This window comes from Rattus norvegicus, chromosome 1, assembly GCF_021556685.1.
Source record: "Rattus norvegicus strain SHRSP/BbbUtx chromosome 1, alternate assembly SHRSP_T2T, whole genome shotgun sequence".
Classification (NCBI taxonomy): Eukaryota; Metazoa; Chordata; class Mammalia; order Rodentia; family Muridae; genus Rattus; species Rattus norvegicus.
In genome coordinates this window covers 78,839,794-78,981,424 of record NC_141534.1, presented here as the reverse complement: position 1 = coordinate 78,981,424, position 141,631 = coordinate 78,839,794, and the positions used below count along the sequence as shown (strand labels likewise).

The 141,631-nt window shown below is 45.8% G+C and overlaps 6 protein-coding genes and 1 long non-coding RNA gene across 13 annotated transcripts in view; 5 read left to right on the top strand and 2 right to left on the bottom strand.

Moving 5' to 3' along the window:
• Positions 1-1,364: 1,364 nt before the first annotated feature.
• On the top strand, positions 1,365-22,316 carry Zfp444 (zinc finger protein 444). Of its 3 annotated transcripts, none has more exons than XM_087651919.1 (5): positions 1,365-1,499; positions 1,624-1,840; positions 12,288-12,627; positions 17,232-17,340; positions 18,454-22,316. In XM_087651919.1, exons 3-5 carry the CDS (start codon positions 12,316-12,318, stop codon positions 19,032-19,034), a joined length of 1,002 nt encoding a protein of 333 aa, XP_087508045.1. In that variant the 5' UTR covers positions 1,365-1,499; positions 1,624-1,840; positions 12,288-12,315; the 3' UTR covers positions 19,035-22,316. The 3 variants fall into 3 exon arrangements, with proteins under 3 accessions (XP_087508045.1, XP_087508056.1, NP_001162614.1); XM_087651930.1 differs by having other exon boundaries at positions 1,624-1,860; NM_001169143.1 differs by lacking the exons at positions 1,365-1,499; positions 1,624-1,840 and adding an exon at positions 2,263-2,291 and having other exon boundaries at positions 18,454-19,476.
• A 1,888-nt stretch (positions 22,317-24,204) lies between these two features.
• On the top strand, positions 24,205-46,614 carry Galp (galanin-like peptide). 2 transcript variants are annotated; one of them, XM_087587102.1, is made up of 7 exons: positions 24,205-26,134; positions 27,504-27,593; positions 28,361-28,482; positions 37,678-37,726; positions 42,133-42,213; positions 44,276-44,353; positions 46,351-46,574. In XM_087587102.1, exons 3-7 carry the CDS (start codon positions 28,375-28,377, stop codon positions 46,404-46,406), a joined length of 372 nt encoding a protein of 123 aa, XP_087443228.1. In that variant the 5' UTR covers positions 24,205-26,134; positions 27,504-27,593; positions 28,361-28,374; the 3' UTR covers positions 46,407-46,574. The 2 variants fall into 2 exon arrangements, with proteins under 2 accessions (XP_087443228.1, NP_072155.1); NM_022633.3 differs by lacking the exon at positions 24,205-26,134 and having other exon boundaries at positions 27,507-27,593; positions 46,351-46,614.
• A 7,249-nt stretch (positions 46,615-53,863) lies between these two features.
• Positions 53,864-64,009, top strand: Zscan5b (zinc finger and SCAN domain containing 5B). Its single transcript, NM_001447190.1, has 5 exons — positions 53,864-53,930; positions 56,294-56,761; positions 57,655-57,861; positions 60,048-60,201; positions 63,215-64,009. Exons 2-5 carry the CDS (start codon positions 56,399-56,401, stop codon positions 63,943-63,945), a joined length of 1,455 nt encoding a protein of 484 aa, NP_001434119.1. The 5' UTR covers positions 53,864-53,930; positions 56,294-56,398; the 3' UTR covers positions 63,946-64,009.
• Positions 64,010-74,295: 10,286 nt separating this feature from the next.
• Positions 74,296-104,286, top strand: Eddm13 (epididymal protein 13). Its single transcript, XM_087606542.1, has 13 exons — positions 74,296-74,467; positions 77,154-77,171; positions 79,184-79,189; positions 79,916-79,924; positions 81,902-81,910; positions 85,804-85,830; positions 88,476-88,532; positions 89,065-89,101; positions 94,542-94,573; positions 96,195-96,221; positions 99,215-99,336; positions 101,799-101,836; positions 103,991-104,286. Exons 1-13 carry the CDS (start codon positions 74,383-74,385, stop codon positions 104,016-104,018), a joined length of 495 nt encoding a protein of 164 aa, XP_087462668.1. The 5' UTR covers positions 74,296-74,382; the 3' UTR covers positions 104,019-104,286.
• On the bottom strand, positions 85,220-106,152 carry LOC134482883 (uncharacterized). 3 transcript variants are annotated; one of them, XR_015649700.1, is made up of 5 exons: positions 105,715-105,868; positions 103,519-103,792; positions 96,563-96,723; positions 94,542-94,846; positions 85,220-85,535 (listed from the first exon to the last, which is right to left on the bottom strand). It is a non-coding gene; the product is annotated as an uncharacterized LOC134482883 (long non-coding RNA). The 3 variants fall into 3 exon arrangements; XR_015649702.1 differs by lacking the exons at positions 85,220-85,535; positions 94,542-94,846; positions 96,563-96,723; positions 103,519-103,792 and adding exons at positions 105,115-105,360; positions 105,948-106,152 and having other exon boundaries at positions 105,715-105,810; XR_015649701.1 differs by lacking the exons at positions 85,220-85,535; positions 94,542-94,846; positions 96,563-96,723; positions 103,519-103,792 and adding an exon at positions 105,115-105,360 and having other exon boundaries at positions 105,715-105,840.
• A 2,427-nt stretch (positions 106,153-108,579) lies between these two features.
• Zfp667 (zinc finger protein 667) lies at positions 108,580-128,815 on the top strand. The gene is made up of 5 exons (NM_001008557.1): positions 108,580-108,649; positions 111,319-111,400; positions 112,705-112,831; positions 115,807-115,899; positions 125,804-128,815. The coding sequence occupies exons 2-5, from the start codon at positions 111,368-111,370 to the stop codon at positions 127,375-127,377; spliced, it is 1,827 nt and encodes a 608-aa protein (NP_001008557.1). The 5' UTR covers positions 108,580-108,649; positions 111,319-111,367; the 3' UTR covers positions 127,378-128,815.
• A 7,326-nt stretch (positions 128,816-136,141) lies between these two features.
• Zfp583 (zinc finger protein 583) overlaps positions 136,142-141,631 on the bottom strand; it is an 18,808-nt gene continuing 13,318 nt past the window's right edge. For both annotated transcript variants that reach the window (XM_087581269.1, NM_001134609.2), the window contains exon 5: positions 136,142-138,261. In XM_087581269.1, coding sequence (XP_087437395.1) covers positions 136,787-138,261 — 1,475 coding nt within the window. In that variant the 3' untranslated portion in view covers positions 136,142-136,786. The remainder of the gene's footprint in view (positions 138,262-141,631) is intronic.

Genomic DNA, 141,631 nt, shown 5'->3' with positions numbered 1-141,631 from the left:
TTGTTTTTTTAAGCTTGGTGATTGGAGATATGGTTCAGCAATTAAGAGTGCTTGCTTGCTGCTGTTATGGACAACCCCCCCCCCATACATGTAAATTAATTTTTAAACAAATGATTCATACACACACACACACACACACACACACACACACACACACACACACACGGCTGTAGGTCAAAGAACAACTTGTGTAAGTTAGTTCTTTTCTTCTACCCTCTGGTGCCAAGATCAAAGCTCGTCATACTTGGCGGCAAGCACTTTTACTAGCTGAGCCATCTCACTGTTTTTTGAGGAAGAGTCTCATGTAGCCCAAGCTGGCTTCAAACTCACTATATAGTCAAGGGGGAGATCTCAACTTCCTGATCTTCCTGCGTCCATTTCCCAAGGACTGAGATTACAATTTTCAGTTTTACAAAGGAAGGAAATTGGGTCATTGAGATGGCTCAGTGGGCAAAGGCACCTGCGGTCAAGCCTGATGTCCTGCTTCAACCCCCAGTCTCGGCTTGGTGGAAAGGGAACCAACTGAAAGCAGTCCTCTGTCCTCCACATACAAACTGTGGCACTCAAGACACCGCCTCCACACACTAAATCACAAGGAATAAATGTAGTAAAAAAAAAAAAACAAACCAATATGGATAAACATGAAAATAAAACTGGGCATGGTAGTTCACACTTCAAATTCTGGCATTCTGGAGGTGGAGGCAGAGGATCATCCTTAAGTACACGGTGAGTTTGAGGCTAACCTGGGCTACAAGAGACTCTGTCTCAAAAGAGCTTAAAAGCATATATGAAGCAAATCCAACTAGAATGTGAAAAGCACCACGTTGGAAAGGAATGTGGTATTACAGGCTCTAGAAAAGCAGCTTGTGTGCTTGGCACACTTACCAAGATGAGGCACAAAGGTGGCAGCGAGGTGGGACAGGGTTAAGTTTAACTGCTGTGGGGATAGAAGCTCAGTCTCTAAGTTGTAAAGTAGCTAGTAAATAGGAACTAGGGCAATGGTATTGTCCATCCATGAATTTGGTAAGGACAATAGCAACTTCTGCTTCACATGTTTTCCTCTGTCTGCCAATGTCATCTTTTCTCGAAGTCCAGTGAGGAGGGGAGAGTCTGTTTGGTCCACTAGGTTGTAAGAGCCACCTATCATGTGAACAGAAACTACATCTCATAACCTTCTTGGTGTGTGCAGGTATTGATTGGGGTGGGAGGTGGGGATAGGGCTGGAGAGATGGTAAAGAGGTTAATAACGAAGCTATTCTAGACGACCTGGATTCAACTTCTAACACCCACATGGTGGCTCACAACCTTCTGTAATACAGTTCTAAGGGAATCCCACGCCGTCTTCTGGCCACCGTGGATACTGCAAGCACGTGGTATAGCGATTCAGCAAAACAACCATACACTTTACAAAGAGCAAACCCAAAACCTTCTTGTCTTTTCTGAGGAAGGAAAACGGAGACTTTAGTGTCCGAAAGGGATAGACAAGCGCCGTTTGACAGGTAATATTTTCCTCCCTATTCACAAGAGGGGAAACTGAGGCTAGAGAGTGGGAGGTACGGGACGAGCAAACTAATACTCAGAGGTCTGTTTTCGCTGACCAGCCTTATCCTTCCTTTAACCTAGTACTGAAGAGGGAGGGCGAAACTGCAACTGTTGTCAAGGAGACGGATCTCCCACTGCTGATTTGAGGAGAACTCTGGCACAGCCTCTACGACCTCCTCTACTGGCACTTAAAGGTCCCGGAGACCGGTCTCCCAAGTGTGCTGCCTCCACCGGTTTCCAGGACAACGAAAGCAGCGATTCCTCCGGTCGGTCCCCGACACGTCTGCGTATTCCTGAGGTCTGCCTGAGGGACGTCTGGTGAGGGCCGGTAGAGGGAGGAAATACCATGTGAAATCTGGGAAATGTAGTCCAAAATCAGAAGCGCTCTGTTTGCGCCAGTATGAGCCAATAGGAAGCGGGTTTTCCTTCTTTACAATTTAAAAAACGTAGTTTTCGGGATGGCAGAGATGACTAGCTCGGGACGCACGAACGTTACGAGAGTCATCTTAGTAGGAATAATGGAAAGCCGCTTTGTCGCGATACCTCTTGGGAGATGTAGTTTCCAGCTGGGAGAGGGGGGAGGTGTGGGTAGAATTAGCGATTCGGAGTGTAGGGGATGAGGGGACGTGGGGGCGGGGAGGTACGGGTGAATTTGGCGCAAAGCCTGCTGGGGCATGGAGTCCTGATGAGCTTTGTGCGCATGTGCGGGAAGGTGAGGGTGTTTGGGGGGCCTCGCCCAGGAGAGTGAGGTGAGCTAGAGGGAAAAGGAGGGACTGGGGAGTCCGGTGTACGGGGAACGGGCGGGACACGGGAAGGGGTACCAGGTCTGAAGGAGGGAGAGGAAAGGAGGGATGGGCGGTTTGGGGGAGGGGGATGATAAGGAGGCTGGAGGGGGGGTTCTGGGGGCGGGCCGGGGAGCGGGCCGGGGAGCGGGAGGGACGCGAGCTGCAGACGCGGGAGAGTTGGAGGCCTGGAGAGGCTGGGCAGCGGGAGGGGGCTGGGATGTTCGAGGTGGAGCCCTGGGATGGTTGGAAACTGAGAGTGGAGTGGAAGTTGGACCTCACTGAGAAATCCTGGGTCGCCGGGACCTCTAACCTCTTCGAAAAGGATTGCGGGAAGGGGTCCATTCAGGGGCACCATGCCATAGCAGCGTAGACGGGTGCAGGTGGCTTGTGCTGTGTGCTGTTCGCAAGTTCACATGCACTTGTGTCGAGTTGAGATTCTGGAGGATACGTATTTCTTTATTAAAAGCATACCCGCCTCATTAGCTTGTCGCGAGAGGCGAAATTCGTTAATGTGCAGAAGGGGCTTGGAGACAGATTTTAACAGGATAAGAGGGACTTAATCTCTTGGTTCTGATCTTCCTGGCTCAGCCTCTCACGTGCTCAGATTACTAGCGTTGGCCTAGTTTTTTTGTTTTGTTCAGGTTTTTTTTTTTTTTCTTTTTTCTTTTTCTTTTTTTCTTTTTTTTCTTTTTTTCCCGGAGCTGGGGACTGAACCCAGGGCCTTGCGCTTGCTAGGCAAGCGCTCTACCACTGAGCTAAATCCCCAACCCCTGTTCAGGTTTTTTTTGTTGTTGATGTTTTAGATTGGGTCTCCTGTAGCCCAGGCTGGCCTTAATCACACTCGCAGAGAGCCATGCCAAGCCTTAAACCCGAGAAAGTAATTGAATTTTAAAATAAAAAACCACAATACCCATCTTCATTCCTTTTTACATGTTATTTTAACACCTGTTCCAATTTATAATTTAGTCTTGGGAGCTTGTTTCACAGTGGCTTTACGCAATGACTCACAAGGAGTTTGAGAGTAAACTTGTTAATAGTAAATGTAATAGGTGGAGTTTGTTTATTGCCTAGTGCTGTTCTGGGCACTTTTTTTTTAAAGGATTTATTTTTATTTTAACGTGCATCCGTATTTTGCCTGCATGTCTGTTGGTTGAATTCTCTGGTTCTGGAGTTTCAGTTGCAAGCTGCCATGTGGGTGCTGGGAATTGAACCCAGGTCCTCTGGAAAAGCATCCACCAGTGCTTTTAACTGCTGAGTCATCTCTCCAACTGTGTTCTGGGGTACTTTTGTGGTCTTTATTTTACTCGACTCTCCATCCTTTATGGTTGCACCCATTTTTCAGCCAAGGAAGTGGAGATTAGTGTTTGAAAGGAGCAGTTGTTCTTTGACCAAGGACACATTGCTGGTAGGCAGCCGGAATGTGTTCCGATTCCGAAGCCCTTGTCCTCTGAGTAAATATTTGGTGAGTTGTATAGCTGAGGGCACAGAGTGCCCAGTGCAGATTCCTGGCCTTTTGAAGGACCATTGGTGGAGTTAGAATGAACATGAGGGTAGAGTTGCAGTGGAGAGAGGTAGAAGGGGACACAGATGCTGGGGAGATGGCTCTGTGGGCTAAAGTAGAAGCTGAGGAAGATCAGTACTCAGGAAAAGGTTGAGCACAGGTGCACCTCAGTGTGCGTTCATTGGCTTCTCATCCCAGCTCAAACAGCAGGCTTCAGATTCAGTAAGAGACTTAAAAAAAGAACGTAAAGACACCCTAACCTCAGCATCCACAGGCAATAGGCCTGGAATGCGCTTGAGTACCCACTCCTCTCCAAAAATCAACAGCTTGGAGAAGTGAAAAGGCAGAGAAACGGTCAGAGATAATTGAAGTGGGACACAGAACTCTCCTCCACCTATGGTAGTTTGGACCCTTGGGCAAGAAATCAACTGCCCATCCATTGGGGCCCAATAAGGAGGAAATAGTTCATTTTTGTAGCATTTAATTTAACTGGTTTGCCAGCCAAGAGTTACTCTGCATGGCCTGGAACTCAGGGTGTATAGCATAGAAAGACTAGTGACTAACTAGTATCAGGAACTAGTTACTAAGTAATCGGTGTTAGCAACTAAGTCTTTAGCCAGTGCCCTAATTGACTTTGTAAGTTTTGCAGGCTCTGTGTGGGGAAGGAATAACTGTTTATCTCACCAGCGGCTGCTTTTCCGGCAGCTGCTTTCAGGCGGCGACCCCCACCCCCACCCCCAGCTACCACTTCAGCCTCAGCCCTGCAGTAAATTAGAAGCAGCTAATAGTCCCATCACCCATTTCCGGGCCAGTGCTGAGTTATTTTTGATCTGGCCCCTAAAGGCCACTGCCTGAGCATGAGGTTTGGGAGGTTTCCCATCTAAACCTTCAACAGCAGGCATCTTTCTGAATTCTCTACATCCCTCACTTAATCTGCAAGGTCCAGTGGGAAGGGTGAGGCTTCTGAGGGATATGAAATGCATATCTCACTGTTACTTCCATTTTCTTACCTTATCCACAGGTGTATCTTCTCTTTCCGTACGACTCTAGGCTGGCCACTTCAGGTCATAAAACTGAATTTTCTCTTTATTGCAGGAATTGGGTCTTGTCTCAAAGGAATGCCCCTTTCACTTGATCCAGACATGAGAGACATCTGCTGTGGACTTTGACAAGGGGTGGGGAGGAGTTACTGACTGCTCTGGCTATTTGTGATTAGAAACTAATGTATTGACAGGCTTGTGTCTCCCAGGGCTCCTGGGAGGAAAAGGGCTTTGGGGAGTCCCCCATTCCCATTCCTCCTGCCTAGCATCTGCCCCACAGTTGGGATCAACCAGGGTTAGTTATTTGCTGCCCCTTTCTATCATCTAAGAAAGGATTTTGTTTTGGGAAATTGATATGTAGTTCATGGCAAGTTTTACCGTCAGATAGTAAAGCCACAGAACACAGAATAGTCTAATTCACCTTAAAGACAATCATGCCAAGGAGCCGGCAACATGGCAGCTGTTAGGAGCACTTGTTGCCCTTGTAGATGACCAGAGTAGTACCTTTTCCTTTTCAAATATGTCATTTATTTTTTATTTCTCCTGCATTGGTGTTTTGCTGGAATGTGTATCTTCGTGAGGGTGTCAGAAACTCTGGAAATGGAGTTACACATAGGTGTGAGCCGCCATGTGGGTTCTGGGAATTGGATCAGGTTCTATGGCAGAACAACCAGTACTCTTAACAGCTGACCCATCTCTGCAGCCCTGATGACTACCGTTCTAATCCCACCACCATAAACCCATATAGTGGCAAAAAACAGTCTATAACTGCAGTTTTAAAACAAGATAAGCATGCTGAGAAAGGCTTGCTTTTCTTTTTTTAATTTTCATTGATTTTGTTGAGGAAGGTGAAGCGCGGCGGACACGAACATGCCATGGTTGTGTGTGTGTGTGTGTGTGTGTGTGTGTGTGTGTGTGTGTGTGTGAGATATACACATTAATATGGGACAGAGGACAGCTTAAAGGAGTCAGTTTTTTTGCTGTTACAGTAGGGATCTTGGGACTCGAACTCAGGTCCTTAGGCATGAGGTAAGACCGTTATCCACCGTGCCATCCTGCTGGCTTCTGGCATGTTGGTAGGAGTCCCTTCTTTACAGTGTCAGGTGTGTGGGCTCTCTGCCTTTTGGAGTGGTTTCAGCTCTGTACCATCAACAGTAATCTGCAGCAGTGGTTTGTTTCCTTTAATTACTACTTCACTGTGTCTCGTCCATGGATCCTCTCCAATTAACTTAGCTCTCAGCAACTTTATTAAGAATTAAAAGCCAGGTCCCCAGCTCCGAAAAAAAAAAAAGAACCAAAAGAATTAAAAGCCAGGCAGCGGTGGCTCGTGCCTTTAATCGCAGCACTGGGGACGTGGAGGCGGGAAGAGCTCTTTAAGTTCAATGCCATCTGGTCTACAGATCAATGGGCTACACAAACCCTGTCTCAACACCCCCCCCCCAATTAAAATATAATTTTAATTATAATATAAACATTTATTTATAATTATATAAAAGTATACTTTAATTTTAGGGAAAGATGGCTCAGTGGTTAAGAGCACTGACTGCTCTTCCACAGGTCCTGAGTTCAATTCCCAGCAACCACACGGTGGCTCACAACCATCATTAATGGGATCCGATGCCCTCTTTTACAGTGTCCTCACATAAAATAAGTAAGTTAAAAAAAATTTAATTTTAATATAAACATCCCCTCCTGCTACCCCAATCCCTTGTCTATTCATTTCTCCACACTGCCTCCCAAATTGGTGAGCTCTTTTTCTTTGGAAAAAAAGAAAGTATACATACATGTAATGCATAAGGACAATATGCTCAGTCCACATGCTTGGGCGTGTGTGAACTCAGGGCTGGCTATTTGGTATTGAAAAGCCAATGAGGGGACTCATCCCTGAGAGAGGCTAATATCCTCATTCTCCCCTGACCCCAGTCATTACCTGGCTGCATTTGTTTTGTCTAGGGCTGGGATTCCTTCTGAGTTAGATCTATTGATCATTGTTGCTCGGGCCTGTTTAGGCAACGGTATTGCCGCGGTATTGTGGGCATAGCTTCTAGGAGATGTAACCTCACACCAGACTTCCTGATTTTTCAGGCTCTTGCAGTGTTTCTGCTGCTTCTTCAATGTTCCCTGAACCTTGGGTGCAAGAGTTGTGTTACAGATGTCTTTGGGAGTTGAACTCCCCATAGCCCATTGGTCTCTTATTAAGATAGTTGTGTTTTTGTCATTGCTGCTCCAGCAAAGTGGAGGTGGTAAGTTTTCTGCTAAGATCCATGCCCTTGATAGCCCTGGGTAGTTCTGGTAGGTTTCTGGTACCAGAGGTAGGATGTAGCCTTTTAACAGACAGGGAGCCCATGTAGCTGCAACGTAAAGACTCCAGGAGAAATCGGAAGAGATAGAAGCTAAGCCAGAGCCATGCTGTAGAGAGTTCATGCACAACGTGGAGTAAACAAACCAGTAAACTAACTTTTAGCATCCCGATCCCAAGTAACGGTGAAGCTAAAGGCGACTGAGGCTGTGTGGGGTGGAGCATCTTTCTGTGCGTTAGCAAGCCCAGAGTACCACATCTGGAGGAGGTTCTTTAGTTTGACTTAACAAGAAACCAAGGGCTTCTAACCTTGGAGGTAGTGTTACCATGGAAACCGTACTCCTGTCTTAGTGTTCTTGACAGGACCTCGTGAGTCTTCAGGCTTTCTGAGGACTTGGTTCCAGGCCAGCATTTTTCATCCTTGGTGTAGCTGATGCACGATGCCTGGTGACTGGAGAATGTCCCAGAGTATTCAGTTGTGTCTCTTGCCTGTACCCTTCAGCCACAAGCAGCATTGTTCACTCTACCTCCTGTCTGACAATCAGAATGTCTCCAGGACTTTCCAGATATCCCCTGGGAGTCAAGCCACCTTCCAGGTTTAAAGCCATATTCTCATCCACCATCTGTCTTCAGGAGCTGGGAGAGGGAGAAGGGCAGCGGGCACACGCAGATAGGTACTGGAGCTCTTGGCAGTTGGCCACATTTGCCAGCTCTCAAACATAATTTGGTAGTCGCTACCACAGAGCTTGTATCCCCTCCCAACCCCAAGTCCACCTCTGTAACCCTAGCCCACAAAGCGTTGGCAGGAGGAAGTATAGGGTCGTGGAGTAGAACCTCACTCTTAGGGTTAGTTTACTCTTCAAACAGAGAAGAGCTGACATGGTGATACATAACTGTGATCTCAGCATTTGAGAGGTGGAAGCAGGCAGGTCAGAAGTTCAAGGTTAACCCAGGCCACTTAGTGAGTGAGAGGCCAGACTGGGCCATTTGAGACTCAAAAAGAAAAGAAAAGGTCAGATACTGAGCGGAATCCTGCAGTAGTAATTCAAGTGTTCTTGCTGGGATGGAAGGGCATCCTGGGACCCGGAAGCCTGGGGACCACATGGAGAGGAAGCCTCCTGGGCAGAGACATTGCAGCTCCCCGAGGAGGCATTCCCAGGTGAGCTGAGGGGCTCAGGAGCCTCAGTTTAGTGATCAGGTAGTGAGTGAGTAGTACGGGCAGATAGTACCACATCTGAGTTCTTACCACAGGCCAGGCTCCACTGAGAGTCCTTCCTGTGTTCCCTTTAAAACCTTTTAAGAGGTCTTTAAAATCTGTGTGTGTCTGTTTCTGAGCATGTGTTACACGTTTGAGTCCCCAAAGAGGCCAGAAGACAGTCAGATTCCCCTAAATTGGAGTTACAGCCAGTTGTAAGTACCAGCCTGGGTCCTGGAACAGGTCCTGTGGAAGAGCAGCAAGTGCTCTTAACATCTCTTAAGCATCTCTCAAGAGCCCCCCTCCCCCATTTAAAAGTATTTTTGTTAGCATACATTAACTGTGTTAATAATGGGGCCTGTGGCATCCTCTTGTCACTCTCCTGGTGCCCTTCCTCTTCTCAATTTGTCTCTCTTTAGTGTCTTCCTCCCCATCCCCCCAGCCCTCAGCCCTATGAGTTTAATTAGGTTCTTTACCTGAGTGTGGGTGAGGGGTTATTTACAGAAGCGTAGACTGAAGAAAGTGTCAGGACCTTGTGAGCCCCTCCCCTGTAGCACCTGTAACTGTTAAGCCTCCTCCTGGTGGCTCAGGGTGTCTTGCCCTTCTGCGCTCTGAGAGAGTGTTGATAGGCCCGGGTTTGAGGACACTGCTGAAAATTCAGGAGTGCAAGTGGCAGGTGTGCTACAGCACTCCTCTCTCTGTCTCTTACATTCTTTCTTCGTCTCCAATTCATTCTACTCTGAGCCTAGGAGGGAGTGATACAGATGCCCCACTTAGGGCTGGCCATTCAGACGTCACTTGTCCTTAGCACTTTATGACTCATTGCAAAAAGGAAGCTTCTCTGACCAACGCTGACAGCAGCGCCAAGCTGTGTGGGTATAGCATAAGTATTTAGAACGCAGTTTGACAGACACATCATGCCTGTACACAGCAGCAGTAGCTTCCTCACGGGGGTCTAAGACATCTCCAGCTTCTGATTAGGTTTATAGTAATGGGTAGGGATTCCCTCCTGAGAGGTGGTCCTCAAAGCCAATCAAAAACAGTGGGTTACCCCTGAAACTGTCATGCCACTATTGCACTAATTATCTTATGGCCAATTGATAATGTGGTACCTTCTTGTATTCTTTTAGTTTAATACCTACAGGCAAACTAGGAAGTAGGAGACTCCACCAGGCCAAGGTGGCACCAGGTAGAACAAGGCCAAGATTTAAGTCTGGCCTGCTATAAGAGAGGGAGGGTTTTTTTGTTGTTTTTTGTTTTGTTTTGTTTTGTTTTGTTTGGTTTTGTTTGGTTTTGTTTTGTTTTGCTTTTTCCCCTTATTTGAATTTTAATAAAATTTCTCTTTTTTTATTTCTCTTTTATTGAAATAGATTTTTTCCATGCACTATATTTTGATTATGGTTTCCCTCCTATAAATGTTGCAACTCAAGCTAAATATATCCTGGAAGTCAGGAGCCAAGGAATACCAGAATCAGACTGCATAGCAATCCCCACACAAGAGATTTATTGGGAGACACAGAAGATAGCTGAGGCTGCCTCTGCTCAGACAATCCAGAAACAGCAAAGAGCTAAATAGGAAGCAGACATTATAGCGGGTTTTTTTGGGGGGGGGTGCAGAGCTTTCTAGGGTGGGGATTGATGGGATTTCCAGTCCTGATGGGATTTCAGGGTGGGCTGAGGGGTTAGTGGGGTTTTAAAACCCTAAAGTGAGTTTGGACTTTTTTTTTTTTTTTTTTTTTTTTTTTTTTTGGTTCTTTTTTTTGGAGCTGGGGACCGAACCCAGGGCCTTGTGCTTCCTAGGTAAGCGCTCTACCACTGAGCTAAATCCCCAGCCCCGAGTTTGGACTTTTTACCCTACAACCTTCCCCAACTCCTCCCAGGTCCTCCCCAACTCCCCTCCCATCCAGCCCACACTCTGTCTCCTTAGAAAACAAACATGGGGGCTGGAGGGATGGCTCAGTGGTTAGAGCACTGACTGCTAGAGGTCCTGAGTTCAATTCCCAGCAACCATATGGTGACTCATAACTGTCTGTAATGAGATCCGGTGACCTCTTCCGGTGTGTCTGAAGATGGTGTGTCTGAAGACAGCATCAATGTACTCACATACATAAAATAAATAAATACATCTTGAAAAAGAAAAAAGAAAACAAACAGGCACCTCAAGAACAGTGAAAAGATAAAACAAAAATAAATCAGGGCAAATACAAGACAAAGAACCAAAGAGAAAACACAAGAAACAGACACACAGGAATCTCATAAAAACATATGCAAAGGACCTGGAGGTTAAAATAAAAACGAATAAAATAAGAATAGATTTTAAAGATGTCCTGATTAAACATTATGAGACAGCCTCCAAAATCCCAGTGAGTCTGTTTTCTGTTGCTGGACGTGTGGCCGGCCCTTAAGAGTGCCTTGTATACCCAGAGAGACTGTTGGAGAAAACTAATTTAATTTCCAAGTGGTTGTCATTTGGAGATAGCTTCCGGGTTAGAGATGGAGGCATGTGTCCACTCTCAGCTCTGGCACCCCATCTGGTGCAGACCCTTGCAGGCCCCATGCATACTGCCACAGTCCTGTTCATGTCCTGTTGTGTATGGGAGCCAGTTTCCTTGGTGGCTTCCATCCCCCTCGTCTCCTACAGTCTTTTTGCCACCTCTTCTGCAAAATTCCTTGAGCCCTGAGGGGAGGGATTTGATGGAGACTTTTCACCTTGCACATTGTCCGTTTGTGGGTCTCTGTTTTTATTCTTGTTTGCAGGAGGAAGCTTCTATGATGGCTGAGCAAAGTACCGATCTATAGGGGTGACAATGCCAGTAGTCATTTTATTGCTGAGTTTTTTTTTCCCCCCCAAGATTTTATATGAGTGCACTGTAGCTGTCTTCAGACACACCAGAGGAGGGCATCGGATCCCATTACAGATGGCTGTGAGCCACCATGTGGTTGCTGGGAATTGAACTCAGGACCTCTGGAAGAGCAGTTAGTGCTCTTAACAACTCAGCTATCTCTCCAGCACAGCTGAGTTCTTTTAGCAGAACAATGATATTTATTTGGTTTTCCCCTAGGTCTCTAGGATCTAGTCTCAGTTCTTGGTCACCTGAGCGCGTCAGGAATAGATTGCATCTCATGGAATAGACCTTAAATCTAGTCAGATTGTGGCAGGTTATTCCCACAACTTTTCGTGCCACTGTTGCAACCATGCATCTTGCAGCAAGTCACCAACGTAGATGGGTTTGTGGCTGGTGTTTACCTTTTCTCCTTTGGCACTGTGCAGATTATCTCCCAGTCCCATGAACACCAGTCCCAGGGGTGAAGGCTCTTGTTAGGCATCAGCTCAACTTTTCTGTCTTTGTTCAATGAATTGTGCAGGTGTGAATCTTAAGCAGTAGTGCTTAAGACTGTCAGTTTGTGGAGAGCAACCAAAAACCTTGGCAATAGCCTAGATTGTTTGGGGATTCCCATGGGGCCCCTTCGGCCAACAACTTGATTAGATGTAAGCCATTCCTGGGACTGGGAGCTTCATTTGGTGAGGAGAGATATCCAGTTGAGGCTCTGCTCCCGTTATTTGGTGATTTCATTTAGATCACACACATACATGTACATACATACATGCATAAAATATGTATATTAAAAAGCCTCTACTTTATTAGTTTTCCATGTAACCCCTAGGAGAGTTAATTTTTTTCTTAGGCACTGATCACAGGAACCTTTGCCAATGGCCTGTCTTCTCTCTTTGGTCAGAGGCAAGAAGGTGTGCTTTCATTTTGCAGAATAGGAAGTCAAAGCCCAAAAGCTTTGGCTGAGGCATAGGTGAGACAGTAATGGCTAATATCCATTTCGCTTCAGGCGAGTTCCCTCGCCCACATAGGAGGCCATTGTCTGGACTGCTGAGCTGGACTCTCCCATTGCTGACTGTTCCTCCCTACAGGTGCTGGTAACTCAACCTAGGTGGCCCCATGGAGGCCCCAGCGCCCCAGCCAGTGAAGCAGGAGAATCTGTCGGTTGAGGCCCTGACGCTCGACTCCCCGTGGCACCGCTTCCGCCACTTCCACCTGGGCGATGCAGCTGGGCCACGTGAGGCCCTGGGGCTGCTCCGGGCCCTGTGTCGGGACTGGCTCCAACCGGAAGTGCACACGAAGGAGCAGATGCTGGAGCTTCTGGTGCTGGAGCAGTTCCTGAGCGCCCTCCCTGCAGACACCCAGGCGTGGGTGTGCAGCCGCCGGCCCCAGAGTGGAGAGGAGGCTGTGGCGCTGCTAGAGGAGCTCTGGGTGAGCAGGAGGCCATGGTGGTTGTGGTGTGGGAGGGGCTTTGCCTGACTATGCTTCTCAGCTTGTGACTGCACATCACACATAGGCAAAAACACCCTGAAAATGAAGGTGTGTGGTCCATAGCTGGTACTGGGTTGACAGTTGCTCTTCCAAAGGTGCAAAGGTTCCTTTCCAGTGTCGTCTGTGCATCAGCAGTCTCCAGTTCCTCCCTCAAGTAATAAATAGTTGGCTGAAAGGTCTAGCTGAAGTCTGCTTTGCCTGGGGTTCTCATTAATGTAGAGAAAACCAGCTAAAGGAAGTCTCAGGAGATAGCACAAGTTGTCCTCTACTGATGATGGTGAGGACAGGACCAACTGGTCTTAGCTACAAAGTGGGGAGCAACAAGCAGGGAGCCCTCAGCCCAGTGTGGCAGTGTATACCTGTAAAAGAGGCTGAGGCAGAAGGGTCATGGAGAGATCAAGACCAGCCTGTAGCTAGGCAAGAACTTTCTCTTTAAAAAGAAACAAACCCTAAAATGGAACACAGAAGCAGGGACCTAAGGCCTTGCTATGCAGAGTTTTTACTAGGCCTCAAGCTTGGCAACATGGCGAATTACCATGTGCCTAGCTGGTGGTAATCGTGCATGGTTCGAACTCCCACCTCAGACCAGTTATATGCTTTTTTTTGTCTGAGGCCTCCTCTGTCTTTGGCAGAGGCCTCCTCTTCCCAGATGTCACATTTGAAGGCTCATATATGACTTCCCAGAAGCCAGGACAATTAATTTTTTTCTTATGATATTGTGTGGTGTTAGTGGGTGAGGGTCATGCATACACCACCTTGGAAGTTGAGAATCACTGCAGGAGTTGATTCTCTCCTTCCACCATGTGGGATTCAGGTCCTCAGGCTTGGCAACAAGCCTGTACCTGCTAAGCCATCTCCATGGCCCACCTCTGTTTCTCAAAGATGATAAAAGTAGTAGCTTTTAATGTATATATCTAGCAGATTTTTTTAAAGTCCCTTTGAAAATATATATGGTGATATAAACCTATAATCTCATTATTGGAAATTAAGTTAGGAGGACTTTGAACTTGAGGCCAGCCTCGTCTACAGTGTAAGCCATGTCTGAAAATAAGAAAAATCTATTTTAATGGCTAGGTGGTAGGGTCCTCATGATTCAGAGAATCTCCAGGTATGGAGGTCATTGAGCTCTCTGGGTCTAATGGCTGTTCATCTCCTTGGGCCTTTGGGGTTTGGAGGGTATAGGGAAATGCCTTCTAGAGATGGTCCTGATGCTTGTATTACCTGTCATTGCTATGCTAAAATACCCTGCTGAAAGCAACTTAAGGAAGAAAGTTTCTTTGGGCTTACAATTCCAGGGTACATTAGGAACTAGAGGCAGCTAAAGAACTCAGAGAACACTGCTCTCCAACTCCTCTCAGTTTTCAAGAAATGGTTTCTTTGTGTAACCCTGGATGTCCTGGAACTCACTCTGTAGACCAAGCTGGCCTCAAACTCAGAGATCTGCCTGCTTCTGCCTATCAAGTGCTGGGATTAAAGGTGTGCACTCCTACACCTGGTTCTCCGCTTGTAGGTAGATTCAGTCAGAAACTGCCATGGAATGTCCATAGTTAGGGTGAGTCTTCCCCCACAGAAGTACAGGGCTCTTTCCTAGGTGATGCTGGTCCCACTGAGGTGCCAGCATAAACTGTTCCAGTCTCTGGTGATGTGCGTGTTCCAAGCTGCATTGTAGACTCAGCCCTACTCAGGAGCCTTGTCCTGTTTATTTCATGTGTCCCTGGTTGGAATAGTCCCTGGCGTTAGTGAGGGCTACATAAACACTTGTTTTGGCAAATGACGAACACTGCCCTGCCTTGAAGTTTCACTCGAGAAGGCCAAGGTGCCTTTTGTTCCTCACTTCTCTTGAGACAGAATGTGACCTTCATAAGACAGATGACTTGCTGTGGTAATCCAGCCTCTGGTCTCAGGATACAAGTAGCCACGGGACTGTTTGAGACCCTGGAAGCAGGATGTCTGCCACCCTAAGAAACCTAAAGAAATGTTGGTGGCTGGACCAGGGAAGTGGGGAGAGTCAGCTCTGGCCTGTGCCTGTGGTTACTACCACAGGAAATGTCAAACCAGTCTGTCTCAAAATGAGGGAAGTCCTAGAGCTCCAGAGGCAGCTGAGAACATGGAAACTTAGCACAAAATACTGAGTATATATGATGTGTGATAAGAGGAAAAATTAGTAAAAGAGAAGTAATCCAAGGCATGCTCCTTAGAGCTCGCAGCCTTTGAAAGGCATCAGAGTAGTACCATGAGCCTTCTGTAGCAAGTTGCCTGGGAACAAAAGGAGAAACAGCAGATACAGGTATGAGAGGCAACAACTGAAGCAGTCTGGGTAGTGAGCAGACGATAGAGCTGCTGAAGCAGGAGCAGCTTTTTGGGAGGTGAAATTCAAATTGCCAATGTAGTCTCATAAAGATGCAGCAAATCTGGGCTGGAAAGATGGCTCAGTGGTTAAGAGCACTGACTGCTCTTCCAGAGGTCCCGAGTTCAATTCCCAGCAACCACATGGTGGCTCACAGCCATCTGTCAAAGGATCCGATGCCCTCTTCTGGTGAGTCTGAAGACAGCTACAGTGTAGTCACATACATTAAATCAATCAACCAAAAAAACAAAAATAAAAACAAATCTGAACCCTGAAAACCTAAGGGCAGAAGGATCAGAACAGTGACCGAAGACTTTACACAAAAAGGCACCCAGTCCTGGCATTTGAAGGGTTGAAGTGCTGCCAAATCTTTCAGGAATGGGTCATTCGTAAACATTTTACAGTGCTGAGGTTGTGAAGGAGGGCAGCTCCCAGCCCATCTTGCTCGGTTGCCAGCCCTCAGCCACCTGTACCCTACAGTCCAGCTAAGCCATTTCAAGGACAGCCTGAAAAGGCAAGCCAAGCCTGTCTCCAGGAAAGTAGACCCAAGAATCTCAAGTAGACTATCGTCTGCCCAAGTCCAGCCAAGGATTTATAAACTGATGTGGTATAGCCAGTGGGCATTACAAAGATGTGAAGAATGTTCTATCAGGAAGTTTACCAATGAAGTGCAACTCTGGACAGAACCTATCATTCAAGGCTGAGGCCAGCCAAGTGATGGTAAAGGTCAGCATCAGTACACAAGCAAGCAGGGTAGGGCTTGGTGGTACACGCATGGAATAGCAGCACTCGCCGGGGTTCAGAAGATGGCTCTCAGCTGCCTGAGTAATGAGCTGATCTAGTCCACCAACATCCAATGACCACTCCGGCTGTTCATCCTTCTCCCACAGCACAGCAGCGGCCTACGGAATCCAACAGCTGGGACTGCTTATGGGTTTTGATGAGCAGGTAGAATTCTATGCATGGCTAGTCACCCGTGCCTTTGCTGTGTGATGTAGGTCGCCCTCCCGCCATGTAAGACGAGGTGAGGAGAGGGGCTGTGTGTGGTTCTTGCATCTCTCATTTCCCAGCACCAGAGGAATTCCGAGCATCATTTCTTGGGAGTGTGAGCTTAGGAATCTACCATGTGGCCTGGTTCTTAACTTCATCATTTTCAGAGTTAAAGTTTGCTTAAAGTTTACATTTTACACAGACACTAGCAGATCAAGTAAGATTCAAAACAAATGAATGTGTTACCTGTTGCTTTATAACAAATGTCCCCAAAGCCATGAAGCTGTTGTGGTCCAGAGGGCGGGGGTGACTGGGAGAAGTGGATCTGTCTCGGGGCCTCTTAAGAGGCCACAGGGCTGTCACCACTTGAAGGCTGACCTGAGGCTGGAACCCCGTTTCCAAAGGACTTGCTTGTATTGGTTGACAGAAGACTGAGTTTGAGCAGCCTGCAGTATGGCAGCCAGCTTCCCTTGGGACATGCAGTAAGGCAGGTCAGTGAATAAAGGTTCTTGTCACCAGGCCTGATGAAGAACTTCATGTGGTGGAAGGAGAGAGCCAACTATCAAAAGTCATTCTCTCAACATTTGTATGTACAGCTTGACGGGCCCATCCCTGTCTCTCTCTCTCACACACACACACACACACACACACACACACACACTCTCTCTCACACACTCACACTCACACACACACTCACACACACTCTCTCACACTCACACACACTCTCACACACACACACACACACACACACACACACTAAGGGTGGGGAGAAGGCTCTTCAGTAAAAAGCTCTTGCTGTTCCTACAGAGGACTGGAGTTTGGTTTCCAATACCCATGTCAGGTGACTCATAACTTCCTGTAACTTCAGTTCCAGAGGATTGCATGCCCTGTTGTGGCCTCCACATAAATGTATGCCTAGGCACCAACCCCCAAAACCACAGAAATGAATCTTTTAAAAAAAACAAAACAGGCAGTAGTGTCATACCTTTAATCCCAACCCTTGGGAGGCAGAGGGTGGCTGATCCTCAAAGCCAACCAGGACCACAGAATTCCAAGACAACCAGGGCTACACAGGGAAATCACGCCTTGGAAAACAAAACAAACAAAAACAACAACAGGTAATAGGGTTTCAGGACTGTGTGGAGGGAGGGAGGGAGGCAAATGCAGGCTGCAATTTCTCAATTTGGCATATGCTGTCTCATTTCAGGGCCCAGCAACCTCCCCAGATCGGTCGACAGCAATGAGGCCACCTCGGGATATGACAGAAGGCCCGGGGGGCAGTGTTGGAAAGGAAGAAAGTGGGGTAATTCCCTTAGGTGAGCAGCCAGCCCCCTTCCCCACGTCATTCTTGATGAAGAAAGAAGTCCTTGTTTCCCAGCTAAGTCAGGGACTGACCTGGCAATCTTAACTCAGTGAGTGCTGTAGGGACAGCTCACACATGCCCTCACCCTTGGGGATCCAGCCCATGGAAGGTGGGCTCAGATCTCATGCTTACTGTCCGCCCGGTGCTGCTCCGCCAGCCTGTGGAAACTAGCATACCTAAAGCGATGTGATCTTTGGAGCTAAGGTCTCCTTGTGCAGCCCAGGCTGATACAGCCCCAGCCCCCTGAGTGCTGGGATTTGAGGCATGCAGGTATGCCCAGATCTGACTGTAGAGCATTCGGGCGCAGGGTTCTAGACGGACTCACCTGAGGGTGGATGCTGCTAAGTCAGGATTGGACCCAGGCAGCCTACCTGGGGCCTCTGCACCCAGCATGCTCTTCCTGTCTCAGGTGCCCAGCACAAAGCTGGTCATGGATTCTGTTCCATCACGTTAGGCGACTCCTTAAATCTCTAGACGGTGGGGAAGATGCCAGATATCTAGGAAGAAACCAAATAGCAGCTGAGAATAGGGCAGCAATGGGAGACAAGTGGGCATTTCAGACCGCAAAGGATGCCAAGTTCATGAAGTAGAACTACCAGAACCAAGGTTAGGGGCATTCCTAGGGCTCCACAGAGCAGATGGGAGACCTAGACAGAGGGGCCATATGGTTCATCTGTCTCCCAGTTTCCCTGCCTCCGTCTATTTGTTCTGTTCAGACACCCTCGGCGTCTTTTAGTGCAGTCAGCCCACCCATCACGTTCCCCTGTAATGTCCCTCTCTCCCCAACACCTAATTTCTCCATCACCTTTGTTCTTAGATCAGTATGTACCCTCACCCATGTGTCCATCGGTTCACTCCCCCAGTACTCCTACTGCCCTCCCACTTGGATTTTGTCTCATTACTCCCTACGCCCTGCCCTACACGTTGGTATTTATTAGGCTGTATGAAGCTCCTTGCTAGGAAGCACAGAGATGGGAAGCCTGCCCTCTAGGCCGTCCCCCTCCCCCAAATTGCGCTGCCCACCAACTCAGCCTCAGCCCTGACTACGGTGTACCTTTTCCCGCAGGAACCGGGGCCTCCTCCGAGACAGAGGTGCCCTCAACGGGGAACAGCGCGGCCATGCGTCCGTACAAGCAGGAGCCGGGCAGCCCCCCACCAGCCCCGTTGGCACCTGTCCTCCCAGCATTCCTGGCGGCCCCAGGCACTGTGTCGTGCCCGGAGTGTGGCAAGTCTCCCCTAAAGCCGGCGCATCTGCTGCGCCACCGGCAAAGCCACTCCGGCGAGAAGCCGCACGCGTGCCCTGAGTGCGGCAAGGCATTCCGGCGCAAGGAGCACCTGCGGCGCCACCGCGGCACGCACCCTGGCAGCCCGGGGCCTGCATTGCGCCCCCTGCCAGCGCGCGAGAAGCCGCATGCGTGCTGCGAGTGTGGCAAGACCTTCTACTGGCGTGAGCACCTGGTGCGCCACCGCAAAACACACTCTGGCGCGCGGCCCTTCGCCTGCTGGGAGTGTGGCAAGGGCTTCGGGAGACGTGAGCATGTGCTCCGTCACCAGCGCATCCATGGCCGGGCGGCCGCGGTAGCGCAAGGGACTTCAGCACCGGGTCCAGAGGGTGGCGGTGCCTTTCCACCTTGGGCTCTGGGGTAGCTGTGATTCCAAACACCTGCTACAGGGCCTCATCCCCTTAGGATCCTCCCAACCCCATTGCTTCTTCCCTTTCAGGTCTCACCCATATTCACTCCTTCCTCCCTTCTGGAATTCTCAGCTTTCACCCACCCCTGCGAAATACCCTCTGTCCCTCCCTCATTCCATCCCCTTTTCATGGAGGAAAGACTTGCCCCAGGACACCCTTCACGTGGGGAAGGGGGCTCAGGGAAGGAGCAGAGCCCCCGCTCCTCCCACCTCCCAAGGAAGGTGATTTTGAACCCTAGGACAGAGTCAGGGCCAATGGAGAGAGGAGACCCAGACCGGATCTGGTTCTTTCCACAGCCCAAAGGAATGAAGTGGGGAGAGGTGCCCGAGACAGCTTGTCACAGATGGCAGGTCACCAGCATCTGAGAGAGTAATAAAGGGACTGACTCAGTGTGTACAGGAGTGCGCGACTCTCCGGTGTTGTGGGAGCTGAGCATCTGAGGCACAGGGGACTTGGGGGCTCCACCTCATACATTGCAGGAAGAAAGACTAGACTTGGAAAGGCTGGCACCAGATACACTCCCATCCTGGTTGTCCTAGTTGTATAGCTTCAGGTAGATGGAACCCCTCCCCCTCTTTTTGGGGCAATAGTTCCTGTTTCATATGTTGTGGTGCTTGTAATGTTGCCTACCACCATTGCTGAGTTAATAAGTTAGTGATTTGAGGCCACTCCTAGATATCTAAGTGCCAGCCAGCAGGTCTGGAAAACATTTTACCGAGAAGACTCCATTCTGGACTTGAGAAGGCAAGGGTTGCCCCTTGACATGAGTTCTTCACAGTGACTTCTTCAGGAAGCATTTCTTTGGGTACGTAGTCTGCTCCAATCTGCTGTGGAGCAGGCTCTTTGGTTAGCACAGTCCTTGGACTGGCCCTGCTGGGGTCTCTGAGTACCTGCTCTGAGCCCCTGGGCTCTGCTTCCTCACCAGAACTCTATATTCTTGCCACACAAAGTGGAAGCGGGTAGAGGGACCCCAATGCTCTATTTTTTTGTTTTAAGATAGAAACTTGCTGAATCAATCCAAGCTGACCTTGCGCTCATTGTGTAATCAAAGGTGACCACAAGTTTCTGATTCTTTTGTCTCCATCTCTCCAATTTGAGGCTCATAAGTGTGCACTATGTCTGGGACCTTAAAAGGGATGTGCCACCATGCCCAAGTTTTATTCTGGTTGTGCTTTGTGGGGGTTTTATTTTCGAGACAGGGATGTTATGTAGCCCCAACTGTCTTGAAGCTTGCCATAGAACAGGCTGCCCACAAACTCAGAGAGATCTACCTACCTCTGCCTCCTGAGTGCTGGGATTAAAAGTGTGAGCCACCATACCCGGTCCTTATTCTTAATGTACACATGAGACCTTCCTAGAATACATACCCAAAGAAATGGTCAAGCTAGATACAACTATGCTTTTAGAAAAAGAATAGTAAATGTGTGAATACGTGCCAGAATGGGTTTTCCAGAATTTTACAGCTACTCTGTTTCAGAGACTCACAAAGGTGTAGACGCAGATACCACCAGCCACCTTTGACAAAGCTCCCAAGCCCCAATGTCCACCCTAACATGACTAATGAACCCTAGTTCTGAAAACCGCACTGAGACATGCATCCATGCAAAATGTACACGCGGCTTAGGGTCCACGTCCATGCATTGTCTTTCATGGCAGCAGTTGGTGTGGAGATGTCAGTCTTGCTGTGCAGTGGGACAGACTAGGGAAATCACATCAGCTGCAGGCTTTCAAGTAACTGGGAGGGGTTGGAACAGTGGGAAGGTGGGGGTGTCATGCAGACAGGAAGCCCAGTGAAAACGCTTTGCTTGGCTGAGACAAATCAGTGGGTAAGAGCACTTGTTCTGTAAACACAGGACCCGAAGTCAATTCATCAGCATCTATAACATTGCACTGGCAGAAAAGCAGAACCATTGCTAGTGAAATAGAGTGAAATACTCTCATACCCGCTGGATTTTGACACAGAGGGTAACAATACGCACTGGAGAAAAGACAGCATCTTAAACAGAGGGTGTTGGTCACACTGGATAGCTACATGTAGAATGAACATAGATCCATATCCATCACCCTGCATAAAATTCACCTCCAGGTGGGCCAAGGACATCAACCTAAGACCAGATAGATACCTTGAATCTGATAGAAGATAGGGAATAGGCTTGAACTCACTGCCCCAGGAAAAGACTTTCTGAACAGAGCACTGACAGCACAGGCGCTAAGACCAACAATTAATAATGGGACCTCCTGAAGCTGAAAAGTTCTGCACAGCAAAATGACAGAGCGAGAAAAGAAATCTTGACCAGCTAGCTACCTATCTAGCAGAGAGTCTGCACCCAGAATATATAAAGAACTAAAGAAACCAAGCATCATGAAAACAAGCCAATTTTAAAAGTGAGGCATGGCAACATACGGAGTTCTCCGAAGGTTAAGCACAAATGGCTTAGAGGCATTTTTAAAACGTTCAGCATCTTTACCCATCAGTAAAAATGCAAGTTAAAATAACTTTGAGATTCTTTTATCCTAGTCATAATGGCTATGATTTAAGGGAAGAGAGAGAGAGAGAGCGAGCGAGCTGGGCAGTGGTGATGGACACCTTTAACCCCAGTACTCAGGAGGCAGGGGCAGAAGGACCTCTGTGAGCTCAAGGCCTGCATGGACTACAGAGTGAGTTTCAGGACAGCCAGGGCTACACAGAGAAACCCTATCTGGAAAAAACCCAAATAAATAAGTAGATGACCAGTGCTGGCATTGGTGTTGAATAGTGAACATTTACTCATTACAGACTAGTGCAACCACTATGGAAGTCAGTGTGGAGGCTTCTGAAACCAACAGACCAAAAGCTGAAAACAGCTGCAACACTTGTGGGCACATATTTCAAAGACCACACTTATCTTACTAGAGAGACGCTTGCTTCACCCACATTCATCGCTGTTCTGTTTATAGCCAGAGGTGTAAACTGCCTAGATGTCTATGGTGGTCTGTATATGCTTGTAACACGGAGTGGCACTATTAGGAAGTGTGGCCTTGTTGGAGTAGGTGTGTCACTGAATTTGGGCTTTAGGACCCTCACGCTAGCTGCCTGGAAGTCAGTTTTCTCCTAGCATCCTTCAGATGCAGATGTGGAACTCTCAGCTCCTCCTGCACCATGCCCATCTGGACTCTGCCGTGTTCCCACCTTGATGATAATGGACTGAACCTCTGAACCTGTAAGCCAGCCCCAATTAAATGTTGTCCTTATAAGAGTTGCCTTGATTGTGGTGTCTGTTCACAGCAGTAAAACTCTAAGACAATGTCCATCAAACAATTAAAATAAATATTTGCGCAATGGGCTATACCGCTGTTAAGGACGCAAAACACAAAATCCTGAAAATCCCAGGTAAATGGATGGAGCTGGAAACAATCATCCCAAGTGAGGTAACCCGGACTCAGAAAGGCAAACATTGCACATTCTCTCTCATTCGTGAATGTTAGCTTTAGGTTTCCACACTTGTATGCCTCATTTGGAATAATACCCAGGAGCTCTGGAAAGTAGTAAGGGGTGGGCAGGGGTAGGGGCTTTCAAGGGAGGGGAGTAAGATAAACACTTCCTTTTAGAAGCAGAGGCCAAGCTCAAGTTGACTTTATCAGTAAATCATGGGAATGTGTAATTTGAAGAGCAGAGATAGAGGGACTGTGAGAAGAAACTCAGCTAGGCCGAATCATCCCAGCGACTTGCTCTCTGCACACAGCTCTGGTACAGCCATGGCTTGGTTCCCCCTCCTGGTGAGAAAAAGACACGGCAGCTCCCACGGCTAGGAAATTCTTTGAGAGAGAGATGAAGAGACAGGTGAAGGTGAGAGTGGGTGTGGAGAGTAGAGAACACTGGGAAGAAAAGTAGAAATGAGACAACTGGAGAACTGGCTCAAGGGTGCCTGCTGCTCTTGCAAAGGACCCAAGTTAGGTTCCCGATACCTATATCTGATGGCTCACCACTGCCTGGAGCTCTAGTTCCAGGGGACCTGGCACCCCTTTCTGGCTTCTGCAGGCACCTGACACATACACCTACAGACACATAAATATATAAACAAAATGAAAATAAAATATTTGGGCAAGAGAGAATGACTAATGGGGATCTCTTTGGGCTTCCCTTCTCTTGACTGTCCCCCTCCCTCTCTCCTCCCCTCCCTCCCTCTGGTCTCTAGATCTCATAGCCCTCTGTTCCTTGTTCTGATGACATCACCTCCCCTCCTCCCTTCTCTTTCCCAGAAAAGCCATTTACACTTTCTTGTCAGTTTGTCCTTCCTGAGAGTCTTTCTCCTCCTCCTCCCCCAGATCTAAGGACACACAAAAGAAACTGCAGCCCAAGAGCTCTCATCCATGCCTCTCCTTGGCTCGATGTTTTCCGGCAGCAGAACAAAAAGGAACGGGCTGGTTCCAGAAGGAGCACTTAAGGCATGGGGTGTGGGGTGGTGTGGGTCAGGGGCTGATGTGAAGACAGAAGACAGAGACAAAAGTGCTCCCTGGGCAGTGGGACACAAGAGGGAAAGGAGGCCCTTTGGCAGAGAGGAAGAGACAGAATTCCAAGAAATCAAGACCTTTTTTTACCATCTCTCTGGGAACAACTGGCAGTGCCAGGAATTATACCCCTAGCCCCAATTTCCCCCTTGAAATTGTCCAGGGTAAAAAGGAAGAGAAATAAAGAGAGAGTAAGAAGCGCAAGGAGAGGGGTTGGGGATTTAGCTCAGTGGTAGAGCGCTTGCCTAGCAAGCGGAAGGCCCTGGGTTCGGTCCCCAGCTCCGAAAAAAAAGGAAAAAAAAAAAAAAAAAAACGCAAGGAGAGAGCACACACAGTGCCCCATAAGTTGCTCATCCTTCAGCTGTTTATTGAGATCCAAGAGCTATCTGTTCTAAGAAATTATTTTTTTAAGATTTATTTATTATATATAAGTACACAGTAGCTGTCTTCAGACACACCAGAAGAGGGCATCAGATCTCATTACAGATGATCATGAGCCACCATGTGGTTGCTGGAATTTGAACTCAGGACTTCTGGAAGAGCAGTCGGTGCTCTTAACTAAGCCATCTCTCCAGCCCCCTAAGAAATTATTTTTTGGCCTGTGAGATAGTTCAGTGGGGGAGGGTGCTGCCCATCAAGGCAGATGACCTGACTTCAATACCCAGGACTCCTATGATGGGACAGAACTCCTACAAGTTGTCCTCTGTCCTCCACACACATGTTATGGCAAATGGCTACCACAAGTCAATAAATGATGAAATTTTAGTGTGTGTTTTGGGTGTGTGCATGGGTGAATGTACTTGTGTGTACACACAAAGGCCACAAGAGGGCGCTGTGTGCCTTTTCACCACTCTCCACTTAATGCCTTTGAGGCAGTGAGTGTCTCTTCCAGAAACTAGGATTCATTTTTTCTTGGCTAGGCTGGAAGTCAGCAAGTCCTGGTGGTCTACCGGTTTCTGTTTATCTACCCCTTGTTCCAAATTGAGGCTGGGAATGTAGGGGGATATAGGATATCTGGCTTGTTACATGGATGCTAGGATCCAAATTCGTCCAACCTGGTGATTGTGTAGCAAGCGCATTTAACATCTGAGCCATCTCTCCAGCCCCTTATTTTGTTCTGTGGTCAGTTAAGTCGGGCTCACTAAAGTCCAGACTGGCCTGGAACTCATGATCCTTCAGCCTCGGTCCCCAAAGTGCTGGGATTATAAGTGTATGTGAGCCTTTCAGGATGAGAGGTGGCTGAGAGGTGGTGGTGGTGCATGCCTTTAATCCCTGCACCAAGAAAGCAGAGGCAGGTGGATCTCTGTGAGTTCAAGGCCAGCCTGGCCTATAGAAGGGGTTTTAGGACAAGTAGCACTACACAGAGAAACCCTGTCTTGGAAAACAAACAAACAACAACAAAATAGCTTTGAGCTTTCAGGCTAAACTCCAGGAGCCATTTTAGGATGAGGTTCATGGAAAAAGGAAACACTAAGAAAGGCAGGCAGGCAGGCAGACAGACAGACACACACACACACACACACACTCACACACACATATACACACACACATTCACACACACACTCACACACACATTCACACATACACATATACACCACACACACATTCACACACACACACACCACACACACATACACACTCATACAAACTCACATACACTCACACACACACCACACACACATACACACTCATACAAACTCACATAGACACACTCACACACACACCACACACACATACACACTCATACAAACTCACATACACTCACACACACACCACACACACATACACACTCACACTCACACGCACTCACATACACACACATTCACACACACACTCACACACATATACACACCATACACATTCACACACATACACCACACACACTCACATACACATCCACACTCACACAAACTCACATACACACACACACATTCACACACACACATTCACACACACACTCACACACATACACTCACACACTCACATACACACTCACACACATATACACACCACACACACTCACGTGTACACACTCACACACACATATACACACCACACACACTCACATACACACTCACACTCACACACACACTCACACTCACAAATATATACACACCACACACACTCACATGCACACACTCTCACACACATATACACACCACACACACTCACATATACACACTCATACACACTCACACACACACACTCACACACACACACATACACGATGAAAACAAAACAAAACAAAACAACAACAACAAAAGCACAAGTCAGAGAGATCATAAAGAAGCAGTGGAGGGAAGAAAGAGAGCCAGGGATGGCTGTGGCAGAGAAATGTTATGTTTTGTTTTGATTTGTTTGCCACAAGGCACCTTTGTCTGACCTCACAGACCAATTAAAGAACTCTGAAGTGGATGAGTCGCCCTCTCTGCCTCCATCCGCACTAACCCGCCCACCCACCCTTGCCTCTCTCCCTAACCTCTTCATTCTCCTCAGAAGCATAAAAGCCAGGACCCCCGCTGCTGAGAGCTGCCAAGCCAGAGCTGCTCCTGCCTGCTCCACACAGGTTAGAACCTGGGCTGGAAGGAGGGGAGGCTGGGGGAGAGGAGGACTGTAAGGGTAAACGGGGCATCGCATTGGGGATGGATCAGTAGGGAGGTATGCACAGAGAAGGAAAGAAGGGAGAGCTGGGTATGGTCGATTTCCAGGCCCGTGACAGTGGATCTGAGAAACATGGGTAAAAGGTGGATAGAGGAATCTTTTGCTTGTTTTCTTGATTTTTCCCCCTTTTATTACATTATTTACTTATCTGGGGGGGTGTGTGCTAGCATATGTCCCACGGCACTACTGTGGTGTTCAGAGGACAACTTATAGGAGTCAGCTCCTTCCCTATACCTCTGTAGCTCCTGGGAATCAAACTCGGGTCCCTTAGACTTGGCAGCAGGCCCCTTTACCTGCTCAGCTGACCTCTGCTTTAAGGCAGAATCCTATGGCGTCCAGGATGCCCTCAAACTAGCTGCATAAAAGAAAACGACCTTGAATTTCTAATCCTCCTGCCTCTACTTCTGGGGTGTTGGGATTACGGGTGTACACTACCACACTTGACTCTGCAGACTGTTATTTCTCCTCTTCTCTGGTCTCCATATTTTACCAGTCAGCTGTCTACACCACAGGTTGCAAAGCCATAGGTTCAAATCATCAAAAGTTAAAAGTAAGCAGGGAAGGCCAGCTGGACGGCTGAGCTGGTGAAGGCGGTTGGAGGTAACCCCGCTGAGCTGGATTTAACGCTTAGGAGGTAGAGGGGAGAACAGACTCCGGAAAGTTGTCCTCTGACCTCCAAACACATACTGACATTTTTCTTATGTTTCCTTGAGGTCACAGCGCTGCATTATTTACAGCGAGGTTTTATTTTCACTGTGCTGGGCAACACTGACTAGAGGCAATCAAGCCTACAGGAGGGGGCTGGAGAGGTGGCCTGGTCGTTAAGCACAATGGCTGTTCTTGCAGAAGACCTGGGCTCAGCTTCCAACACCAACACCAAGCAGCTCACAATCAATCATAGTTTCAGTTCTAGGGGCTCTGGGCCCCGTGCCCAGGACAGAGGTGCAGAGGTTCTGTGCACGTATTGTGTATTTCATATAAGGGACAGCAGATATGGGTGTCTGTGGGGAAGGGCACTGAAGACAGTTGTAAATACTTAGTGGTACATTTCCTCTCAACCAACTCTCGAGTTTCCTTCTCCTCCCCTAGTGCTTCCCTACTTATTTTTGAACACTGCCCGCGTAGAGATCAGAGGACAAGCTGAGTTGCTGATACTCACCCTTCACCTTGTTGGGGGCAGGGTCTCTTGTTTACAGCCACGGAGCTGTGAACACCGGGGGGAGCTGGCTGTGAGCTTCAGGGCACTTTCCTGACTTCATCTCCATCCATTTCAGTGTAGGACAACTGGGATTACAGATGTGCATCCCTGCAACCGGCTGCCACACAAGTTCTGGGATCTGAACTCCTGGCCTCAAACTTGCCAGGTGAAATGCCTTGTTTAACCACTAAACCATCTCCACATTGTTCGTGTTCTCTCTCTCTCTCTCTCTCTCTCTCTCTCATTTATTTTATTTCATCTTATGTGCATGTGTGCCATGTGTGTCTGGATGCCAAGGCCAGAAGATACAGAATTCTCTAGAACTGGAGTCAGAAGATGTTGTGAGCTACCTGATGTAGGTACCAGGTCTCCCACAATAGTAGCAAGTGTTTTTGTTGTTTCTAGATTTCTCTAGGTAGCCCTGTCTTGGAATCCACTCCATAGACCAGGCTGGCCTCAAACTCAAGAGATCCGTCTACTTTTGCCTCCTGAGTGCTGGGATTAAAGGTGTGTGCCATCACCACCTAGCAGTGGCAAGTATTCTTATTTTTAAAAAGATGTATTTATTATATATAAGTACACTGTCGCTGTCTTCAGACCCACCAGAAGAGGGCATCAGATCTCATTACAGATGGTTGTGAGGCACCGTGTGGTTGCTGGGATTTGAACTCAGTGTTGGAATTTGAGCAGTTAGTGCTCTTAACCACTGGACCATCTCTCTAGCTCTCTGTGACATATTTAAAATAAAAAGACTTTACTGTTGGTTCATAGTGATGATGTCATTATGCACCATATGGCCCAACTCATCTATCTGTAGGCAGTGTGTGAGTGTGAGTGTGCGTGTGTAGATGAATTCCACTCGGTGTAGTTCTTTAAACATCAGAGGGGAACACATCCCTGCTTTGGAGACTAACTCTCCATCTGTGTTTGTAGCATTCCTTAGCTGTATGCCGTGCTTTTCCAGTTCCAGGATGGCCTGCTCCAAGCATCTGGTCCTCTTCCTCACCATCTTGCTAAGCCTCGCAGAAACACCAGACTCTGCACCTGCTCACAGGGTAACAACTTTCTCCAATGTTTCCTTCTGGGGAGAGGTTTCAGATCTTTTCTGCTCTGATCCAGGGGGTGTGAGGTCTGATCCGAACCTCTTCCAGGATCTCTTGAATGAGACTCCTGATCAGGCAGTGATCGATGCAAAAGCAAAGGGAGTTTAATAATTCCGACATGTCAGGGTCGTCCCATTTCCAGGGGAGACGACCCTGAGCAGGCTCTAACAGGGAGCTATATACCTTGCAAACAACTGGGGCAGGATTCCAACAATTGGGGCAGAATTCAAATAATGGTAATTAGGCAGGGTACTATGTGCATTTGATGGCATGAATCAACTTTCAGATCAGACTCAACGTACCCATTCAAGACTTTCCCAAGGGTGCTGGGGGTGGGGTGGGGGTCGGTTGGAAGCCACAGGTAGCTCTGTTCTGCAGTTTGGCTTGCAGCTGTTCCAGGAACTAAAACTAGCTCTACTCCTCCTGGAAGGGAGGAGTCTTTCTGTGTGCTCAGAGGTTTGTGGTGGAATTTTCCCACTGGCCTCAGATTGACCCCAACTCTGGCTTTTTCATTGCCCCCTTTCCTTTTAGCATAGCTTCATTCCTGAAGCTTATAGTCCTCTAGCTCATACTCTTGATTCCCTGCTCCCAGCTGTATATGGTGTTGCCCTAAGATCATTAACTGGACTGTATTCTCTTAGCAAGGGTTCAGCTAGGGTACCTTCCTAACAGGGGGATATAGGACACACCGTACATATAGACATATAGTTAGCAGGGACAATAGACTCAGGACTGGGACTGAGTCATCTTTAACATAAGGGGGTTGGTGTCCTTTTGAACCCTCTATTTTGGTACAGCTGGAGCCAGGCAGTCTTCTTCAGTGGAGGAGCTGGTCTGGCGTGGTTGTAGTGCACTCAGGTGGTGACTGTAGTCAACAGGATGATGAAATGCCTTTTCACATGGGTTTAGTCTCACCTTGGTGAAATCTCTTCATATAGACCCAGTGTCTTTTGACCTGTGTGGTTCTGGAACTGGGCCTGCTTCATGGAGGGCACATAATTTAGGCCAAACATATACATGAGCATATTGGCCTTAAATATTAAATTATCATTTTTCAGTTCCATAATAGCTGTCAACTGTAGGCTGGATACAGTGGGGACTAGGATGCCATATATATCTAATACAGGGCAAAGGGAAGAAGCATCATCCAGTCCCCACCAGTCTCCAAGGCTGATTTAGTTAAGGTCTCTTTTAGAGTTCTATTCATCTTTTCTACCTGTCCTGAACTCTGGGGACAGTATGCACAATGGAGTTTCCAATTAGTCCCTAAGATCTTAGCAAGTCCCTGACTTAGCTGAAATAGGAAGGCAGGCCCATTCTTCTGATCCTATTACCTTAGATGCTGCAAACCTGGGGAAAATCTCTTCTAGTAACTTCTTTGCCACCACCGTGGTGGTCTCCTGTTCAGTGGGGAAGGCCTCTACCCATCCTGAAAAGGTATCTACAAAAGCTAGTAAATATTTGTAACTGTATCTCCCAGACTTGACCTCAGTAAAATCTATTTCCCAAAAGACTCCTGGCCTGCTTCCCCTAGGCCTTTTCCCTCCCCCTACCTTGGTTTGGTAGGCATCCACTCGTTGACAAACCTGGCATCTTTTTACTCTTTCTTCTGTCAGGTTTCTCAGGTTTATGATAAACCCTCAAGAACCTTTGACTGCTTGCTCTAGTTTCTTGGTGCCCAGATGAGTCCATTGGTGCATCTGGGCAAGCAGGTCTCTTGCTTGGACCTGAGGCAAAATAACTTTCCCTTCTTGTGTCTTCCATTGTCCATCTTCTTTAAGATAATAGTTAGTGGGGTAACCAGAGATCTGAACTGCTTCCTCTGGGGAATACTGTAGAAGGGGCCACCCTTAGTCCAGTCATTTGCCTCCCTTTTCTTTGTCTGTAACTGTGGCTGGGTCTTTGGTAGCAGCCTCTTTTGTCATTTTATCTGCAAAGTTGTTTCTCCAGCTATGAAAGTCTCTCCTTTTTGGTGACCTGGGCAATGGAGGACGCTCACCTTTAGTGGTTTAAGGAGAGTCTCTAAGAGTGTCTTGATCTCGGCTTTGTTCTTAATTGTTTACCGTTGGATGTCAGGAGCCCCCTCTGTTGGCATATTGCCCCATGCACATGAGCAGTGGCAAAAGCATACCTGCTACTGTAGATGTTGATTCTCTTTCCAGTTCCCAGATCTAAGGCCCTGGTGAGTGCGATTAGTTCTGCTTTCTGGGCTGAAGTTCCAGAGGGCAATGGTTCTATCCAGAGCACTTGTCAGCCATCACTGGTGTACCACAGCCACTCCGGTCTTGCACTGCCCATCTAGGAGATAACTGCTGCCGTCAGTGAACCAGGTAACCTCAGTGTCAGGCAGTGGCTGGTCAGAGAGATCTTTCCACCATCCCTGTTCCTCTGCCAGAACCTGTAAACCTGGGGATCAGGATCAGGTAACAGAGTAGCTGGGTTGAGGGTCACCAGAGGTGTGAATGTGACTCAGTCAAGTTCAGCAACAAAGTCTGCTAGTGAGTCACATGGGCGTTAGTGAGCCACTGGTCTGAGGGCTGGCGCACCACACTCGCATGGGCATGGGGGACTGTCACAGTCAAATCCTGTCCCAAAGTCAGCTTATCTGCATCCTTGACCAGGATTGCCACTGCTGCTATTATCCTCAGACAGGCAGGTCATCCAGCTGCTACTGGGTCCAGTACTTTGACAGGTAAGGGCTCAATGATTGGGTCAGCACCCTCTTAGCCATTCCTCGGTTCTCAGCTACAATCAGGTGAAAGGGCTTGCTGATTTCAGGCAGCCTGAGAACAGGAGCTTTCAAAAGGGCCCTCTTAATGGCATCGAATGCCCCTTGTTCTCCCTTACCCCAGAAAAAGGGCTGTCTAGCCTTAGTTGAAAGGTAGAGGGGGGCTGCTAGCTCAGCAAACCCGGGAATCCAAAGCATGCAGAAGCCAGCCATCCCCCAAAATCCTCACATTTGTTTGGGGGGTCTTCAGGGCAGGGATATGAAGGATGGTTTCTTTCCTGGCCTCTGATAACCTGCACCTCCCATCCTCTAACAGTTACCCCAGGTAGCTCACCTTACATCGACAGATTTGATCTTCCTTGACTGAAGCTCTATAACCCATTTCACTCAGTTCTTTTTTAAAAAAATATTTATTTATTTTATGTATATGAGTACACTGTAGCTGTCTACACACACACACACACATACACACACACATACACACACACACACACACACACACACACACACACACAAACACATACACACACACCAGAAGAGGACATCGGATGCCATTACAGATGGTTGTGAGCCACCATGAGGTTGGTGGGAATTGAACTCAGGACCCAGAGTGCTCTTAACCACTGAGTCATCTCTCCAGCCCCTCAGTCAGTTCTGTCAGCAGCTGCTTAGTGTCCCTGGGACAGCCTTCCTCAGTCTCTGCTGCAGTTCTACATATTGCAGGAGGGTCACCTGTGGGTCAGACTCACGACAGATGGCGAGGTCACGATGTAGGGCCTCATTGAAGAGGGTTGGAGAATTTTAGAAACCCTGGGGCAGCCTGGTCCAGGTGAGCTGTCCTGGATCCCCCTTCTCAGGATCTTTCCATTCAAAAACAAAGGACTCCTGGCCCTGGGGAGTCAAGGGTAGGCAGAAGAAGGCATCTTAGATTCTTTCACTGTGTCTGTCATTCATTTACTCCCAAGTGAGTGGCTCTGTGGATCTCATCAACATGACCCTAAGAGTGAAGAACACAAGAGAAAAATATAGGATTGGAATTTAATTTATTCAGCCTCGTGTGATGGCGCCTACCAACTGCCCCAGCACTCGGGAAGCAGAGGCAGAAAGACTCCGTGTTCATGGGCAGGGGCAGTGTAGTGAGATGCTGCTTACTAAGAAAATGAAAAGAGAAAGAGAGTGATGGACTCTCAGTGGCTCAGTTGATGGAGCACCTGGCGGCATGCAAAGAGGCTCTGGGTTCCATATCCACAGGATATGGCGGTGTAGGCCCCCAATCCCAACATTCTGAAATCAGAGGGTGGGGGTCAGGAATGGAAGATCGATTTCCATTAGTAGCAGTATCATCCATGAACTAGTAGTATTGGCTACTACTGGGCAACATGAGACCCAGTCTGAAGGAAAAATACAATAAAGAAGAGGGCTGATGAGACGGCTCAGTGGGTAAAGCGCTTGCGGCATTTGTCTGATGACTTGACCAGAGTTTGACCAGAACTGACCTCTGAGAATGGTGCTCTGACCTCCAGAAGCCTGCTGTGGTGTATATGTGTGCGTGCACGTGGGCTCTCACACACATACACAAAGAAGAAATGAAAAAAAAAAAGAGCCAACATGGTGGGTGATGGATGCCTGAAATCCCAGATCCCAGGAGGCTGGGGCAAGATCCCTACTAGACTGAGGGCAGCCAGCCCTCTGTATCCAGTCTCAAAAACAACAAACAAAAACAGGGGCTGGGGATTTAGCTCAGTGGTAGAGCGCTTGCCTAGCAAGTGCAAGGCCCTGGGTTCGGTCCCCAGCTCCAAAAAAAAAGAAACAAACAAACAAAAACAGACCAGGCATCGTGGCTCTTGCCTTTAACCCCAGTACTGAGGAGGCAAGGGTAGGCTGAGCCCTGAGAATTTGATATAAACTGTCGAGTCAGGCCCACAGGCCCACCATGCTTGCATTTTTTTTTTCTTTTTTGCTTTGCTTTGGTTTTTTTTTTTTTAAGATTTTTTTTAAAGATTTATTTATTTATTATATGTAAGTACACTGTAGCTGTCTTCAGACACACCAGAAGAGGGCATCGGATCTCTTTACAGATGGTTGTAAGCCACCATGTGGTTGCTGGGAATTGAACTCAGGACCTCAGGACCTTTGGAAGAGCAGTCGGGTGCTCTTAACTGCTGAGCCATCTCTCCAGCCCTGCTTTGTTTTTTGAGACAAGATTGATACTGCAGAGCTGGGCAGCAGCGCATACACCTTTAATCCCAGCACTCTGGAGGCAGAGGCAAGAGGATTTCTATTGAATCCCAGGCCAGTCTGGTCTACATAGAAAGTTCCAGGACAGCCAGTGCTACAAAGAAAGACCCTGTCTCAAAACAAACTTAAAGAGCTTTCTCCCAGGCTGCCCACTACTGCCCCATGCGCCCCAAAATGACCAAGTCCTGAACCTCCTGGTTTTACCTCAGGAGTGCTGGGATTACAGGGGTGTGCCGGGACTCAAACACAGGGTTTCACGAGTGTTAGAAACGCAGTCTACAGAAATCCCTAGGCCATAACCTCCAAAGTCTTTGTCAAGTTATAACTCAGGGTGAGGTTAATGGGTTGGGCTACTCTTACCAGGCTGAACAGCTCTCGATTAGTTGGATTAACTAGAACCATATCACGTGACCTAAAGGACAGCATCTAAATACTCAGTTGCTGCAGCTAAAAACATGTCAGGCCTTCAAAGCTTGCGAATCACTTGGAGAGCAAACTCAATGTTTTTACAAGGCCAGGCGTGGTGATCTCAGCACTTGGGAAGCAGACGAAGGAGAGATGAGAAGTTCAAGGTCATTCTGGACTGCATAGCAAGTTCAAATCCCTTCTTGGCCTTTGGCTAAGATCAAGTGTAGCAAATCCAAAGCCAGCCTGGGCTACATGAGACCCCTGTTGCACTGTGTCTGTTGTGGGCTACTATGAAGGAATGAGCTTGTCAAACAGCAAAATCTTTTATCATTCGCACCACGTGATTGAGATTTTATCATTCACACCACGTGCGCAGAGTTGCTGATCTGGGAGAGCTGTAAGCAAGGGCTCAGGAGGCTTCTTTCTGACAGTCTGAGTAGGGGCCAAAGCAGGGTTTATGGGCATCTGGGCCAAGTTACAGTTATAATTCTCACCGATCAGGGGGCTGGAGAGATGGCTCAGTGGTTAAGAGCACCGACTGCTCTTCCAAAGGTCCTGAGTTCAAATCCCAGCAACCACATGGTGGCTTGCAACCATCTGTAATGAGATCTGATGCCCTTTTCTGGTGTGTCTGAAGATAGCTACAATGTATATAATAAATAAAGATGTTTTAAATTCTCACCAATCAGAACTTGGGGACTAGGGACTTTCCCCAACGTTCCATCATTGTCAACAGACATTGAATGTGTTTTTGCCCAATTGATCAAATGTAATTCGTTCCTTCTGTTGTTAGGGACAGGCATTGTGATTTTTGGAACTACTGTTGCCTAGAGAGGGAGTTGGTTAGCTTAGGCAAAATGGAGTCTGAAGTCAAAATGAAAGTACTTCAGACAAGTTTCTTTACCTGTTCCCAACACCCTGTCTCAAATAATTGAAGACAAAAGAATAGTAATAATAAAAAAATATCCTCACTATACACAGTCACACAAATGAGAGCCACTGGAGGTAATGGATTTGTCTATCCATAAAGCAGTCCCACAAATTGCACATTACAATGTATTGGACTGTCCACCATAAATATTTCAAGGTTTATCTGTCGGTTAAAATGATGCTAAGAGGGGAACCAGAGAGATTTCTCAGTGGTTAAGAATGATATCTCTTTTCCAAAGGACCAGAGTTCAGCTTCCGGACACTGATGTCAGGTGGTTTACAAGTAAGAAAATACATCTTCTTTAAAATGCTAAACAGGACAAAAAAGATAAGACATCAGGATTTGGCTTCATGCAGCTGGATCCTTGGCAACACATCTCTCTCCTTCCCCTTTCCCCCTCTCTCCCTTCCTTTCATTTTTCCACATAGGGCAGATGTGAGTCACGACTCCCACATATCAGATATCCTGCATAGCAGATATTTACACTACGATTTATAACAGTAGCAAAATTAGAATTATGGAGTAGCAGCAAGAGTAATTTTATTGTGGGTCACTACAACATGAAGAGCTGTATTAAAGGGTCGCAGTGTTTTGAAAGTTGAGAACCATTGGACCATCGGGTCTCATGTAGGCAGGCTGGCCTCAAATTAAATACCCGAGGATAACCTCTTTTTGTTTTTGTTTGCTTGCTTGCTTGCTTGTTGAAATAGGGTCTCTTTCATAGCTCTGGCTGTCCTGGAACTCAGTATGTAGATCAGGCTGGCCTTGAATTCAGAAAGGCCCACCTGCCTCTGCCTCCTTGAGTTAATCTGCTTCTAAGGATATCCTTGAGCTCCTGATCTTCATGCCCTCACCTCCTCAGTGCTTTATTATAGGATTACCAATGTTTTTATTCAGTGCTGGGGACTGAATCCAGGGATTCATGTTTGCTAGGCAGGCTCGGTTGTTGTTTATTTAGTTATTTAGTTTTTATTTTGAGGTAGCATTTCACTGAGTTGTACAGGCTGGCTTTGGACTTAGTAGCCCAGGAAGGAAGACCTGGAACTTAGAATTCTCCTTTCTCAAACCTCCGGGGGAGCTGAGATCATAGGCCTGCAGCATCAGATCTAACTCTCTGCGTACTTTACAGATTATAATAGCACACTGTTAACTCGGGCACCAAGATGTACTGTAGTTCTCAGAACTCATCCATCTCTCTTCACAGAAACTTTTGTTTTGCTTTTGTTTTGTTTTGAGACAAGGTTTCTCTGTGCAGTCCTGACTTTCCAGGATTGACTCTGTAGACCAGGCTGGCCTCGAACTCAGAGACAGCTGAGCCTCCGGGTCCAAGTGCTGGGATTATATGTACATGCTAACACTATCTAGCTTCATAGAAACTTTATATGAAGTGTGTAGGGAGCCTCGGAGTCAGGTCAAGATACCTCAAGACGAAGTTCTTGGCACAAAGGAGATTTATTTGCCCCAGAGGGACAGAGGGCAGAAATAAGGGATAGAGATAGAGGGCAAGAGATAGAGGGCAAGGGAAAAGGGAAAAGGAACAAGGGAGAGGGGAGAAAAAGGGAAAGGGAGATTGGAAAGGGGCATTTCTCTTAAGGGACAAAGGACTACTTCTGGATAGAGAAGAGACAGATGTGGCCTGTAGGTAAATGGCAGTGTATGAAGGGAAAATGGGAAACCCTATATTTAGAGAGAGGTGTTTAATTTTGACAGGGCATGTTTATTAGGTGAGCTGGGGGGGACTTGTGATTGCTGGACTTCAGTACTTTGATAGCTGGACCTTGGTAGTCAGCCATAGGAAGAGGAATTGGCCACATAAGGGAATAGACCTTGGGGGCTAGCTTTAGGAGTGCAGTCTAGGGGTTTTTAGCAAGGCAGAGGGAGTTGGGGAGAAAGGCAAGGCCTGCCAGAACCGTGCTCACTGCACTCAGACTGGGCTGGCTCGAATCCCCTCATAGTAGAGCCAACATTATGGTGTGCTCACCAGAAGGTCTTTATTAGCTGGCCAGTGACCACACTGAATGCCTGGGGTCCCAATGTAGCCCTGGGTCTTTCTCAAGCTTAGCTTTGAAACTCTTAAAAAGTTAGTATATTTTTAGACTTTCCTAGAACTTTGATGGATCAAGTCTTTATCTTGGTTTTAGCAGGTGGTACTGTGTACATGCTGGGTTTATGACTAGAACAGTAATTTCATAACAGAATACATTGTGCTAAAGTGTGTGTGGGGGGGAGTTACTAAGGTCTTCTTACAGTCAACTCCCCATATCCTCCCTCAGCATCAAGCAAGGCCTTTCGAATCTTCCTTTCCACTCCAAATATTTTATATTTTAAACATCGTGTTTCTTTCTTTTTTTTTTTTTTTTTTTTTTTGTTCTTTTTTTCGGAGCTGGGGACCAAACCCAGGGCCTTGCGCTTCCTAGGCAAGTGCTCTACCACTGAGCTAAATCCCCAACCCCTAACATCGTGTTTCTTACTCTCTCTCTCTCTCTCTCTCTCTCTCTCTCTCTCTCTCTCTCTCTCTCTCTCTCTGTGTGTGTGTGTGTGTGTGTGTGTGTGTGTGTGTGTGTGTGTTAGTTATACAGTGAGAGTTTGGAGGTCCAGGTGGGTTCTGGAGACCAAGGTCATTCTTGGTACCAAAGCACTGTAACCATTAAGTCATCCTGCCTGGGTCCTCCACTTGCTGGATTATAGGAAGTCCTACTTGCACAGGACTGAAGTGGGGACTAAGCAAAGTTCTGTGTGTCACTGGCTGGTAGTATTGAGGTGGCATGGTGACCTGCATCACCCTAGACTTGGGGGATTTGGCAGTTTCCTGTCTGAGTCCTCACTTCTCTATCTCTTCCAGGGACGAGGAGGCTGGACCCTCAATAGTGCTGGTTACCTCCTGGGTCCTGGTAAGTGCTTTTTCTCCATGCTCCACCTCAACTCGTCCCTACCTGATGCTAGTGGCTTTGTGTCCCTGCAAAGATACTAGATTGTTTTGACACCACTGTGACTGAAATACTTGATAATGATAGAAAGATTTATTTGGTTCATGATTTCAGAGGATTCATGCATCATGGACATGGAAAAGTATGAAAGAAGTCAGGGATCACTGTGTAGCCAGAACCATGGGTCAGACTACAACCTTCAAAGGCTCACCCCTAGATACTTATTTTTCTTCAGTTAGGCTCCACCTCCTAAAGGTTCCACAACCTTCTAGAGATCCCAGGGGAATGAGCAAGTGTTCAAAACATGAGGCCATGGGAGCGGACTCAGGTTCAAACCATAGCATTCATATCTAGATGGGTCTGAAGCATTAGTCCAGGTGGAAGGCTAGGTACAGAGCCTGTTGAAGGTTCAAATCTCAGTTCTGCCACTTGCTTGATGTGCAGGATTAATCTCACTGTGCCTCCATTTCTGGCTCTGAGATGGGGAGGACACTAGGGGTTCCCACATTCATGAGAGAGTTTATGAGGCTTAAGTAAGCAGTGGGTAAAGACACTTGCAGCCTTATGGTGCAAATCTCATGACCTGAGTTTGATCCTAAACCTACAGAAAGGAAGAGGGGGAGGTGTTGGGGTCCAGCCTTGACAAAGGATTGGAGTTCTCAGCTGGAAGCAGGGATATCTGGAAGGCGCATAATAAATATACACAGACTACTCTTTGGGTACAAACTGACAGGCAATTTTAAGGCCTATAGTCTCAGTCTCTCTCTCTCTCTCTCTCTCTCTCTCTCTCTCTCTCTCTCTCTCTTAGCTTGAGACTGCACACACTCTGCATTCTCTTGTGCACTCTGCTTTTTTTAATTGGGGTTTTCTTTTTTTGAACTCCCACACTCATGCACACCTCTGTTCATTACCCTTTCATTCTCACACACACTCTTCATACATACCTCACACATATCTCACACACACCGCATGTACTCTCCTTTCACTCGCACACAATCTTTTTTTTTAAATTTATTTATTTATTATCTATAAGTACACTGTCACTGTCTTCAGACACCAGAAGAGGGCATCAGATCTCATTACAGATGGTTGTGAGCCACCATGTGGTTGCTGGGATTTGAACTCAGGACCTCTGGAAGAGCAGTCAGTGCCCTTAACCACTGAGCCATCTCTCCAGCCCTCGCACACAATCTTTATACACACCTCACATTCTCTCTCCACTTACTCTTCACATGCCCTCTCTCATTCTCTCCCTCGTGCTCTCCAGCCTTTCTCTTGCCCCAGTCTTTTATTGATAATCCAAAAGCAGGTAGAAAAAAGACATTGTATAATCATTGCTAAATCAGATTCAAAAGAATAACCACATCCCACAAAGAACTAAGAATTCCAGTTGTTCCCCAAAGTTTCAAGCTTCCCCTATTCCCAGGCCCGTGGCCAAAATAATAATAATTGTAAACTTATTGTTATTTAAACTTTAACTTTTAACTTATTATACTTCGGAGCTCGGAGCTTCCTGGGAAGCTCTAATGATAAATGACGTGGGCAAAGCCGCCAGGCAGCGGCCAGAAAGGATCAAGTTAACCCTTAACTCAGCAGTTCTCTAGCTTTCTGTTCCCTTACATTGCACACAATGACTCTCGCAAGAGTCCCAGTATTTTGACTTAGTTTATTAGTATATAATTTTATATATTCTATACTTCCTTATCCAGGAACCACTCTCAAATGTTATATAAAACTTAATGCCTAACTTCAATAACTTTTTCCTTTCTTAGGGTCCCAATGTTGGCTCTAATTCATTTTCTTTTTTTTTTTTTTTTTTTTTTTTTTGGTTCTTTTTTTCGGAGCTGGGGACCGAACCCAGGACCTTGCACTTCCTAGGCAAGAGCTCTACCACTGAGCTAAATCCCCAACCCCTCTAATTCATTTTCTAATAGTTTCTTTAAAGTTTCTTTGCAAGTCAAGCACTAATCTGGAACTACCACTGTGCAGTTATTACATTGTTTCCAAGATGAGAACACACAGCACGCACCTGGGCCATTAGGGCTGTGCTGTGCTGTGTCCCTATGCCTCCATTTCCAATTGTTTAAGAATCATAACACCAAGGAACATCTAGTTTCACAGAATTCACCAGAACAGAAGGAGAGAGAAGTAGGAAAGTCAGATATAATAGAATAATTATGCACACCAAGGCCAACTGAAAGGCAGTCACGCACAAATGAAATCTATGCAGTCGCTGTCCAGGGCTAAGGTTAGGAGAAATGGGAACAACCAGTTTTTACAAAGAGCTGCTGCGGGCTGCTGAGATGTCTCCATCCCGGCCTACTGCAGGCAGCCTCTTATTTGTTGGGTCCCCTGGAAGGATGTGTCTCCTGCTTCTCAGGGTCCCAGAAGCCACCCTACTTTACAAGGAGCTGCCTCGGGCTTCTGAGATGTCTCCATCCCGGCCTACTGCTGGCAGTCCCTGTCATTGTATGCTGTCCCCAGCAGGGAGGGGTTGACAAGAGGACTCAGTGGGTAAAGGTATTTGCCTCCGAGCCTGATGACCTGGGTTCCAGCCCCCAGTATCCACATGGTAGAAGGAGGATGTCTTCTGTCTTCCACAGGGGTGACTTGGCATGGGTGCACCTATACATATAAACACATAATAAGTAAATGCCCCAACAGCATGATTTTTAGCAGATGACTTAAGCAGCCCTGGCACACAGTGGTACAGCACTCTCTCCTCTCGGCGGTCACACTGATTTAGACACCATTCTTTCTTTTGGATTTGCTTCCACCCCTGCCTCTCTCCACTTCTCCAAGTGATTTTTCTTAGGAACACATGTACTGAGCTACATGCCGCTCAGTTCCTACCAAATCCACCACACACCATCCTCCCAACTATGCGTGAGGCTAGGCTCCATTTGCTAGAAATAAAACTGAGTCAGGTGTGGCGGGGTTCCTTTAATCCTAGCACTCAGGAGACAGAGGTAGGCAGATCTGTGAGTTCAAGGCCAGCCTGGTCTACATAGAGAGCTCCAGGACAGCCAGGGCTACATAGCAAGAATCTGTCCCAGATTTAAAGGAGGTGAGAAGAGGCCATGTGTTCGGGTTTATAAACTATTCTCTGCACTTAGTCAGCACTCCTGACATTCGTGGCCGATGCCTACCTTTGCAAAATCATTAACCAAAGTGCTTCACTCTTCCTATCCCAGTCTCTGTGCTTTTATTATGAAATAAGAATCCGTGTTTCGGGGTTGGGGATTTAGCTCAGTGGTAGAGTGCTTGCCTAGCAAGCACAAGGCCCTGGGTTTGGTCCCCAGCTCAGGAAAAAAAAAAAAAAAAAGAATCCGTGCTTCTCACAGGCTTCTCTCAGGGATCTGTGCATCCTCAGGTTGGAGGCCAACAAGATGGCTAATTGGGTAAGGGGACCTGCTAGCAAGCCTAAGGACCCAAGTTCAATCCTCAGAAGGAGCAAACTGACTCCCACAAGTTGTCCTCTGGCTTTCATACATGTGCCATGGCATATGGACTGCCCCCACCTCTCCCTCTGTCTGTCTCTGCATCTTCTGAGAGCCAAAGGTACCTTTTAAGTTTTAATCACTGTGCCTAAGAGATCCACGAAACAATGCCTCTCATTTGTAAGCTCCTTGCTCAAGGACAGATACTTCTCTGCAATGCTAGAGGCTCTTGTTTATGGGGGATAACAAGCCACATGTTTTCACTCCCCTAAACAAATTTGTTTGACCCAGCTGCATAGGAAGTACCTGATCACATATAGGTGGGAGGTACATAGGTAGGGAATACATTAGGATATATGCTTGCCCCTGATTGGACCTGATGGGAAATACAGTGATCTTATGGGGTTGCCTTTTAAAACCTCTGCAATATGCGACTTGTGGCCATTTTCTGAGAACCCAGGAAAGGACCTGGCTGGAGTCCACCATCCTAGCCAATACTTAATTAGAGCTTGCTTTACCTGTGGCTCAAAATTGTGGTTATGGTTTTATTCTCGCCTGGTGGAGGATTCTAGCTCTCTCTCTCTCTCTCTCTCTCTCTCTCTCTCTCTCTCTCTCTCTCTCTCACACACACACACACACACACAACTAACAAATAAATAAATGAAAAAAAAAACAAAAGAAAAGCTCACATTGCCATGACAACATGACAGAATTGAAAATGTGAGATTTGGGACGCAGACGTAGGTGTGTTACAACCCTAGTCTAAGCCCCATCATAGTCCCCCACATAAGTCAGGTATGGCTGGTCAACGTGCATCCATGCTGCAGCTTTGGTTGGAAGTGTTCTACTAAATGCTGCGAGGGCTTGCCGGATCCTCTGTGATTTCATTCTGTTTAACAGCTCTCCTGCTGTCTCCCATCCCTTTCCTAGTCCTCCACCTTTCCTCAAAGGCCAACCAGGGCAGGAAGACAGACTCAGCTCTTGAGATCCTAGACCTGTGGAAGGCCATAGGTGAGTCATTGCCCCTCTCCCTCCAGCATCCTCCTCCACCTACTCACCATTTCACAATTGACTTCGGAAACTGGTGGATGTGGGCTCCACCCCTCACTCTGTCACTTTTTAGGTAGAAGAAAATGAGGCAAACAATGTAATTCTGATGAGTTTTTAGTATCTCCACAGGTAAAATTATAGCCTTTATCTCTGTTGGGTGTGGTGGTGCAAACCTGTGCTCTCCTACTTGGGATGTAGAGGCAAGAGCACCCGGAGTCTGTCACCCGCAACTACCTAGTGATCTCTAAGCCAGTCTAGGTTACATGATACCCTGTCTTAACACTGCCCCCCACCCCAAGGGAAAATGGATGCAGTAAGAAGGCTCAGTGGGTAAAGGCACTTGCTGCCTATCCTGGCCACTGAGTTCCATCTCCAGGACCTATAAAATGGAAGGAGAGAGCTGACTCCCATAGGTTGTCCTCTGATCTACATATCTGTGCCACACACACACAAACTCACACACACTGTGAATAAATATGTAGTAATAATAATGATGATAATGATGGTGGTGGTGGTGGTGGTGGTGGTGGTGGTGATGATGATGATGATGATGATGATAATAATAATAATAATAATAATAATAATAATAATAATTGAACTAGGCTAGGCCTGAGAAGTGTTTGCTGTGCAAGCATGAAGACCCAAGTTCAGAACCTACATCAAAAACTTGGTAAGGCCGTATGAGTCTGTAGTCTCAGTCCTGAGTTTGCTGGCTTTTGGGAGCAGAGCATGAAGGTACCTGTGCCCGTAGCTGTCCAGAGAGACCAGAAACGTTAATCACGTGATGGGAAAGAAATCCCGGTCCTTCCATCCAGAAGGCTGGGAATTGGAATGATTGATACCCTGGTGATCTATGGTATTTATCTGTTGGGTCAGGCCTGAACAAGCTCCTACAACTAAGCCTGGACGTGGCTAGTGATCTAAACGACACAGCCAGGGACCCCCAAGCTCCCACAACCAGGAGCAGAATTGGCTAAGAGACCGAATGACCACTATGCTATCTGTATGACCAAGACCAGGCCAGAGTCTTCCCTAGGTCTTTAAGCTGGCACAAATAGCCTATCTCAGAAGCCATCTTCTTGGAAAAGTGACATGGACCCTGAGTGGGATTTCCATGTAATTATGCTTTCTTGTGCACTAGGAATTGTATTATACCAGGAAATACCCCAACCTCCCAAGCCCACCCAACAATACTGGGTTTAAATACCCTGAGAATAAACTACCGGCTACCAGACTCTTTACAAGGTTTGCTCCAGGTTGATGAAGCCAATATGAACCAAGTTCTCATTCTCATCTCTTCACAGTTCTCTTCTCTGCCTGACACCTCAGAGACCCCCTCAGCTGGCCAGCCAGTCTAGCCAAATTGGTGAGATCCAGGCTTAGTACTCAGATCTTGTCTCTAAAAACTAAGGCAGAGAACAATGGAGGAAAAAAAAATCCGGATGTTGACCTTTGGTTTCCACAAACACAGCAGCACATGCTCATTTCCAAAGCCCTAAACAACCGGGCACATAGTAGGACTACAACTCTTTCAAGAGAGAGTCTGGGAAGCTGGCTAGGAGGGGGGGTCAGGGACTGCTGTCCTGTGAGTTTAGGGCAGGACATGACCTGAGCTGCTTTTTCACTGTATCCTGCAGGGAGCAGTGCCGAGCAGATACAGATACCGAGTTGGCTTTCAACCTGGGTTTTATTGACGTTTGGAGCTGGGTACTTCCAAGGAAATAAAGAAATTGAAGCCACGTTACATGTACAAATATTGAACGTCATGGAGCCTCTGCAGTTATTTCTTTCTTTCTTTATCTACCTATTTCACTTACTGTGTGTGTGCATGAATATGCCACAGCTGTGTGTAGAGGTCAGAGGACAACTTATGGGAGCGTCAGCTCTCTCCTTCCACCATGTGGGTCTCAGGAGTGAAACTCAGTTCGTCAGGCTTGGCAGCAAGAGCCTTTACTCTCTGAGCTGTCTCTACCGTCCCTCATGCGTATCTCAGTTGATCACGCTGTCTTATCCCTTCTCCTAGATGGGCTCCCTTATTCCCGCTCTCCAAGGATGACCAAAAGGTCAATGGGAGAAACGTTTGTCAAGCCGAGGACTGGAGGTAAAGATGGATTACTCACTTTACAGACCAAGCTGGTCTTGAACTCACAGATCCGCCTTCCTCTGCCTCCCAAAGACTGGGATTGAAGGTGTGTGCCACCACCAACCGGCCTCATATTCATTTTTAAAAGTGTTATTTTTTTTTAATTGTGTATGTAGGCGTGTGTGTTTGTGTTCAGGGCATTCAGAAGCGCATCAGATGAGCTCCTGGAGCTGGAATTACTGGCCGTTGTGAGCCACCTGGTGTGGGCGCTGGGAACAAACCAAGCTCCTTTACAAGATCAGTATGCATTCTTAGCTGTCGGGCCATCTCTCCAGTATTTATTTAGTGTGCGTTTGTTTGTGTTTGTGTGGTGTTCGTGACTTCCACGGTGTGAACGGGAAGGTCAGGTTAGGACAACCTAGAGGATTTCCACCTGTGGATCCCAGGAGGCTCAACTCAAGGTGCCTGGCTTGGTGGCCTGCCCCTTTTCCCACTGAGCCATCATCTCCGTGGCTCTATATGTTTCTATTTTCGGCTCATGAATCGATCTGTTAGACCAAACCCGGTGTAGTGGTACACACCTTAAATCCGAGCTCTTAGGAGGTAGAAGCCGGAGGATCAGGAGTTCAAGGCCGATCTCAAGTGCACAGCGAGTTCAAGGTCATCCTGGGACAACAGAAGACTCTGGTCATAAGCAAAGTAAAGTAAACCACATACAACATAAGCTCCAGGTGCACAGGGGCTGTCTCTGTGTATTGCTTGCTTTCCACAGTGTAAGGTTTACACTAGGTAATGGCCGGATGTGGTGGTGCACACCTTTAGGCCTAGCATCTGGGAGGCATAGGCAGGCCGAACTCTGTGAGCTGGAGGTCAGTCTGGTCTACATAGTGAATTCCAGAACAGCCAGGACTACATAGAGAGACCTTGTCTCTAAAAGCCAATCAATCATCAGTTTTTTAAAAGGATACATTTAAATAAGTAAATAAGTTGTAAAAAGAATAAAATTATCCAAGTGCGGGATATGCACCCCATACATGAACATACTGCCCCTCCCAAGATAGGGTTTCTCTGTGCGGCCCCGTCTGTCCTGGAACTCATTCTGTAGACCAGGCTGGCCTTGAACTCAGAGATTGGGCTCCTGAGTGCTGGGATTAAAGGTGAAAGCACCAACACCTGGCTCACATTCCCCCTTCTAACCATGAATGATCTCGGCGTGTGTTTCTGCAGCTCTGCAGGCTTCCCATGTGGGAACTTCACCCAATACCACATCTTCCTTGGATCTCAGTACATTCCCTGTCCAAGTGAACACTCTTCCTTCAGTCACAGTTCAAGTCTTGGAAACCGATACCCCATAGTTTTATTCCAACTGTATCAGCCCCTTTGAGAAACGTATGTTGGGGATGGGGAGAAAAACTCAGAGGGTTCCAGCTCTTGCAAACATGATGACCTCAGCTCAGATCCTCAGTACCCATATAAAAACTCCCGTGTTAGCCCATAACTCCAGTCCTGTGGGAAAGGGGAGGTGGAGGCAGAGAATCGTTGCTGCTTGCTGACTGCTGACCTTGCTCCAGATTCAGTGAGCGACTCAGTCTCCAGTGAAACAGAGATGGTTAGAACACAGTAAATGAGCCCGAGAGGCCCAGACAGGGCCTCTGTGCCATTAGTGTGGTGGGGCAATTAAAACACACCTGTTGGGGTGAGATGGCTCTGAGCTATCCGAGGGTAAAGCACTTGCCCAGAAAATCAGATAACTGGGGTTTGCCACCACCCAAGTCAAGGTGAAAGGGGAGAACTGACTCCACGAAGTTTAACGCAGTTTAATTCTGACCTCCATACATGCACCATGGCACAGACTTGTACCCCCTACACACACACACACACACACACACACACACACACACACACACACACACACACACGCGCGCGCACACCACTGCCATTACCACCACCACACATACAATGCTAATAAGTAACATTAATTAAAAATTAACCCACCCGTTGCTCTCCTGGTGCAGATCTGCGCATAGTGGACAAGAATGTTCCGGATGAAGAAGCCACCCTGAACTTATAGAGAGTTAGCCCTAGCTCACTCCTACGTTTCCAGCTCACCGCCTCTCCCCCCACCCCCGCCCCCAGAAGCGCTCTGAACACCCTTTCTAAGTCTAAGACCTTACAACTATATTCCCTAATCTCACTAAGACATGTTGTGATATTTAAAGAGTTATTCTGCCCAGCTCCGGAAAAAAAAAAAAAAAAAAAAAAGAGTTATTCTGACGTAATTCTGGAGTGTCTCTGGTTTTATTGATTGTTCTTGAGCCAAGTCTAAGATGTCATCAGGGGGCCCCAGAGATGACCCAGAGAACACCCTTTGCTTTTCCAGAGGACGTGAGTTCCCAGCACACACATTGTCAGGCTCAAAACCACAATAATCCTAGCACCAGGGGCTTCGATGCCTCTGGCCTCCAGGGGCACCTGCATTCACTTTCACAAATTTACACGCAGACACAGGACATGCACATAACTTTAATACAACAGTAATAAAAAATAAATCTTTTTACGAAAGATAAATTGGGGGCTGGAGAGACAGCTCATTGGTTAAAAGTATTTCCTGCTCTTACAAAGGACCCGAGTTCTAATCTTTCCTTGTCCTGTGGCTCACAACTGTCTGAAACCCCAGCTCCAGGGGACCCAACACCTTGGCTTCCGAGGGAACTTGTAGTCTATAGCTACATGCAGACCACATCAAGATAGTTGTCATTAAGGAGCCTAAGAGTACTGTGGGGACTCTTTAGGGGAAGGTGCGTAATCATTGAATATCCTTTACAATATATTCTGGCTAATCATACCCCATCCCCCCACCCCTGAGCATGTAAGAGTGTGCATTCACATACCTGCACACAGTTGTGGAGGCCAGATGACAGCTCTAGGGCGTTGATTCACCCCTTCCATCATGTGAGGCCTGGGAATCAACCTCAAGGTTACCAACCTTGGCTTGCCGAGCCATCTCACGGGCCCAAACTGGTACACTTCTCTGGAATCCCCACCACATTCTCAGTGGCTGCTTTGATGTGTGAAAAACTCGTCCTAACATCAGAGGAAGCCACTTTGTGATCCAGATCTCACAAGGCCGTGCTCAAGGACAAGGCACAGAAGACTCCGGGGCCAGCCTCAGTACCTAGTGCTACGCTCTGCCCATCCCCGCCCCAACCCCACCCTCACCCCCAACCTATTCCTAGCTCCCTCTGCATCCTGCCCACCTAGCAGAACCGCTGAACAGGTTTCCTTGACCCAATCTGCTCACCAACCCGCTCCCTTTCCAAACAGCAGGGCGGGTGTAGGGCTGGGACTAGGGGAGAGGATTTCTCTGCAGCCACCACCTCCCGGGCCTTCATCTGGTTGAGGGGCACCTCTGCTAGGTTAAGGTGGTGGTGGGTTGGGGTTTTGCGAAAACTTAAAGTGATACAGAGATTGAAATCCAAGGTGAAAATTCAAGGAAGAAAAGGGCGTTTCTCGTTTTGGAAAACCAAGCTAAATATACCAGTACACAGTCCCAGGGGAGACGAGATCTCCTCCGGTGGGTTTGGAATGTCAGAGATGGTTGTTGTCAGAGATATTAACAGGGTGTTGACGTGGGAGTGGGTGGGTGGGACTGGGAGTATCTTCGTACAAGGGGGGGCGGTGATGGGAGTGGGAGAAAAGGGGATAACATTTGAAATGTAAATACATAAAATATCCAATTAAAAAAAGAAATGAAAAAAAAGTGTGGGGGGTGGGACCAACTAAAAGGTGGGGAAACTGTCTAGCAGATGTGAAAATACCCGAGTCCGAGCTTGTACTTGCTCTGCGTGAAGCTAAGGTCTGCACGCCTTGGACCCTAGCACCTGGCCACTTGTCAGAGAGGGTGACAAGACATTCTGAACACAGAGTGTGTGTGAGGTGTGCTGGAGGTGACCACGTGTCAGAGAGGGGCACAAGACACCGATGTGTGGTCCTGGAACAGGGAGTGCGTGGGGACCGGGGAGGGAAGAATCCCAGGAAGTAAAGACCTCCGAGCGAACACTGTTGCGTGGGGCTCGGTCACCACAATTGACTCCCATTTTCCAGGGGAAACCCAGCCTCATTGAATACCCCACTGACATCTACACACAGCTTACCGCCCACTCTCATTGTTGTACACATCTACTATTCCTGGCCTCTCTGCCCAGCTCTCCCAGAAAAGGGTGAATTCTGAGCTTTGATTCATATTTTCACTTTCGCAAACAAATCACATTTTAAATTTAGGGAAAGACAGTGGCAGTATTTTTCTTCTTATTGCAGACATTGTTTGTCTCATGTAATATATCCTGACTATGGTTTCACTTCCCTCTACTCCTCATTAGAAAACATATCGGCTTCTAATGGCTGATAATGAAATAAGGTAAACGAGATAAAACGAAAACTAACACATTGGAGTTGGACAAGACAGACAAACTGAGGAGTCTGTGGCCACGTTTGCCTGAGTAGGAGATCCTTCTGGGTCCTAATAGGTGTGGATATTCGAGGTTCCAGATAAAATGCATTTCTGGGTAGTGGGAGCTGACACAGAGATAGAGATGGGCTAGGAGGCAGGAGGGTGTGTGTGTGTGTGTGTGTGTGTGTGTGTGTGTGTGTGTGAGAGAGAGAGAGAGACAGAGAGACAGAGAGACAGAGAGACAGAGAGACAGAGAGACAGAGAGCTTATACACTGTCTGTGAGTGTGTGTGTGATTTTTAATTTTTTTAAAGATTTATTCATTTATTATTTATATGAGTACACTGTAGCTGTCTTCATGCACACCAGAAGAGGGCATCAGATCTCTTTACAGATGGTTGTGAGCCATCATGTGGTTGCTGGGAATTGAACTCAGGACCTCTGAAGAGTTGTCAGTGTTCTTAACCTCTGAACCATCTCTCCAGCCTGTGATTTTTAATTTTTATTGTTAATTTTACTTCAGTGAAAGTAAAAAGCAGAGTCTTGAAACTTAGGTTTTTTTTTTTTTTTAATCTGGGTAGGTAATGTCTGTGATGATAAAGCAGGTGTGGCAGGCTTGGTGCCCGAGGAGGGTCAGAATAGAGGGCTGCATCTCCTAGGACTGCAGTTAACTGAGTGTTATGAGCCACCAGGGTTGGGATCCCAGGTCCTATGCAACAGCATTCAGCGCTCTTAGCCACCGTGACATCTCCCTAGCCCTTCTCACATATTTAAGTCAGCATCATTTTAAAACCTGCATCACTCAAATGCTCTTAAAAAAAGTAAAGAAGCAAGCTTACTCTAAATTTAAACAAACGTGTGAAGGCTCTGAGAAAATTTTGGGTGTCACCACAGGGCTTCCAAAAATGTAACCATGGCCTCCCTTAGTTGTTATTCAAAATTGAATCTATGACCTAGACAACAAGATACCTTTCCAAAATGAAAGAAAATAAATATTTCTCCATCTGCAAGGCATGCAATTGCTCTGTTCTTGTTTCCTTAAAAAATATTGAGCATTATTTTATCTATCTGCACATGACATTCATATCTAGGCACATGTGGAGGTCAGAGGACAACTGGCTTCCAGAGGTCCTGAGTTTTCTTTTTCCAACTGGTGGGTTCCCAGGATGGGGCTCAGCTCATTGGGTTTGGTAGCAAGCGTCATCATCCTCCCTGCCATCACCCGCCCTGCCATCACCTGCCCTGCCATCTCTCTAGTTCTCCTTTGGTTTTGATTTTTGCTTTTGTTTTTCTTTTTTATATAAAAGGTAGATTGATGTTGAATCAGTCAGTTAATCTAGTTTGAGCAAAGCTTTAAGAGGAGATTAAAACATCACCAATATTCTCTTATGTTAGCAATGGCTTCCTATTTTCTCAGTGTCTTGGGAGGAAAACATTAAGGCTTTGCTGGTACTACACCAGCTGAACACTCATCAGCCAACTGTTGAGAACTTATTGCTGCAGTATGGCTGCCTGGTATTTTGAACGTGTTTGGAGAGACGGTTTGTTCCTTAGGAGTTTACGCTGAGCTTGTAGAAGACCCAGTTTGGTTTCTAGCACCCATGTCAGGCAGCTCACAACAGTCTGTGACTCCATCTCTAGGGATCTGATGTCCTCTTCTGGCTTCCACGGGCAGCTTCACTCAGGTGTACACACCCGCACACACGTACATCACTAAAATACATAAATAAAAATAAAATCTTAAATATTATGATATCCTTCTTTCTTCCTTGTCTGACGTCCTTCTTTCCTGACACAATTCTGTGTGTTTCTGTTCTTGTCTGACATCTTTTCTCTTTTGTCTTTCTCTGGAACTACCCTCTTAAAAAAAATCTCAGAAACTAGGAGGCAGGAGAGGTTGCTCAGTGGCTAAGAGCACTGGCTGCTCTTCCAGAGGTCCTGAGTTCAGTTCCCAGCAACCTCATGGCAGCAGCCAACCCCCTGTAACCACAGTCCCGGGGGGAATCTGACACCTCTTCTGACTTTGTGCACTGGGCATGCCTGTTGTGCACAGGTACACATGTGGGCCAAACACCCATACCCATAAAATAAAGTTTTCTTTTTTTTTCTTTTAACATTTTTTTTCTTTACTAACTTGAGTATTTCTTATTTACATTTCGATTGTTATTCCCTTTCCCGGTTTCCGGGCCAACATCCCCCTAGCCCCTCTCCCTTCCCTTCTTTATGGGTGTTCCCCTCCCCATCCTCCCCCCATTACATTAGGGGTTGGGGATTTGGCTCAGTGGTAGAGCGCTTGCCTAGCAACCGCAAGGCCCTGGGTTCGGTCCCCAGCTCCGAAAAAAAAAAGAAAAAAAAAAAAAAAAAGAAAAGAAACATTAAAAATCTCAGAGAGGAGCTGGAGATAAGACTCAGGGGTTAAGAATACCCCTCTTCCAGAGCGCCCACGTGGAGCCTTGCAACCACCCATAGCTCCGGTTCCAAGGGGTCAGACACTTGGCCCTTAGGGGCACTGCATGTATGTGTATTGCACAGGCGTACATGCAAAGCACCCATGTACACAGAACAAAAATAGATTAATATTAAAATAAAATCAGAGCTACAGCGACCTGGTTATCAATGGTATTCCTCTCCTTTTAAAATTATTGTCACAGTTGTCATTATTGTCATTACTTTGACACCAGGCTTGTCCCAAATTTGCTAGGTGGGGGGTCAAGGGTACTTTGAATTTCCAAGCTTCCTGCCTCCATCTGTTAAAGGACTATGAAATATTTCTTAGTAATAAAAGGTAGAGGGGAAGACACCCATAAAGTGTTTCGTATTTATGTTTTTCGTTTTCAACACAGCACAGCACCCCCAGACACTGGTCATTTCCCTTGGTGCAGTTTCTCCCCCAGCAACCTTGCTTGCAGAGGGTGCAAGCTGGGCTCCCCCTGATGCAGCTCAGCGTGGGTACCGTGGACCTGAGGGTGGAGGTTATGTCCCACAGGCTGAGAGTTCTGTCCCCGAAGACTGCTCCACTTCAGATGCCATTTCCCTTGCAGGCCTCTGGGCCTTCTGATGACTTGTCCATTAACTGGGGTGTCCCCCATCTCCTCCCTGGGTTTTGTTAAGTTGTACAAGTGACTCCCAGGCATCAGGGAAACACTCTTGCAGGCTTGTTAAAAGGATATTATAGAGGATGCACTAAGAGGACGATAGGACAAGGTACAGAGCTGCCGAGCCTCCGTACCGCTCACTCCACGACTCCAGCACCCTGCAAGTAGCAGTCTCTGCCTCTTTAAATTCTTAGAAACGCTTATTTCCGGGATTGGAGAAACGGTCCACAGGACCCAGGTTTGGTTCCCAGCACCCACACAATGCCTCACAAACATCTGTAACTCCCAATTCTACTTACAAATATTGGGCTGAAAAACCCCTCATACACTTGAAATAAAAATAAACCTTAAAAAAGTATCTAGGGTCCCCAGCTCCGAAAAAAAAAAGAACCAACAACAACAAAAAAAAAGTATCTAGGGACCCCCGAATGGCTCGGTGTGTGAAGGAGCTTGCTGAAAACCGGATCACCTGAGTCCGATCCTTGTGCACTTGAATACGTGCCCCTACCCCACAGTACACACAAAATAAACAAACAAAATGTAGTAAAATTTAAAGGAAACATTATTTATTCCAAAATAGAATGTTTCAAGACACTTTTATAGGAAAACAAAGCCATGCAAAGCAAAAAAAAAAAAAAAAGAAAGAAAGAAAAAAGAAAAAAAAAAACCAAACCAAACCAAACCAAACCAAAACAAAACAAACAAACAAACAAAAAAAACAAAACAAAACCGAAGGCAAAGCTGGGCAGTAGCAGCACACACCTTTAATCCCAACACTCCAGAGGCAGAGGCAGGTGGATCTATGAGTTCAAGAACAGCCTGGTTTACTGAGTTCCAGGACTGCAAGGGCCACACAGAGAAACACTGTTTCCAAAAACCAAACCAACCAAGAACCAAGCCAAACCCCTAAACAAAACAATAAAACAAAACCCAAAAAGGCAAGAGTCTTAGTGTAGAGGTGCTGTGGAGAGAGACCATGACCAAGACAACCCTTACAGAAGAAAGCACTTAACTGGGAGTCTGCTCAAAGTTAGGCATGCCTACTCATTTATTTTAATTATTATTAATTTTTTAATTATTATTTTTTTTAAATACTACTTTTTCCTGGGAACAGGGTTGCTCCAGGTAGCCTGACTGTCCTGCTTCTTTCTCTGCAGGCCAGGATGGCTTCAAACTCACAGTCATCTGCCTACCTCTGCCTCCTGAGTGACAGGATTAAAGGAGTGTCCCACCGCTGCCCAACTAAAAATATTTTTCGTTAATTTTTTACAAATGTTATACATGTACACATCACATTTTGGCCATATCCTTCCCTACTCCTTACCGTAACTTGTCCCAGAGATCGGACCCTAAGGCTTCACACATTCTTGGCAAATGCTTTAATCTCTGAGACGCACCCTCAGTGTGCCAAGGCCTATCTTATTTATTTATTTATTTATTTATTTATTTATTTATTTATTTATTTATTTATTTACTTTTAGAAAGGGTATGATGTAGCCCAGGCTGGCCCCAAACTTCCTATATAGCTATAAATGACTTTAAACCTCTGATCCTCCTAGCTGCGATTACAGGTGTGTGTCACCACACCCGATTTTATACAGTGCTAAAAACAGATCCCTTGCATGCTAAGTCATACACTCTGACTGTCTGAAGTGAATCCCCAGCAGAGGCAGACAAAATTATTTGTTTATTTATTCTTTTTTTTTAAAGTATGAGATGGCATCTCGTTAAATTTCCTCACTCACTCAGAAGCCCAGGCAAGCCTTGAATGTACAATCCTCCCGTCTCAGCCTCCCCGGTAGTTGGTATCATGACCACACCCTGGTAGTTTAATAAATTTATCTTCCCTCTGGCACTCCCGCCATAAATCTATCCTCCGGATTTCTAAAATGACATCTAAAATGGCTTGAGGCAATCTCTGGTCAGACCGGTAACCGGAAGACAGTCCCGCTGCTCTCTATATAAGCGATGGCTCTGTGACTCCCAGCACTTTGCAGAGTGAGAGATCTGGGAAGACTGCAGACTGCTGGCTCGAAAACAGGACTAGCAAGGTAAGTTAACCAGTGAGGAAGGTGGGCTAGCAAAGCTTCGTTCTGATGCAGACACAATCAATGGAGGCTCCCTCAAGGTTTAACTGGGCCCAAGGTACCTTCAGATAGGCAATACGGACCTGAGGCGAAGCCAGATTAGGCTACACGGCAAGGCAAGCTCTCAACAAACAGAACTCCCAGGTCCCTAGAACTCCTCCTGCTGTGTCCTTTTTGATGAACATTTTTCTTTGGTGTTCAGTTTCTGGTAATTAACCATGCTGCTGTTTTCAGACTCCAAGAGCGGATTCCATTTTGCTTCCTCAGATCTATATCTTGATGCTGGGTTGCTGGGTCACGTGGTTGTGTGTTTGAATTTGTTTTTATTCTCTCTCTCTCTCATTGATTTTTTATTGGATTCTTTTAAATTTACATTTCAAATGTTATTCCCTTTCCTGGACAACCCCCCATCCCCTCCCCCTCCTCTTCTATAAGGGTGCCCCCCCCCCCCCCCATTCTCCTAGCAAGGGCTTCTTCCTTTGGTTCCCAACAAGGCCATTCTCTGCTACATATGCAGCCATGGGTCTGTCCATGTGTAGTCTTTGGGTAGTGGTTTAGTCCCTGGGAGCTCTGGTTGGTTGGCATTGTTGTTCTTATGGGGTTGCAAGCCTTGTCTAGTCCCTGATTTTAGTGGGATTGCTTCAAGTTTCTCTCCATTTAGTTTAACGTTGGCTACTGGTTTGCTGTATGGTTTTACTATGTTTAGGTATGAACCTTGGATTCCTGATCTTTCCAGGATATTTTTCTCGTGAGACAGTCCCATGCTATCTCCTGCACTCCATCCTCCCGCCTTAGCCACCCTGAGGTCCAGCATTCTTCTTCTTTTTTTCCTTTTTTTCCCCCCAAAAGACCAGACTATCTTAGTTTAGAATCAGATAACACAACTGCTGGGCACCGAATCTATTGTCCTAATCTCAACAACTATTCTATGTTAGAAATCTGGTGGTGGATTCTGGTGGATTCCACCACCAGATTTAACATTTCCTGGTCTACATGGTACCTCCTATTGCTCTGCCTCGACATCCAAGAAAGGGGCAGCATTATTATTAACACAATTATACCAAACCTTGGATGAAGAGTCCGCTGTAGAGATACTGACCCAGCTTTCAGGAGGTAGATGAAGCAAATGATTGCTAGAAAGCCTAAGGTCAAACCCCCACAATGGGATGAGTTTTAAGCTAGCTTGGGCTATACAGCCCAAACCCAATCTCAAAATGAAAAGTAAAACAAAAACCCCAAACCATTTTGGAACAAGTTCAAATCAATGATGAAACTAGTTCTTGGTTAAAGAAATCTAATTCCTAGCTGGGTAGTGCTGCACACTTTTAACCCCTTGCACTAAGGTAGGTGAATCACTGAGTTCAAAGCCAGCCTGATCTACAGAGAGAATTCCAGGACAGTCAAAGCTACATAGTTAAAATAAAAAACACCAATTCTTGAAATTGAAATTGATTTTTAACACCATACAGGTGGGTGGAGGATGAAGTAGGTTTGTTTGTGGATTTCTTTTTTCTTTTTGTAGAGCTGGGATAGAACAAAGATTCAAGGCAAGCACCCTACCAACTGAGTTACATCTCCAAACTTGCAATCCTCTGTCTCTGTCTCTCTCTGACAGGGACAGAGTATTTCATCTTTTTGTGTAACCCAGGCTGGCTGTCTCACACTTTAGAAAATAATAAGACAGGCTAGTTTTAGAGTCTCCTGTAATTCTTATCTTATTTATACAGTTGGTACTTTAAGTTGTAATTATTTTGTAATGAAATGTTTTTCTATCGACCTTTTGTGTTAAATTTTTGAACTACCAAGTTTTAAGCTACACATGCTTAAAAAGTAGTTTAAATCTAATTTATCTAATTAAAATATTTTTCCAGGCTGGAGAGACGACTCAGTGGTTAAGACCACTGACTGCTCTTCTAGAGGTCCTAAAGTTCAAATCCCAGCAACCACATGGTGGCTCACAACCATCTGTAATGAGACCTGATGCCTTCTTCTGGTGTGTCTGAAGACAGCTACAGTGTGTTTATAATAAATTAAATCTTTAAACAAAAATATTTTTTTCATTAAAAAATTTGTTTTCTGTTTTGTTGATATAGGATTTCTGTGTAGCTCTGGCTGTCTTAGAACTCACTGTGGGTAGACCAGGCTGGCCTTGAATGAACATACATCCACCTGCCTCTGCTTCACAAGCATCCCCCATTGTGGCATCAATTTTGTGTGCACCTAACAAAGCCGTTATGTCCAGAACTGTTTGGGGGGAGGGTATGTTATGAGGAATGATGAAATCTAGGGGGCAACAGAATTAAACTAATCCACTTCTCGTTTCCCAGGTGTCTGGACCAACATCAAGCCTATCTCTGGCAAAGCAGGTAGGCTCGTTTCGACAGGAGTCACTTCAAACTTTTCCTAGACCGAGGGAAATATTTGACCCAGAAATGGCTACGAATATGCCATCAGATAGCCTTGTCAGATCAGGTCAGCCACTGTCACTAATATCCCAGGCAAAACATGAAGAAAGGCAAAACTACGACCCCGATTTTTGGCACATGAAGTTCCGAGATTTCAGTCCCTCGGAAGGGTCCGACCCCATCCAGGATCTCAGGAGAATGTCTGAGCTATGCTATCAGTGGCTGAGGCCGGACCTGAATAGCAAGGAGGAGATCCTGGATCAGCTGGTGTTGGAGAAGTTCCTAATCAGCATGCCACTAGAGCTGCAGGCCTTAGCGAAGGAGAACAGAGTGAGGCGCTGCAAAGACCTGGAGGAGATGATGCTGAAGGCCAGGAAACACCAGAAGTGGGTAAGCAGAGTCTCAGCTGTGCATGCTGGGAAAGACAGTTGTGGGGGCTGCGGTGACCCCCTTAAACCAGGGGTACAGAGCCCGTAGAGAGGATCTTCCCCTTAATCAGTGACTCTCAAGGGAAGACGAGATAAAGGGCAATATCTGGGGGCTTTTATGGGCTTGTTTAGTCTTTGTGAAGGCTACACAGAAATTTTATTTAGAAGCCAAGGGATTCTAACAGGCCCAGGGTCAGCTTGCTCAGTCAGAGTACACAAACACTGGGTTTTTTTCTAATTTATTTCATGTGCTTTTCTTGTGTTTTCCCTGCACATCTGTGTGATGGTACAGATCCCCTGCAGGAATTAGTTTTGAGCTGCCATGTCAGTGCTGGGAATTGAACTCAGGACCTCTGGAAGAGCAGCCTGTGCTCTTAATCTCTGAGCCATCTCTCCAGTCCCTTTGCTGTTGCTGCTGCTGCTGCTGCTACTGCTGTTGCTGTTTTTGTTTTAATCTGCATGTATTCTATGCACCTTGTGATGGCCCTTGGAGGCCAGAGGAGGACATCAGGTCCTCTTGGAAATGGAGTTAGTTATGAGACACCATGTTGGTGCTGGTTGGTGAAGTTGAGTAGGCAATGAGCAAAGAGCAGTCAGTACTCTTAATCCTGAACTCTCTTTCCAACCTTGCTGCCCCAGACTCCCTGTTCATTGAAACAGGGTCTAATGTAGCCCAGGTTGGTACCCAGCTCACTGTGTAGCTATGACCTTGTGGACCAATCCATGCTCAGGAAGACAGCATTACAAATAAGCCAAGCTGGGATGCTAAATCAGAACGAACAGAAGCAAGAGTGCTAGCTGGGAGAGGAGAACTATATCCAGGTTCTTACATCCTGATTCCCTTTCTGCCTACAGTCCATAATCTACTCCCAAGGCCAGGCATACCTCCTTCGGGATTCCAGCGTTGAGGAGGCTGAAGCCTCACCGGATGAATGGGGGGATTGTAAGGATTTGTTCCAAGAGCACCAATCAAATGAGAGCAAGGAGTCTCTCTACAGAGGCCAGGCTATCCCAGAGCTGCAGAACCTGTCTGAAGAGACTGAAGAACCATCCACCAGCCAGGTGAATGTATGTCACTATCTCGGGGAGCTAGAAGATGGTTTTGAGAGATCTGCTAAGGGCTGGGGTTAGACACACTGACCATAGATGTATATATCCCATGCTTAGACATTATTGTGCAGAATGAAGACCCTGCCTGCCCGCCTACTCATTAAGCTCAGCATTAGAGCAGGCGTGGCCCTGCAAGCCTTTAATCTCAGCTCTGAGGCAGAATGTATACAGTATCTCTGAGTTCAAGGCCAGCTTAGGGCTACACAGTGAGGCCCTTTTTCAACAATAACTGTGAGGCCACCATCAACATAAACTGATAAAGCACACTGCTACCCTGTACTCAAAGCCACTTGGAAAAGCTAAGGTATCAGGCTTGAGGCCAGTCTGTGCTATAGAGTTCAGAGACAGCCTGGGCAACTTATCAAGACCCTGTTTCAAACAAACCAAACCAAAGTCAGGGCCAGGGTGACTGGAGGTAGAACACATGCCTAGAATCCACCAGTGGGGAGGGGATTGTGACTCAGTGCTTGCCTGCACAAAGCCCTAGTACCACAAACCAGTGAACAGGCCAAAAAAAAAAAAAACACACAAAACAAAACAAAAAAAACAAAAACAAAACAAAAAAAAACAAACAAAAACCTAGTAGAATACTTCTCTGATTGGGAGTGAGGAATGAAGCCATGGTGAGTGGAAGGAAGGTGGTTCATTCTCCAGCAGTCTTTCAGGGCCAGAAGCCTTACCTCTCCAGATCCATACCATTACCCCAGCCCCGCAACTTCCTGCTCTTCTTTGAAAACTAACCTTCCTGCCCCCAACCTAGTTTGTTTGGGTAATAACAGCCCTCGGTATGAGGCCATTTGCTAGAGCAAGGTAGACCTACCAGTGATCACAAAATCCCAACTCTTCCAAAGACATCAACACATTGACTGTAAGTAAGTTCCTCCTTGAGGGACTGGCTACTCCTGCGTCCCTCTACTTCTTGCTGGAATGGTTATTGGCTGGATGTTGTAAACGTCACTGTAGCAGCTGTAAGTTCATGAGTTCAACAAGCCTGTCCTGTCCAGACGACTTGGCTTTATTCCTGTCACCAACTCTTCCACTCCCTTGCCCCCCAGACCTTTCACCCTCCCTATTCCCTCACCCTTTTATCCCCCACTGCCCTCTAACCCCCTCCCCATATCTACCTCTTAGAATCTTTTTGCTTTGATTTTCAAGACAGGGTTTCTCTGTATGTAGTAATGGCTGTCATAGAACTTGCTCTGTAGACTAGGCTGGCCTCCAATTCAAGAGATCTGCCTACCTCTGCCTCCTGACTGCTAGGATTAAAGGCATGGACACAACAACTGGCTAAGTGTTTTTATTAATGGTGTCTAGTCACCTCAAAGTCCACAACATGTATCAGAGGAGACCTTTCCCCCATCAGAATCATTCAATTTCCTATTATACTGTCCTATTACATGTGTGGGTATTTTTTCTTGCACGTGTATCTGTACACCATGTGTGTGAGGTGAGAAGAGTGTTATAGACCCTTTGGAACTGGAGTTACAGGTGGCCTCCTTGTGGGTGCAAACCCAGGTCCTCCGCAAGAGCAGTCAGCCTTATCTTCTCCAGTTCCATTAGCCCTAAATCTTAGTATCGCCAAGTTGAGAGGCATTTTATTTTGCTTGTAGAGTCAAGGGCAGGGAAGAATGTTTAGAAAATTAAAGTAACAACCAATATGAGCTTTAGAGGTATGGTAGTTCATGACAGATGTCTGTGGAGAGAATCTTATTGTATGGATGCATCACCTGTCAATCACAGAACCATATGGACTATAGGAAAGGGTAGAATTGAAAGTGGGACATCCAGGAGGCAGAAGGAATTCTGGGATAGAGCCAGATGTGGGAGAGCTTCCTGGGAAGATGTGACAAGACTGATACCTGAGCACAGGTAACCAGCCACATGCAGAGTGTAGATGAAAGTAAGTGAGATAATTAAGTTATGACTTAGTCAGGATGATCTAGCTGTATAGTCAAGGTATTTGTGAATACTTCTGGGAGCATGGGGTTGGGAGGAAGAACCAGGACACAACTTCTACAGATGTACAAATAAGAGAAGAATAGTCATTTATGTGGGATAATAAGGTGGGCTCTAGAAGTATGAATATTCCCACAACTCTGGAACACGCCCATAATTGTTCTTAATTGTCCTCTGTCAAGGAAGAGAACATTTTGCTGGGACTGATTCCTGGGAGGGTACAGCAAGACTACCTGAGACCTGAGCACAGCCTGGGGAATGGCTCAGTTCCTGACTGGGAAGAGGCAGGGGCATCTGTGCCTGTTGGTCAGGACCCTCATCCAACACAGGGTCCTGGTGAGTGCAAGGTGGGAACTTCCTGGGTACTTATTACTTATTGCCTTGTCCAGCACTCTTGGGAGGTTGGTGGGATATTCCCAGCCAACACCAGAGTTGAGTTTGGACAAGACTGGTATAATAGAATCTTTTTGTCCTTTGCATACGCTATTTTCTCATTACTTTATTCACTTTACATCCCAATTGCAGCCCCCTCCTCTTCCCCCAGTTCGCCACACATAATCCTTTACCCATCGCCATCATCTCTGAGAAGGAGGTCCAGCCTGGGTACCAAACCCACTCTGGTACCTCATATCCTCTCCCACTGAGGCCAGACAAGACAGCCCAGTTAAAGGGATGGGATCCACAGGCAGGGAACAGATTCAGTCATTGGAGCATAAAGACCAAGGTGTACATCAGCTATGCATGTGTAGGGGGGTCTAAGCCCAGTCCTTGTATGGTCTTTGGTTGCCCCCAAGGGTCCAGTTTAGTTGACACGGTTTGTCTTCCTGTGGAGTATATCCTTTTTGGGTTCCTCAATCATTCCCCCAACTCTCCCACAAGATTCCCCAAGCTCCCCCTAATGTTTGACTGTGGGTCCCTACATCTGTTTCAGTCAGCTGCTGAGTGGAGCCTCAGGACAATTAATAGTGTCAGGGTTTGGTTCTTGGCCACGGGATGGATCTCCAGTTGGGCCAGTCGTTGGTTGGTCACTCCCTCAGTCAGTCTCTGTTCCATCTTGTCCCTACAAGGCAGGGCAAATTTGGGGTAGAAAGTGTGGGTAGGTGTCCTTATCCCTCCACTGGAAGTCCTGTCTGACTACAGAAGGTAGCCACTTCAGGCCCCATATCCCCCACTGCTAGGAGTCTCAGCTAGAGTCACACCCATAGACTCTTTGGAGCGGCCCCTCTCTCGGGCCTCTAGGCGTCCTAGAGATTCCTTCTTATGCTGATTTCTGTTCACTCTCCTGACCACCTTCCCTCCCCAGTTCTCCCTACACCTGATTCCCATTCCCTTTCCCATTCCCTCTCCCATCCAGTTCCCTCCCTCCATCCACCTCTGATTTATTTTTCCTTCTGAGTAAGATTCAGGCATTTTCCCTTGTGCCTTCCTTGTTTAGTTTTTTTGAGCCTGGGTATCCTGTACTTTATGGCTATTATCCACTTATCAGTGAGTACCTAACATGCATGTCCCTTTGGGTCTGGGCTACCTCAGGATGTTATTCACCACGACCCCCAGAATTATTTATTTTAGGTATATGAGTGCACTATAGCTGTCCTCAGACACACCAGAAGAGGGCATCAGTTTCCTTTATAGATGGATGTGAGCCACCATGTGGTTGCTGGGAATTGAACTCTTGCTATTTGAAGTTCTTATCATACAGGTCTTTCACTTGCTTGGTTAGAGTAACACCAAGGTATTCTATGGTATTTGTAACTTGTGAAGAGTGTTTCCTGATTTCTTCCCCTCTCCCTTTTTTTTAAAATTGGATTTTTCTTGCTTTTCTGGTATGTTTGGACACCCAGTATTTGCTTTGGTGGGAGAACTGGACTCTGATGATGGCAAGTAGTCTTGGTTTCTGTTGTTTAGGTTCCTTCACTTGTCTCTCGCCATCAGGTTGTCTGGTGTTGGCTTGTCTTGCTGACTCTGACAGTCGCCTGGCCCTCCTGTAGGCCTGTCTGTCAGCACTCCTGTAGACCTGTTTTTTTTCAGCCGGATCTGGGAACAGAGAGCTCTGCTCTCAGGTATGTAGGTGTTCCTGGAGACTGGCTTTCAGCTCTCCAGAGCAAGCAGAAACCAGAAGGGCCCTGCCCCTGACTGCTCCTAAGTCCCTGTGCCTAGGGGGCACAGATGGCACTAGATGAGATCCTCTTGGGTCAGGAACGTGGGCAGAAAGTTTTTGTCAACTCTGGGTTCTCAGGAGTGAGCGCACTTCTGAGGGTCCAGCTCTCTCCCCCATGGGATTTGTTTCCTGATTTCTTGCTCAGCCCATTTATCACTTATAAAGAAGGGCTCCTGGTTTTGGTTTTTACTTAATTTTACATCCATTAATGTTGTCTGTATCAGGAGTAGAAGTTCTCTGGTAGACTTTTTGGGGTCACTTATATATACTGTCAGATCATCTTTGAACAGCAATGTTTTTCAGCTGTCTTATTGCTCTGGCTAGAACTTCAAGTACTACATTGAAGAGATAGGGGAAGAGTGGACAGTCTTGCTTGTCCCTGACTTTAGTGGAATTGCTTAAAGTTCCTCTCTCCATTTATTTGATGTTGGCTAGTGGCTTGCTATATATTGTGGGTTTTGGGGTTTTTGTTGTTGTTTTAATGTTTAGGTACGTGCCTTGTGCCTCTGATCTCTCCAAGATTTTTAACATGAAGGGGTGTTGGATTTTGCCAATGGCTTTTTCATCTAATGAGATGATCATGTGGTTTTTTTCTTTCAGTTTGTTTATATCAAGTAGGTTAAGTTTTTTGTCTGTGTGTGTTGTGCCACCTCTGCAACTCAGCTGGTTGTTTCTGGTGACTTGAACTCTGCAGGCCTCCACTGGGAGGGGTCCTGCCAGGCTCCTCTGGGACAGCAGGGCAATAGAAGCAGGAGACCAAGCACATCTCACCTCTGTTGGCTGTGCTCCAGGCTGACCCACTGGCAGGAGATTGGAGGGACAGATTTCAAGCTGGTTGTTCCTGGGGCCCCTGTAGTCCTCCTAAGGAAGCAAGACACTCTTGGGGTCCCACAAGGTTCCTTGGGTTGGCAGGTTGAGCCCAGAGACAGACAATGGAGGCCAAGCGTGTGCAACTCAAATCTGCCTGCTGTGCCAGGCGGACCAGATTGGTAAGCAGAATGGTCTTTAAGTACTGCAAGTCTCAGTGGGTAAAGTCGGCAGGAAAAGAAATCAACCCAAAAACTATCCTCTGACCTCCACATTCTTAGGCTAGCACACTCTTCCATAATCAAGTAAATGTAATACTTCTTTTTTTTTTTTTTTTGAGACAGCATCTCAAATTTTAAATGTTGTATATGAAATCTCTTCTAGCTCTTTCCCTCAGAGAAAAGGGTGCCATGCAGCCCCAGGAATACACGGTTGTGGGTGCTGTACCGTCGTCTACCCATATTCGGGAAAGATATTTAGCCTTGAATAGAGATCTTCAGAGTCTTCGTAGTTTCGGTGGTTTCAATTTACCCACTTCTCAAGGAGTGGCCTCCTACACGGGCAATGCTGAAGATAGACTAAAGACCGCTAATCCAGAGACTGCTCACCCACAGCCGGTAGAACAAGTTAACACTCTTGCTGGCCAGGCTCAGTTTCAGTGTCCTCAATGCAAGAAGAGTTTTCTTTACAAGTCTCACTTCACCCTCCACTGGAGGTCACACACTGGAGAGAGACCCTTCAAGTGCAACTTGTGCAACAAGGCCTTTCTACAGCCCTCTGACCTGAGAGTCCACCGGCGTGTCCACACCGGGGAGAAGCCTTACTCGTGTGAGGTCTGCGGAAAGGAGTTTGCCCATGGATCCACCCTGCAGGGCCACAGTCGGGTGCACACGAAGGAGAAGCCTTATGTGTGTGAGAATTGTGGGCAATGCTTTAGCCACAAGGGAAACCTCACTGTCCATTTCCGCATCCATTGTGGCTTAAGACCCTACATCTGTAAGAAGTGTAACAAGGCTTTCCGACAGCAGGGAACTTGGAAGCGACACATGAAGACCCACTGGAAAAAGAGAAAGGCACGTGCGAGAGAGGAACCTTCAAGAAAGGCACCTGCGTAAATCTGGATCCAGTCTTTTCCCAGAGAAATGGAGGCTGGGTTGCCCCTTTTCCAGGAAGTCTCATTATTTATACTCTGTCTAAGCTCCACCCCCACAGCTACCTGGGAGCAGCCAAGTATGTTCCACCCCACAGTTGCCTAGCAATAGCCAGCTGTGCCTGACACTATCAGAGGCTGCTTGCCCCCCTCCTCTCCCTCTTTTCTTGTCCCCTTTCCCCTTCCCACCACGTGCCCATGGCCGACCTCCTTTCCTGTCCTCTCCTCTTCTCTCATTAAAGTTCTCCATGTGGAACCATGTTGGTTTGGTGTGTTCTGTCCTGGCACGGGCCGAGATTTAAACCCTAACACGCAACCCTTCTTGGTCATTGTATAGAATGTTCTGTTTTTATGCCCCGTGGATTTTCATTCGTTTGAAACAGAACATGTATAATAAATGTTAAGTGTGTTAAGCTTAAATTTTCATCAAAGTTATTCATATGTTGATTTACTGTCTGCCTCTGGAATGCTGGGATTAAAGGTGTGAACCATTATATCAGGGTTTCTTTTCCGTGGGTATGTGTTGCCTGTAAAGCACGCTATCTCCTTGCCCCGTGCTGCAGCCCATGCTATGTCCTCTCCTGGTTCCCCTAGCTTCAACTCGATCACGACCATCCCTCCAACCCAGGGAATCCGGGAGCTGCTGGCCCCTCAAGGCTAGCTTCTCCAAGCCGCCAATAACTGCCCTAGCTGCCCGCTTTCTTCTCCTGCCCACCTCGTCACTGACCCGACTCGCTCTAGTCCTTTTTTCCTTCCTCCTGGGACCCGGAAGTCCAACCTTTCTCCCTTCATCCAGCAATTGGCTTTCACCTTTTTTATTGACATGAAGAGCCGATTAGAGAAACAACCTCCCCCTACATGTATGTGTGGGTCTGTGTGGCACGACATGCGTGTGCAGGTCAGAGGGAAGCTTGTGAGTTGGTTTTCTCCTTGTTCATTGTGGGTCCCTGGGATTGCTTGGTGCAGGTCGATGTCACAAAGTTAATTTAGGAACATGGTCACAGTCTTTTAGCTGGGGATGACCTTGAACTCCTAGTCCTGCCTCCCATCTCCCAAATTCCGGGGGCAGAGAGGATGTTGCAGGTGTGCACCCCTACACCCAGTTTTATGTGGTGCTGGAGTATCAAATAGCTTCACTTTTTTTTTTTTTTTTTTTTTTAAGAATAAAGATCTTGATGTACCACTGCCTGGTACTGGAACTATATAGCCCAGGATGGTAATGAGCTAGCTTCCTGTCTTTTTTTTTTAAAAAACTATTTTATGTGCATTGATGTTTTGGCTATATACTTCTGTATAAGGGTTTCAGATCACCTGGAACAGGAGTTACTGTGTGAGCTGCCGTATGGGTGCAGAGGATTGAACCTGGGTCCTCTGGAAGAGCAGCCAGTGATCTTCATTACTGGGCCATCTTTCCAGGCCCTTCTGCCTCTTAGTTCTGGGATTACAGGCTTGAGCATCACACCCACTGCATAGAGCTTAAACAATTGTTTGAGGTAGACTCTCACTTTGTTTCCCAGGCTAGCCTTGAACTTGCCACCATCTTCCTGGCTCAGCCTTTGGAGTTGTGAGATTTGAGGATTGAGCCAAGACACTCTCTTTTGTTTCATTATTTTATTTTATTTTATTTTATTTTATTTTATTTTATTTTATTTTTAGTGGCCACGTGTAGCTGTTATGAAAGACGTACAGAAGGTGGCTGCAAAGGCTCCTTCCTAACCCGTGGGACAGGAGGTTTCTGTTTTAACTAGATAGTGCTGTACTAGATCGCTTTTCCTTTTAACGTTTTTATGTTTGTTTTACGTGGATTATACACCATGGACGCACCAAGTACTGTGCTGGTCAGATGACAGCATCAGATCTCTAGGAGCTGCACTCATGGATTATTAGCCACCGCATGGGTGCTGGAAATCAAACCTGGATTCTCCAGAAGATCAAGTGCTATTAAAGTGCTGAGTCGACTCTAGCTTTTCTAGCTGGTAAACAAGTAAAGAAATTTTTTTTTTGAAATCAGGTTGAGTTTGGTGCAGTGTGAAAAAAAAAACTGCCCTTTTTTTCCAAAAAAAGTTTTTTAACTTGAGTATTTATTTACATTTCAATTATTATTCCCCTTCCCGATTTCTGGGCCAACATCCCCCTAACCCCTTCCCCTCCCCATTCTCCCCCCATTACCACCCTCCCCCCAACCATGTTCACTGGGGGTTCAGTCTTGGCAGGACCAAGGGCTTCCCCTTCCACTGGTGCTCTTACTAGGATATTCATTGCTACCTATGAGGTCAGAGTCCAGGGTCAGTCCATGTATAGTCTTTAGGTAGTGGCTTAGTCCCTGGAAGCTCTGGTTGCTTGGCATTGTTGTTCATATGGGGTCTTGAGACCCTTCAAGCTCTTCCAGTTCTTTCTCTGATTCCTTCAACAGGGGTCCTATTCTCAGTTCAGTGGTTTGCTGCTGGCATTCGCATATGTATTTGCTGTATTCTGGCTGTGTCTCTCAGGAGAGATCTACATTCAGTTCCTGTCGGCCTGCACTTCTTTGCTTCATCCACCAAAAAAGTTTTTTAAAGATTTATTTTAACAAAACATCCACAAAACAAAAACAAAGAAGCAGTCTCATTTTCTGGTGGTTGATGATGAAGAAAACTTTTAGTCCTGGCTCTTAGGAGGCAGAGTCAAGCAGATCTCTGAGTTCAAGGCCAGCCTGGTCTACAGAGGGAGTTCTAGGACAGCCAGAGCTACTTGGAGAAACCTTCTTTTGAAGAAAAAAAAAAGATTTACTTTAAATTAAGTGTGTGTGTCTGTATGTGGGTATATATGCCTGCAGAAGCCAGAAGAGGACAGGAAACCACTCCCTTGCAATGGGAGTTAGAAGCAGTTGTGAGCTGCCCAGTGTGGGTGCTGGAAATGAAACCCAGTCCCTAGAAGTTCATTATATGCTGAAGCATCTCCCTAGCTCCTAATGTTTTTATCTAGTGTTTGGAGGTGGGTATGTGCCATGATGTCCTTGTGGAGGTCAAAGGATAACTTGTGGAGGAAGCCTGTTCTCTTTCTGCCTTGTGACACCCAGTATCTAATTCAGGTCATCTGACTTGGTAGTGGCTTTACTGGCTCAGTAGTCACCCCTGCCTCTGCTTTTCCATTAAGTTAAAAATCTATTTAGTTATTACATCCCTGAAATATATGAAGCTGTTCTTTTTTTTTTTTTTTTTTTTTTTTTTCGGAGCTGGGGACCGAAATGAAGCTGTTCTTCATGTGGGACAATCTCTTTGTTTTTCAAGATAAGATTCTCTGTGTAACAGTCCTAGCTGTCCTGGAACTGTCAGGCTGGCCTCTAACTCAAGGAGAGCAGCCTGCCTGAATACTGGGATTAAAGGTGGTACCCACCACCGCCTGGAATAATTTCTTTTTTTTTATTATGATTTTTATTTTAACTTTAAGCACATTGGTGTTTTGCCTGCATGCATGTCTGTGTGAGGGTGTTGGATCTCCTGGAACTGGAGTTACAGTTGTGAGCTGTCATGTGGGTGCTGGAAATTGAACCTGGGGCCTCTGGAAGAGCAGCCAGTGCTCTTAACTGTTGAGCCATCTCTTTAGTCCCTGTAATAATCTCTTTTTTTAAAAAGATGTATTCATTTATTATATATAGGTACACTGTAGCTGTCTTCAGACACTCCAGAAGAGGGCATCGGATCTCTTTACAGATGGTTGTGAGCCACCATGTGGTTACTGGGAATTGAACTCAGGACCTCTGGAAGAGTAGTCAGGTGCTCTTAACCACTGAGCCATCTCTCCAGGCCTGTCATAATCTCTTAATTGCAACTTGTTTTTGCTATGCCAGCTGTTTGGATTTATTTGTATGCTTCTTAGTTCATTTGTTTGTGTGTCTATGTATCTGTCTATCTACCTGTCTATTTTTAGCACTAGAGATTGGTCCTCTATGTCTCCAGTCCCTCACTGGTGGATCCAAGGAAAGAATGTTTCTATTAAGTCAGTTACATTCTCAGTCCTCTTTTACAGGATTTTTTTTTTTTTTTAAATTTTGGGACAGGGTCCTGGAACTCATTCTAGTTCAGGATGGTCTTGAATTTGGGATCCTCATGGGTCAGTCTTCTTGGTAGCTAGGATTATAGACCTGTGACATCAGACACAATAATAAATTAATACTTTATACTATATATCTTGTGCATACACATATATGTAGAGAGCAGAGGAAAACCGACTGGAGTTGGCCTCTCTTGCCACCATTTGGGTTCTAGAATGGAACTATCTTGATGCTCCAGGGGCAAGTGCCTTTCCCCACTGAACCATCTGGCAGATCTGCTGCTTGCATTTTAATTACCAAGTTTCTTGATGAATATTAAACCAGTTGGAACGCACAGGCATTCAAGAGTGTCTCCAAGCTCAAGAGCCAGCTGAGAGCACAGAAGGAAAGTGTTTCTCACTTGTCTTTGCTGAGAGGACCACAGAGAATTAAGAAACTTCAGCACAGGGCTCCTGTCATCTGGCAAACAGAAGACCTCAAACAGGCAAGCTGGCTAATTAGTCTCCAGTGTAACACTGTAACACTTGTGTAGCTCTTTCAAAGTTTAACTTTCTTGAATTGGTTTAAATCGATTTATTCCCAAATCCTTCTGCCGAACCCCAGGCTATTTTTTTCTCTTTGGTGTTTTTGTGTGTCCCAGGAGTAGAGTAAATTGGTCACAGTGACCCTGCAGTGAGAAGACCTGAACCTGGGGTGTCACCTGTGTGCAGGGTCCCTGTGGGGGGTATTCCTACCACTTTTAATGAGTCCCAGAGCGTGCAGCTCAGTTCCTGCCAGCTGCTGTTTTAAGTTAACCTCAGAAAGTTAACTCCAAGAACCTGGAAAACCTTATTTGTCAGCTGCTGGCCTCTGGGGTGGCCTGCTTTTTACTCAGTGCTCATTAATTTTAAAAGTGATTGTTGATAATACCAAGAAGGAACAATAGAGAATATGATTGTCCACAACCCACCATTTTCTCTATTGTGCATATGAGTTTGCATGTGTTACTGTGTCCATGAGACGATCAGAAAAGACAATTTTCCAGGAGTCAGCTCTCTGTTTTCACTATGGGGCTTGAGAGGACAGAATGCACATTGCCAGTCTTGGCAGCAAATGCCTTTACCTGCTGAGCCGTCACACTGGCCTATGTTTTCGTGTTTTGTTTTTGTTTTTGTTTTTTTTTTGGTTCTTTTTTTCGGAGCTGGGGACCGAACCCAGGGCCTTGCGCTTCCTAGGTAAGCGCTCTACCGCTGAGCTAAATCCCCAGCCCCTTTTGTTTTGTTTTAAACCAGATGTCATGGATCCCAGGTTGGCTTCTAACTGGCTAGGTCACTGAATCTGGCTTTTTCTCCTACTTCTACCTCCCAAGTGTTAGGTTTATAGGCAGGGCACCCCTACCCCTGACTCTAGAGACTGTTTTAATACTAATACTAATAAAATGTCTAAAGTCAATTTTAATACTAATTTTTAAGAGATTTATTTATTTTATGCATATGAGTACACTGTAGCTGTCTTCAGACACACCGGAAGAGGGCATGGGATCCCACTACAGATGGTTGTGAGCCACCATGTGATTGCTGGGAATTGAACTCAGGACTACTGGAAGAGCAGCCAGTGCTTCTAATCTCTGAGCCATCTCTCCAGTCCCCTTAATACTAATTTTAATACTAGACAAATTTAATATTAAATGACTTCTAAAGATTTTCTGTGTGTGTGTATATATATATATATATATATTTATAAGAGAGTTGATCTCTTTTATCTCTTATAATTATAAATGCATTATTTATATTTATGTGTACACAAATATATAATTTATGTATATAAAATTAGAATGTATATGCATATATGATGTGAACACACACATTTGAAAATGATTTTTTAAAAATATTTATTTATGTGAGTACACTATAGCTGTCTTCAGACACATAACAGAAGAGAGCATTGGATCCCATTACAGATGGTTGTGAGTCACCATTTGGTTGCTGGGAATTGAACTCAGGACCTCCAGAAGAGCAGCCAGTGCTCTTAACCGCTGAGCCATGTCTGCAGTTAGAAATTGATTTTCTAAGGCTAGCACACAAAGCAATGAGTTTCATTATGGCCTCTGTGTACCTATGTGTCCTTACGCTTGGTTCTCCTTTGTTTTCTTCTCCTCTGCCTGAGGCAGGAAACATAGGATACAGTTTAGCCCAGTGGTTCTCGACCTTCCTAATGTTGTGACCCTTTAGTACAGTTCCTCATGTTGTAGTGACCCCAACCCCAAATTATTTTTGTTGCTACTTCATAACTGTAAGTTTGCTACTGCTATGATTGTCATGTAAATATGTGTTTTCTGATAGTGCTGGCCACCCCGTGAAAGGGTTGTTTGACTCCCAAAGGGGTCTCTACCCACAGGTTGATAATCAGTAGTTAGCCTATGACACTATTTGGTTTGTGTTCCCACACTCCCCTTGTGGTAGCCTGGGTCTTGCACTTTCTGTGCATGTACAAACACCCCCTGCAGACTAAGTGTCTAGTAGCCTCAAACTCCCTCAACCCCAGCACATGTATCAGGCTACATGTGCTCACAGCTCTGAATGATAAGTTTCACTGGCCCTGGTAAGAAACAAATTGAGACAACTTTACTTATGTGTATTCTCGACTGTATCCAGATGTGAAGAATGGAAGGGTCACTCTGGCCTGAACTGGTTTTGAGTGCATGAGCATGAGGCCAAAACTGTCCTCTAGTAACCCTTTAGGTAGAATCCTGTACTGACCATCTTATGCTTATGCATAATTGGGTGGTCACATGTTTAAGATCAGCTGCATTATGGGAGAGCATGTGCGCAGTAGGACACAATGACTACATTTCCTCAGTAGCTAACTCTATAGAACCCCATTAAATGAAGCCCCAAAGGATAATCAGGGGCCTTGAGTGTTCTCATTCATTTGACTCACTCTCAGTCTCGGCTGTATATCCCTCTATACCCCATACTAATGCTTTGCTAAGAATAAAATCATCTTGCTTCTTTTGCAAATCCCTGTGATCCCTTATCTCCAATTCTTTAGGCCAAGAACCTGGAAACACCCGGCCCACACCCCAACCACTGGCAATATGTCTTCCCCTGTATTCCTTGCCCCCTTACAACAGGAGCTCTTTATCCCTCCAGTTGGCTTTCCTTTCTGCTTTCTTGCTACATATTTAGTTTACAACTCAAAGCTCAGGGTTCACTACAGAAGTTTAAACATGGAGGGTGACATGACCTAGATTTCCTTTAAAAGCCTGAGTGGTCACTGCACCATTGTCTGCGATGCTGGTGTCCTGCGCAGAGTGAGGGGAGTGGTGCACATAAAAGATGAAAAGAAAAATAAAATTTTAACCAGTGGGAGGGGAAGCCCTTGGTCCTGCCAAGGTTGGACCCCCAGTGCAGGGGAATGTCGGGAGTGGGCATCAAGCGGGGAGGGGATGGGGGCTAATGGACAGGAAACTGAGAAAGGGAATAACATTTGAAATGTAAATAAAGAAATATATCTAATAAAAATGATGTATTGAAAAAGTCTGACACAAGATTGTGATGGAGCCTTTGTCGCAGATGGTGGTAAAGCAAGATGGCTGAGTTCCCACTCAGGAGACCCGAGATGGAGAGCATGAGGTCTCCAGAGACAAACCGGGACAATGGCATACCTGGGTTTAGAACTCAGGGTAGACACTTCAATAGTCAGCAAATAGAAAGGTCTTCTCCTCTCCTCACCTTTCCCCTCCCCTTCCCTTCTCACCTCTCCTCTCTTCTTCTCACCTCTCCTCTCTTGTTCTCACCTCTCCTCTTATCTCCCTTCCCCTCTTCTCCTCTCCTCACTGCTCACTTTTCCCTCCCCTCCTCCCCTCACCCTCTCCCTCTTTTCCTATCTCCTCCTCCCCTCCCCTCTTCTCCTAATGTCTCCTCTCTTCTCAACTTTCTTCTCTCTCCTCCCCTCACTGCTCTTCTCCCCTCCCCTCTTCTCCTTTTCCCTCACCTCTCCTTTCTTCTCCTCTCACCCTCTGTCTTACTTCACCTCTCCGCGCTCTCCCCCATTTCCCTCCCTTTTTCCACTTTTCCATTTTCATCCTGTAGTCCTCTTTTCCTTCTCTTCTTTTCCCCCTTCCTCTCTATCTCCCCTTCTCTCCCTCTCTATCTCTTTTCTTTCTATCTCCCTTTCTCCTCCTCTCTATCTCCATTTCTCTTCCTCTCTATCTCCTCTCCTTCTCTATCTTCCCTTCTCTCCCTATCTCCCCTTCTCTCCCCCGCCCTCTCTATCTCCCTTTCTCTCCTCTTTAGAGACAGAGTTTCATTAACACCCTGCTTGTCTTGGAGAGGGTTTCATTAGCCCAACATTCAGAGTATGGCTACAGCTACACTTCAGATCAGACAGAACTGATCTGTGGAAAGACTAAAGAAAGAGGGGGGAAGGGTCCCCAAGTTTGAGGTCAAATAGGAGGAATAAGAGACTGAAGGGGATTTGGGCAGTTAGAATTCCAGGAAGATGACTACCTAGGGCTAGGAGAACAAAGGGGTGGTGAGCATGAATCTGAGGGAGGACACAGAACGGTGGCTTGCCAGGATGGGGACTACACTGTTCTGTCACTGCATCATGGATCACTGGCAGCGGAACCTAGACACTCGCTCCCAATGGGCCGAAGGGCTTCCCCACCATCGACACCTGTCCCTTGTCTGCCATAACTGCCTGTTCTGAGACAGAGCCGCAGGGAGGCTCTGGAAGTCCTTGGCAGCTTCCCCAAAACTCTCTCCTTATCTGACCCTTAGGCCTTTCACTGGTTTTCTTGTCAACTTGACACAAACTAGGATTACCTGGAAAGAGGGGCCCTCCGTTGAGAAAATGCCTCCATCAGATTGGCCTGTAGGCAAGTAAATCTATGGGGGGCATTTTCTGGATGATTGAGAGCGAGCCCAGGCCACTGTGTATGGTGCTATCCCCAGGCATATGGACTTGGGTGGATAAGAAAGCAGGCTGTGTGAGTCACTGGGAGCAAGTTAGGCAGCAGTGTTCCTCCACCGTCTCTGCTTCAGTTCCTGCCTCCAGGTTACAGCCGTAAGCTGCTACCCTGCCTTCCCTCAGATCTTTGACTGTAACCGGTATGCCAGATAAACCCTTTCCTCTTCAAGTTGGTTTTAGTCTGTTTTATCACAGCAACAGGAAGCAAATTCAGCCAGTCCCATCCCAAGCGCTTGTTGTTATTGCAGAGGATTGGAGTTCAATTCCCAGGACCCATGATGGGTGGCTTATAAATGCCTGGAACTCCAGCTCCTGGACATGAATATGCTCACACTCTCTCTTTCTCTCTTGCATGTGTATGCACACACACACACACACACACACACACACATATAAATAGGCACTCATGCACAGAGACACAGAGAGAAACAGAGAGACAGACAGACACAGAGAAAGGGAGACAGATGCATACAGAAACACACACACAAAGACATAAAGGGAGATGCATACACACAGAGATACTAAGAGAGAGACAGACAGAAACACATGCACAGAGACACAGAGAGACATATACACAGAGACAGACAGAGACGCATGCTTAGAGACACAGAGAAAGACACACATACAGAGACATATACAGACACACACAGAGAGACAGAGACTCAGAGATACACATAGAAAGAAACAGAGACACAGAGAAATACACAAACCCAGAGACACACAATAGAGACACAGAGAGAGACGCATAGAGAGACACACAGGGAGACGTGCACACAGAAATACACACAGAGAGAAAGAGACATAAATAGAGACACAGAGGCCCACGAAGAGACACACAGACACACACAGAGACAGACACATAAACATAAAGACACACACACTTCGGTCCCCAGCTCTGGAAAAAAAAAAGACACATACACACAGAGAAAGAGATTAGAAAACTAAAAACAGGGATTGGGGATTTGGCTCAGTGGTAGAGCGCTTGCCTAGCAAGCACAAGGCCCTGGGTTCGGTCCCCAGCTCCGAAAAAAAAAAAAAAACCAAAAAAACAAAACCAAAAAAAAAAAAAAAAAAACAAAAGAAAACTAAAAACAAAAAATAAAAATGAAAATGTAAAACTCAATGGATGTCACCGGACAAGACATTGCATTTGAGTCACTGGAATACAAGCAAGTGGGCACAACATAATTACCACAGAACGATGCTTTAAAAAAAATAGCAGGTGCAGTGGGAAGGGGCAGCGGCTGGGTCAGCAGCTGGTGGCGTGGGCATGGGTCTCACCAGCTGGCTGCTTCTGGGGAGCTGGAGGGCATGTGTGGGCAGCAATTTTGTCTTGAGAGTCCAGGAGGACAGTGAGTGACCAGCGTCCTGCTGATCCTGGAAGGAGAACACCAGTCACCTTCTCCAGGCCCCACCATGTGCAGACTAGAGCCATTTCTGAAGAGTTCCCTGGCGGTCCTTCTTTTCCTGGGCCTGGCAGAGGCCTGCATTCCTCGTGAAGGTAAGGCTTCTACCCCACGGAATCTTAGGGTTGGGAAGTCATTAAGGCTGGAGTCATTAAGCAATTCTGAGGTCTACCATGGGCTTCCTTGCTCTGGGTGTAGACAGATCATTCTCTTCTCCCTTGCAGAGAGGGCTGCATGAGTCCTGGGTTGTTGGTCCTGCCCTTAGACATACAGGGGGCTTCATGAGTTTCTAGTGAGTAGTCATTCTCCCAGAGGTACTAGTGTCTACATCAGTCCTAGGTAGGAGGATTTGCCCTCAGAGGTACTGGTAGCTTAGTGAATCTTGTATGGGTGAGCCTATTCTTAGAGACACTGGTGGCTTCATAGTCCCTGGCTAGTGGCTCTTCCCTGGAGAGAGATATCCAGGGTTTTTGGGTCATATGAAAGGTATGGTTTCTGCCTCATCTTCCTCTTCCTTTCTTTCCTTCCTTCCTTCCTCTTCTCCTTTCATTTTAAAAGGTGTATTTGTGTGTGTGTGTGTGTGTGTGTGTGTGTGTGTGTGTGTGTGTCCGCCTCAAAGTACACAAGCAGATCAGAAGACAACTGTTAGGAGTTTGTTCTCTCCTCCCACTATGTGAATCTCAGGAATCTGAACTCACAGCATCAGGCTTTGCTGGGGACAGTAACTTTATCCATCTCCTCCTCTTCCTTCTCCTCCTCCTCCCTCTTCTCTCCTCTTCTCTTCTCTTCTCTTCTCTTCTCTTCTCTTCTCTTCTCTCCTCTCCTCTCCTCTCCTCTCCTCTTCTCTTCTCCTTACCCTCCTCCTTCTCTCCCTCCTTTTTCTTCTCCTTTCCCCAAATGATCAGTCTTTCCCTGTCTCTTATGAACTTCAAACAGTTAAATGAGTCTGGTCAGTTTCCTCAGAAGGTCTCCTAGATTAAATTTCTCTGAGCTTTCCCCATGATCAGACTGAGGTTACGCGGTAGGGACAAGAATATACTGAAGTCACACTGCCCTCATGGGTGAGTCAGAGCCAAGTGATTGATCATGGTTTGTCTCTTACCTATGAGGGTGTTGGCTGGGTTTGTGTGTCAACACAAGCTACAGTCATTGGAAAGGAAGGAGCCTCAGTTGAGAAAAGGCCTGTGTGAGATCCGGCTGTAAGACATTTTTCCCAATTCGTAATCATGGTGGGTGGGGCCCACCCCTGGGCTGGTAGTCCTAGTTCCTATAAGAAAGCAGGCTGAGTAAGCCATGGGAAACAAGCCAGGAAGCAGGACCCCTCCATGGCTTCTACAGCAGTTACTGCCTCCAGGGTCCTACCCTGCTTGACTTCTGTATCAATAAAGAACATCGATATGGAGGTGTAAGGCAAATAAACTGTTCCCTCCCTCACTAACTTTCTGGTCATGGTGTTTCATTGCAGCAATATGACCCTGACTGAGACAGATGCTGTCCTTGATCTCTTGGCTAAGGTTGACTCTACCAGGTTTCTCCACGGCCTGTTACTATTTCTCTTGTAACTGATAAATACAAGATACTGAGACTGTACACATGTACTCTCTTTCTTTTCATGTTGGCCAATGAAATTTAGCAGCCATCTGTAGATCTTGCCTTAAGAAGGGATTACTGCAGTGTTTGTCAAATAGAGATTTTTCTATTCTCTTTATCCCTTCTGTACGTATTAATTGAAATTCCTAGGTAAGAGATGAACTGGGGTCAGGGACAGCACATGCTGATTTTGCAGAGGAACTGGGTTTGGTTCCAAGCCCTCAGGTCAGGATGCTCACACAGCCTGTATCTCCAGGCCCTGGGCAATTTGAGAAAAGCGAGCACCTTTATTCATATGCACATATACCAGCACCATCAGACACATGATTAAAAATAAAATGTACATGAAAAATCAAAAAGAAGAGACTGATCCATTTGGATGTTTATATTGATGTGAACTCATAGCTTCCTGTGTATCAGTCAATCACATTCGATGGGTGGAAGGCTGACAATCACAGCTTCTCTTTTAGACAGGCTGGAGCTGAAGTGCCTGTAAATGACCCAGGCATCCACAGGCTGCAAGTCCCAGAAGAACACCACTTGGAGTGCTCTGTTTACCCCTCTACCAGGGATTCTTTTCCCAGTCGTCTAAGCAGATGTCTTTAGAATAGAGCTGAGTCCAGTTTCCATGTCTCCTAAGCCCTAAGCATAGGCCAGGTTGAACCAAGTGAGTGTTGGCTGGCTGGGCTGGTAGATGGAGGGACGAATGGGTATGCAAAAGGCAATGATAGATGGGCAGTGAGTGGATGGACAGATGGATGGACAGATGAATGGATGGGTGGATGGATGAGATGGATACTGGGTAGATTTATGGGTGTATGAGTAGATGGAGGCATAGATGAGTAGGCAGATGGGTAAATAGGTGGATGGAAGAACGGGTTGATGGATGATGGATAGGTATATGGTGAATGGGTAGGTAGAGGAGTGGGTGGGGAACTCATTGGTAGATGATAGCTCTGTGGATGGATAGACAAGCAGATGAGTGACAACAGGTGAAGATGGATAGGCAGACAGGTGGGTGAACAGATGATAGACCCCGAGGAACTGATTGACACTGTGTGTATTAGCTAACCTCCAAAGACACGACAGCTGTGGTGACCTTGATCGCTGTAGTGATTTGAGTCTCATTCTCTCCCTGCACCTGCTTCCCGGTCCCGATGGAATCCACGTGAATGACGCCTTTGCCTCCAGTCAAAATGGAAGAGAAAAGTAAGAACCCCTGACATCCCATGTTTGTGGTCTCAGATGACTCCTCTCAGCCTCTGTTGGGCCTGGAGAACCCTCTGGGGATTCTGGGGAAGGGTGGAGCTTCAATCTGCTATAAAATCTTGGCTCGAGGATCAGAAAATAACTATTTAAAAGCAAGCAAATGCCAGGCATTATGAAATATGCTGTAATATCAGGCAGGAGAATCGAAAGTTCAAGGTTATCCCCAGCTACACAGTGAGTGCAAGGCTAGCCTGTGCTACTTGAGACCCTGCTTCAAAAAAAAAGGGGCTAGTTTAATAGAATATAGCTGGATTCTCATGTCTGTACCGGCATCCAGTCTGTTATGATGTGTTTGTTAGACTGAAGTAAATTAAAGTGTAATCTCAAATGGAAGGAGTTGGAATATTGTATAAACCCTGTTTTAGCCAGAATTCTCCAGAGAACCAGAAAGAATAGAGAGAGTAATTGGAACATTATGAAATGGAAGTAGACTCAAATAAAAGTAGGAATAAAGTACGATGCAAATAGAACAAAAGTGGGTTAGTACTGGGTAGCACTTTAATCCCAGCACACAGGAGGTAGAGGCAGGTGATTCTCAGTTCAAGGCCATCCTGGTCTACATAGTGACAGCCCATTTTTACATGGGTTCCAGGCATCAAACTCAAAGTAAATAAAGAAATACAACAGGATAGGATAAATATAGGTTATAATAGTAAATGGAATATATGAAAAAAGAATAGAAATAGAAAAAGAATGGAACAGACTAGGGCTGGCTATGATAAGAAATAGAATATATAGAATAGAGTAGAATGAAATGGAATAGACAAGACAGGTATGGCAGGATTTATTGTGGAGGCCGAGAAGGCCCATAAGACCATCCCAAGCTAGAGAATCCTGGAGGTTAGTAGAGTGGCTCAGTCCAAACCCGAAGCAAGCCTCAGAATCAAAGACATAATTCTCAGTCCCAGGTAAAGGTCCATGAGCCCAGGGAGCCACTGACGTCAGCCTGGGAATTCCAAAGGTGCAGAGCCTGGGGTTTTGATATCCAAGGTTAGGAAATAAAGGACATTACAGTTGCAGGGGAGCAAGGATTTTTCCCTTCCTCTGCCAGCCTGCTGAACAGCACACATGCCTGCAAACACTCCCGGGCCCACACCATCACTCGAAGCAAATGCCAAATCACTTAAGCTTCTGTTTCAGAAGAAGAGGAAGGGCTTGGTGCTGCCGATACACCGAGAACCACCGATGCAATAACGAGATTCTGGTGGTTTGAATAGGCTTGATCTCGGCAGGCTCATGTGTGTGAATGCTTAGCTCAGAGGGAGTGGCACTCGAAAAGTCCCAGGGATACCCAGTGGTTCCTGACTGATCCTTTGAGAATTTTTCCCCCAAGGGCATATGGGAGAGGAAAAGGCCTTTGAGATTGTGAGTGCCCAGAAAGCACGGGCCCCCTCATCTTTATTCCTATGGCCTAGGAAAATTCCTAGTACTCGGCTGGACTGAATAAATGGAAAGAGCTTTTCTGTGCAAATGTAAGACGATGCTACCACTTTGAAAGCAGAGAGAGGGAAACAGTGGAAATGCAGTACCTAGCATGCCTTGAGCACTTCAGACGTGTCATGCCATTACATTGTCAAATCCAGGTGGCAAAAGCTCTAAGTTCCCACACTGAGCCATCCTCTCTCTGACTCTTTTGAGGGGAGGTTCATATGCACAGCTCTGGGCCCAGCACAATGGTTCAGTGGGCTGAGGAACTTGCCACCAAGCCTGAGTTCAGCCCACAGAACCCTTCTTATTCAAACCATCACAGAAAGTTCTGGACACTAGGCAATCGGTGTTACCACTGCCTAAGAGCCCCTCCTTATCTAACAATGGGCTTGTAACCACTCCATGAAGGAACACAGAAATGCTTGGTTGACTGAGGTAATTTGCATTTGTACTGACCCTACCCTCTTCTTTGTCTCGGTTTCCTCGGCTGACTCAATGGCTCCTGGTTCCTGCTCCTCTTCAAGTCAAACGTAAGCCACAATCCCTCTCTTTATAAACTAGGGTGGGGGTGGAGTGAGGGGTCCAACTCAGTTAGACAAAAGAGAGGGGCAAACATCTAACCATGACATTCTGCAGGAGCAGACTCAGAGAATACTCAACTTGTACGTGGCCACTTGACCTAGATCTAAAGGCCACAGGGTGGGGATAGATTTCCAGGCTAGCCACCCTCTCAAATTCTGTAGGAATGATGCTTGCAAGGGTCCAGAAAGAACCTTTGTTGGTTTCCATGACTACAGCTTGATATTAATGTCAGGACAATGAGCTCTCCGGGTTGGGAGCCCCCCTTCTCTTTAGCCAGGGTGGACTGTGTAGTGTCAGGTGAGCGTCCAGTCTGATGGGCTTTCTTCTCTTCTGAGAAGTAGCCCTCCTGGCCTCCAGCTGAGAACAGAAAATTGACAGTTTGGTTGTTATGTAGACCATATTCTTTTAATCTCCTGTAAAAGGGAGGGTTTAGATTCTCTGGAGCTCTTACTTCCAGAATAAATACATCTTCAAAGAGACGGAGGAACCAGGGGCAACAGCAGAGCTCCCCATTCTAGTCCTGTGCCCTCCCTGTTTGGGGATCTTTGAAGTACACTGAGGGACAATGCACAAAAGATGACTTAATTGATTCCACATTCCTTCTCAACTTTGCTTGGACAAATGTTCCCTCGGGCCGGCTCATCCTCTCTTTCCTGATGCTCATGTGTCTACAGTGCTGAAAGGTAAGAGTCCCTATTTCCTTCCCCATCGGATCTAGTTGCCTTTGTCCCTCAAAAATAACATCAGCATTTTGACCAGCATTTCTTCTCCTGTGTCCACAGCCAAGCTTCTAATCTAGGGACAGAAGAGAATCTGAGTAGCTGGAGCACCTCGCTTGATAGAATTCAAACACCACTTTCCCCCTCTACCCACCAAATCCAGCCCCCCCCTTAATCCATATGTAACTGGTTTGCATCTTGGCGAGAGTAAGTTCAAGGCCAATTCAGCTGGGGAAACAAAGGAGTAAAGAAAGAATTATTACCAGCAGTAAGGAGAGACAGTAGTGATTTCCAGAGCGGTGCCCTCCTCTGAAGGAGTCCACACATAGCCAAATAGGAAAGCACTTAAGGGAAGGCGTATGCTTAGTGGAAGGTCCTATCTAAAGAAGGGACTACAGAAGACACATTTTGGGTATGTTTAGCTTACGGTCATGTTGGCAAATTAAAGATGGCAGCCAAAGACACATCTGCGCATGTCCATTTTGAATCACAAACGGTGGAGAGATGAGTTTCTGGGCATGCTCCGCTTTTGTTTTAAGATGATTGACAGGACCATCTCTGAGCATGCTCTGTTCTCATCATAAAGACAGTGGACTGGAATCCTTCTGGTACGTTCATCTTTAATTACGAAAATTTTTTTTTTTGAGACAGGGTCTCATTATGTAGCCTGACTGACCTAGAGCTTACTATATAGATTGGGTTGGCCTTGAACTCACAGAGATCCATTTGTCTCTGCCTCCCAGGTGCTGAGATTAGAGGCATGCACCACCATGTATGTCTAACTAATCACAAAATTTTGACTGAGAAAAAAAAAGTGGAAAGACATTTTGAAAGCATCTATCCCTAAAAATGCCTTCTTCACTTAGAGTGACTGATACAAGCTTCAGGGTGTGACAGAAACAAAAAGCCACTTGGCCATCCAGCAAATTTTCAATCTACCCTAGATCTAATTTTGCAGACATATTCAGACAGAAAAAGTCAAATGAGCTGGGAGGATAGCTCAGTAGTTAATGCACTTGATCGCCGAAAGATGAGTTCAAATCCCCAGAGCCCTTAATAAATGACAATGGGCATGGTATCCCACCGGTAACTCCAGCCTCAGAAGGTGGAGATTAGGGATCAAGCTTGAGATTAGCCTAGTACCTCATTCTAGAGACAGCAAAGGGCAACCTTTCCTCTCCTTTCAGCACAGCTACAGACAAGCTGTTTGACTGCCATTCTCAGCTCAGTAAATCCTGATAGGTTGTTTCTCTGCTGGTGAGCCAGTTCAAACCAGATTAGATTATACCAAATGCAGGGTTATTGGGATGCTCCCAAGGGAAGTCTCCAAGAGGAGAGAGAAGAAAGGGAGGGGGAAGGGGAAAGGAGAGGAGAGGAGAGGAGAGGAGAGGAGGAGAGGAGAGGCGAGAGAGAGAGAGAGAGAGAGAGAGAGAGAGAGAGAGAGAGAGAGAAGAGAAGAGAAGAGAAGAGAAGAGAAGAGAAGAGAGAGAGGAGTCTGGATTATTAGGGAAGAGCCTCTAGAGCAGCCCAGTCACCCTTCAACATCCCCCCTCCCCAGGCTGGAAAGTTCAGAGTTGGGGGGACTGAGGGATGCTGGGAGAACCTGGAGGTCAGGTCTGCCTCCATATGTAAAATATGCACCTCAGTTCCTTGCACCCAGGTCTGAAACCAAACCAGTACTTCCCTCCTACACACCTAGCCCCCACCCCCAAATCTGCTGGGACTCCTAGGAATCTCATGTAATCCCCGTCTCCATCCCCAACCATGTAGCACGATCCATTATAGATTCCATTTTCCAACAAGTTCCCAGTCCCCAGAGCCCGATCTTGGTTTTGGCTTTCTAATTATGGCTTTGTCTCTATGACCCATCCGACTCATCGTCCTGTGCTTCATCTGTAATCTTGACCTCCATGTCACCTGGCCTGGTCCTGATGCCATCAGGAATCTTGGGTAAGTGTGTGAATCACATTGTCATGGACTGAGAGGTTCAAAGGAAAACTTAGAGCAAGAATTTGTAGGCTGGAACTGTTGTAGCGGTGCACACCTTTAATCCCAGCACTCAGGAGGCAGAGGCAGGATCTCTTTGAGTCTAGGCCAGCCTGGTCTAATAGAGTTCTAGGACTATAGGCCAAAAAATGAAAGTTATGGGTTGCACTCAAGTTCGTCTTTTGACCTCCACACAAACCACGGTACATGCACACACTCTAACACATGCATAGTTTGTAATTTTTATTTTTCTCTCATGCATTACATGCTATCTGAGTTTCCCATCCCTCCACTCTTCCAAGTCCCTCTCCCACCTCCCCTCTATCCCAGATCAACTCCTCCTCTGATTCCCTTTTAAAAAATTAGAGAGCAGGATATCCACCGAACATGGCCTAACTGTTGTGTTTTATAAAAAGGTAGGGAAAGAAGGAATGTGTTTGGTGGACTTGTAGTCAGGTGTGGGGGAAGGGGGTGTCTCTGTGGGCATCTCATCCCCCTAAGGGACCAGCCACATAGAGGTATGATATAGAATAGAGTTTTTTGAGGGCATGGGGAGAGGAGTTGAGGGAGTAGAGACAGAGAAAGGCAGAGAGTAAAGGAGTAGAGGCTGGCCATGAGCACTTAGAGAGGTGGGGAGGGGAGTGGGAAGAGAGGGAGTAAGGAGCAAGAGGACAGAGCTAGAACAAGAAGTGGGGGGGGGGTCGGGGCAAACAGCTCCCTTTATAGTGAGTCAGGCACACCTGGCTGTTGCTAGGTAACTGTGGGGTGGAGCCTACACAAAATGACAACACTGACAACATATAATAAGTCTGGATACAGGGGTTGGGGATTTAGCTCAGTGGTAGAGCGCTTGCCTAGGAAGCGCAAGGCCCTGGGTTCGGTCCCCAGCTCCGAAAAAAAAGAACCAAAAAAAAAAAAAAAAAAAGTCTGGATACAAACCCTCATATCACAACTGGATACCGCAAACCAACGGGAGGGAAAGGTCCTAAGCGCAGGCAAGAGTCAAAGACTCCTGCTGTTGGGAGCCCCACAAGAACACCAAGGTGCACAACCACAATATGCAGACCCATAATAGCTCAGACCCATACCCAGTCCATGTTTGTCTTTTCAGTCTCCGTGAGACCCTCTGAGCCCCACTTAGTTGATTCTGTAGGTTGTGTTCTGTGGTGTCAACCCCTCTGGCTCCTACCATCCTTCCTCTGCCTCTTCTCTGGGGTTACTTTGGCTCTGCCTAGTGTTAGTCTGTGGGTCTCTGCGTCTGCTCCCATCAGTTGCTGGGTGAAGCCTCTCTGATGACAATCGGATTAGGCACCAGTCTATGAGGGTAGCAGAGTATCATTAGAAATCATTTCATTGACTTTTTTTCCCAGTCATGATTGGCTCTATACTGTGTCACTGGGCTGTCCTGCTTTTGGTTCCTGGCCATCCATGCAATGTCAGGCATAGGGTAGCTCATGGATTTCAGAGGGTTCCACTGCACTATGTTGACCCCAAAATGCCATCTCTTCTTCTATTCCTTTCATCCTACCCCCACCCGATCCCTCCAGTTCTTGTCCCTACTAGCCCCCAATCTACCCAAAAAACCTGATTCTACTTCTCCTTCTTAGAAAGATCCATCTATCCCCCTTGAGCCCTCCTTGTTACTCAGCCTCTCTGGGTCTGTCACTGGTACCATGGTTATCCTTTACTTAGCAGCTAATGTCCACTTAGAAATCAGTGCACACCATGTTTGCCTTACTGGGTCTGAGTTGCCTCACTCAAAGAGATCTTTTCTAGTTCCATCCATTTGCCTGCAAATTTCATAATGTCACAATGGAATGTAACTCAGCCGTTAAAAACAGTGTATGTGCCATGTCTTCTTTATCTATTCTTCAGTTGTGGGACGTCTAGGTTTTCAGTTTCCAGCTATTATGAATAAAGTTGCAATATGGCAGTTCCTCGGAAAACTGGGAATCAATCTACCTCAAGACTGAGCTCTATAGAGGGCATATACCCAAAGGATGCTTCACCCTACCACAAGGACATTTGTTCAACCATGCTCATTACAGCTTTATTCATAATAGTTACATGTGCATTAAGAAAAAAGACTTACTTACTTTATGTATACAAGTATGCTGTCTTCATGCACACCAGAAGAGGACATCAGATCCCATTACAGAGGGTTGTGAGCCACCATGTGGATGCTGGGAATTGAACTCGGGACCTCTAGAAAAACAGTCAATGCTTTTCACTGCTAAGCCATCTCTCCAGCCCCCAATGTGTGCATTTTTAAAGGGGGTTGACAGAACGGCTCAGGAGGTAGAAGGTCAGCTTGATGACCTGACTTAATTCAGAGAGAGACATACAAGGTGAAAGGAGAGAACCAACTCCAACAGCTCCTTGGCCCTCCGTGCATTTACTGCAGCATAAGTAACTCCGCACTTTTAAAAATAAAGAACAGGGTGGGGGCTAGGGAGCTGGCTCAGTGGTTAGATGTCTCAACTACTTTTAGAGGATCAGAGTTCAATTCCCAATAGTCACGTTCAGCTGCCCAGAACTGCTTTTAACTCCAGCTCCAAGGGATCTGCTGCCCTCTTCTGGTCTCTTAAGGCACTACAGTCACATGCACACACCCACACAGATACACATAATTAAAAATAAAAAAGTTAAATCTTGGAGGGAGGGGAAACTACAAGATAGGTGGCTCCCCAAAACATTGGTAAGTTTTTTGCATGGTGACAGAAGTCCAAAGATAGAACTAATTCAGGATCTAGTGGGATCGTGTACTGCATGGCAACCATGTGTTGGGTCACATTCTACTTCAGTGATGAATTGCATATACTTCAGCAGACCCTAATACCATACACTGATAACATAAGCATCTCAGTTTGAGGACGTCCATCCCCTGATGTTTGTACAATGATGAGATTGCCTACTGACCTGGTGTTCAGACCACACTGGAAGCAAATGATGCCTTGTATGACTGAGCTGGGTCAAAGGGTTGAGACTATTAAGGAAACTCCAAATCAGTGGTTCTCAATCTTCCTAATGCCACAACCCTTTAATATAGTTTCCTCATGTTATGGTGACCACCATAAAGTGATTTCATAACTGTAATTTCTACTGTGATGAAATATCTGATATAGACAGTATCTGATATCTGACCCCTGAAGGGTCAGGACCCACAGGTTGAGAACCCATCCTCTAAGTGATGCTGCTACTTCTTGGTAGGTGGTTTCCTTTTCTCCAATAGTTAAAGGATGGAAAGACAGAAAAATAGCTCGACACACAGTGAAAGTTTAATGGCAGATGTTACAGTTTATTGGATAGAGAAGGGACTCTGAGGAGCCCAGCAGATCTAAGGGGGTTCAGAGTGTCCCTCTTGGTGAGTCTTCTACCCTGTCTTTTATTGCTCTGAAGTTATCTGTGTGTTCCTCTATAGCAGGGACTGGGTTTCTGTCTATGTCCACAAGTGCAGAAATACCTGGTTGGTTGACTGGCTTGGGTCAGAGTGTACATCTCCACCTCCTTTGCTCTTGGAGTGTAGTAAGTCCAGAAAGATCCACGTTGTGCAAGGGAAAAATGGGAATACAAGGCAGAGAAATGGAGACTGCCGAAGACAAAAAGCCACAAAGAAATTGAAATGTATTCTATATCGCTAGGGACAAAAATCTATTTAAAAAAACAACCAAACTGGGCTTAATGTGGCCCCTGTCTCACCGTCCTAAATGGTCTTGGCCTCAGGAGCTAAGGCATCATAGCCTCACTTCCCCCACACTTGGAAAGTTCGCTGGCTGCGGGTTCTCTTTCTGTTTCCATTGCTGTGTGTTGATACCATTTGTCTGTGTTTTTTTTTTTTTTCCTGTCTCCTCCCTCAGGGTTAATGAATAGACTGTCCCCAGATGGTAAGTGTGAAATCCCTCTTTTCAGCTCACAAGGAGTGACGCAGCTGCAGAACGCCTTGTGCTTTGTTTATTTGGTTTTAAATTTAAAATAAAAAAAATTATGCTGGGTGGCGGTGGTGCACTCCTTTAATCCCAGCCCTTGGGAGGCAGAGGCAGGGGGAGGACATTGCTGTCCAGTTGTATTTCTTTCAGCCTGACTTCCATGAGACAGCGTCTCTCACTAAACCTAGAGCTCACTGTTTGACGGTTGGCTCTGGTTAGTGAGTGCCTGGGATTCTTCCGTCACTGAATCTCCATAGTATTGGGACTACAGGTGTCGGGGGGCCTTAGCCAAGTTTTTATAAAGGTGCCAAGAGGATCAGAACCTAGATCCCCACGCTTGCACAGCAAGAGCTCTCCCAAGCCACCTCCTAAGCCCTTCGCCTCTAATATCAACCTTGTGGGGCACTAATAGCCGTAATGCTAGATCATATAATCTATACATACGAATGTATCTACAAACCAGAGGTTCTCAACTTCCCTAATACTTCGACCCTCTAAGACAGGTCCTCAAGTTGTGGAGACCCCAACCAAAAAATGATTTTGTTGCTACTTTATAACTATACTTTTGCTACTGTGTCAATTTGTAATGTAAAAATTTGATATGTGACCCCCCAAATGGGTCGAGAACCACCGGTAGATATAAACCATTGTGATAGAACAGTAGTCACTTAATGTCTGTACGATTAGCTTGGAGTTGAGAGCGGAAAAGGTCAGAGTCATCGGGGACAAGGTAGCAAACGTTTAGTAAAATGGCTCATTGGCAAACAAAAGGCACTTGCTGCTGAAACTAAGGACCTGAGTCCAGTCCTCAGGACCTACAAGGTGGAAAGAGAGCTACGTAGTGAGTACCAGGGTTTATCTGTTACTTTCCTCATGGGTATGACAGACCACCCTGAGTTTAGAAACGGAAGGGTCTATTTAGCTTACAGTGGTGGTGGTGCTGGTGGGGAAACCATGGTGTCTGGAAGTTAAAGAGCTGATCACATGGCATCTACAGTGCAACAGGACCTCCTCGGTTTCTCCTTTTCATGAAGCCTGGGACCCTAGCTTATGGGATGATATTGCCCAAATTTAGAGTGGGTCTTCTAGCATCAGATGAATCTCAGTTAAACAAGAAATCCCTCACAGACATGCCAGGAAATCTGTCTCCACAGAGATCCTGGTCCCATGAATCAGACAATATAAATTCATCACAAATCAAGCTGGGATTTGAAATCCTGTCTAGAAGACCAAGAAAAAAAAAATCTATCAAGCACCTTAAATGAGCTAATGAATTTTCAGATCTTCCTTGGTTTTTTATCCCCCCTCCCATGATATTCCTAAGAGGGAGAGATGCCATGCTATTATATATTTTTTTTTCTTTTTTTCGGAGCTGGGGACCAAACCCAGGGCCTTGCACTTGCTAGGCAAGCGCTCTACCACTGAACTAAATCCCCAACCCTGCTATTATATATTTTTGTGTGTGTGTGCAATGTGTGTGTGTGTGTGTGTGTGTGTGTGTGTGTGTGTGTGTGTTGCCCAGGACAGCTCCAGTTTTAATAGTGACACCTCTAACTCTGGAAGTCTTTGTTTGAACATTGGTTGTTCTACTTTGATTCCTTTGGGTGGGGTGTGGGGAGGGGCAGGTGGGCAAGATCTTCCTAAATGTGATGGCTCATGTTTAGTCTCAGCTACTCAAGAACCAGAGGCAGGCAGATCTCTGAGTTCTAGGTCATCCTGGTCTACAAATTGAATTCCAGGACAGCCAGGACTACACAGAGAAACCCAACAAAAGAAAAAGAGAGACAGAGACAGAAAGACAAAGACAGAGAGACAGAAAGACAGACAGACAGAGGGGGGGCAACTTGGTCTTGAACTCCCAGTCCACCTGCCTCTGCCCCTGAGTCATGAGATCAAAGATGTACACCACTCGAATTTGAGTCTGTTGTGTGTACAACATGAATGCAGGTGTGTAGGTCAGTGTGTACACCCATGGAGCCATGGAGGCCAGAAGTCAATGCTGGATACCTTTTCCAATCACTCTCCACATTATTTTTTCTTGAGACAGGCTCTCTTCAGTGAACCTGGAGCTCACTGTTTCCTTTTCGTTTCTTTTAAATTTATTAATTTTTATTCTAGGCGTATAGGTGTTTTGCCCGCTTGTATGTCTGTGAACCATGTGCATGCAGTACCCATAGAGGCTGGAACAGGGAGGGCATCAGATCTCCAGGAGCTGGAGTTACAGGAAGTTGTGAGCCACCCTGGGTGGGTACTGGGACTCAGAACTTCAGTCTGGCAAGAGCAGCCAGTGTTCCTGACTGCTGAGCCATCTCTCCAAACCTTTCTGATTTTGTTTTTATGAGGAAATGTCAGAGGAGGCTCACACAGTGAAAAGGTGAATGAACCAAGATTTAAACACAGTCCTGTTTGTTCAGCAACACCTTCCTTGCTCTTAGGATGGTACCCTTCTTTGCCTCTTCTAGCCATAATCTTGTCTCTCAGCCCCTTTACAGCTGAGTTCTCTCCCGGTAGGACCATACCCACACTCTTCCCTACGGCTAGGATAATTTTTCTTTTCCCCTTCCAAGATCTTTCCATTCAGCTAATCCCTGCTCATCTTTCAGATTTCAGAAAAAACATCATATCCTCCTCCAAGACGCCTCCCCTGGTAACCATTCCAGGTCAGCAACCAGAATCCCTTTAAAAGTTCCTGCCATGCCCTGCAGGTCAACCAGAACACCACTCCCTCCTTTGTCCCACTTCACAAGGCACTTGGTCCTCCTCCCCTGCAAGCTCCTGGAAAACCATGGATATTGTTCATTGGGAGTAGATATCGTTTTACCCAAACCTTGCTTATGCCCAGGATAAAGTAGGTGCTTCATAAATATTTATTTTAGAAAGAGTGGCTGCAGACTCCCTACCCTATTCTGTAAATTGAGAGAGAGAGTTGGGTTGCCTGCTTTCTGATAGCATCCTCATCTCTGTCTCTGTCTGGTCAGGGATGCTTATCTGGTGGCAAAACTATTAATCAATTTCTTTCCCTCTCCCCCTCTCCTCCTCTCCCTCCCCTCCCCGCTCTCTCTTTGTCTCGTGCTCTCTCTCTCTCTCTTTCTCTTCCTCCTCCTCCCTCTCCCACCCCCAATTTCGCTCCCACACTTTTCTCCCTGTCTCTGCTCCCCTGTTGAACATGGCGGCATTCATTCTTCCTTCCAGACAGGACAGAAGAAGAAAGTAAGTACTGTGAAAGCATATGACTCCCAGCTCTCCCTGCCCCCATTTTGCCGGGGATTGAACTCAGAACCTTGTGTGTGCTAGGCAGGGGCTCTACTGCTGAATCATACCCCCAGTTCTTCCTTAGGGGATTCCAATAAGTGTTGTACTGATACACTTTTAATTTCCTAATTTCTTTCTTTCCCTTTCCTTTTTTATTTTGTTTTTTAGGGCGGGGGTGTTTTTGTTCTTGTTTTTTGAGACAGGGTTTCTCTGTGTAGCCTTGGCTGTCCTGGAACTAGTTCTGCAGACCAGGCTGGCTTTGAACTCACAGAGATTTACCTGCCTCTTGCCTTCCTAGTGCTGGGATTAAAGGCACGATAAAGGCATGTGCCACTATGCCTGGCTTTTAACTTTTAACTTTCTATTTTCTTTTTTTTTTTAAAGATTTATTTATTTATTATATCTAAGTACACTGTAGCTGTCTTCAGACACACCAGAAAAGTGCATCAGATCTCATTACAGAGGGTTGTGAGCCACCATGTGGTTGCTGGGATTTGAACTCAGGACCTCAGGAAGAGCAGTCAGTGCTCTTAACCACTGAGCCGCCTCTCCAGCCCAACTTTCTATCTTCAAATGAGTTCTTACTAAGCTGCCCAGGGTAGCCATGAACTCAACTGTCTCAAAATGAAAAGTAAAAAGAGGGTATATAGCTCAGTGGTAGAGCCCCTGCCTAGCATCCCCCAGTGAGGGATGGGGTATAACTCAGCAGTAGAGTGCTCTCCTAGTATGTAGAAGATCTATGTCAAATCCCCAGTACAACAAAAAAAGTTTGTTAGAGCAAGTAATTCACAAGTTACACAGAGAAAAACCAGAAGTAGTTTGGGGGAACTTTGTCCAGACAGGATTGCACACTGGAGGACAGAGGATGAAGGGCCAGTAATACAGGCAGAACCGTGAATGGGTCACAGCAATTCTATTGATTTACCTGGTTCAGTCCATTGCAAAGTCCCTGATGGTACAATATAAATATATTGGATGTTTCTGATTGGCTGAGCCACATTCTGCTTTTCAGTAGTCTAGTGCGGCTTCAGTTTTCCTTAATTGAAATGCTTGAAGCTGGAAGTGTTTCAGATTGCAGACATTTTCAGAATTGTGAACAGGACATTGACTCTATCAGTTGAGACTCTTACCCTGACCCTCCCAGATCTGATCTGGACAACATCCAAGTCTAAAACTGTGCTGACTCAGACTGGTGATCCCAGCGCTTGGGAAATGGAAGTGGGGGTGGGGGTGAGGGTGGTGGTTGTGAAGGTGGGGGTGGGGTTTGACTGCATTTCACCCTACAGAAAGAGTTTCAGGATAGCCTTTATCTGTGGAGTGAGAGGACCCTGTCTCAAAGATTAAAACTAAATGGAGGCCAGAGAGGAGACTCAGCGGTTATAAACACTCTCTGCTTGCTGGAAGACCTGAGTTAGGTGCCACCCACTTAAGACAGTTTACAGCTGCCCGTGACTCCGTCTGGCTTGCAAGGGCATACACACATGGTTACACAGGTGGGTATACATACATAAAATAAAATAAGCTTTAAAACAATGAAAACAAGTCACAGCGAAACTACTCCAGCAAAAATCTCATCACAGAGCCATTTCGGATTAGGGATGTTCAGCCTCTGCAGGTGAGCAAGGGAGATAGCCCAGGTTAGAGTTCTGCTAATGCTCACAGATGAAGCCGGCCTGAGGCATTAGGAGACCATTGGCTTTATCTGCTCTGGGATTCTGCAAACCTGGTTTCCTCTCTAAGTCAGTTCCACAGAACACAAGAAAAACTGTCAGAGGCCTTAAAAAGTATTTTATGAAAGAAAATGGAAGGCACCAGAGACAGAGGGACCAATATTCATTTTACTCTCTGGCCCATTCTTTCCCACATGGACTCCTTGATTCTGCTTCCAATCTACCGTCCAGTGAAAAGTAAGTTATTTCTCCTTTTATCATTGATGTCCTTTTGGTGTTTGTTGTTTGGTGGGAAAGTCTCAAGTAGCCCAGGCTAGCCTTAAATTCCATATATAACCAAAGATGACCTCAAACTCTTGATCCTCCTGCCTCAGCCTCCTGGGTGCTGGGATTACAGGAATACGCCACCATGCCTAGCAAAGAAAATCGTTTTTAGGGGTTGGGGATTTAGCTCAGTGATAGAGCGCTTGCCTAGCAAGTGCAAGGCTCTGGGTTCGGTCCTCAGCTCTGAAAAAAAAAAAAAAAAAGACAAAAAAGAGGAAAATTGTTTTTATAGTTCTTTTTTTTCCTTCCTTGTGGGTAACTGGAGGTTTCCAGATACTTGGAGGAACAAGAAAGAAGGGAGCTAGACTTGGGCACTTGCCTATGATTCCAGCATTCTAAATGCTATGTAAGGCAGGAGGATTAGCATTTCAAGACTAGTGCAGTTACATATCAAATTTTAGGTTAGCCTGGGCTATATAAGGCTCTGTGGCAAAAAAAAAAATAAGAGAGAAAGAAAGAAAGAAAGAAAGGGAAAAAAAAGGAGGCGGGGGAGAGGAGAGGAAAAGGAGGAGAGGGAGGGGAGAGAAAGCTGTTTTTAGGGGAATTTACTCCATCAGTGGAGGAGACTCCAGGTGGCCTTTAGGGTCTGCTCACTTCCAGGGACTGTAAACTGGGGTCTGGGACTGTATGTATTACTGGAGTCTCAGGATTTGAGCAGATTCTTAAACTGCCCCATTGTCCTAGACCACAGGAGTTATATGCATTTATAGGTAGAAAACAAAACCAAATAAAAGCTAGGATCCAAGCTTTCCTCCATGACTGGAGTGGGGGTGGGGTGGGGTGGGGAGATGTGAGGAGGGTGGCGGGAGGCAGGAGAGACGAGTGGAGATGCTTTCCTGATGCCCTCTAGATTTCTGGAAGGTGAATCCCCAGGGGAAATGGGCCAGGCGATTCCATGCACAGGGATGAAAGTGTCTTAGAGCAGACAGGTCAGACGACCCAGCGTCTCTGTCTACAGCCTTGCCTGTGCCGTTTGCCTGGATGATACATCCACGTCCCTTGTTGGGTGGGCCTCTGCTGAGGACACTCCAGGTGGGAGTCAGGCGTTGCTAACACCCCTTTCCTTTCGGATCTTCACTTCTGACTATACCCAACTGTTCCACCTGGATTCTCCTCTCCTTGATGCCCCTGTCTCAACAGTACTGAAACGTAAGTTCTTATTTTTCTTCTTTCACCTGCTTCATCTTATCCTGCCAGGAGGCCCACATCAGTGCAGGGACTGTCAGGGGTAGGGGTGGAGGGGGGATGCGTTACTCTCATCTTCCAAAGGGCGGCTGGAGGAACAGCAAGGGGGCTCAGAAGTTAAAAAGAGCTTGCACCAAAGCCTGAGTTTGATCTCAGTACCCACGTGGTGTTAGGAGAGAATCGGTTCCTATCAGCGTCCTCTACACGTGCTCTCTCTCTCTCTCTCTCTCTCTCTCTCTCTCTCTCTCTCACACACACACACACACACACACACACACACACGCACACTATTGGGGGCTGGAAAGGTGGCTCAGTTGTGAGAGCACTTCCAGAACACTTGGGCTCCATTCCTGGCACCCACATGCCAACTCACAGCTGTCTGTAACTCCAGTTCTAGGGGACCCGACTCTTCTTGTTCCCTGTGCACCAGGTATACATATGGTGCATAGACAAATGCAGGCAAACACTCATACACATGAAATGAAATCCATAACTAAGATGTAAGGATACTTATACTTTAAAATGCCCTGACTATCCCTTCAGTCCTTCACCACCATCATCAGATTCTGCGTTGACCTCCAGGTCTCTTAGGCTAGTCCTCCTCAGCTCTGCTCTAAGACCCTGGGCTCTGCTCTGTCCTGGGCTCTGAGCTCATTTGGTCCCCATCTCCCACCATCTAATGTTGTGATTTATTTCTCCCTCCTGTGGTCTCCTCTCTCATGGACCCTGGACTCACCAATACCTCCCATCTCCTGGATGGACCACAGGGATCCTTGGTAAGCACCTCATTCTTTGTGGACCCTGGACTTGGGTAACAAGCTTCTTTCTATCACCAGAGTGTGTGGGAAGATGGGAACCTGAGATGTGTCGCCAGTGGGCTCAGGACTCCCTGGAAATTTAGGACCTGACTTAAGTCACCAAAACATACACTGGGAGTAGCTGTGCACACCTATAATCCTAGTGTTAGGGAAGCACCTACTGGTGGATGTCTGGGGCTCAGTGACCTGGCAACATAGTCTACTTTGTGAGCTCAAGAGCAATGAGAGGTGCTCTGTCTCTAAAAACAAGATAGCTAGTCCCTGAAAAATGACAACTGGGGTTGACCTCCGGCCTGCCCACGTGGCAGAAATACACCACACGTACACACACACACACACACACACACACACACACACACACACACACACACACACTCTAGCAGGATGCTTCATTGGAAAAAAGGGTCTTGTTGCTAAGCCTGGTGACCTAAGTTTGATCCCCAGGTCCTACATGGTGGAAAGAGAGAACTGACTCCTGCCAGTTGTCCTCTGACCTCTAAATGCTTGCTGTAATATGCTTGTGCCCATAGTCACATGGGTAAACACATATACATACACATGATGATGATGATGGTGGTGGTAATGATACAAGATGGGGCAGTACTGGGCAGAATGATACACACCTTTGACTGCAGAGGCCAAGGAAGGGGGAGCTTTGTAAGTCTGAGGACAGCCTGGGCTACATAGCAAGTTCTAGGTCAGCCAGAACCTCAATGAGACCCAAATAGAATGTGTTAAAGAATGTAGGCTTGACATACCTTCCCTGTGAGAAACTGCTATACCTCTTAGAATTTAATAAGGAATTTAATAATCTAACGGGCCTGAGTAGTTCTGGCTAATGCTGAGAAGGGAACCAGCTCTGAACAGAACATCCATCCTGTCTTCTATAGTTCCAGGTTACATTTTGGGCAATTAAACATGTTTTACAGAGACAGAAAAGCCAAGTGTTGACTGATTGGACAGATGCGGGGAGTTACAGAATAAACTGTTGTCATTTTTGCCCTGAGATGGACTAGAGCTGCTTTGCCATGCACCCAAGATCTGTCACCCAAGGCCATCCTGTCTCAGCCTGGCAAAATCACCTCTGCATAAGAGAATCAGAGAGCTCCTTTAGCTAATTTCTTCTTTGTGTGCTTAATGTTTCATTAGAAAGTTTAGTAGATCCTTTGTAACATCAATTTACTATTCCCAGTTTCTCCTATATCAAAGGAAGGGAAGAGGGAGGAAGGGAGGGGAAGGGGAAGGAGGGAGGGAGGGAGGGAGGGAGGGAGGGAGGGAGGGAGGAGACAGGCATGCAGGCAAGTGGGCCAGAATTCTGCAGGGCTCGTTAGGAGACAGGGGTTTGGGGTGAGCCTGTGAGCCCTATTGACCTGGGTTCTGTCTGGCTACCTTGGTGATTCTGTTTGCATTTCTTTATTACCTTAGGTCTGCTGAGCCTCCAAGTCCTGAATGGTGAGTTGGTGGCTTCATCATTTTTGGTTTTCGATATACATAGCTTTTTGGGTTGGAAGAGATGTCACCGAACCCCACATGCCTGAACTCCACCATCGTTGGCAGCACGACCACATGACATCACATACTCGAGCAACAGACACTACTTCAGGTTCCATTTGCTGTGCTGAGTCATCTTCTGGGCGTTGAGATAGAAGGGGGAATGGGACCAAATGTGTCCCAGGGGCAGCTGGCAAGCTGAGTGAGGTGGTAGAGACCTGCAGTGCCAGCACTCTGGAGGTGGACACAGAAGGATCAGAAGTTATGAATTCAAGGCCAGCCTGAACTACTTGAGATCATGTCACAAACAAACAAACAGCTGGAGAAAAGGCTCAGTGAGAAAATACACTTCTTGCCAAGGCAGATGATCTGAGTTCAATCCCTGGGCTGCAGGAGATAATGGACTGTTATTAGTTGTGTTCTGACCTCCACATGTGTACTCTGGCACACAAATTCATACCACACACACACACACACACACACACACACACACACATACACCACACACACCACATACACCACACACACACCCCCCCACACACACACCACGCACACACCACACACACACATATACACACCACACATACACACACCACACACACATACACACCACACACACACACACCACACACACCACACATACACACACCACACACACATACACACCACACACACACCACACACACACACACCACACACACACACCACACACACACACACCACACACACATACACACACACCATACACACATACACACCACACACACACATGCACACACCACACACACATACACACCATACACACACACATATATACACACCATACACACACACATACACACCACACATACACACACCACACACACACACCACACACACACATACACCATACACACACATTCCTAATATCACACACATATACATATATATACACAAATATATATAACCACCATCACTACACATACACAAACATACCGCACACCACACACAGACCCCACATTCCACACCCCCACACATGCATTCCACACACATATACCAAAGAGATAAATGCCATTTTAAAAACAAAACAAGACAAACACACAGCTGGTATTCTGATGAGAGGAGAATGAAGTGGTCAAGAGGCAGGATCAGAGTCTGAAGAACACTGTTTGGTGTCCGATGGAGCGAGGAGAGCAGAGGACACAAGAGCCCAATGTGGAGGAGGCTGATGCATTTTTAGAGGATGCTGGAGGGAATTGGGCTATTACAGTCCATGGGAACTGACATCTAAGCAAAGGCTAGAAGGAACAGAGGAGATCAGCACACGTGCATACTGTATGCATATGCGTGCATGTTCGTTTATCTGTGGGTAGGGCACTTCACACAGAGGAATAGCCGAGTGGCACTAGAGAACCTAAGTCAAGTGACCAAGTGACATTAAGGAGGTGAAAGTTCCCCCTTCACCAAAGGGAACAGAAGCACCATTTGCAGTTGGATTTCCATCCAGTCCCTAATTTTCCTTTATTTGTCTTCCCTTTCCCTCTCTCTCCTTCTTTCTCCTGTTCTTCCCCTCCTCTACTGTCTCCATGTTCTTCCTCCTTAGAAGAAACAAGTAACTGCCAAGAAGAAGGTGGGTGGGGCTGTGTGCTTGATCCCTCCTGTGGTGCGGGCAGGCGGTTAGCACCTCCCCTTTGAGTGAGGTACAATTTAGTATCAGAGAAAAGGTCACACAGATGTGTCAGCGCACCTGAGGCTTCTGGGAGCATCCATGGCCCCCAGCGACCCTCTCCCTTCTGCTCAGCTCCTCTGAGTCAAGGTGCCTGGTGCACTAAGGTAAGAAGTGGCACCCTGCTTCCGCCGACCTCCAGACCCCATCCTCTCCCCTGGAAATGCAGAAAACCACAGAAACCAGCCTCCCGGTGATGGTGGATCAATTGTGTTAAAGGATCTTGGATTCGGCAGAGCACTTACCTAGTAAGAACCTTGTGACGTGCTTCACCAGTACCCTAGGGCCACACCCAATGGGAGCGGTGGCTTACACCTGTAGCCCTAGCACTCAGGAAGATCAGAAGTTCAAGGGCGAGATAGGCAGCTTTTGAAGGTCCAAGGCCTGTTTTGATTTTGTGAGACCCCTTTTCAAAACACAAAACAGAAAAATAACATCAGAAAATGTAGGTAAGACTTGTCAGATGTCGTTATCAGAGGCCAGCATGGACAGAGGCAGGGGAATCTCAGGTTACAGCTGGATTGGACGGAGTAGCCAGTTTAGGAAAGTGAGACTCTGTCTCAAAAACAAGACAAGACAAAACAAAAACGAACAACAATAACAATAAACCAGTGGGAACGGAGCACTTAGAGCAGTGGTTCTTGACCTTCCTAATGCTGGGACCCTTTAATCAGTTCCTCGTGTTGTGAAGACCCCCAGCCATAAAATTGGTTTTTTTTAAGATTTATTCATTTATTATATATAAGTACACTGTAGCTGTCTTCAGACACACCAGAAGAGGGCATCAGATCTCTTTACAGATGGTTGTGAGCCACCATGTGGTTGCTGGGAATTGAACTCAGGACCTCTGGAAGAGCAGTCGGGGCTCTTAACCACTGAGCCATCTCTCCAGCCCCATAAAATTGTTTTCATTGCTACTTCATAGCTGTAATTTTGCTACTGTGATGAATTGTAATGTAAATATCTGTGTTTTCCAAGGGTCAGTCGACCCTGATGTCATGACTCACAGGTTGAAAGCTGCTGATTTAGGAGGAAAGGAAAAAAGATCAAGGCTAGCCTAGGCTACATAGGCAGTTGGAGGCCATTGGGCTCCAAAAGACCCTGTCTCAAAAACAAAAACAAACAACCCTAGAGCTATTAGTAATGACCCTGCGAGCTATAGTTTATAACAAGCATTACAATTCTAGAACTAACAATATGCAGCTGCCATTAAGAGTTGAGTTCCTGGGTTGACCAGAAGGCTGAGAAGGTGAAGGTGCTTGCCTCCAAGCCCAAAGGCCTGAATTTGATCCCCAGTGAAGGAGGAGAACCAACTCGGGATTTGTATGTTTAAAAGAACCACCAAGCAACATGCTTAAGGAGGTTTTGAGAATCCCACAGACACCCAATATAAAGGAAACTGGGACCCACAAGATGGTTCTGTGGTTAAAAGCGTTTTTGGAATGGCCCATTCACAACCCACGTAAAGGTTGGGGGACAAACCTGACTCCACAACGTTGCCTTGTGACCACCACAGGTGTGGCATGCACACGCCTGTGCAGACACTGTGCACACCCACACAATGATAATAAAATACATTGTGTTAGTCACTTTCCTTTTTTTTTTTTTTTCCGGAGCTGGGGACCGAACCCGGGGCCTTGCGCTTCCTAGGCAAGCGCTCTACCACTGAGCTAAATCCCCAACCCCATTAGTCACTTTCCTATTGGTGTGATGAGACGTCATGACCAAGGCAACTTATAAAAGAAAGTGTGTAATTGGTTGGTTTCCTTACAGCTTCAGAGGATGAATCCATGACCATTATGGTGGGGAGCACAGTGGCAGGCAGGCATGACACAAGATATAGCAGAGATTTACATCTGGTCTACAGGCACATGGCAGAGAGACAGACAGAGACACAGAGAGACAGACACACAGAGAGAGACAGAGCATGGAGAGCTCACTGGGAATGCTGTGGGCTTTTTAAACCTTAAAGCCCACCCCCAGTGACATATCTTCTCCAACAAGGCCACACCTCCCACCCTTTCCAAACATCCTAGGAACTGCTTCGAACATATGAGCCTATAGAGGCCGTTCTCATTCAAACCACCACATATGTCTTTAGAAAAGGAAGAATATTAAAATTGGGGGTGCAGGCAAGATGCTTTAGCAGGTAAAAGCAAGATGCCTTGCCCGTGTGGAATTCACGTTAGCTAGCCTAGCCAAATTGGTGAGCTCCAGGTTCAGTGAGAGACCCTGTCTGAGAAAAAAAAAAAAGGAAAAAAAAAAGAAAAGAATAAATGAAGTGTAATGAAAGAATAAGATGGGATGGACTGATGAAGGAACTGCCACGCATGTGTGTGTGTGTGTGTACATGCGTGCACACAACACATACGTGTGTGTACAATGCACACAGAGAGCAGTAGAACGATTAGTAAGATGGGCTTGAAGGTGCATGCCTGTGATCCCAGGCCTTGGGAACTGAGGCAGGAGGATCAAGAGGTCATCCCTAGCAACATTAAGTTTGAAGCCAGCCTGAGGTACATGGGATCTCGTTTCAAAAACCCAAACCAAGTCAGTCAAAAGGACAAAAAGAAAGGAAAATTAGTGTGGTTCCCTCAGAACTACCGGTGGTTTGCTGAGAGGGTTGTCATCTACCCCCACCCACACCTCCCACTCCCCCATCTCACCACCCCCATCCCCGAAACCCCCACCCCCGCAAACCAGGTTAGACTTGGTGCAAAAGAGCAGCAAACGGTCTGCCTGGAAGTTGAGAGATTACCAAGATGGGAGAGAATGGCCATGACCTCGAATATAAACAAAGCTTCCAACCCAGGAGACAACTAGGGGCACAAGTTTGGAGTGGCAAAGGGGGAGGGGGTTTCTGGGTATTATTAATCATTGTCAGCATTTGCCTTTAGTGAAGCCTCCTCCCGCCACCACCACTGCCAGGACACTTGTGAGGAGCAGTGGATGGAACTTTCTGAGGTGTGCCTACATGGTGATGACGTTCTTGTTCGTGTCCTACAATAAAGGAGACTGGGTGAGGAGGCAGCCTTTCTATCTAGGGAGGGTGAAAGATTGATGAGAGGGAGGGACGGGGTAGGAAGGGAGAAATGGAGGAAGCATCATGGGAGAAGGGAGTCTGCACAGAGCTGTCAGAAGGGGGAGGTAGGACGGGAGAGCGAGCGTGTGTGTGTGTGTGTGTGTGTGTGTGTGTGTGTGTGTTTCGGTGTGCAGTTATGTCGGTGTCATCTGACAGCTTTCGGAAGTCAGGCTTCTCCTAGTGTTCTAGAATCAATATGCCTTCCCAGTGAAAAACTACCCCTGCACACTTGGAGATTAAAGTGGAAATTTGAATAATTGCACATATATGGTTCTAGCTAATGCCCAAAGAGGAGCTGGCCATGGATAAGAGATTTTAGCAATTTATATACACCCTGGGTGTATGCATTTTACATTGTACCAGCCCCAGAGTATGCTTTGAACAATTTAAACGGAGAGTGGAGGAGAGGCCCCGAGGAGAGGCCACTTGGGCAGATAAGAGCTGTACACGGGGCAAGATATTGCCAGAATTATGTCTTATGTATACTAGTGTTGATTTCTTCAAATGGTGGTTACCCAGGGTGATTCTACCTGTCTGGCAGAATTATGGTTTTACTGACAGGAGCACAGAGGCCTTAAGGCAGACCAGGATTCAATAATGTCTGTAACCTTGTGCTGTCCCCTGAGCTGGCTCTTAGAACCATAGTCTTTGATGTGGGGCTGCTGTTTCTAAAGTCTGAGTTGTCTCCTTTTGTCATGGGAAAGAAGCCTAAAGGACAGACAGTCCTGGCGAATAAACATCAGCAGGAACTTTCTCAACAGCCCTAAACTTTAATACCTTCCTCAGGAGCCCAGTGAGAATCACACAACTTACCTCAGCCATAAAGGAAGCAGCGCTCCTTCGGCTAAATTCTCTGTGTAACTTAAAAGTTCCTAAGCAAGCTTGTGAGTACATCCGATATAGCATTAGTTTCACTGCTCCAATTTACTGCCGTTGGAATTCAATCTCAGAGACTGAGTTCTTACTGGGCTTGGCCAGTAAGTAACAGAAACACCTCCACAGCCTGGAGGAGAGCCAGGCCATTCCCCACGGAGAGCTCTGTTTCCTGTTTCCTGTGAAGGACACTTTGTATCCTTCCTCACCCTGCCCCCTCCATAGTCAGGAAAGTCTTAAGGACCAAGTCTTCACCTCTTTGCCTGCTGAGCCGCCTCTTCGGCTCATGTTGGGTTTTTGAGACAAGAGTCTCTAACGTAGGCTAGGATGACCTTGGATGACCAGGATGAAGCTCCTTCAGCTTCGTCTCCTAAGTGCTGGCGTTATGGGGGTGAACTGCCACATCTAGCTTAGGGGGTGCTTTGGATCAACCCAGGGCTTCATGCATGCTGAACAAGCACTGTACCCACTCAGCCACATGCCCATCCCATCTGGCTGGGAAATCAGGCCTCTTGTGGAGGGCACCAAGTGTGGAATGAATTTGGAGCAGGACACAAGAAGAAGAAGAGAGACGGTCAGGCCAGGGGCTGTAGACACAAGGGAAATCCTGCTAGATCTGCTAGACCTGTGGTGGTTCTCACCCTTCCTAATGCTGTGACCCTCTAATGTAGTTCTTCATGCTGTGGTAACACCCCACCACCACCACCACCACCACCACAAAATTATCTTTTTTTTTTCTTTTTCTTTTTTTAATTAACTTGAGTATTTCTTATATACATTTCGAATGTTATTCCCTTTCCCGGTTTCCGGGCAAACATCCCCCTCCCCCCTCCCCTTCCTTATGGGTGTTCCCCTCCCAACCCTCCCCCCATTGCCGCCCTCCCCCCATAGACTAGTTCACTGGGGGTTCAGTCTTAGCAGGACCCAGGGCTTCCCCTTCCACTGGTGCTCTTACTAGGATATTCATTGCTACATATGGGGTCAGAGTCCAGGGTCAGTTCATGTATAGTCTTTAGGTAGTGGCTTAGTCCCTGGAAGCTCTGGTTGTTTGGCATTGTTGTACTTTTGGGGTCTCGAGCCCCTTCAAGCTCTTCCAGTTCTTTCTCTGATTCCTTCAACAGGGGACCTATTCTCAGTTCAGTGGTTTGCTGCTGGCATTCGCCTCTGTATTTGCTGTATTCTGGCTGTGTCTCTCAGGAGCGATCTACATCCGGCTCCTGTCGGTCTGCACTTCTTTCAAAATTATCTTCCTTGCTACTTCATAACTAATTTTGCTACTGTTAGGAATTATAATATAAACATCTGTGTTTTCTGACAGTCTTAGGTGGCCCCTGTGAAAGGGATCCTCAGCAACCAAAGGGGTCTGACCCACAGGTTGAGAAATGCTAACTCTTAGCTGCTCATGGATTGGAGTTGAGGGCTGAGGGAGACAGGGACACTCGGGAGGTAAATCCCAGATGTTGTTTGATTTTTATGTTTTATTTTTCTCTGTTTCACACCCATGCCTTCACCGTTCTCTTCTCCAGTGTTACTGCCACTATTGTAACCCGGACCTGGATTTGAGGTATGGCCGGGAAGGGCATTTTCACCTTTTGCCAGTGAGTCGGGGAGATTAGTTTTAAACCTCTTGTTTGCTTGCTTGCTTGTTTTTGTTTTTTTGAGACAGGGTTCCTCTAGCTCTTACATTTTGTTATTATTATTTGGGTGTGTGTGCTATGTGTCTGTGTGCTTGTGCCACGGCATACAAACGATTAGGGGTCAGCTTACTGGAATCAGTTTTTTCTTCTACCATACATGTTCCAAGAACAGAACTTAGTCTTCAGTCTTGGCAGCAAAGTAGCTTTACCTGTTGTCACTGGATTCAGGAGCTTGGTTTTTAAATAACTGATTTAAGTTAGGCCCTGGTTCTTCCTCCCAGTCCCATGCTCCCAGAAATAAGACCCAGACCCAAAATACATTTACACACACCTTGGCCATGTAACCTCTTCTCTGACCGGATATAACTTAAAATATCCCACTTATTCTAGCCTACATCCTGCCATGTGCCTGGCTACCTGTGCTAATCTCCTCACATCTTCCCGGCAAACCTTTTGCTTGGTTCTATCCGAGAATCCTTTCTCTCTCCCGGATGTCCCACCTTCTAATTCCTGCCTAAGCCATAGGCCATAACTGACAGGTGATGCATCCATACAATACACAAGATATTCTCTCTACAACCTAATGTCCAAGGCAGGGTTTGTAGGCTCAAAGTCAGAGTCACAGAATTGCATAGGAAATCCCTGTTCATTCTCCTTTACTGTGGGAGACGTGTGTTCCCTTCCCCAGCACAATATATAAAATAAAATATAATTCTAAGTGGGCTCATATCATCATCATCATCATCATCATCATCATCATCATCATCATCATCATCAGCTAGGGAGGTAGTTCAGAAGTCAAAAACGTACTACTTTTGCAGAGGACCCAAATTAAATTATCAACACCCATATTATAGGACTTGCACAATTTGTAACTCTAGCTACAGGAGACCAGGTACCCTTTTCTGGCCTGTAAGGGCACCTTCCAAAAGCACCTGCATTCACATGAACATACCTACACACAGACACACACATGTACACACACACACATACATGCACACACACATGAATAATTAAAAATAAATCAGGGGCCGGAGAGATGGCCCAGGAGGTGCAACAAGCACTTGCTGCTCTTGCAGGGGACTCAGGTTTGGTCCCAAGCCCCAGGCACTCACAGCATTGCTCACCACCCTCAGTTCCAGGAGATCTGACCTCCCTTCTGGCCTCCAAGGACACTGCATGCATGTGGTGTATAAACACACATGTGGACAAATACATACGTAAGATAAAAGTAAACATTTAAAAATGTCTTTAAAACTATGGGTGGTGGTGGTGGTGGTGCATGCCTGAGGCCAGCCTGGGCACCAACCCCTGCTGTACCCATCAGGGTATCCAGGCTCATTGCCGATGGAGCTGGACTGGAGGAAGGGAATCTTAGCTGGGGCGGGAGGTGGGTACAATACAGAATCTCAACTGGCGGTGAGTGCATGAGAAACAGCCTTAGGGAGGCAGCTTCAGTGAGAGAGCTCATTTAATGGGGGTGGTGGTGTATCTAAACCTTTGGGGAGTGGGTAGACGTTTTGGGTGAGTGTCCATCACTGGCTGGGGACAAGGTGCTGGGAATGCCTTATTTGCATAAAAAGGAATTTCAGGTGCTTGCTGGACTTACCTTAAGGGTGGAGGAAGTTTAACCTCTAACCTGGCTGCCAGGTTACATGACCACTTCAAGGGTGGCAGAGGTAGGGTCCGCACAGGCTATGTGAGCTAGGACGTGCAGGCTACTCCTGAGACTGGCTACTGCTGCATCTCAAGACGAGATTTCTTGGGTCTGGACACACCTTGACCTCATTCTTGCTCCAGGCCTGCTCCCCTGGTTGCAAGGCTCCCCATCCCCATGAATCCTCGTGAGGTCTGAGGCAAGCAACAGCAGCAGCTGGAATGGTCTGGGGGAGGAAGAACAAAGTGGGTGGACCATGGTTCTGAGGAGCCAAGTCCCAGCTGGAGGTGAGAAGTACGATCTCGGAAGCCTCGAGTAGAGTCCTGTGGGGTTGTTGGGGGGCTATGAGGCAAGGAGTCTGAGAATATATGAATATGTAAGTAAGTGTCCAACTGTGACTTCCCCCCTTTCTCCTCTTCCATAGAGACGACCCCTGCTGTTCTTTCCAGTGAAGCCACTGTGTTTCACGCAACCCACACAAGCCCTCTGTTCTCCCGAGCACTTCACATCCCGAGGAAGCTCTTCTTCATACCCTGGCCTGTCAACTGGCAGAGTGACGAGTGTGTCGAGAGGCCCAGCAGGAAGCCTGTCTGAGGACTGTGCAGTGTGACAGTAGCCAGCAGAAGAGCTGAGTGAGCCTTCCCAGGGGTTTCCCCAACGCCTTCCCTTCTGGGCCATTTTCAACCTTTCTTTATTGTACACTACTTAATAGCTAAATGTTTGTTTCTTACATTCACAAAACAGCCAATAACACAGGGTGGAGGGGTGCTGAGAATCATCTCTAATTTTCAAATAAAACTTGTTATATTTTGATTCAGTGTGTATTCAATGAGTACCATGTGATTCTCTGTGTGTTGAGGGCATCATCGGTTTAGCAGTGAGTATCTTTAACAACTAAGCCCTCTTGCTGGTCCTCCAATAAAAACCCAAGAGCAGAAAGCCCTGTCTGTCTCCGTTTGCTTTCAGATGTTGGCCAAATCTGAGTGTGCTTTAAAACTCCCTGACACGGTGGGCTTCCTTACTCTCTTTCTGAAGCCTCTTTCTCCTCTACTGCAGCAGGGTAGCTCTTGTCTTTCCCTTCTTCGCCCTCTGACCTCACCTGTCCTGGTGTTTTCTTTTTGAACTGAAATAAATGGTCCCAAAGCTTCTGCCGGTGTCACTTCTTTGCTCTTGAGCGTCCATTTGTGACCCTCCTTAACTTATGTTATTAATGAGAATAAGGGCTCCAAGATGAACCCTGAGTTCTCCAGTATCACATGATGGCTCTGCTGAGACTCCCCATGATGTCTGGTAACACCTTTTCCTGCTCCCCCTCCTCTTTTTGTTTTTTCAAGACAGGGTTTCTCTGTGTATCCTTGGCTGTCCTGGACTCACTGTGTAGAACAGGCTAGCCTTGAACTCACAGCGATCTATCTGCCTCTGCCTCCTTAGTGGTGTGATAGGAGGCAAGCAACACCACTGCTCTGCCTATTCCCTGTCTTTTAATATTTTCATTGGCAGAGAAAATGGACCCATATTCCTGCACCCCTAAACAGTGGATACGCAGAATCAGGAGTTGAGAGCCATTTTTGACTGCATAGTGAGTTTCAAGCCAACATGGAATACATGAAAATTTGTCTCGAAAACAAGAGGATGGCTCAGCAGTTAAGACCACCGGCTCCTCTTGCAAAAGACCCAAGTTCAGTTTCCATCATCCACATGACAGCTCCCAACTGTCAGTAACTCTAGTTACAGGGGGTCTGCCGCCCTCTTCTGGTCTCTGTTGGTACTGCATACATATGGCATACTTAAAATCTGGAAGGCAAATCACACATATAAAATAAAAACATCTTAAAAAAATAAAGTAAGGTTCAAGGCTACATACAGGTTCTATGCACTATTGTATCCTTGGCAACCACACTAATTTGGCTCCTAATAAGTTATAATTCAGACCAGAGGAGCAAGGATGCTCATTAGAGCGGGTAGTGACCCAATTTGCCTCAAGAGTCTGATTTCCCGTCAAATTTGAAGGGGAAAAAAACCCTGAGTGCTCCACATTGCTGCACTCTGCTCACCTGCCGTAAAGCGGGCAGCCAGACACAACATGAGGGGTTGCACATTCATATCGTTGCACAAATGCTCCCCGGTCCTACAACCCCCACCCCATACCTCCTCTTCTCCAATCCATGTTACACCTTGCCGGTGCTCTTATGAAGGTCATGAGAATCCTGGTGGGAATCAGCCTTTTTAGTTGACCTTGAAACCCTGGCTTGGGAAAAACAGCAGGTTAAATGCAGAGCCTGATGTCCTCATATCTGCCACTAGGCGGCAGTCTCATGATTTCCGTCTCCAGACCGCCACAGAACACAAAACTACAATTCCCATAAACTTTCACGCCCTACCTTGTCTTCTCCCTCTTTTCTAACAAGATCCTAACACCCCAAGAATATCTGCAAAGCGTTTTCAGTCTCTCAAACCATTCCTTGGTTCAGGCGTTTCTGCTAACAAACTCCGTTTTACTGACAAGAGCACCTCCTGCCTCTCTGCTTCTTTGACATTACAGCACCCAGAAGTGGCTGCGCCACCTCCAGACTGCCAAGCTGGGTTGCCTTGGAGACAGAGAAACGCTAGACTGCTGGTTGGGTGTTAGGGTTAGGGGAGAAAGACTGTGCGTCTTGAGAAAGCAGGATTCCGATTGGTGGAGAGGCCTATTTAGTCGCTTCTTTTTTTTCTTTTTCTTTTCTTCTCTCTCTCTCTCTCTCTCTCTCTCTCTCTCTCTCTCTCTCTCTCTCTCTCTGTCTCCTCTCTCCCCCTCTCCCTCCGTCCCTTCGTCCCTTCACTTCTTCATTTTAATTCTTTTTAAAATATTAATATACAAATTCTAAGTTTCTTTATGGCCTTTTTCATACAATTTCTTTTTATGGTTTGCTCCTTGCTCCGCGGCTGGTCTTCTCCCTAAACCCCTTCCCCGGTCTTGTATCCTTCCATCTCCAGTAGACAAAAGGACACATTTCAGGGTGGCATAAGTGTATTGAGGCATGCCCTCTCCTCATTTCCTCTGGATCGGCTGGACAGTTGCGAGTATGACAGGAGAGGCTAGTCTGAGCATGCAAGCTGTGTTAGGCACATTCCTGAGGTCTCAAGAGGTCTCCTGGGTGTTAAGTTTCAAACCCTGGACAAAGGTGCCTACTTAAGATATTAAAGGGGACCTGGCCACCAGGTTCTCCCATCATCTCTCAATCTGTACCTATCTCAGAGCAGGCATACTCTGCTGTCTGCCCTAAACTTCTCCAGCCCATGGGTTGGACTACCCTTTCCCCAGCTCTTCTTCCCTATCCAATCATTTTTGTTACCTAGTCCTTTCACCTACTCTCTTTAGCCTCCAGCTCTTGGGTGAGCCCTCTTCTCTCCCCTCCTCCCTCTCCTCATATGGCTTAGGGTGGTACTCACTTTGGACTCTCTCAGACATCCTTGCCTCTGACTATGTCTCCCTTTTATCTACAATAAACCTTCCCCTATATCATACCTAGGAACAGTCATGTTCTTTCCTTTTATTTATTTATTTTTTCGTTCACTGGAAAGTGAATGCAACATTTAGTCTCCTCCTTTCTGGTCTCCAAGATAATGAATGCTCCACCTCTTTTGCTGGTAACATCGTAGTTTCTCCTGGATGGAAACTTTGAAAGGGTTGTGAGAATTTGAGCCGCACTTCTTTTTTGGGGATTCCCACCCTATTCTTGGGTTGGGGCCCTTTTACTCTCTCTTGGTTTCCCCTTTAAAGAAATGATGTGTAGAATTTAAATTTTGTGCTTCCTATTTCTGGGGCCTCAGGTAAGGCCCACATGCTTGAAACCTCAGTTTTACCATTGGTGGGATGAAATTGCAGTATTTGCTCAGTAGTGCTGTTGGGAGAGCTATGGAATCTTAAGAACGGTGTTTCCTCACACAATGACCATTCAGATGCCACGGTTGACATTCATCACTGTCTTGACTAAATAAGTCATTTCCCTTTCTCTAGGCACTTGTTATGTTCTGGTTGGATATACTGAATTATGCTGCTGGCAGCATTTCACTGTGGATACACCAATGACTTCTTGCTAAGGGATGCCACAACAGGGTCTGGTGTCGAAATTATCCTGATTGCCGTGTGACCCGAGTCATTCCTTGTCTTTCACTGAGCCTAGAGTTCCCTCAAGTATCACCCCCAGCCCTTTTCTCCTTGGTGAGATGTGAGTTGGTTCTGGAAGTGGCTTGAATGGAGTTATAATCTGATATAGTAGAACCAGAAAACATTAGGGTTGCTCAAGAGGTTTAGGGCTGGCCTTACCCCTTTAAGTGGGATTTCTCCTGAGATTCCTAGAAAATTTCAGGTTTACAGCTTGGTAGGAAGTAAAGCATTATTAATAAGCAGTGATGAATGTGCTCTGGAGTCTTCAATCAGACTCCAAGGTAGAACGCTCCTCTTCTTTCTCACGTGGCCATCATTTCTCCATGGACTTCTGAACAGCCACTGAAGAAAATCTGTCCTCTTTCAGGGTCAAAAGGTTTCCAGACAGGCAACCAGAGGGAAAACGCCCTTCCTTCAGGTTCTGGGCGTGGACATCCATAGTCCCTGACCAAAGCCGGAAAGGTTGGCGGTACAAGCTCGCGGTTGCGCACGGCGTGAGGCGCGTGGAAGCCAAGTGAGCCCAAGGTGTGGAGCGCTAGAAGAAGCACCCGGGAATAGAGGAATGCTGTGTGGATGTTGACGAGCTTGTTGGTACCCCTTAGAAAATCGCTTAGCGTAGGAGCGCACACACGCGTCCGCAGAAGAGCCCGCCCCTCTGCGCCCTCTATGCAAATTATTAAGGGCGTGGCTTCGCGCTGTCTCTGGGGCCCGGCGAGAGCAGCGTCCAGTTGTGCGTCGGGAGGCGTGGCTCCACGCTCCCGGGGAAGCCCTGGGGGCGGGGCCGTACTGGCCTACGTCTTGATCGAGGGGCGGGGCGAGGGGGGAGAGGCCCTGAAGGGATCCCTGCGGGTCGGGCAGGCGAGTGCGCAGGCGCGGGGGCTCTGTTGCTGGCAGTTCTGTGGCAGCTGTGAGACGGAGGACGCTGTAGGGAGATAGGTGAGAGGTCTGGTGACCGCGAGCCTTCGGTGGAAATACTGAATGGCGTGTGTGTCTGTGTGCGTGTTTGTGCGTGTGTTTGTGTGTGAGAGAGAGAGAGAGAAAGAGAGACCTGTTTGCTTGGGTCGTTCTGGTGATCTGAGTTGATTTGTGTGCACGCCTGAAGCTTCGTGTACGCTCAGCGTGTCTTGTCCGGTGGACACAGTATGAGAATCCTTCAGGCGACTCCACGTGTGTGTATGTGGCAGAGAGAAATGGAGGGAGAGACAGACACACACACACGGAGACTGACTAGGCCTGTCAAGAAACAGGTGCGAATACTACCAACTGCGTGATATGACCTGTATAAAGGAAGGCACCACAGGAAGGGGCCGCTAGTGGTTGTAGGAACAGAGTTCTGAGCATCTCGGTTGTACTTGTGTGTGAGTGTGACAGAATGATGGAGGTGGAGGGGGGCACTCGGCCCGTGGGGCCCAGGAACAGGTGACTGTACAGGAACTGATTAGTGGCGTAGTGGGAAAAGGAAGCCACCGCATGCTGGAGGGGGCCGAGGGTGTGGGCAAACAATTCTGAGCATCTCTTTTGTTCCTAGCTGTGCGGGTGTGAGAGTGTTTGCGTGTGTGTTTGTGTGTGTGTGTGTGTGTGTGTGTGTGTGTGTGTGTGTGTGAGAGAGAGAGAGAGAGAGAGAGAGAGAGAGAGAGGCTGAAGTCTAGAGATACTGTGAGCCACCAGATGACAGTGGCTTTGTGAGTGTGTGCCAGTGTGTGATTGATTGTGCCTCATCTCATTTGTTACCATGGCAACGGGCTCCTCTAGCAGAGGAGATGTGATGGCCTACTCTGGGAAACTGAACCTGTTAAGGATGAGACTTTTCCTTTTGTACAAAGGGATAAATGGTGCCCATCAGAGTGTTGATGGAAAGGCTAAATGGAATATGAAATTACACAGATGAAATGCCTTGTATAATGCCTGAGACATACTGAGTGCAGTGTAGAGTCTGGCCTTTGTTGTAGTGCTGAGAGTGGAGGTTTTGTGTTGTGCTGTTGTCCTGTGTACAGGTAGGATTGTAGTGGTGAATTCTGCATTTGGAATTTGGCTGTCTTTCACCTCTACCAGAGGTTCTGGTTTGAGCAGTGGTGCACCCCCCCCCCCCACATACTCCTTTTACCCTTAGGCAAGCATCTGGCTTCTTGGTGTCTGCCCAAGTATGGTCCTGAGGGAAAGGTGCACCCTGTGGAACCTGTTGGGTGTCTTCCTTATCAGGATAGCTTGAGAGCTTCAATGGAGGGGCATTGGGGATTGGGCACAAAGGGCCCTTTAATGCTAACACACAATAGCACTTGGGAGACAGAGGAAGGTGGACTGATTGGTGGATCTCTGTGAATTCAAGTCTAGCCTGGTCTACAAATAGATTTCCAAGACAGGGCTACACAGTCAGACTGTCTCAAAAAAAAAAAAAATGTCAGGTACTACTTCTTAAATTCGGGATGGAGACTCTTGTAGCAAATGGGTAAAGAGGTTTCCTTAGTCTATACTGGCCACATTTTGCCCACAGTTTTGATATAGCTGCCTAATGACTGACACTGCTTGCTTTCTCCACAGTCACCAAAGCCGTTTTTATGCCAAGTAGCCACCTCCAAGTTTTGTTAAGTAGAAAAGTCTGATTAGTCTCTCTCCTGCTCAGTTCCTCTCACCTTTCCCCCAGTAATCTTATCACAGAAACTGCTCACCGCCTCCTTCCTGACCTGATTCCACCAACCTTCCTCACCTTACTGTCTTAGCACATAGCCTTTTTTTTTTGCCAGAGGGTGGGGGTGGGAGGGGAGATAGGGGTGGGTTGGGGTAGTAGGTAGGACATCCAGGTGGGAGGGAGGTTTCTCTGTATAGCCCTGGCTGGGATTAAGGACCTGTGCCACCCCCACCTCAAGCCCTCCCACCCCTGGCCGCACATAGCCTTGTTAGATCTCTCTACACCTCAAGCCCATGCTTAGCACAGGGCCTTGGCTGTACTTAGACAGTTGTCTTCCCTGTACCTTGTGGCTCACGTGCTTACTACATTCAGACTTCAGCTCACTGCTACCCTCCTGAGAGAGGCCTTTCTCAGCTCCTGCATCTCTTTCTCTGGTCCCCTGTGCCTTGTTTTACCCCTTAGGGTAGGCATGTGCCACCATGCCTAGTTTATGTTATGTTGGATGTGGAACCCGGGGCTGAGTGCATGCTAGGCCACCTCACTCTACCAGCTGAGCTCCATGCCCAGCTCCAGCGCCTGCTTCTTGTTATGCAGCTTCTCTGGGTATGGTAGCTCTGGGAGTGTCGAACGAAATAGTAAGGATTCCTGCTTTTGACCCTAAATCACTATGCCCTGAATGAATGGTACATGGGATCAGGAACTTTGACTCTCAGTACGGCGCCCAGCACCTGCAGTCACCCGCCGTCAGGTGGCTGCCAGGTGTCTGTACTTTCTTTATCGGTGTCTGGCCATGAGCCTACTGTGATCGTCCGAACAGACAGTGTTGTGTGATATTCTCTCCTTGCCCCTTCCTGACTTTAGTGGGGGTGGGGGTGGGACTTATTTCGGGTGACTTGGCCTGGGACAGGTGATTGGCGACCGGAGACTTCAGGACCACGCTCGAAGGCCATTGAGCTTCATGATCTCTCTTTTCTGCTAGCTCTCGGTCTCAGTCTCTGAATGTGGACCGTCAAAGCTGGGAGGAAAGAATGCCTGCAGCCCGAGGGAAATCAAAATCCAAGGCAAGTGGTGACTGTAACCCTGGGTCTTTATGGTCCCACACAGTTTATTTTCACATTGTGTACCTGCGCCCCTTCCCCCCCAGCTCCCCATACCCATTTTCATGGAAGAAATACCAATAGCCAACCCAGAGTGGGACCTAGTTACTCTATATAAGTTTTCCTGGAGCTGGGGAAGATGGCAGTAAAGTGCTTGCCATTCAAGCAGGGGAATCAAGTTAGGATCCCTATTTTTTTTTTTTTTTTTTTGGTTCTTTTTTTTCGGAGCTGGGGACCGAACCCAGGGCCTTGCGCTTCCTAGGTAAGCGCTCTACCACTGAGCTAAATCCCCAGCCCCCAGATCCCTATTTTTAAAAGCTACGCGCTGACCAGTGAGATGGCTCAGTAGATAAGGGCACCATCCACCAAGCCTGGTCACCGAGGTTGATTCCCAAGACATATTGTGGTCGGAGAGAACTGACTTCTCCTCCAGATTGTCCTCTGACATCCACCTTGCACCATACACCCATAAATAAGGAAATAAATGTAAAACAAAAAGGTCAGAAAAAAAAAGAAATAAAGGTCAGGTCTATAATATCCAGCTATAATCCCACTGCTGGGAGGTAGAGAGAGGTAGCTCTCTGAAGCTCCAGATTCATCGGGAAATCCTGTCTCAAAAAACAAGGTAGAGAACAGTTGATCGACCCCGGTCCTCCATCTGCTTGGCATGTGTGCACCCTTACACATGCTCACACTCAAATGAACGTGTACTGCTATCCCCCACCCCATACACACACACACCATCTACACACACACACACACCATCATCTTGTTATCATGTTCCATTCATAACCAGATTAAAGAATGGATTTTAATTTGGAAGGAGCCAGACTGTACGATTGAATGCCAGCTCCATTACTTAGTAATTATGTGAGACTGCAATAATTTACCTCACTTTTCTAGGTCTTAGTTCCCTCATTCGTAGTATTACTACGATCCTCTTGGCAATGTCTTACCACTACTAAGGGTGATTACTGAGTGAACCAGTAAAGTTAGGTACTTAGAGAAAAAAAATGCCTCCACTATAAAAACCAGTAAGTCCAAATCACTGTTTTTTTTTTTAAGCAGCATGGTCTTTAATAACAGTTTCATTATCTTATTACATTATTCTGTTACATGCTATTAAAATTATTAAATACCTCTGGTTTTTATTGGTCTCAGAACCCCTGTCATGACATGCCTCCTATAGTCATCGTTTTTCTCCAGTCATGCAGAAAGCACTTTTGAAGTTCATGGTTGAAGAGACTTGTAATTTTCTTTCATTTCAGGCACCAGTGACTTTTGGGGACTTAGCCATCTACTTCTCACAGGAGGAATGGGAATGGCTGAGTCCCAATCAGAAGGATTTGTACGAAGATGTCATGTTGGAGAACTATCACAATCTGGTCTCAGTTGGTAAGGTGTCATGGCCCACACTCCCTAATCCCAGCCCCAGTCAGTAATCCAGAACCAACCTGTGAAGGGCATGTATGAGTTAGGGTCTTTTCAGGAAAATGGAAGTTGTGCACACTTTTTAAAAAGTGTGTGTGTGTGTGTGTGTGTGTGTGTGTGTGTGTGTGTGTGTGTGTGTTGTCTGTGTCTGTTTCTGAATTACACAGTCGGTTGGGTTTTTACTGTAGTCACAGAGTTAGACACAAGTTACCACGATCAGTTTTGGAACCTTTTTCATTATTCCCCAGTGAAACCTGGCAGTCAAGAGCACTTCGTTGCCGGTGTCTGTATATCGTATGGGAGTGGGAAATCCCTAGCCAACATCCCGTCTCTTTGTATTTGTTCATCTGAGCCTCGTATACAGACGGAGTCATGACTGTATGACCTGTTCTCATTTAGTATAGCATTTTGAGGTTTTGCAACTGTTGCTGCACATATCTGTTCTTTATTCTGGGGTTTTAGTGAACAGTTACATCGTATGGCTAGAGTTCATCTTTTGTTAACCAATGGGTGTTTATGTTGCTCTACTTTTAATGAATTACCGCGGTGAGCATTCACAAATAGGTTTTGCAGCATATGCTTTTATTTCCCTTGGTTATATATTTATAAATAAGGTGGGTCATATGGAGACCGCACTTTTTTATGATGTATGTATTTTATGTGTATGAGTATTTTGCCTGCATGTATGTATGCACACTGTGTGCATGCCTGATACCTATGGAGGCCAGAAGAGAGCATCAGATCCCCTGGAACCACAGTCACAGGCAGTTGTAAGTCACCATGTAGGTGCTAGGGCTCAAACCCAGGTCCTCTGCAAAACAGCCATTGCTTTTAACCTCAGAGCCGTCTCTCCAGTCCCCCTCGCCATGGTATTCTTTTCATTGTTGTTTAGAAAGAATGTGCTATAGGGAGTCGACAGGTGTGAAGAAGCGAACTTGAATGTGGATTTAACACAGAGGTGGGGACAGGGACGCAGCTACCATGCAGCTTGAAGGCTGTGGCAAGAAAGGGAAGAACCGATGGCCTTTTAGGGCTGAAAGGAAGAGACTTGCAAAGCTAGAATTCAGATTTCTGAAAGAGAATGGTGGTGTGCTGTCTGGTCTGCTTATATGAGATGAGTTCTGTGAACGGGGGAGTCATACTGGAAATTGAAATAGAACCTCAACTGGCCAAGGGCACCTTTAGATTGCAGAACTTGAGGCCATGTAAAGTCAAACTCTTTAACTTTGTAAATCCTCAATGGACCCAAGTTCCTGTGTGTGTGCGTGCGTGTATGTGTGTGTGTGTGTGTGTGTGTGTGTGTGTGTGTGTGTGTGTGTGACAATTAAAACTCTTTTAATGTATAATGTCAGTAATGTATGTACTACTTGCTTTTTAAATACATATATGTTTCGGCCTCAGAACCATGAATGGAGTTCTGACATACCAATGGATCATAGAATGAGTGTTTTAGACCTGAACGATGATAGTGGAAGACCTTGTGCCAGAAGCACCTGACCCTATGTTCAGAAAAATAATTTATTTTATAGAGTTAGATTAAGTAACTCTACTGTATATAAAACTTAGCTTTCACCTTCTCTATATGAAAAGTTAAAGCCACTTAACCGTTCAAGCCCAGAACACTCTGATACCAGAGCAGGAGGTTACCCCAAACCAAACAGTTCTTACTTGACTGTCATGCTGGCATTGTCATGCTGGCACTCCCTACCTGGGTCAGTATCAGAGCCACAGATTAAGGACTCATTGTCACAAGGCTATCCCTACCTCAGATTGTGCCTTAGTTTTGGTTTTACTGCTATGAACAGACACCATGACCAAGGCAACTCTTATAAAGGCATTTAATTGGAGCTGGCTTACAGGTTCAGAGGTTCAGTTCATTATCATCAAGGCAAGAGCATGGCAGCATCCAGGCAGGCATCAGCACAGGAGGAGCTGAGAGTTCTATACCTTGATCTAAGGGTCGTTAGAAGACTGTCCTCGGGCAGTTAAGAGGTCACCCACTCCCACAGTGACACACTTCCTCCAACAAGATCACACGTCCTAATAGTGCCACTCCCTAGGCCAAGCATATTCAAACTACCACAGACACCATTTACAAGTCCAGGCCTCTGAAGGTCCCAACTAACTGTAGGTTGAAGGTTCCCACAAACTGCCCTCTCCCAGGTTTGATAGGACTCGAGGTGTATGCTTCAAGTTTGCTAACTCAGCATACAAGATGCTGTAGAGGCTGCAGATGAAGAGACGAATCAGGAGAGATTGGGAGAAAAGAGTGCCAGTCTCCGTGCCCTCCCTAGTCCCCATGTGTTCAGCAACCTTGATGCTCCCTGAACCCTTCCTTTAGGCTCATAAATATACTGGTTTGATTGATGGGCCAGGAATTGATTTGATTTGCTAGCCCTCTTGTGAAGTTAGGAGACAGGATGGAGGGCAAAGTTATAATCACTGTTGATTTCTCTGGCTGATTTTGAGGAGCTCACGTGCACCTGCTATCTCGTTAATATATGAAAATCACCACTTGGGAGGGCCCAAGTTTTTAGGAGGTGAGTGCCAGGAATCATGAATCTACTTCTCTTAGAAATAACTATGTTCTCAGGGCACATGTCTTTGATCACAGTACTCAGAAGGCAGAGGCAGGCAGATCTCTGTGAGTTCAAGGCCAGCCTAGTCTACAGAGCAAGTTCCAAGGCAGCCAGGGTTACACAGTGAAACCCTGTTTCGAAACCTTACCCCCCCATCCCATCACACACACAAATAGAAAAGGACATCACCATATCTACCCTTACTCCTGCCATCCCCCATTTCTGCAGTTGCCTCTCACATTGTATCCCTACATCACAGTGTATTCCCACTGTGAGGAGGAACCCACGTTTTATTAACACAGGACTTGGCTCAGATTTCAGTGGTGTCCACTTAATGATGGGTATTTGTCCCATGTGTAGGACTTGCCTGCCGGAGGCCAAATATCATCGCCTTGTTGGAGAAAGGGAAAGCACCATGGATGGTGGAGCCATCAAGAAAGCGCCGGGGTCCTGGTGAGTGACTGAGAACCAAGGCCTAAGTTTTGTCATTCAAGCTGCGGAAGGTGCCACAGCAGTACAAACTACTGGTAAACAGTAAAAATTTACCATACACGGTCCCAAGTGTTGGGAAGTCTAAGAGGAAGACTCTAGCAGATACAGTATCTAATGATGAGCCAGGCTTAGCTAGGCTCATAGATGTGGCCTTTATACTGTGTTGTCACAGGGTAGAAAGGACGAAGGAACACTGTAAGGACACTAATCCCAGCCAAAGGATTCAACCCCAAAACCTGATTGAATCCCAAGGCCCCTCACCATGTATCCTAGTACTCCTTGAAATATTTATAAGAAGTCAGCCATTTCCTGTGGTTGACAGTGTTCTTTAATGGCTATTCTGGGGATTTTGAGGAAGAGGTTCCTGTGGTGTCCCAGCCATCCAGCTCATGGCTCAGAGGCAGTCACCATGGAGTGTTCCCTCTCCTTCCTCTTCCCTCCTCCAATCTTCTCTTCTTATCTCTCTTACTCTCACTTTAAAGCTCCCTCCTTCCCTTTAATACCCCAGATCACATTGAATCTTGCATGCATTGAACCTTGCTCAAAAGTCACAGGCCCTGAGGAACAGAGTGTCAGTGTCTAGTGCGTTGGGGGCCCTGGGTATGGTCGCACACCACCAGGACACAGGGGATGCAGAGCCAAGGCAGAAGCAACTGCATGCAGTTACAAGCTAGATATGAATATGCATTACTTCCATTTCCATTTTGGCAATGTACCATAAGATCATTATTCCCAGGATACCAGGAACAACTGAGGCAAGACTAAACAAAGGCTTCTTCTCAAAATATTCACATAACAAATCACCCCTCTTCCTATTAGCATGAGAACCGCTTCCACAGAAACAGGACACAGTAGAACACAGTTTAAGGCCAAATGAGAAAAACATTTTCTTCTCAAGGGCGGCATTCCAGCCCCTACGTGCACCTGTCACCAGTCCTTACTGACCCTGTCTGGAAGCTGCATCTCTATGCCTCAACATGGGAGCAGTTACTACTATTATTTATTTTCTTCTAAAAAGAGAAGATGTTGCCCCGATGGTGTGGCACACGCTTTTAATCCCAGCACAAGGAGGCAGAGGCAGGTGGATCTCTGTGAGTTTAAGATCAGCCTGGTGAGTTCAGGCCAACCAGAGTTACATGGTGAAACTCTGTCTCAAGAAATCAAAACAGGGGGTTGGGGATTCAGCTCAGCGGTAGAGCGCTTGCCTAGCAAGCGCAAGGCCCTGGGTTCGGTCCCCAGCTCCGAAAAAAAGAACCAAAAAAAAAAAAGAAAAAAGAAAAGAAACCAAAACGGACAAACAACAACAACAACAGCAAAACTAAGAAAACTAAAAACAAAGCAAAAACATTTTCCCATTCTATCCTGAAGTATATTTTTCCTTGTTTTCTGTTTGGTTATAGGTTATACTTTAAACTTTTTTTCTTTTTCCATTCTCTTGCTCTGTCTCTCTGTCTCTGTCTCTTTATCTCTGTCTCTGTCTCTCTCTCTCTGTATGTGCATGTATGTATGTGTCACATGTACATGTGCACGAATTGAGCATGTGTATGTATGCATGTTTGCACATGGGCACAGGTGTGCGGGTGCATTTGGGGACCTGAGGTTGGTGTCAGGAATCATCCTTCATCAGTCTTCCATCTTTCTCACTGAGGCAGACTCTATCAATCAAACCTGGAGCTCCACAGCGTTGTAGCTAGTTTTGCTAGCCAGCGTGCTCTGGGTCTCTTGAGGCTGGAACTGCACACAGGCCACAGGGACAACCTATCATTTACCTGGGTTCTGGGAATCCAGATTCTGGCTCTTACGGTTATTCAGCAAGTGTTTTAATCACTGAGCCATATCTCCAACCCAGGGATTTTGTTTTTGTTTTATCTCTTCCCTTTTTGTGTGTGGATACCTAAGGGTCAGTTGGTGGATAGGTATGTGGATGTTCTGTGAACATCACATGACAACGTACGGGATTTGGTTTTCTCCTTCAGCCATGAGGGTCTCAGAAATCAAGCTAAGGCCACCAGACTTAGAAGCAAGTACCTTTACTGGCTGAGGCACCTCAAAGGCCTTTTTCATATCATCAAACGCATTGCATTGACCTGTCGTTTCTCTTGCTATGTGTAGACTCGCATCTGCCTTCTAGAAGTTGGAATATGTCCCATTTTATTTTAATTTGCTTTTAAATGTTTTTGATATGTGTGTGTTGTCTGTTCTCTGGGTGGGCATGGGCATGCCACAGTGTATGTGTGGAGGTCAGAGGATAGCTTTGAGGACATGATTCTTTCCTTCCACCTTTATGTAGGTTCCAGGGATGTAACTCAGGTCCCCAGGCTTGTACGATTATCACTGGGCTTAACGTTAACATCTGCTCTGGTTCAGACTCTCTTCTTAGAAACAGGGAGATGAACTGAAGGGGTGCACTAATATTCGTTAGAGGAAAAGGAGAAGTCCTCAGTCCATAAAGATGCAAAGAAGGAGCCATTAGGCAGTGTCTGGAGAGATGGTCTCGTGACTGAGAGAGCTCACTGCTTTTCCAGAGGAGCTGGGCTTGAGTCTTAGCACTGCTGGTGGGTGGGTACCTGGAACTCCAGTTCCAGGAGATTCAACACCATTATCCAGCTTCTCCATGTACCTACCCTTACATGAACACTCACGTAAAAGACAAGAACTTGACAAAATAGATAAAGGAAAGCCAGTGAGATTGGAACCAGGAAGGATTCTACGATAAATTCCAAAATTCTATTTGTTTATTTATTTATTATTTATTATGTGTATATGTTTGTATGAGTGCAGGTGCCAGCAGATGGGAGAGACATCAGATTCACCCAGAGCTAGAGTTAGGTGGTTGTAAACTACCCGGCTCGTGTGCTTAGATCCTCTACAGCACTGTACACTCCTGTCAACTGAGCCACCTTTCCTTTCTCCAGTGTATATATGTATATGTGTATATATGTATATATATATGTATATATATTTTTTGAGGGTTTTATACGTGTATACAGTATCTGAAGGGACTCTAGCCAGCCTGAGCATGGCAAACAAGACAGACTTTGTACTTCTCCCCCATTCCCTCTGCCTTGCTAAAAACAATTAGATTACAAGATCCATTTCCTTATTTGACCACTTCCTCCTCCTGTGTCTGACTACCAAGGTCGAGCTATCAAAAGCCCTCTTTGGCTCACCTAATTAACATAGCCAATTAAATTTAAACACCTCATCCTAACACGGGGTTTTTTCCCTTTTACCTTTATAAACGGCCTTTTGCCTATGGGCCACATCTGTCTCCTCTCTATCCAGATGCAGGCCTTTGTCCTTCTGGGACAAATACCTGTTCCCCATCCCTTGTTTTCTTCCCCTCTTCCCTAGTCCTCTGTCTCCTGTCTTCGTCTCTTATTTCCTGCTTTTTTGTCCCTCTGGGCAAATAAGTCTCTTTTGTGCTGAGAATTTGCTCTTGCGCTGTCTTGTGCCGAGTACAGGTCCCTTCAATGTCTACCCCAGCTCAACCGTCCCAGTGCCCTGGCACTCCCTTGTATGCCCCCTTCCACTTTCTGTTTGTTTTGTTTGTTGCAAACCACCCGGTTCTTTTTAGTGTTGCCTGCTAGAATATTTACTGATCTTGCTGGCTTCAACTTGGGCAGGTGACCACAGTTGCAGTGAATTCATGAGTGCGATGGCCACGGCTCCTCTCTGTCCTGATTTTAACATTCTTTCTACCCACTTCTCCACCGTGTTCTGTGAGCCTTGGGGAGCCAGACTTCTTGTTTGATCTGATCTTGTGGCTTCACTGTGAAATGATGTTACTTTAATTCCTCACTTTACCAGAATGTTCTGTATCTCCTAATAATAATTTTGATAGTTATCACCAGATATTGGACAGTTGCGGGAATTTTCTTTACGTAGCACTCATGGAGCAGCATGTGCTTCCCAATTCAGAACTGTACAGACTTGAGAAAGGTGAGGAAGTCCTAGACTGTACATTGACTGCGTCCAGCAAGGGCTGGATTGGAACTTCAAAGTCACAACACTGATATTTTGATAAATCATGTAGGGCTAGTCTTCTCTCTCTCTCTCTCTCTCTCTCTCTCTCTCTCTCTCTCTCTCTCTCTTTTTTGGTTCTTTTTTTTCAGAGCTGGGGACCAAACCCAGGGCCTTGCGCTTCCTAGGTAAGCGCTCTACCACTGAGCCAAATCCCCAACCCCTAGTCTTCTCTCACCTTTCTGTCAATTGTGGTAAAATACTCTGATGAAAGCAACTTAAGGGAGAGGGGTGTCTTAGTCACTGTTCTGTTGCTGTGAAGACAGCAAGGCAGCTTTGTAAAAGAAAGCATTTCATTGGAGGCTTGCTTACAGTTTTAGAGGGTTAGTTCATGGTCTTCCTGGCAGAAAGCAAACAGGCGTGTCACTGGAGCAGTAGCTGAGAGAGCTTTACCATCCTGATCTGTAGGTAGCAGTGAGGAGGGTGTTGGGGGGAGGAAGAGACAGAGACAGAGAGACCGACAGAGAGACAGATACACACACATATACACACATACAGAGAGGAAGAGAGAGAGAGACAGAGAGAGACTAGGCCTGGTGTGTGCTTTGGGAATCTCAGAGCTGGCCCCCAGTAGCATACTTCCTCCAACAAGGCCACGCCCACCCCAACAAGGCCACACCTCCTCTTCCCCATTAACTAACTGTTATTTAATCATTAAAATATATGAAACTCCGGTGGGGCCATTTTCATTCACACAGCCACAAAAGGGCAGTGTGACTGTCAAGAAGTTATGGATGTTTGTGTTCATTCAACATTCTTTTTATATAGCCCAGGACCTCTGGTGTCACCCCGTTATCCAACACTATTCTGGCGAGAGATGTGTAAGAGATTGGTAATGGCTCATGACCCCCAAGACCAAGTTCTCAGCACAAAGATTTATTTGCCCAGAGAAACATAGGGCAGGGAATAAGGGACAAAGACAGGAGATAGAGTATAAGGGAGAAGGTGAAGGGAGCAAGGAATAGGGGTGGAAGTGGAGGGGGCAGGGATCTTTGTCTCAGAGGAACAAAGAACTGCCTTGGAATAGAGAGGGGACAGACGTGACACATAGGGAAATGGTGGTTTATAAAGGTACAAGAGAAAAAACATATGTTAGGATGAGGTGTTTAATTTTAATTGGGAACGTTAATTAGGTGAGCCAAAGAGGGCTTGTGATTGCTGGACTTCAATAGTTGATAGCTGGACCTCGGTAGTCAGCCTCAGGAGGAGGAAGTGGCCAAATAAGGGAATAGACCTTGGGGGCTAGCTTTAGGAATGTAGTCTAAGGGTTTTTTAGCAAGACAGAGGAAATACGGGAGAAGGGCAAGGCCTATCAGAGTCATGTTCGCAAACTAACTAGAGTCCCTTCAAGGTAGACAAGCATCTGCTCACCCCAGACAGGAAACCAGTGGCAGACCAACTTAAGGATACCACCAGAATCCAACTTGATAAATCAATGAGTTTTATTGGAGTTACTTAACAGGAGTGTGTTAAGGGATTACTTACAGGAGCAGAAACAACTGAAAGACAACTGCATCACCCAGGACCACCCCAGCATGAGTGATAGCCCACAGAAACTGGGAAACCTGTACCATACCACATAGCCTACAGGCAAGTCAACAGATTGGAGAGCATCCTTTCCCAGTGACTCTGATCTTCCAGGCAGCTTAGCTGGTTTCTGTTTCTTTCAGGCAGCTGGTTTGGTTTCAAAGCAGTTTAGCTTCCTTTGTTTGAAAGGGACTCTCAGCTTTTATTATTTACTCTGGCAGGGAGGGGACCTAGTGAATCTGATCAGTTTCAGGGACTTCCTGATGGTATCTTGAGGTATTTATCATCCTGCCCAAAGAGCTTCCAAATAGAATGGCATGTTTCAATCTTGGAGGACACTGTTACACAACAACACAAGAAACAGCTCACAAAGGCTATAAAACTGGAGCATACTGTACAACTTGCCTTGTCTACCTAAGAGGTTGGGGAGTATCTCTTGCAGGTAGCTCAGGTAGTCTGAGCCTCTTTTGTTTGAGAATGTCTTTCAGGAACCTTTACTGCTTGGATATATATGTTCAGGAGGGAGAAGCCTAATGTATTTTTCAGTTTCAGGAACTTCCTAAAACCTTTGATGTTTACTTTCTGAACTTAACAAGCTTCTCTGCAAGATAATGTGATTTTATCTCTCCTTAGAACATCCTGTATCTTAATGAGTTTTTTTGCAGGATGGAATGTTTCACATCCATTTTAACATCCTATGTCTTAATGAGCTCCTCCTTTACAACATACTGTTTTATCCTCCTGCTTTCCTACGTCCTGTGTCTTAATGAATTTCTTTCCCAGATCAATGGTTGTAATAGAGGAAAATGCTATGCAACACCCAACAATGGGAGGGTCTTCCTTCATTTATCCCAATCAAAATAATCCTTCTCAAGCCCAGAGGCTTGTCTCTCTGGTATACAGTTGGCAGTTGAGAGACTCACATCTTCTAAAATACAATAATTGAAGACCCTTTGAATAGTCTTGTTCTTTTTGTTCTTAATTACTCAACATCAATAATAAACTAAAAAAGCTTCAGTTCTCAGGTGTTTGAACACTAGAATTAACAGATGGAGGAGATAGTATGGACCAGAAAATTTATATTTATTATTTATAGTTCTCAGAGAAATCCTGTCAGGTAGCAATTGTATTCATTTCATTTAAATTTTTTAAAAAAATTACAGATCATTAAAATCATTGCAGATGGTTATGAGCCACTATGTGGGAATTGAACTCAGGACCTTTGGAAGAGTAGTCAGTGCTCTTAACCACTGAACCATCTCTCTAGCCCTCATTTAAATTTTTTAAAAAATCACATGGTAGGGCTGGAGAGATGGCTCAGCGGTTAAGAGCTCTAGCTGCTCTTTCAGAGGTTCTGAGTTCAATCCCCAGCATCCACATGGCGACTCACAACCATCTGTAAAGGAATCCGATGCCCTCTTCTGGTGTGTCTGAAGACAGCTACAGTGTACTCATATACATAAAATAAATCTTTTTTAAAAAAATTACATTGCACACACACATGCACATGCACCACAGTGCAGATTTGGAGATTAAAGGACAACTTGAAGGTTGTCCTGTACCTTGGTCCAGGAGGTCAAATACAGGCCAAGCTTGGTGGCAGATGCTTTAACCCGCTGAGCTATTTGGTGAGCCCAATGCTATCCAATTTAAAGAACACAACGGGGCATAGAAAGATAGTCAGCAATCAAGATTCTTGCAGAGTGGGCTGGAGAGATGGCTCAGCGGTTAAGAGCATTGACTGCTCTTCCAGAGGTCCTGAGTTCAATTCTCAGCAACCACATGTTGGCTCACAACAATCTGTAAAGGGATCTGATGCCCTCTTCTGAAGATAGGGACAGTGTACTTATATACATAAAATTAATAAATCTTTTAAAAAAAGATTCTTGCAGAGTGCTTATGGTGTTACCATCACCCACGCAGGGCTTCTCTTTAATAATTTTATTAATCTGGTATGACCCCAATGCTGTAGTATATGAGATGTTCTGCATGCCTTTTTAATGGAATATCTTCACTAGAAGGTTTGGTGTTGGCACAGGATACACCAAGACCAACTACTCAGCACAAAGGAGATTTGTTTGCCCCAGAGGAAGAGAGGGCAGGAAATAAGAGACAACAAACAGGAGACAGAGGATGAGGGAGAAGGGGAAGGGAACAAAGAATCAGGAGAAAGGGTATTTGTCCCAGAGAGACAAAGGACTGCCTCTGGATAGAGAGGAGACAGATGTGGTCCACAGGCAACTGACAGTTTATAAAGGTAAAGGGGGAAACCCCTGTATTAGGATGAGGTGTTTAATTGGGCAGGTTAATCAGGTGAGCCAGTGTCAGCTTGTGATTGCTGCACTTTAATACTTTGATACCTGGACCTCAGTAGTCAGCCTCAGGAGGAGGAAGTGGCCAGTTAAGGGAATAGACCTTGGGGACTAGCTTCAGGAATGTAGTCTAAGGGTTTACACCATGGGAGATGGAGTTGGGGAAGGGCTCCTATTCGAGCCATGTTTGTCATGCTCAGGCTGGCTATAGCCCTTCTTCATTCACAATTTGCTGTATATCTATTTTATACTCACATAATAGACCCATATCATACCAGCTACATTTTAGGTACCCGTTGGTACTTGTAACTAGTGGCTACTGTATTGAATAGTACAGTTCTAAAGCCTGTGCTCTGTTTATTGTGCCCCAATGTAAGTTAAGGTCCATAATCAATATGCTATATAAGTACCTTATTATTTGAAAAATAACTCTTTTTTTTTTCCTTTTTCTTTTTTTCGGAGCTGGGGACCGAACCCAGGGCATTGCGTTTGCTAGGCAAGCGCTCTACCACTGAGCTAAATCCCCAACCCCCAAAAATAACTCTTTTAAAGGTACTTTTTTCTTTTAATTTTGAGACAGTTTCTTATTACACTGCATTGCATATATGCATATGTGCTAAGCTAACTTTGAATTCAGGATCTTCCTGACTCGGCCTCCTGATTGCTTGGAATTCAGGCATGACAGCACTGTTATCAGCACAAGTAATTATTCTGAACCTTTCAGACTAATGCATCATACTCTAATTTGATCACTTAAATAATAGATTCATTCTTTTTAGCTTAATATGTTACTCTGTTTCCTTGGAGTTTTTTTTCTGTTTCTCTTAAGTTTAAAGTTTTTATTGTTTTAAATGTCCACTCAATACTAATTGTTAGTATATTCTTGGTTTTCAGGATTTGCTATTCAAGAATATGCTTTTAGTATTTGTAACTTTGAAAGTATTGTCCAGCTGGGCAGTGGTGGTGCCTGCCTTTAAATCCTAGCGTTTGTGAGGCAGAGGCAGGCAAGTCTCTGTGAATCTGAGGTCAGCCTGGTCTACAGAGTAAGTTCTAGGATGGCCAAGGCTATGCAGAGAAACCCTGTCTTGAAAAACAAAAACAGAACAAACAAACAAACAAAAGAAGAAAGAAAGAAATATAGTGAACTCATTCTTCAAAACCAAAAGAGTATAATCCATTTCCCATTTATTTACAAAGTTTGATGTCTCCATAATCCAGTTTTAGATGATTTTTATCACACAGGTAATATTTCTCTTACCCATTTACAGTTAATTTCTGTTTCACCATTATTCCCAAGTAACCACATAACATTTCTGTGTAAATATTCCCTTTTGTAAACATTTCATATAGTAAGTTACATTTAACTGATGAACAGTCTAGAGCTAAATGTGGCATATGGTATAAACTACATCATATACATAAAAATTGTTTTATTCATTTTCAAATTTCAAATATCCCTGAATTCCTGTGGCTATGATTAAACACCCAGAAAAAAGCAACTTAAGGGAGAAAGGATGTATTGGTTCATAATTCCAGATTACACTCCATCATTGAGAGAAAGATAAAACAGCAAGAACTTGAAGCAGCCACTTTAGCCACGGTAAGAGCTGAGGAAATAATTCATGTGTGCATTACTCAGCTAGCTTTCTGCTTTTTATTCCCTCAAGCCTAGGGAATGGTGCCGCCCACAGTTTTAATATAATTACATTCTTTTTATTCACTCTGGAACCCCAAGCCCAGGGATTGGTGCCTCCTATAGTGAATTAACATAATTAAGATATCCTCAGAGGCTCTCCTTCTAGGTGATCCTGGATTTTGTCACACCAATGATTAAAAGTAATCACCACAAGACCTCAGTATAGTAATGGGGACTATGATAAGACACATTGTTCTTGTTAACATTGGGTCATTATAATCACTAATTACAATGACCCCTTTTTTATTATACGAACTTCATTTCTTCACTACAGAAAAACTAATCCTAACTTTTTGGTGTCTTTCAGAATTAGGGTCTAAGGATGAGACCAAGAAGTTACCACCAAGTCAATGTAACAAATCTGGGCCAAGCATCTGTAAGAAACCAGATTCTTCACAACAAAAGGTTCCCACAGAGAAGGCAAAACATAACAAGAATGCAGTCCCAAGAAAAAACAAGAAAGGGCATTCAGGCAAGAAATCTTTAAAGTGTAATAGCTGTGGGAAAACCTTTTTTCGAAGCTTATCTCTTAAACTCCATCAAGGCTTTCACACTGGAGAGAGGTCTTATGAGTGCAGTACTTGTGGACAAGTTTTCAGGCAGATCTTATCTCTCATTCTTCACCAGAGAGTTCACACTCAGAATAAAAGCTATGAATGTGATAAGTGTGGGGACATTTTTAATAAAAAGTTAACTCTGATGATTCATAGAAGAAGTCATAATGGAAAGGAAAATTTTCACCATGAGAAGACTTCAGATTCATGCCCATCCCTCAGTCCACACCATAATAATCACGCTATTGACAGCATTCACCAGTGCAGAAAATGTGGGAAAGTCTTCAGCCGGATGTCATCCCTTTTACTTCATAAGAAGATTCACAACAGAAAGAGAATACAAAAATACAGTGCATGTGGGAGAGGCTTCAAAAAGAAGCCAGTCCTTGTACATAAAAGAATTTGTATTGGGAAGAAAACTCATGAAAATAAGGCCTTAATTCAAAGTCTCAGGCAGAGAACTTACCAGTCAGAAAACCCTTTTACGTGTAGGAAATGCAGGAAGTCCTTTAGTAGGATCTCAGCCTTAATGCTTCATCAGAGAGCTCACACTTCAGGGAACCCCTACAAATGTGATAAGTGTCAGAAAGACTTCGGACGACTTTCAACCCTTATTCTGCACCTCAGAATTCATAGTGGGGAGAAGCAGTTTAAGTGCAACAAGTGTGAGAAGGTATGCAATCGCCTTTCATCCTTTATTCAGCACAAGAAAATCCATAAAAGGAAAAAGAAACTCATCGAGTGCAAGGAATGTGGAAAGATGTTTGGTGGAATGAAAAACCTTAAAGTACATCTCAACATCCATTCGGAGGAGAAACCTTTCAAGTGCAATAAGTGTAGTAAAGTTTTTGGCCGTCAGTCATTTCTTAGTGAACATCAAAGAATTCATACTGGAGAGAAGCCCTATCAGTGTGAAGAATGTGGGAAAGCCTTCAGTCACCGGATCTCTCTTACCCGACATAAGAGAATTCACAGCGAGGACAGACCTTACGAATGTGACCTGTGTGGGAAAGCCTTCAGCCAGAGTGCTCATCTTGCTCAGCATGAAAGAATTCACACTGGAGAGAAGCCTTACGCGTGCAAAATATGTAAGAAGTCCTTCACTCAGCGCATATCCCTCATTCTACATGAAAGAAGTCACACTGGGGAGAAGCCTTACGAGTGTAATGAATGTGGGAAGGCATTCAGTAGTGGCTCAGACCTTATCCGACATCAGCGAAGTCATTCTTCAGAGAAACCATATGAATGTAGCAAATGTGGTAAGGCATATAGCCGGAGCTCATCTCTGATTCGACATCAGAGTATACATTCGGAGGAAATGTCCTAAGGCTGTCGCTATATCTGCAAAAGCTAAAAAGGACATCAAAGAAGTGTTCAGAGACATGGAGGATGTGTGTAAGTGTTCTTGACTTATGATGACGTATGTCCCAATAAACCCATCGTAAGTTGAAGCGTCTGAGACAAACAGATATTTAATATACCTGACCTACCAAATGTGATCATTTAGCAGCACAGTGTAATGTGGAGTCCCAGTTGTTCATTCTCCTGACTGTATGGCTTTCTGGAAGCCATGGCCTGATCCCGCTGCCCAGCATTGTGAGAGTTAGTATCCTGCGTACCATCCGCCTAGGTCACTTTTACCCAATTCCTAGTTGAATGGATATTGCTTCTGTACTATCGTAATGCTAAAAAAATCATAAATTGGGAACTATCTGCCTATAACATATTTTGTGTATGTGGGGCCGTTATAATATTCTCCCTTTGAAAGCCAAAGAACAAAAGTAGTTGGTGGATTTTGAAGTGAAGATCTGAAATCAGCTGAGGTATGCTCAGAATTTTGGATCAGGGTTTGTGAATGAAGGTGTTTTTCAATTGGCATTTCTAGTGTAGTGGAGCTTTGAGCCTGAGTTGAGGTCCCAGGAAAATAGAGTATTAAGTCTAACAGGCAAACCAGGCAAAGTAGGGTGCCTCTTTCTCCTGACAGATCTGTGTTGGGGTGAGAACAAAAAGAGTGAGTCTTTAGGTTGCTAGAAATAGTAGCTACAGTGGATGTGGAAAAGTAGTCAATACCACAAAAGATACCCTGAGAAAATTTTTTAAGACAAGCTGGGGGCTTGGGCAGGAGATACTGAAAAATGAGGAACTTCAGAGCAGGGAGAAGCTATTTTTTACTTTTTTACTTGAAAATAAACTGTCTATATTTATATAAGTAAACAGTGTTTTCATGCAATATTTCCAGTTGCTGTACAAAAAATTACTCTTGAGATACATGTTTGGGTTTTCATGGTCTGGATATTTGTGCCACCCCAAAACTCATATGTTGAAGCCCTAACCCTTCAATATGGTGATATTTTGAAATGAGATTAATGAAGTCATGATGTGGATGGGCCTTTTTGATACGCTTTGATCAGACACACAAGAAGGCTTTGTCTTCTTCTGTCCCATGCAAGAACACAGGCAGGCCATCTGCAAACCAAGGAAAAACCCTCACCAGAACCTGACCAGTTTGGTACTCTCACCTTGGACTTCAGCTTATAGCGGAACTACGAGGACCTAGTTTCTCTGAAGTCAGCCTGTCTGTGATACTGTGTTATAGAGCACCTCAAACTGATTAGTTCGTGGAAGAACTCCTAGGTTAAGGTACTGGCTGTTTTCCTTTGTCCTGTCCAACACGTTCAATGTATTTTTTTTGGTCTCCTTTTCCAGCCTCTGTAAGCTATTTAAAATAAAGTCTGAATTCTTTTGTGTGATTAGGTCATACACAATCAGGCTCTTTTGCATGTTTTCCTTCTGCAAAAGCTGTTTAAGAGAACATCTGTTTCTTGTAAGAAAAGCTTAGAGTGTTTGTTTATATTGTTAAGAAAAGCTTATAGGTGTTCTGATTTTGACCACAAGCACTGGGGTTTGAACAGGAAGTGTCCAGCACAGGTTCATCATTCCCGCTGGTAGGAGGCTCTGAGAATTTCAGGGGAGGCCTTCCTGGAGGAACTATGTCATGGGGGTGTGGCAGGTCCTTGGGTGCTGTCTTGTCCCACCCTCTCCTTTAAAACCTTCCTTTAAATTATTAAATTTAAAAATGTTTATTTGTGTGAGTATATTGAGCAGAGGCAGGGACACATAGCCAAACATTAGGCAGAGCTCAGGGGAACCCCACAGAAAAGGGAGAGGATGGATTGTAGAAGCCAAAGGGGTGGACACCAGGAGAACATGGCCCAAAGATATCAACTAAGCAGGAGTCATGGGGGCTCACAGAGACTGGCACAGCAGTCAGAGTCTGCATGGGCCCAGTCTTCCTGCTTCTTGTTATGCTGTGTTTGGCTGATATCCCTGAGAGGCCTGTTCTTTTCTGAAGGGAAATGGAGTAGGGATGGGTCTGGGGAGGTGGATGTGTGGGAGGGTGATGAGTACAGGACTGGGAGGAGCAGAGGGAGTAGAGGCTGCTGTCAGCATGCACGGGAGAAAAGTAAAAAGAAAAATGTTTACAATATTTTATACGTATACATGTTTTGCCTGTATGTGTATGTGCACCACACAGAAGCCTGTGCTCCGATGCCAGAAGAGGCCATCAGAATCCCTGGAACTGGAGTTATGGTCGTGAGTCACCATGTGGGTGCTGGGAATTGAACCTCTGCAATAAAGACAAGGGTTCTAACTACTGAGCCATTTCTCTACCCCCTGCCCCTTTAAGCCAACCAGGCTATAGTATCTTATGATGGCAGCTCAAGCTAACGAGGACAATTGAGAGCTTTCGCTAGAACCTTCTCTATCCCTCCTTTCCCCCATCTCTTTTCTGATTATCCCAAGAGAGCTGCCTGCCCTGCTATGATGAACTAAACCCAAAATAAATACTTGTTTTACTCAGGTATATTGTCTCAGCAATAAAAATTCTAATACAAGAAAGAAAGCAACCGAAAGATACAGAAGTTAAACTTGCAAGCAGGGTAAACGCAGCTGAAATGTTAAATTTTCAGATACGTAAACAAAAATAAAATCACTGTAGCAAGTATGAGGAACGGCATAGAGAAGATTCGAGGAGAGGGACATTTTTCTCTTCTTCTACACCCCTCACCTCTGTCCAAATCTTTATGCTTTGCCAAGTCCTCTCTCTTGGTTCCAGATCAATAGTATCCCTAAGAGGATGCGATCTGCGATATGTCTCAGTCATAGTGGAGCACGTGTATTCTGATTTCCACTCTGTCTGCTGTGGTCAAATATTAACTAAAAACAACTCCGGAGTAGAGTTTGTTTGGCTTACACGTCCAGGGAACAGATCGTTGTTGAGAAGTCAGGGTAGGAACTCAGAAGGCAGAACCTGGAGGTGTTTTCTGACTGGTTCTCAAGCTCCTGCTTAGCTGCAGCACATACCTCAGGACAACTGGCCCAGAGAATGATGGTACCCACAGACCTCATTTTATAGTCGAAGACCATTCTCCACAGAAGACATGCCTGTAGTCTGATCTGGGCAGTTCTCAATTGAGACGCCTCAAATGACAAAGCTACAAGTCTGGTGGACCTGAGTTCAAATCCTGGAACTCACATGGTGAAAGGAGATAAGCAATTCCTGCCGGTTGTACACACACACACACACACACACACACACACACACACACACACACACCGATGTAATCTTTAAAAAGAATATATAAGACTGAACTACCTGAAATGTACCTTAAATACATACATTCAGTATAGAATGGTGTTTTGTGTGTAGTGATGGTGGGGATAGTAGTATAAACACTCAAAAAGCTGAAACATGGGAAAGGGGATAAAGGGGTTCTAGAGTAATTGCCGAGCATGTGGTGAGACCCTGGGTTCAATTCCAACAGGAAAAAAAAAAAAAGAGAGGTTATAGTAAAGGGGCCGGTTTCCAAGAACACATAATCTCAGTGGACATAAGTTGACTTATAGAGGTGCAAATTAAATGATAATGAGCCAATAGAAGCAACCAGATCCCTGCTCGGCTTGAGCTACCCATGTATGTTTTCATAAATAAATAAATTAATAATAAATAAATAAATAAATAAATAAATAAATAAATCGTGTTTAGCTACCTCCCCGGTTGTCAAGCTACATGGCATGGTACACCCCTCTCCAAACACAAGCATGAGGACCTAAATTCAGATTTCCAGCACCTATTTAAAAGCCAGGCATAGCTGCAAATGTCTGTAACTCCAATTCTGCAAGGTGGAGACAGCTGGGTTGGGGGAGCTTGCTGTTTAGATAGAATAGCTGAAAGGGCGAATGCCAGATTCACTGAGAGACCATCTCAAAAAGTAAAATACAGCCAGGAATGGTGCATGCCTTTAATCCCAGAACTCAGGCGGCAGGAGTAGGGGGACCTTTATGAGTTCAAAATCAGCCTGGACTGCTACATAGATAGTTCCTAGTCGACAAAACAAAACCAACGAAAGGTAGGAGCCTGGAGAGATGGCTCAGTGATTGAGAGCACTTGGTGCTCTTCCAGAATACACAGCTTCAGTTCTAGAGGGGATCTGATGCCCTCTTCTGGCCTCCAAGATACAAGGCACATGTGGTGCACAAACATGCAGGCCAAACCACCCATACACTTCTAAATAAAATCACCAAGGCTGGGGAGATAACACGGGTAAAGCACTTTCCACAAAAGCCTGGCCACCTCAAGAACCTATGTTAAAATCAGAAATGGTAGCACCCATGTCTGTAATCCCTACTCTTGTAAGTAACCCCTCATGTGTACTCCTGTTAGGAACCCCAGTAAGAAACTCCCAGCACCCTCATGATGGCTCACAACCATCTATAAATTTAGTTCCAGGGGATCTGACACCTTCTGGCTTCCTCAGGCACTAGACATCCACGTAGACATAACACCCATAAACATAAAGTACAAATTAAAAAAAAAAAACAACTCATTGGCTGACCAAGTTGGACTTTGACGTGATCATTACTTTGATCTGTAGTAGGTTCCCTTTCTGGGATGAGTAGGTGTGTGTGAGCATGTGCGTGTGTGTTGCTTCTCACCAGGAAAATCCATCATACAACACGGCTCTACAGAGTGGTTCCAGGAAGTTATTATCATTACTTGGGGGAAGCAGTGCTGTCCCCGTAATACTAGGTTGCTAGTGAGGTGTTAGCAGGCTTAAAGTTGTTGAGGGTGGACACAACCCTCTGTAGCAGCAACTTGTAAAACCAGAAAACAGAATGTAGGACTCTGATTTTTGATCATGTGGTGGGACTGGAGTCATATCTCTGTCCTTAAGTAAAGGTATGACATTCTGAATTTGGCCCCCATAGATTCATGTGTCTGAATGCTTGACCCATAAGGAATCTATTATGAGATATGGTCTTGTTGGAGTTGTGGCCTTGTTGGAGGAAATGTGTCATTATGGAGGTGAGCTTTCAGGTCTCATATATGAACTCAAGCTATGCCTAGTGTAATAGTCTTTTGCCTGCCAACAGAATACAGTCCCCTTCTGCTGCCTGTGGCTCAAGATGTCGAACTCTCCCTTCCTCTGGCACCATATCTGCCTGCACTCTGCCATGCTTCCTGCCATGATGATAATGGCCTAAATTTCTGAAACTGTAAGCCGGCCCCAATTAAATATTGTCCTTTAAATGAGTTGCTTTGATCATGCTGTCTGTGCACAGCAATTAAACCCGAAGACAGCTGGTACAGAACAAGGGTTAATATACCATTATTTCTTTCCTTAGGAGTTAACCCAATGAGCCTGTCAATCACCCAGGTTGAAAAATGACTTGGGAAAACTTTCTGTTCTAGAGACAATAGAAATAATATAAACACTGCTTAGATTTCTGTGGCTACTGTCTACTCTCACCCACAATGTCCCTTTTGGAAATGCTGTAATTTGCCCGTTAACAGACACCTGTTACCCACACTTTGCTGTTTGTGTCTTGTTTGAATTCTTTCAGTCAAGATCATGTAGACTAGGATGCAAAGGGGAAGCCAGAGCTAGTGCTTGGAAACATCTAAGATGATTATTCTTGGACCAGGGTACAACCTCACCATCATATGGGGTTAATTTTCACCCTTTGTCAGAAAAAAAATGTGTGCATGTGCATGTGTGTGTAGGGAGTATGTGTACACCAGAAGGAGCATGTTTTTGGAGGTTGGTATCAGGTGATCTCAGTATATATGTATTCGTCATGTGAGGGAGATGTGTGTCATGATGCTAATATGGAGGTTAGAGGACAACTGTGGGAAGTAGATTTCCTGCTCCCACCTTTCCATAGGTTCTGAAGCTTGAATTCAGGTCACCAGGCTAGTGTAGCAAAGGCTTTATGGGCTGAGCCATAGTGATGGTCCGTTATCTTTGAGAAAGATTCTCTCACTGAGCTTGGAGCTCATCAATTTAGATAGGCCGATGAGTCAATAGGATCTATCTGCCTCTGCATTTGCAGTGCTGTGGTTATGGGCTGACACGGTGCTACACCAAGCTTGCACATGGGCGCTGGGAGTCTAAACTCAGGTCCTCACACTTGCATGGAAGGCACATGACTGAGCCATTTCCCAAACGCCATAAAAATATCAATCACACTGTTGTTCCTGGAATCCAAGGTGAGTGCAGGTTTAAGATAATGGAGAGGCCTCTAGGCTCCTTTACAGGGACTTGTGGGACTAGGCATGGAGCCAATGCTTTTTAAAGGGAGTTGTTATAATCCTGGACATTAGCGATATGTATTTTAACAAAATGAATTGTTATAATCCCAGGCACTGGCAATATATATTCTTTCCATTTTGAATATGCATAAATGGCTTATTAGTTTTATGGACATTCTCAAAGAATCAGTTTTTGGTTTGAATTTCTATTTGATTTCCATCCACACGCGTGCACATGTGTGTGTTTGTGTGTGTGTGTGTGTGTGTGTGTGTGTGCGCACGCATGCGCGCGCCCTCACAGGTGACAGGGAGTGACAGGGCCTCCCTCATATATACTAGCTGATACTCTGCCATCAAGACACACTCCTAGCCTTCTTTCTTTCTGTAGTTCCTGTTCTTTTTATAGAAAAAATGTTTTAGTATGTTATGCACATGAGCGTCTGCATGTCTATACGTACACTACTTGCACGCATGTTCAAGGAGGCCAGATGAGGGCATCAGAAGCCCTGGGACTGGAGTTACAGGTGGTAGTGAGCCACCATGTGGATACTGAGAACTGAACTCAGGCCCACTGCAAAGCAAGTGCTCTTAACCACTGAGCCATCTCGGCAAACCGTAGTGTCTGCTCTTAGGCCATGGGTGTCATCGCTCTTCCTTTTCTAAGTTGTTCAGGTGCAAACTAAAGTTGACTCGAGATCTTTTAGAGCAGCCGTGAGATGTTGTATTCTAAGTACCACGTGAGCCGCATCCAGCAAATTCCGACTTGCTATATTTACAGATGACTCAGTTCAAAGTATTTCCTGTTTCCCCTGATTTCTTCTTTGAACTGAGTTCCTGAAAAGTGTGCTAGTTTGGTTTAAATTTTGGGCACATTTGGGTTATCTGTCTGTTATTTGGTCCCAAGTTCATTCCATTCTGGACAGAAAACATTTCACAAGTCTTGAGCCCTTTCAATGAACAGATGTAGGGTACAGAGATGACTCAGTGGTTAAGAATACAGCTTTCCCATCTAGTGGCTCATCCACAGGTAGAACTCCAGCTCCAGGAGATCTAATACCTTCCTCTGGCTTTCCATGTACACACGTGTACACACGTGTAAACACACACACACACACACTTAAAAACGTAACTGGAGAATGTGGGGTTTGTTTTTGTTATTTTGAAACAGGGTTTCTCTGTGTAGCCTTGAGTGCCTTGAACATACCTCAAACTCACAGAGATCTACCTGCCTGTGTCTAGAGTGCCAAGATTAAAGGTGTGTACCACCATGCCTGCCTGAAGATGTGTTTTTAGGCCTAAATTATGGTACATCTTAGTTAGTGCTCTAGTTCACTGGTTACTGATTAGATTTTCTGCTTTATTAAGTATCTGGTTTGCATATATATATATGTATATATATATTACATACATACACATATATATGTATAAACACACATATATATATGTATATATGTGTATATATGTAATATATATATGTATATATATATATATGAATGAATATCTCTCAGTAAATTCTACCTCAGAAGATTTGTTTTTTTTCTTTTTTAAAGGTTTATTTACTTTATGTGAGTACACTGTACACTAGAAGAGGGCATCAGATCTCATTACAGATGGTTGTGAGCCACCATGGGGATGCTGGGAATTGAACTCAGAACCTCTGGAAGAGCAGTCAGTTGTCCTAACCGCTGAGGCATATCTCCAGCCCAAGTGATTTGTTTTAAAAAGTAAAGCAAATGTGGATTTATAGAACTTGAATAATCATTTTTCTTATCCAGTGATATATTTACATATTAATCCTAATATAGAAGCTAACATGTTTCCCTCTATCACCAGTCCAATGTAAGTCCAATTGCATTAGATGTCACCCAGATAGTATATATATTTTCAGATAGGGTCTCATGTAGCCCAGGCTGGCCTTGAACTTACTATATAGCCAAGGATAACCTTGAACCCAGATTATGTGGTGCTGGGGACCGAACCCAGGGTTTTGTGTACTCTAAGTAAGCACTTTATAAACTGAGCTACACTGTAGAGGGCCGCAATAACATTCGCCACCACAAGAAGGCGCTGGCTTCCACTGCGCCCCACGTGGAAGGCCGGAATAGCTTTGCCATTACAAGATGGCACTGGCCTCCGCCGCGCCAGCTGACTTCCTTTCAGGAAGTTAACTGTGTGCACATGTGCAAGAGTGCCTTCGTGCCAGGTCTTTGCCCACTCTGGGGCGTGCCTAATGAGATCATGGGTAAGCGACCAATCAGGTGTGGATGCGCCGTGCTAGGGTGTATATAAGCCGTGCCATGCCGGCGCCCCGGGCCTCTCTTTAAGATTCAATAAACGTTTAGCTGCAGTAAGGATCCGTGTGTCCCCGTGTATTCTTGCTGGCGAGGTCGTGCGGGACACTACACCCTCAGTCTCCAACTTTATTATTTCTAATTATAAAAATGTTATAATGCCCCAGGTCTATTTTTTGCTTCTTTATAATTAAAATAATCAGCTCTTCTTGTTATATCATATTTTTATTTTAGATTAATATTATTTTATGCTAGGCACTCTGCTAAGAAATCTACATGCATTATTTATTTCTCCCAGTTGCTTCTGAGGTAGAACCATTATTAGTCCCATAGTGTAAATAAGACTGAAGGTTACAAAGGACCAGATACTCTCCTGAAATTAAGGATAGAAGATGGAAAAGCAATGATAAAACCTAGATCTGTTTTAATTCTGTATGAAGAGAGGAAGGGAGGGAGGGAGGGAAGGAGGGAGGGAGAGAGGGAGGGAGGGAGGGAGGGAGAGAGAGAGAGACAGAGAGGGAGAGAGAGAGATATGAATAGTGACATAAAGGCTTTAACTGGTAGTTTAAAGCAAGGTTCTGAGGACAAGGTAGCCTGCTAGGTGCTACACCTTAAGGACTGTGTACTTTTTCCCTACAAACTTTTAGATGTTGGAAAGGAATTTCAATTAATGAGGGATAAATAATATGACCAATTTTTTTTTTTTAAAGTTTGGCTGGTGTGGAAACTGACAAGAGGCCTGGGTGAATTCTCCAGAAAGCCGTTGCACTTTCCCACACACAACAGATAATACATAGAAGACAAGGATGAGGTAATATAAATGGTTCCAATGGGTCAGATTTGGGTCAGATTTAGGAGATAAAACTGAGAGTCCTTGGCAACTGACTGGATATAGAGGGTGATGGAGAAGAAAGGGACAAGAGTGACTCCATAGTATGGACTTTCTCGTGGTGAGCAAGGTGCGCACGCTGCCTGAAAGATTTCCTGCAGTCTTTACATTCATAAGGTCTCTCTCCGGTATGAATTCTCTGATGTAGGGTAAGAGATCCACTATAACTAAAGGCTTTCCCACAAATATTACATTCGTAAGGTTTCTCTCCAGTATGGATTCTTTGATGTTGAGCAAGGCCTGCATTTTGGCTAAATGTTTTCCTACATTCCTTACATATGTAGGGTTTCTCTCCGGTGTGGCTTCTCTGATGCTGTGCGAGCGATGAACTGTTGCTGAAGGCTTTTCTACATTCGGCACATTCGTAGGGTTTCTCTCCAGTGTGAACCCTCTGATGTTGATCAAGGTAAGCAATCTGGCTGAACGCCTTCCTACACACTTTACATTCGTAAGGCTTTTCTCCAGTATGCACTCGCTGATGTTGAGAAAGGTGTGCGTACTGGCTGAAGGACTTCCTACATTCTTTACATTCATACGGTCTCTCCCCAGTATGGATTCTCTGATGTACAATTAGGTATCCACGGTGACTAAAAGCTTTCCCACACACATGGCACACATACGGTTTCTCGCCCGTATGAATTCTCTGATGCTGAGCAAGAAATGAACCGTTACTAAACGCTTTTCCGCACTCGATACATTCAAAAGGTCGCTCTCCCGTATGAATCCGTTGATGCTGAGTCAGGTGGGCGATCTGGCTGAAGGCTTTTTTACACTCTTTACACTGGTAAGGCTTCTCTCCAGTGTGAACTCTCTGATGCTGAGCAAGATGTGCGTTCTGGCTGAAGGCTTTCCTACACTCTTTACATTCATAAGGCTTCTCCCCGGTGTGTATTCTCTTGTGTTGCGCTAGGTTGGCGCTTTGGCTGAAGGCTTTCCCGCATTCGACGCATGCGTAGGGTTTCTCTCCGGTATGAATTCTCTGATGGAGAGTAAGGGACGAGCTCTGATTAAAGACTTTTTCACATTCAGTACACTTCAGGATTTTCTTTTCGACGTGGACCTTCTTGTGTTTCATTTCAATGGGCTTTTTCCGGTAACTTCTCTTTTGTGGTTCACTCTGATCTATTCTTTCTTTGGTAGAGAAACTTTGGGGTGTATCTAGTATTGCATCCTGATGGAAGGCTTGACAAGATGGATTGCACACACTACTTTGATTTTCAGGGACTTCTTTATGAGTGATAAGTGATTGACTGGAACACACCTCCTGACCTCCCAACCTGTTCTTAAACCAGTCTTTACTTTCATGGTTTTCTTTCAAATTGGAACAGTCAAATCTGGAACTAAAATGGCTTCTCCCCATTGTCAGGACTTTGGCAGATGCTTTATAGATATCTTGCTTTGATATAAATTCAGTGCTTTTGAAAACATACTCCCAATCTGAAAGATACCAAGAAAATAGATGTTGTAAGATTCATTCATAAGAAGAAAAGAAAGTGCTCAGAGAAGGTAAAATACAAAAGAAATGAAAAGATTTAACATCTCTTAATGCACCTTAAAAATTAAATTAGGGGGTTGGGGATTTAGCTCAGTGGTAGAGCGCTTGCCTAGCAAGCGCAAGGCCCTGGTTTCGGTCCCCAGCTCTGAAAAAAAGAAAAAAAAATTAAATTAGGAAAGGCACTCGGTCCAGGTGCAGGGGCACACACTTTTAATCCCAGTACTTGAAAGGCAAAGGCAGGCCCTTCCCTGTGAGTTTGAGGCCAGCCTGGTCTACATAGTGAGTTCCAGGATAGCCAGAGCTATATAGTGAGACTACTTCTTCAAAAAGAAAGAAAGAAAGGAAGAAAAGAAGAAAGAAAGGAAGGAAGGAAGGAAGGAAGGTAGTCAATTAAATTAATCATACATAACCATGAAATATAATTTAGAAAATAAAAATATTAGAGGTCATCTAAAATCACAATTGTCTTTTTAAAAATTAATTAATTAAAATCTAGAGACAATTAAGATCTTACATCTGAGTTAATAATATAATCTTCAAACATCTTCTCTTCCTCTCTCAAGTTAAAAGTCAATTTTAGAATGTCACGCGTGTAGCTGAAGTGCCCCCACTGGATACCCAGACCTCAATGCATGCTGGCTGACTGGTGGGTCATTAAACTTTATGGTTAATCTTTACATTCTAGGAAAGGTGTTTCTGAAAACAATTTTCTTTGTAATAAGTCCTAACTAAATATAAAATCTCAGTTGGTTCCTGAAACCAACATGCCTTCCTGAAAACATACTTTTCTATCAAATCGCTTGCTTTTATTTAGTACAAGTTACTTTGTCTTACCCTTATCCATCCCCAATTAGGTTACTTCTTTTTAAAGCTACATTTATTTAATGTGTGCACATAAGTGAATGTTATGACATTTGTGTCGAGGTCAGAAGACAACTTGTGGGAGCTGGTTCTCTCTCTCCTTTTACCATGTCAGACCTGAGTACAGAATTCAGGTCATCAGGCTTGGTGGTAAATGCCTTTCCCTGATGAGCTAGCTCAGTGGCCCAACATTACCTTTTTGTGTGTTTTGAGAACAGGGTCTTCGAAATTGATAAATCTTGGCCAAGATTAGTAAATGCAGAGTCTCATCCGAATTGACTACCATATCCTACTCTCTATCAATATAAATACATCTAACAACTGTCCAATAGGTATTTATGGTGTGTTCAATAAGTCAGGGTTTTTCATGGGTCATAAGAAAAATGTGTCGCGATAAATTTCAAGGACTGACTGAAATCAGAGAGGGTTGTTCTCTAACCTCAGAAGAATTATTTTTAAGAGGCATTATGATAGCTGGCATGTACTAACTATCAGAGTATTAAGACCAGTTGTAATTTAAATGCTTACAATTAACAACAACAACAACAAGAACAACAACAAGAACAACCAAACACAAAATCCTTGAGGGGCTACCTCAGAAGAAAAGGCCAACATAAGCCCACAGGAAGTAGAGAAGCATCTTAATAGACGTAGTAGAAAAGTGTCTTAGTTAGGGTTTTACTGCTGTGAACAGACATCATGACCAAGGCAACTCTTATAAGGACAACATTTAATTGGGGCTGGCTTACAGGTTTAGAGGTTCAGTCCATTATCAAGGCAGGAACATGACAGCATCCAGGCAGGAGGCACATTGCTGAAGCTGAGACTTCTATATCTTCATCCCAAGGAAGCCAGGAGCAGACTGATCTCCAGGCAACTAGGAGGAGGGTCTTAAAGCCCATGCCCACAATGACAGACTTCCTCCAATAAGGCCACACCTACTTCAACAAGACCACACCTACTCCAGCAAGGGCACACCTCCTTATAGTGCCACGCCCTGGACCAAAGAGATTAAAACCACCACACTAAGTGAGGAAATAACAAAGTAGCCACAATGAACAGAGACAGTAAAGCCAAAATTAGTTAATAAAGACCACTAATTATGAAAACAGGAGGGTTTGTAAGATGGCTCAGGGCATAAAGGGATTGCCATTAAACCTGATGACCCAAAGCTGATCTCCAGAACCCACACTGTAAAAGGAAAGAACCAACTCCTGAGATTTGTCTTTGGCCTCCATACACATTCTGTATCATGTGTGTGCCTACACACATGCCCATGAAGTAAATAAAATGTTAAAAAAACATTATATTAAAAAAGAGAAAAATTGGGCTGGAGAAATAGCTCAGTGGTTAAGAGCACTGATTACCCTTCCAGAGGTCTCCTGAGTTCAATTCCCAGCAACCACATGGTGGCTCACAACCATCTGTAATGGGATCTGATGCCCTCTTCTGGTGTGTCTGAAGATAGCAACAGTGTACTCATATGAATAACATAAATAAAATCTAAAAAAAGAGAGAAAAATTGGCAACATAAGAGCGAAATAAGTTAATTATAATCTATAAAACTAAGAAGATAATTTTATAAACATAAGTTGATAAAGTAGATAACTCATACTGAAATGCACAATCTCTTGGAAGAAAAACCCTTACCAAAGCTGAAGCAAGAAAAATTGGATCAAAAAATAATCCTATAGTCATTGACTCTGCTTCCTACATATGTTTTCATTAGTGGATTCCACCAAAGATTTAAGGGGGAAAGAATATAATAGCATGAAGCTTTTTCTGAAGGAGAAGATGATAGGACTCTGAATTGTTTTCACAAGCCCAGCATTATCGTTATAAGAAAGCCAGACGAAGGGGGTTGGGGATTTGGCTCAGTGGTAGAGCGCTTGTCTAGGAAGCGCAAGGTCCTGGGTTCGGTCCCCAGCCCCCCCCAAAGCCCCCCCCCAAAAAAAAAAGAAAAAAAAAGAAAGCCAGACGAAGAGATCACGAGTGAGCCCAGAGACCAACGCAGTGCCTAAACATAAATGCAAACTGTTTAACAAAACATAGCAAAGTAAACTCAACGAAACACGGGAAGCATAATTTTTATCCAAAAAAATTAATCCAAGAATGGAAGGTTGATTTAACATTGGAAAATCATTCACTATGTTTTATGTTAACAGTTAAAAAACCAAAAAAACAAGCCAAAAAAAAATATGATCATCTCAACAAATGTAGAATGAGTATTTGAACTGTTAAATTTTTTAGCAAAGCAAGGGATCTGTTTCTAAATAGCTTGACAAAAGTCCCACAGTTGGAATCCACTTAACAGTGAAAAACAGAATACAGAATACATATCCTCATTAGACTGGAGCCCTGTAACGACATATGCTTTTACCACCTCCATTCAACATTATAGAGCAATTGCAAGATAGCAGGAAACACAAGGTGAAGTGCAGAAAGGGAGAA

Coding starts and splice junctions, on each gene's coding strand:
- Zscan5b (NM_001447190.1), top strand. CDS start 56,399: ATGGCTACGAATATGCCATCAGATAGCCTTGTCAGATCAGGTCAGCCA. Junction 57,862..60,047: donor AAGAACCATCCACCAGCCAG/GTGAATGTATGT, acceptor TCCTCTGTCAAG/GAAGAGAACATTTTGCTGGG. Junction 60,202..63,214: donor TCATCCAACACAGGGTCCTG/GTGAGTGCAAGG, acceptor AATCTCTTCTAG/CTCTTTCCCTCAGAGAAAAG.
- Zfp444 (XM_087651919.1), top strand. CDS start 12,316: ATGGAGGCCCCAGCGCCCCAGCCAGTGAAGCAGGAGAATCTGTCGGTT. Junction 12,628..17,231: donor CGCTGCTAGAGGAGCTCTGG/GTGAGCAGGAGG, acceptor GTCTCATTTCAG/GGCCCAGCAACCTCCCCAGA. Junction 17,341..18,453: donor AAGTGGGGTAATTCCCTTAG/GTGAGCAGCCAG, acceptor CTTTTCCCGCAG/GAACCGGGGCCTCCTCCGAG.
- Zfp667 (NM_001008557.1), top strand. CDS start 111,368: ATGCCTGCAGCCCGAGGGAAATCAAAATCCAAG. Junction 111,401..112,704: donor GAGGGAAATCAAAATCCAAG/GCAAGTGGTGAC, acceptor CTTTCATTTCAG/GCACCAGTGACTTTTGGGGA. Junction 115,900..125,803: donor AAGAAAGCGCCGGGGTCCTG/GTGAGTGACTGA, acceptor GGTGTCTTTCAG/AATTAGGGTCTAAGGATGAG.
- Galp (XM_087587102.1), top strand. CDS start 28,375: ATGCCGTGCTTTTCCAGTTCCAGGATGGCCTGCTCCAAGCATCTGGTC. Junction 28,483..37,677: donor ACTCTGCACCTGCTCACAGG/GTAACAACTTTC, acceptor TATCTCTTCCAG/GGACGAGGAGGCTGGACCCT. Junction 42,214..44,275: donor AGACCTGTGGAAGGCCATAG/GTGAGTCATTGC, acceptor CCCTTCTCCTAG/ATGGGCTCCCTTATTCCCGC.
- Eddm13 (XM_087606542.1), top strand. CDS start 74,383: ATGTGCAGACTAGAGCCATTTCTGAAGAGTTCCCTGGCGGTCCTTCTT. Junction 89,102..94,541: donor AGTAAGTACTGTGAAAGCAT/ATGACTCCCAGC, acceptor TTTCTTTATTAC/CTTAGGTCTGCTGAGCCTCC. Junction 101,837..103,990: donor AACCCGGACCTGGATTTGAG/GTATGGCCGGGA, acceptor CCTCTTCCATAG/AGACGACCCCTGCTGTTCTT.